Raw genomic sequence first — 140,988 nt, 5'->3', positions numbered from 1 at the left:
CCGGCGGCGCCGACTGGGATTGAACTCAGGCCTGCTGGGGTGAGAGGTAAACACGCTTACCACTACACCACCGGCGCCGTTGTTTCCGCTAGTCTTGGTTTGCGTGGGCCTTCTTCGGTTCACGGGAAAAAGGGCCTAACAAGTTGTTTATAAAAGTTGATACACCCAACCGGTGGATGTAAGATTCGCTTACAATTATGTGGGATTCATCATCAGAGGATGTAAGTGGAGACCGCATGAACCGAGGATGCGATATACCTAGCTGCGGTCCGATGTAAGAAAATTGGAGACCGAAAAATGTGGAGTGTATTAGTGAAATTAATTATGTCGAAAAAAATAGAAAAAAGGTTGCCGACTGGACCCGAACCACGGACGTTGCGACTATCAGACCTGTGCTTTCTCCACTGCTCTCTCCATGCTTCTGAAAATGGTTAGCCTAAAAGCAAACATGAAGCGCTCATTTTCTCGCATGCTCGACTTCGTATGCTTTTTCTGCTGGAGAGATTCGAGATAAGTGTGTGCGTCGTTCTACAATGTTCTATAATGTGCGTCGTTCTACAAGCTTACTGGTATAGTCGAAAGCGTAGATGGAACACGAAATAAAAAAGACAAAAAACCATTACATTGCCTGCATGGTCAATTTCTAACATTCGTTGCGATGTTCATGAACAGAGGATGATATGAAACGGAACTAACAATCATTGCAATAGATTTTTGGTTTGCGTGTAGGCTCTTTTCTAAAGTTACGTGAGCAGTACGCGAGTATGTGTTCATTTTTTGTAAACACGGCACCGCTCAATCTGTTTATAAACGCTTTGAATTTAATTCAAAAAATAAATAAATAAATTTAAAAAAATCTAATTTTATTTTAAAAAATGTCGAGGATATGCGTGGAGAATGGATGTTGCTCGTGGACATCGCAGAAGTGTGGTTTACATCTCACTGCAGTCTGTAAAATTATCTAGAAAAGTAGAAGGGTATGTGCCTAGGGGCACGAACGGAAGCTTGACGTAGGACCGCTTGTGGACGGAATAAATGTGAAGAGAATTTAGTTCTTTTAATTGATCAATTATCTATTATCTCAGCTCTTTCCGTTTTTGAATTGTAGGCGTACCAAATTTGTAGTATTTTTTTTTTCAAAGAGAAAGTTGATTAAGAGATCAATCAAAATCACTTGTACCCCGCTTCCAAGTTTGGTTACAAGATTACAACTCTGGAGAGCATTTTGTGTGGTCGTTGGAGGCTTGTGGTTCTGAATATGGACAAACAAGCACAGATACTCTTTACTGATGTAAGCTTGATGGCCCTGAAAAGGGCCGTTTTATTGAAGAGGACATCCATATAGCCACTTACGCTTGGCGTGTTTAGTGTAGGTGACAAAATCACGGACCTCATTTTCCAGGAACACCTTCAGCACACCTCGTAGATCAGATACGTTTGACACCACCACGGCGAGCCAGACGACCGATGGCGGTTATCTCGAAGAACTTTGCGATGACGCTTGGCGCCTCTTTAACCAAGACCTTTTCCTCCTTTGCCACGACCAGTCAATTGTTGCTTGTTCCCAGCGTTGCCAGGTCATTTTCAGAAAAATCTGGACCAGGTAAAATATAAAATCTGGAAAAATCTGGAATGCTCCAAAAAAACCCCTTTTTAACATAATGCTATTGAAATCAAAGTGATGTGCCAATCTCCCGTAAAAATAGGTCAGTATGATCATCTGGAATTTATTGAAAGTAGGAACTTGAATGGTTATAAATTACATGTTTAAATAAATTATATAAAGCAAATAACTTGTAAGCATTGCTAAAATCATCCAGAAGTTGAAAAGTTTTGACACGGTGTGCCCAAAAAGTTCAAATATCTATTACGCGGCATTTCAAAAATTGAGTCAAATGTGGGTAAAAAACAGCAGAAAATATGGTTAGAATTGTATTTTAATCTGTAACTTTTTTAAAAAGAATGAGAAGCAAAGAATCAAGGAAATTTGATGGGATGGATTTTTTGAACCATTAGTCGATGTAGTCCTTACTTTTTGATGCAGTACCAGTATTTAAAGATTTTATTAGTTCAATTAATTCTAATATTACTCTGAGGTTGATCAGATTTACAGTTTAATTCTTGAAATCATACGATACACAACACCCAGCAGAGCAGTAGGCAATTTTATTTTGAAGCAAAATTCACCGGGCTGAAGTGGGAATCAAAGCCTAGCATCGTGGAACTCCCACGCAGTTTACCTAAACTACGGGTAACTCCACTATTCTCATGACCATTATGAATAATTTTATGCCAAAGAATAATTTTATCATGTTACTAAAATGAAAGTGGATCTTGCAATGATTCTAAATTCCCGAATTTATATTTTTCCTGCGTCCCAGATCATGAACTTCTTTGTTAGTCTGAATTTACTTGGAACTCTTCACAGGATATCTTCGCCTTTTTTTTAGTTCGATTTGAATCATCCTAGAATTCCACCATATTCCTTTTGTATATTCCCCTAAAATAATCTTGAAAATATCTAAACTTTTCCAGTAACATTCTAAGAGTTCTTAGCATTACCTCTTGTAATCTCTTGTAAATCATTCTCTAATTCCATAACTCCCTCAAACTGGCAAGAATTGGCTCAATTTTGTGTCCATTTTTCTCTATGAAATTCTTAAAATATTCTTAACAATTTACTTGGTACACTCTTCAGAATGACCGTCACACTCTGCTCAGACTTATCCGATAATTTCGTTTGAACTGCTTTGTAGGCAAGGTCAGAATTGTTTTGAAATCCTTTTCAGTATTACCTCAGTACTCAAGTACTTTTCCAAAATGGTTTTGAAAGTCTCCCAGAAATTGCGCTTAAAATTTTATTAAAATTAATCTCCATAGAAAAATTGGACAGAATTCCTTTGAAATTATTCTCACGATACGAATCAGCATACTCCTTAAGTTTCATCATAAGAATTTTCTATGATTTGTCTTCCGGATTGTATTTCTTTTATTGACAAAATCTCCATGCAATTGTCATCAGAGTTGACAAGACAATTGACACCTTCTTCAGCCAGAGGTTGCACAGACTGAATATTTTACACTAGACAGCGGACAACACACAACACCAATTAGACCAGTAGGGAAATTTTCAGGTTGCCAAAATTTAAACCGGGAATCGAACCCTCACTTCGTGGCACTCACAATACGACTAAATGATGAGTGACGCCGCATGACCCCGAAGCCCACAAAGATGTATGTGTAATTCTATTCATAAGTAGCTTGAAATTCTCCTTTGATTTCACAAAGAATTCGCCTCACACTAAACTGTGAACTATTTTTAGAATTACCTTAAAATTCCAATAATGTCCAACGTTGATGGCCTTTAATAATTAAAGAAGCAAGTTTGCTTTTTTTATTTTTTTATAAAAGTTTAAATCAATTGCAGTGACATTTTTAAAGCATCATGTTTAAAAAAATCTGGGAAAATCTGGAACATATTTAAAAAATCTGGAAATATACGTGGTCTGTCTGTGTATCTGGCAAGACGACTAAAAATCTGGAAAATCCAGATAAATCTGGAATACTGGCAACGCTGCTTGTTCCTACTGCTGCTATTTCTGTTCACCACGCCGTCCGAAGCAAAAATGAGCTAATGCCATACAGCAGCGCTCTTTTATATCTTTTCAGGTTTAAGCAGAATGATGTGCAACAGTGGTATAAAAGCTACAAAGACTCCTCCCATTATGAGTAGTTTGCTATCAAGTAGCGACACTGACTCTTTTCCTTTTATGTACACGGCGAATGAGAACGACCCAAATTTGAGTTAAGTTCATTCATAATCGCCAAAAGTGCAGGAGCTCAGCGATGAGTAAATCTTAAATCAGCGATCCTGTGGAAACCCTAAAAAATCTGCCAGAAAATGAGGAAATTGACGAAAATTTTATTCAGTCTCGGTGTAGTACCAATAGACTGAGTGAATCCAATCTTCACTTTTCTCAAATTCGGGAATTTTTCCCTGGAAAATTCGGGAATTTTTCCCTGGAAAATCCTGGAAAAACCTGGGAAAACATGAGGCAAATTTACTCATCTCTGAGTTTCTGCACTTTATTTTTTATTTCTGAGATAACTAAACTCAAATTTGGGTCGATCTCATTCGCCGTGATACCTTGAAAGATATCGGCGCCGATGGTTATCGTGATTTCATCCCAGCAGGCCTGGGTGGGTTCAATCTCAGTCGCACCGGCATGTTCTGAGGCATAACATATCTGATCCCACCTTCCTTCGCGAAGTAAAGCCGTTGATCCCCTGTTCATGAGTTGATAGGTCGATATGTAGGGTACAGGTGTGGGAGCTGCCTCCTTGGCGTCGTTAGCATTGGAGCTCGGAAAACAAATCTCGCGTCACTTTTCAATAGGTCCTATCTACATTGATCGATTCTCTTCATCGGCACTCTCTTTCGTAAATAACTGGGCTTCACAAATCTTTCCTGCCGTCTTCGTCGAATTAGAAGCTAGATTGTTGCTTCTTCCATCGAAAATATCCGGCCGTGGCGATTCAAAGTTGATCAAGGTTGATCAAAATAATTTGTACCCCTGCTTCCAGTTTGATTACATGAGCATTTTGTGTGCTCGTTGGTTCTGAATATGGACAAGCAGGCAGATGAATTCTATTCCTACTCTTTACTGTAATGAAAAGAGCCGTTTTGCTGCCAAAGTTGGTGATGATTTAACCTCCGACGCACTCTGTCACTTCAAAACGTAGATGACATCCATGGCCGCTTACGCTTGGCGTGTTTATTGTAGGTGACAGCATCACGGATCTCATTTTTCAGGAACATCTTCAGCACACCTCGTAAATCAGGCCAGAGATATGTCAAACACCGCCACGGCGAGCCAGACGACGGATGGTGGTTATCTCGAAGAATTTGCGTTTGGTTCTGAATATAGCGATGAGTGTGCAAAATATTACGCAATTCCATCCTCCCTATTCGCACGCACCCGAAGATCGGAGGCGAATGCCACTTCGGCTTGTTTCGTCTACTTACTACTCTCTGACGACTGTGCTGGGGAAGCAGCATAAGCATGTAGGTAATTGGTGGATTTGTTAGTTGATTCGACGCTTTTAGACAATGCTGGACATTTACCAGTTTTTCAATAGTTTCTTGTTGAAAATCAACATTCAAAAGCATTGTTATGGATGCGTAGCCATATTTCTGATCGATTGGTGATAAAATTATTGAAATTGGACCAGGGGCAGCTGAGTTATTAACGTTCAAAATCTTTCTTAATTTGTTACATGTTCCATTTTCGGTTTTCACAAAGTGTACCCCGATATAGAAATCAAAGACGTAGTCCTACGTCAAAAAAGACTAGCGGAAAGGGGAGATCTGTGCACGCAGCCATGGTAAAAACACCGAACCCTTTTGCACACACCACCAAGAGCATTGAGTTTTACGCTCTGTACCAGTGCTCGATAGAAAACACCAAACGCAGCAAACAAGGCACCGGTACCGGTGCCCGTGCATAATTGTTTGCACCGGTGTATGGATGCTTCGGCAATCACCAAAGCCGAGTGTTTTCGATTTCGGAAAACACGCTTGCTGCTCGTAGGAAATTTCTTTGGGCGACTTCTGAAAGATTATCTATCGTCTTATACAAGGTAGCTCTTATACGCCTTTAGCATCATCCATTTGAATTGAGCTAATAGACGAGTGGTCAAAGCATTTGGTCTCATAAAGTCCATGGTTCGTTCGATTCCAGTCTTGCAATTTGTTTGTCAACATTATTTTCATAAGGTAAATCTATAAAATTCATTTCGATTTCTTTTGGCTAAAAAGCTGTCCCCCTTCAATATTTTTGTCAACATTATTTTCATAAGGTGAATCTATGAAATTCATTTCGATTTCTTTTGGCAAAAAAGCATTCCGCAATCTTATAAATCTTATGAGCTCAGATCATCTACCAGGATTATTAAAAATACACCATTCACCCACTTCGGAAGAGCGTATTGCTGTTGCCGTCCACCCACTGCACAGTGGTCCAGAATGCAGATTTAGGTGGAATGATATGTTTTGAGCCTGAAATTGAAACTTTAGATTAAAAATCTCTTCTAAATAGTTGTTCCTTATAGTTAGGCCCTCATTTTTATGACAATGAATTCTAGGGTGGTTCCTATTATCATTATAATTAAAAATCTAACTTTTTTGTTTGAATAAATTAAGGAATACTTTCTTCGGCAAAGTTATAGCTTGATCGTGGAACTGTACCGAGCCGAGACTAGAGCTGTAAGCTGCTGTCATAGGTCCAAGGCTGATGAAAACCATCATTGCCATCTACACCCTTCCGATCACATGGAAAATATTCTAAAGTGAATCGATAAATGTCCTGGCTTGGCTTCGATCTGATCGGACGATGCCACGAAGTGGGGAAACGGCCCAAATGCTACCGTAAATAGTCGGTAGCTTCAAGGCCCGGAATTCCTTTACAAAGATGAGCTAGAGTGGCTGGACCAGGAAGTGGAATGTACAACTTGTGAGGAGATACGGGCAGTCAACATCCAAATGGGAAAGATTGCTTAGGACTGTAGGGTACGTGCAGCAATTCCGAGAAATCTGCTTGAGGAAGATGAACAAGCTGTCACTTCTGGATTCTGAGATTCTGAACAGCGCGATGAGTTCCGGAAAGCTGAACATGCAGTGCTGAGACTGATTCAACGTGAAGTATTCGCCGATGAGTTTATTTTGTTGGAATTCAACAATAAGGTCCCAATAATCCAGCGCAAGGTAGTGGCGAAGAGTAGCAGGATTTACAAGTTGTGTCCATTCATCGGAGCTAAGGGCGTAATCCGAAAGGACGGAAGGATCGGTGCTGCTCCCTAGCAATGTTTCCTACGATATTACCCAAAACCCATTACGTGACCGCATTGATCATCGATCGGAAATTCGGCCATGCAAATAAAGAGACGATCATGAACGAGATCAGGCAACAGTTCCATGTGTACGAGCTCAGAGCGGCGATAGGAAAGGTGGTAACGAGGTGTTGCTAGTGCAAGGTGCGCAAGACGATTTCGCAGCCTCCCCGTATGAGCCAACTTTCAGAAGCATGCTAACTCCGTATGTCAGGCCGTTCACCTTTACTGGTTTGAACTATTTTGAACCAATTGAGCAGTCTTGGCGTGACTTTCTACCAGCGATTTCACGAAACTGGACCAACTAATTTCTATTTTTTTATGAAACGCACAAATGTTGGCTACTTTTCTCGTGGTTCTAGAAAATCTCAAAATAATGTTTTATTTCAAAGTTCGAGTGGTAATAAACGTCATTTTAACTGCTCGAATGAAGTGGTTAATTACCGTCAGATTTGGACGTGGTACTGTGAAACGCTGGGTGGCATTATTCACCTTCCTCGCAACGCGGGCAGTCCATTTAGAGGTTGCGTTCATCTTGTCTACAGAAGCATGGAAGTTAGTCATGCGAAAATTCATCGCTCAGCATAGTGCACCTTTGAAGATCCATTTGGATCAGGGAACGAATTTCCAGGGAGCTCGAAAGGAACTGCAGCATGAAATCAGGAAGGTTAATCATGAACTGACCGCAACGTTCACGGATGCAGCAACGTAGTGGAAGCTGAATCCTCCGTATGCTCCGCATATGGGAGGCATTTGGGAAAGATTGGTGCGTTCGGTGAAGGCTGGTTTGGCTGCCATGGAGATGCCAAGGAATCCAGATGAAGAGACCTTCATCACGGCGTTGGCGGAGCCAGTGTCGATGGTGAAAACTCGTGCGCTTACCGACCTTCCCCTGGATTCGGTGGAAAATGAAGCACTTTCCCCGAACCACTTCTTACTTCTAAAGGGTGATACGGTCAAAATTTGGTCAAGGGAAAACGCGTGTAAATCGGTGAAATCGTTTATTTAAAAAATCAAATTAAATTTCTTTTTCAAGTTCAATTAGTATAAAATTCAGGAAAAATATTCAGTTAGGCTTCCGCTTTTCCCAATCCGAATTGCCGGGCCTTACGCTTGACCCCTGCCATCAGATTTTGTACAGCCACCTTGTCCACCTTCTTCGCCGCAGAAAGCCAGTTTGCCTTGAACTGCTGCTCGCCCTTAGCAGTTTTTTTGGTCTTCTTTAGGTTCCGCTTGACAATAGCCCAGTATTTCTCAATTGGGCGGAGCTCTGGCGTGTTGGGAGGGTTCTTGTCCTTGGGAACCACCTGCACGTTGTTGGCGGCGTACCACTCCATGGCCTTTTTACCGTAATGGCAAGATGCCAAATCCGGCCAAAACAGTACGGAACAACCGTGTTTCTTCAGGAAAGGCAGCAGACGTTTATTCAAACACTCTTTCACGTAAATTTCTTGGTTGACAGTCCCGGAAGCTATGAAAATGCTGCTTTTCAAGCCACAGGTACAGATGGCTTGCCAAACCAGATATTTCTTTGCGAACTTTGACAGTTTCATATGCTTGAAAACATCTGCTACCTTTCCCCTTCCTTTTGCCGTATAAAACTCCTGTCCCGGAAGCTGCTTGTAGTCGGCTTTGACGTAGGTTTCATCGTCCATTACCACGCAGTCAAACTTCGTCAGCATCGTCGTGTACAGCCTCCGGGATCGCGCTTTGGCCGTCGTATTTTGTTTATCATCGCGATTGTGGAGTCACTACCTTCTTGTAAGTCGATAGTCCGGCTCGTTTTTTGGCTCGATGCACGGTTGTAGACGATACACCCAGCTTATGTGCGGCATCTCGGAGAGAGAGGTTAGGGTTTCGCTTGCAACTACCGGCAACTCTCTTTGTCGTCTCAGCGGCTTCCGGTTTTCGATTTCCCCCCGATCCAGACTTCCTGGCTGTCGACAAACGTTCCCCAAACACTTTAATTACATTTGTAACGGTTGATTTGGCAACTTTTAGCGATTTTGCCAACTTTGCGTGCGAGTAGCTCGGATTTTCGCGATGCGCGAGCAAAATTTTGATACGCTGCTCTTCTTGCTTGGACGGCATTTTGACAACTGAAGAGTGAATTCCAAAATCAAAATAGGAGCAACATTCTACACACACACACCTTCAAAATGAGGGGTGTTCAGGTTTTTTAAATGCAAAACTGAAAGAAATACGTCAAGTTGATATTGACCAAATTTTGACCGTATCACCCTTTAAGCTCCAACGGAGTATGTCAACCAGCCGTAGCTCCGTAGAATATTACATCGTTCGATTTGGAACCACGTTTAAGTCATGCTTGACCGCCTTTGGAATCGGTGGACAAAAGAATAAGTTCCAGTCATCTCACGGCAGCCGAAGTGGTTCGGAGAAGTGAAACCGAATCAAGTTGGAAACTTGGTCGTAGTCGTGAACGAGGTAAGGAGGAATAGCTGGGAAAAAGAAGTCATTGAGAAGGTGTATTCGGGGAAGGATGTAAAGGCTGTGACGGGTGTACACACTTAGAAAAACCTTATTTTAAACGTGACGGAATCGTACGAGGTCGGGGATTTGATCACTGTTCTACAGTGGAATTGTCAAAGCCTTATTCCGAAATTAGATTTGTTCAAGTATTTAGTCCATAACAATAATTGCGATGCATTTGCCCTCTGTGAAACATGGCTCTCTTCAGAAATTGATCTCCCTTTTTATGATTTTAACATTATTCGATTGGATCGTGAGGATTCACGTAGAGGAGGGGTACTTTTTGGGATCAAAAAGTGCCATTCCTTCTATAGAGTGAATCTTCCCGAATTCCCCGGTATTGAAGTTGTCGCATGTCAGGCTACCATTAAAGGTAAGAGCCTTTGTATTGCTTCTGTATATATTGCTCCTAGAGTCTCTGTTAATCGAAAACAACTGTTCGACATATGTGCGGTACTTTCCGCTCCATGGTTGATCATGGGAGATTTTAACTCCCACGGTACAGGCTAGGGGGAGCTGTACGATGATAACCGTTCTACTTTGATTTATGATCTCTGCGACAACTTCAACATGACAATACTTAACAATGGAGAAGTAACACGTTTGGCTGGTCCATCCTCGAATGGTAGCAAATTAGACCTCACCTTTTGCTCCAATTCACTATCGTTTTATTGCTCTTGGCATGTAATTCAGGATAGGCACGGTAGTGATCATATGCCGATCAAAATATCGATTGCCAGTGGGTTCAACTCGTCAGAATCCGTTAACGTCGCGTCTAGTCTAGTCTAGTCTACACATACACAGCCAGTACTTGAAAGAATCCTGGAAAATGATACATCTATCATTTTTCTTGTCATTATTAATGCCTGCTGCACATCAAGGATGTGAAACAAACAATAAAGCGGCCAGGCCTACTGTGTGGCGTTTAGTTAATTTTTGTGGAAGTGAATGTTTACCATGTCTACTTAATAAGTATAGACAGTGGTTAACATTTAATCCACAGGTAATCAAAGAGCGGGGACATACCGTACCAACCGCTCCGTATGCAGGATTTGAAAATAGGCTATATAAATCGTTGGGAGTGACAGAGCTAAGAAAGTTAATGTACACTCCTTGGTTGTCCGATCTCCTGGGATGGAACACAGGTATTTACCCCTTGTGTTCGAGCGTACAGTCCTCCCTCCGTACAAGCGTGGACGGCACCGCCAACCCACTGCCATCCCTCAATCGATCCAACCGACCTCAGTCGAAGAACAACAGAGAGCGGTGTGCGGACGTAACCTATACGGAGGGAATGCTGTATTCGCCTAGGTTATAGCGCCCTTGCTCGCTACCATTTTCTTCTAGCGGTTGGGACCTGAGCACTAACTCTTGTCCTAGCCCTATATGGCATATGGTTATAGCGCCATTACTCGCTTTCTGAAAAGAGAAGAAGGGAAGGGAAGGAGAGGAAAAGGACTTGGGAAAAGGAAATGCGGAATTCCTTTCCTCATTAGTATTTGTATCGTCAACTTTTATGAAAATTATATAAATCATTTTTCCTTGGTATTCAGAGGTATTATTACGACATTTTAATAAGATTGTCTTATCATTTGTTATTCAAAATTTAATGTTATAATGATCAACATAGCTTTGGATTATCCAATATATTTCATAATTAAAAAAAAAAAAAAAAAAAAAAAAAAAAAAAAAAAAAAAAAAAAAAAACATTTTTTTTAGCTGAAATGAGTATTTGCAACCTTGTCATACAGATCTGAAAATTAAATCAGTAGCTTGCTTCTCTGCATCAGACATGCTAAGAAGGCTTAGACTGACTCCACAAATCAATGGTTGCTACTCCGTGATTGGCCAGAATCAGTGAAATTGCACAGTGAATGGGGTTAGGAGTGACCGAAAATTCTCATTGTAGGCGAAATGGCTCTAATGTTGGCCTATGGGTTTAAGATTAGGCCCATAGCTAAAAATCTGCTTTTTATCAGTTTTATCTAGATGAACGCGTCATTGGGACGGTACTAATGGATATTTTTGATCGCTATTGAAAATTTAATCGAATTTATCTATGGGCCCAAATTAGGGTCATTTTTGCCGACATTGCATCCATTTCCCCTAAAAGTTTCAGGGACTCCTTATATTAAAGATCAATGATGACGCCGGCCACGTCTTTGCAACCAGGTGGGAGATGGGAAAGAAAGTTAAAGTGACCTTTGTTGTTATGGGGCGTCAGAATCCGTTAACGTCGCGTATGATCTAACCCGTAACATCGATTGGACTAAGTTCCAATCCGCGATAGACGATACAGTATCGTCAGTGGAAGAGCTTCCGCCGTTGGAGGAATATAATTTCCTCTCTAATCTCATCGTCGACAGCGCACTTCAAGCTCAAACACGACCGGTGCCGCGATCGTCAATTCGTAAGAAAACATCATCGCTCTGGTGGGATCAACAATGCACGGAGGTTTGGTTTACCGTAAAAAAGTAGAAGGGTATGTGCCTAGGGGCACGAACGGAAGCTTGACGTAGGACCGCTAGTGGACGGAATAAATGTGAAGAGCATTTAGTTCTTTTAATTGATCAATTATCTATTATCTCAGCTCTTTCCGTTTTTGAATTGTAGGCGTACCAAATTTGTAGTAATTTTTTTCAAAGAGAAAGTTGATTAAGAGAATTAATCAAAATCACTTGTACCCCGCTTCCAAGTTTGGTTACAAGATTACAACTCTGGAGAGCATTTTGTGTGTTTAGTGTAGGTGACAAAATCACGGACCTCATTTTCCAGGAACACCTTCAGCACACCTCGTAGATCAGATACGTTTGACACCACCACGGCGAGCCAGACGACCGATGGCGGTTATCTCGAAGAACTTTGCGATGACGCTTGGCGCCTCTTTAACCAAGACCTTTTCCTCCTTTGCCACGACCAGTCAATTGTTGCTTGTTCCCAGCGTTGCCAGGTCATTTTCAGAAAAATCTGGACCAGGTAAAATATAAAATCTGGAAAAATCTGGAATGCTCCAAAAAAACCCCTTTTTAACATAATGCTATTGAAATCAAAGTGATGTGCCAATCTCCCGTAAAAATAGGTCAGTATGATCATCTGGAATTTATTGAAAGTAGGAACTTGAATGGTTATAAATTACATGTTTAAATAAATTATATAAAGCAAATAACTTGTAAGCATTGCTAAAATCATCCAGAAGTTGAAAAGTTTTGACACGGTGTGCCCAAAAAGTTCAAATATCTATTACGCGGCATTTCAAAAATTGAGTCAAATGTGGGTAAAAAACAGCAGAAAATATGGTTAGAATTGTATTTTAATCTGTAACTTTTTTAAAAAGAATAAGAAGCAAAGAATCAAGGAAATTTGATGGGATGGATTTTTTGAACCATTAGTCGATGTAGTCCTTACTTTTTGATGCAGTACCAGTATTTAAAGATTTTATTAGTTCAATTAATTCTAATATTACTCTGAGGTTGATCAGATTTACAGTTTAATTCTTGAAATCATACGATACACAACACCCAGCAGAGCAGTAGGCAATTTTATTTTGAAGCAAAATTCACCGGGCTGAAGTGGGAATCAAAGCCTAGCATCGTGGAACTCCCACGCAGTTTACCTAAACTACGGGTAACTCCACTATTCTCATGACCATTATGAATAATTTTATGCCAAAGAATAATTTTATCATGTTACTAAAATGAAAGTGGATCTTGCAATGATTCTAAATTCCCGAATTTATATTTTTCCTGCGTCCCAGATCATGAACTTCTTTGTTAGTCTGAATTTACTTGGAACTCTTCACAGGATATCTTCGCCTTTTTTTTTAGTTCGATTTGAATCATCCTAGAATTCCACCATATTCCTTTTGTATATTCGCTTACGCTTGGCGTGTTTATTGTAGGTGACAGCATCACGGATCTCATTTTTCAGGAACATCTTCAGCACACCTCGTAAATCAGACCGGAGATATGTCAAACACCGCCACGGCGAGCCAGACGACGGATGGTGGTTATCTCGAAGAATTTGCGTTTGGTTCTGAATATAGCGATGAGTGTGCAAAATATTACGCAATTCCATCCTCCCTATTCGCACGCACCCGAAGATCGGAGGCGAATGCCACTTCGGCTTGTTTCGTCTACTTACTACTCTCTGACGACTGTGCTGGGGAAGCAGCATAAGCATGTAGGTAATTGGTGGATTTGTTAGTTGATTCGACGCTTTTGGACAATGCTTGACATTTACCAGTTTTTCAATAGTTTCTTGTTGAAAATCAACATTCAAAAGCATTTTTTTTTTTATCTAGTTCGTTTATTTGGAAGGCTCAATCGCGTTAGCTTTACGGAGCCGATAATTCATTGTTCACTGTGTGTAACAAAATTCACTTAATTCTATGTCTAGTAGGAGTTGGGCCGATTACTCGCGGCTTACTCGAGGTTAGAAGGGTACATTTTCGAAGGATAGGATCAGGGGAGGAGCTTGGGGTAGGGTTTCGTTGTCTCATCAGAGCGTTGTCGCCAGTATGAACGGTAGTGCTGTTCTAGCTTCGTCCGGAGTTCAACCGGCTATGGTGGGTGACCAGTGGGCGACGATGAGACTCATCGAGACGGGGGGACAAGACAAACAAAAACTAATAAAGAGAGACAAAAGACAAAAGGAATTAAATTCTTATACTAGACATTTGAAGAAAAACATAAACGGACTGCATATAGCAGAGATCACGGGTTGCCAACACGTCTCTGATAGGAACATAGGGTTGTCTTCCTTGGGCCTCGAGGGTATTCAAAAGTCGCTCTCTGGCGGCGTCATTATCCGTACATTGCCAAACTGCGTGTTCGATGTCATCGTAACCGTTTCCACACCGACAGATGTTGCTGTCCACGAGGTTTATTCTATTGAGATGAGCATCTAGCGAGTAGTGGTTGGACATAAGTCTACTCATCACGCGAATGAAGTCACGACTTAAGCCCAAGCCTTTAAACCACGCTCTCGAAGAAACATTAGGAATAATTGAATGTAACCACCGTCCAAGATTTCCAGTGTCCCAATCGGTTTGCCAACTCGAAAAGGTACTCTGACGCACTAAATGGTAAAATTCATCGTGTGAAATTTGCCTGTCATACAATTCGCCTTCCTGCGCGCCCACCTTTGCGAGAGAGTCCGCCTTCTCATTGCCTGGGATTGAGCAATGTGAGGGGACCCATACAAAGGTAATCATATATGATCTTTCGACCAGCACACACATCTGCTCCCTTACCTTTGAAAGGAAATAAGATGAGTGCCTACCTTGTTTCATCGACCGAATAGCCTCAATCGAACTGAGACTATCCGTGAAGATGAAGTAATGGTCTGCGGGCATGTTGGAAATCATCCCCAATGCGAAGTTGATTGCTGCCAGCTCAGCAACAAAAACGGAACAAGGTTCCTGAAGTTTGCGGAAGGCGCTAGAGTTTTCATTGAAGACACCGAAGCCAGTGGATCCATTGAGACGGGACCCATCTGTAAAATATCTTTTTATGCAATTGACTTGTTGATACTTTTCAGTAAAAATACGCGGAATAATAATAGGTCGAAGTTGATCGGGAATCCCATGAGTTGCTTGTTTCATGGTCAGATCATATTCAATTGAGGAACTGCGATTGGTGAAGTGAACACGGTCTGGAGTATAACAAGGAAGACACATATCTGATGATATGTAGTGGTGGTAGATTCTCATAAATCGAGATTGTGTGTTCAGCCCAAGAATTTCTTCAAAATTAGCAATTATAAGTGTGTTCGTCACTCCACATTTGATTAGTATTCTGAGAGAGAGCTCCCAGAAACGGTTCTGGAGGGGTGTTACTCCTGCCAGAACCTCGAGACTCATGTTATGCGTTGAGTGCATACAGCCTAGAGCAGCAATACGCAGACAACGATATTGAATTCGTTCCAATTTTATTAGGTGACTTTTTCTTGCCGAGAGAAAGCAGAAAGAGCCGTACTCTAGAACAGAGAGGATTGTTGTTTTATAAAGCGTTATGAGGTCTCCCGGATGAGCACCCCACCATGTGCCGCAAATTGAACGGAGAAAGTTGATCCTCTGCTGACATTTTTGCTTCAAATACGTAATATGGGCATTCCAAGTGCACTTTGAATCAAACCAGACCCCAAGGTACTTGAAAGACAATGATTGGGTAATGTTTCTGCCCAAAAGATTAAGCTGCATTTGGGCTGGGTACCGCTTTCGAGTAAACACTACCAGTTCAGTTTTCTGCGGCGAGAATTCGATCCCTAGATTCATAGCCCAAGAAGACAAGTTATCTAAGGAATTTTGCAATGGTCCTTGCAAGTCCACGGCATGTGGACCTCTTACGGAAACCACACCGTCATCTGCAAGTTGTCTTAGCGTGCATTGTTCTGCCAAACAGTTGTCGATATCTTTGACGTAAAAGTTATAAAGAAGAGGGCTGAGACATGAGCCTTGGGGCAGGCCCATGTAGCTAATTCTGGAAGTTGTCAGTTGTCCAAGGGAAAAGTTCATTTGCTTTTCTGACAACAAATTGTACAAGAAATTATTTAAAATTCCAGAAAGTCCACATCTGTGCAGATTGTCTGACAGAATTTCAATGGAAACTGAATCAAAAGCCCCCTTAATGTCCAAGAATACTGAAGCTAATTGCTCCTTGTGTGCAAAGGCCAGTTGAATATCTGTGGAAAGCAGCGCTAGACAATCGTTTGTTCCTTTGCTCTTGCGGAACCCAAACTGTGTATTTGATAGCAAGTTATTTGATTCGACCCAGTGATCGAGTCTCCGAAGGATCATTTTCTCCAACAATTTCCTAATGCACGAAAGCATAGCAATCGGACGGTATGAGTTATGGTCAGACGCTGATTTGCCAGGTTTTTTAATGGCTATTACTTTGACCTGTCTCCATTCAGGCGGTACAATGTTGTTTTCTAGCAAGGAATTGAATAAATCTAGCAAGCGTCTTTTAGCGATATCTGGGAGATTTTTCAGAAGATTGAATTTAATCATATCGCTTCCCGGTGAGGAGTTGTTCGATGAAAGAAGAGCCATAGAGAAATCCAGCATTTAGAATGGTCTATCCAGAGAGCCGCCGCTAGGAGACGCTTCTCGAAGAATATTTTGTGCTGGAACTGAGTCCGGACAGACCTTTTTAGCGAAATCGAATATCCATCGGTTGGAGTATTCTTCACTCTCATTGAAAGATGAGCGGTTACGCATGTTGCGAGCCACCCTCCACAAGGTGTTCATTGAGGTTTCTCGTGAGAGTCCCTCGACGAAATTGCGCCAATAACCGCGTTTTTTTGCTTTGATTAATTGTTTCAGCTTTGTCTCAAGCTTTGAATATTCCTCGAAGTATGTGGAGGTTTTGTGTCTACGAAAAGCTTTGAAAGCATCAGATTTTTCTACATACAATTTTGTGCATTCTTCGTCCCAACCAGGTGTGGCTGGTCTCCTTTTAAAGGGTGCACTTGGAACTTTTCTTTTTTGTGCTTCCAGTGAGCTTTGGTAAATCAAATCGGCTAGGAATCGATATTCTTCCAATGGTGGAAGCGCATCTATTGATTCGACACCGATTGTCACCGCCGTTGCATATTTCTGCCAGTCTATGTTCCTTGTAAGATCAAATGGAACACGAGATGGTTCTGCAGAGTGAGGGGCACACTTAATTGAAATGATGATTGGCAAATGATCGCTACCATGGGGATCATTGATAACCTTCCACTGACAATCCAATGATAGCGATCTTGAACACAAAGATAGGTCGAGTCGGCTTTCTCGAGCCGGAGGTTTTGCTATACGTGTCGCTTCACCAGTGTTCAAAATAGTCAAGTTGAAATCGTCACATAAATCGTAAAAAATAGCCGCTCTATTGTCGTCATATAGATCGCCCCACCCAGTACCATGGGAGTTCATATCACCCAGAATTAATACTGGGGATGGAAGAATCGAAACTAGATTCCAGAGTTGACTACGGCTAATGGAGGTTCTTGGTGGAACGTATACTGAAGCTATGCAAAGATCTTTGTTCTTCACATTTATTTGGCAAGCGACGATTTCGACGCCTGATAGAGCAGGAAGGGAAATTTTGTAGAAAGGGTAGCACTTTTTGATCCCTAAAAGTACTCCTCCATAAGAATCGTCTCTATCCAGGCGAATAATGTTAAAATCGTGGAAGTTGAGTTCTTTATCGGAAGAAAGCCATGTTTCACAGAGAGCAAATATATCACAATCAGAATTGTGAAGTAAAAATTTGAACGAGTCTAGTTTAGGCACTAGACTACGGCAGTTCCACTGTAGCACAGTGATCATATCTTCAACCTCGTTCGACGAATTATCCATCGAAAGATATGATTGATGCAAGGAGGGGCCATGAAACAGTCAATTGCTTAAGATATGATTCTAATGTTGGAAGCAAGGCAGAAACTAAGCTTCTAAGAGGGTCTTGTATGTTGAACATATTTAATATGAATTCCACAATGTCCGAAAAAGCTAGCAAACCGCGTTCGGACTTGGATTTCTTTTGAGAAGTTTGAGGAGCAGCTTTTTTGTTTTTCTTTTCTTTGTTGGGTAATGGCGGAAAATCCTTACTGCAGCCAGGAAGTGGAGCAGTAGGAGCCTTCGATTTAATTTTTTCATCCCCATTACCCTGGGAATTTTGCAATCCTCTGGGAGTGACTTTAGTTTTCTTACGGCGCACTTTCGGGGAGGAGCATTTTCGTTTTGAGGATCCGTTCGTTTTCAAAGGTGCGTGTACCACCGTAGAGTCACCCTCATCGGATGAGTCAGAGTCCGATTCTTCAGCTGACAAAATCGAAAATTGATTTTCATCTTGGACGGCTGATGCAGCCTTCACCATTTGTGCATATGACTGCTTGGAGCGTCCAGAGATTGAACGCTGCACTTTATCGGAGTGCTGTTTGTACATCGGGCACTCCTGCAAGGGGTGAGGATTCTCGCCACAATAAGCGCATTTTACTGATTCTTTGTGGCAAGAATCCTCTTTGTGGTTTTCACCACATTTGCCACAACGAGTTTTGTTGCCGCAATGGCTGGCTGAGTGTCCCAGCCTTTTGCAGTTGGTACAATTATATACCCTCTGTACAAACAACCGCACCGGAAAAAAAGCACCATCAACTTTGACAAAGTTTGGGAGAACTGAACCAGCGAAAGTCACCCGAAACGAGTCTGAATGCTGATAAACTTTCTTGCCATCTTGCAAAGATACTGAATGCAGTTGCCTGACATCCAGTATCTGTACCTGCTGACCGATTTTCGAGTTTTTGAAGCAACCCGATGCTCGTTTTAAATCCTCGACACTCAGACTCGCGTCGGAGACCACACCTTCTATCTCCACATCTCGAGAAGGGATGTAGATGTTGTACTCAACACTAAACAGCTCATGTTCAGCAATTTTATTTGCCACATCATAAGTCGGTGCTTCTACACGCAGTTTATTGAATCTCTCTTTATGTACCAAGATTCCCGGATACTTACGCAGCAAGTCTCTCGAAATGTCGAGAGTTTTCAAAGGTTTATTTTTAGGCCGAAAAAAGACAACCCATGGTCCTTTCGAAGACGGTTGATAGTATCTAGTTCGCGCAACGTAGGTATCTGAAGACGCCATAAGTGTTGCGCAAACGCGGTGCACAACCGCTTAAAAAGGAAAAAAAAATACTTCAAAAAACCTTCACCAATTAATCTACTTAACTACTAGTTGTTAATATTTTGTTGCCCAGTGTATGAACAACCAAACAAAACAATAACAAAATTATAAAAAAAAAAAAAAAAAAAAACTTTTTATTAGTTGCAAGAAGTTGCACCACTATAGCCCTCACAACCCTATCAGGGGAGAGGGCAAAGCCACGCGCAAAATTCAATAACAAAAGCGCGGCAATGGGCTAGAGAAGACTATTGTATAGAATACTTAACACCGGCCGGTGCCGGCTGTGTGAGCTGGTGCAGCCACTCCGTTTGCTGCTTTGTTGTTGTTGCTTGCTGCTTTGGAGTGGTGATGAGATGATGACGGTGAGATGATAGTCCACCTATAGCGTCGCTAAAGGTGGCTACTTCCTCTGCTGACTGCGGTTGCCTTGGGCACTGAACTTCGTCCACGGTAGGTAAAACGCGCGATATAAAAAAACCACTATGGTGGGAAAAAAAAACTCCACCGGCTACGAAGCTAATACCCGCAACGGAGACACGAACAAACTACGTCCGGCTACTTCAAGCTATCGGCGAGGAATGATTCAAAAGCATTGTTATGGATGCGTAGCCATATTTCTGATCGATTGGTGATAAAATTATTGAAATTGGACCAGGGGCAGCTGAGTTATTAACGTTCAACATCTTTCTTATTTTGTTACATGTTCCATTTTCGGTTTTCACAAAGTGTACCCCCATATAGAAATCAAAGACGTAGTCCTACGTCAAAATCTACCCAAGAAAAAAATGACGTCCACGTTAACAGTACCACTGAACTGTTATCCGATTGAGGTTAACCCCGACGGTGCATGTATGTAACTTCCCCGAAAAGTGCCGTGGTTCATGAACTGGACACAAGTGAAGGGTGTCGGATCGAAGCCAAGGGAAGCTAAGCGTCTTTCACTTCCCGGCTAACCACCAAGGATTTCCAAACACCCGCCGGTCTCACTGCGGTGGCTCAGCGAGTAGAGCCATTCTCAGTTAGGAGCCACCGCAGTTAGGAGCCAAGGAGAGTCCAAGCAGCCGGAACCGAAAAAGTGTTCACCTGGGTATCCACTGCGGTGACTACCGGAATCATCTACGGCAAGTATTTGATTCGATGATTCGTCACCATCGTCGCCGGGGGGTTCCGATAAAGAAGCCTCGCTCATCCCCCCGCTAAACGCCAAGGACCGCTGCTAGGCAGCTAGAAGTGTAGCCAGGAGAAAACGCTCAGCACAGACCGTTTCTGGAGTAGCATTGGGCGATCTTGAGGCAAGAATCAATCTTAGTGAATCGATGTTTTTTTTTTGAAAATAAGCGATTCACCAATCATTTTGAATCGATATATTTTTCAAAATGGCACAGAAATGTTTCAAATATAACGGATCATAGGAAAGTTGGTGCAAATTAACGCCAAGTATAAAGTTGATATTACGATACATAAGCTATCTAGTTATGGTATTTCACTTGTAATAGTCATTTAGTGTGATGATTGATATAATTTAGAAATAAATTGTGTAATACGTACGCAGTAAAAGTTGTGAGTATACATTCATCATGAACATGAACACTTGTTACTATTTGAGCAATGGGGATATTCACTACGGATTTTCTCTTATGCTTGAAAAGGATCGACAGAACATGGGAAAACAGGCTGATGCAAGAAAGATTTGTTCATATCATCGTATACTCTTTCGGTGCTATAGATTTGCTTAGACACTATTTTAACTGCCCGAGCGTGAGCTGAAGACTCCAGGCACAGTCTCTTGAAACGGGGGTCGAGGAGCGTTGCAACAGCAAATGTATCCACCAGCTCAACGTATTTGAACCTCTCGTCAAACTGCAGTGCACTACTGCACCATTTAAATCGAATGAGCGTGAGCAAGAGGGAAACAGATTAGTGGGAAAACAAACCGTCCGTTCATTCATGTGTTCTAAATAGAGAAAGACAATTAAACGTCAAAAAGGTCTATAATCATCTCTGGAGCCCCGAACTTTCACTTTCTCGTTCTTGCCTACTGAACTGTCACACTGGTTGTTTGGCAGAATCCATGTTCAAGGCAAGTGATTTGCAAAGGTGAAGAGAAAAAAAAATCAATATTAAATTGCAAATGCAAATGCACTGAAATTTTTGTTTATGGATCGAAACAAAAATCGAATAAAAAGGATCGATAAAGTAAATTTTTGTCGTGTTTGGGATCGATTATAAACATCGATTAATCGTATCAAAAGAATCGATCTTTTGTGTTTCGATCCAAGATCGCCCATTGCTAGTCTGGAGCCGACGTGAGCCGACGTGAACAACAACCGCCGCCGCCGTCATCGAAGGGCCCCACCGTGTGTCACCGAGAATCAGCGAGGAGAAAGAGAAGGTCAGATTAGTCAATACACGTTTTAAATTGCATTATCTTTCTTTCTCTTTTCTATCGTTAACGCTCAAAATCCAAACGTCTTTGGGTGAAGTATCCTGCTCGTAGCCGGGGGCGCCGGGTTAAATCGGGTGGTTAAGCATTAACTAACACTATACGGTGACCGAAATCAACTGATCTCCCGTCTCCCGATCTGGTCATCGCTTGACCTATGGTCGCCTAGCCCAAATCTCCCTCGCGCGCTGTGCAGAAGTCTACCTACGGTCGGCGACAATCGGTGATTCGAACAGTTGCACTCTCTCGGGAACTATCGGTCCCAGCAGACCGTACACACTGGTGGTGTGTCATGGACGTGACACTCGCTACTGCACAGTGAGCAGCTATGTAGGGCCTTCCCCTTATTGTTCGCCTGAGTTCTAGAGCAGACGTGATAGCCAGCCAACTGTCCACGGCAGCCCAGGGCAGATGTGACCGCTTACCAGCTGCGTGTGCTTAGCACTCTAAGAACTCGGTGTCACTCCTGCCTTTGCACAACGAGGGTTTGTGCAGGGCTTATCAACCTCCTGGGACGAGCTGGATGGGGCTCCAGCGTTCTTACTCTGCTGCAGTTCGTTTAGCCACAATATCTCTCCCTTGGGTTCGATAATTAACGTTTCCAGGGCACACCACGAGGAGGCGAACTACTTCATGCCCCAAGTGGGTGGTTCAATCTCAAACAATACGTTTGTAACATGTTATAACATTGTAGTCAGAACAATGCATTATCAGTTACAATACATCATCACAGCATTGATTGATACAAATTATATTTGTTTGCTGTGTACATATTAAAATGATGAGCGGTGGTAGAAAGGGCACAAATTAGTGATTCATTACCACGTTTAAAAACTTTTTCCAACAAAAGAAAAATCACACTAAACAAGCAAAATAAATCCCTAAAAAATACTGCTTTTTTGTGAATATCTCATACGGATCCGTATTTCTGCGAAATACAATCAACTTCGCATTGGGGATGATTTCCGATATGCCCATAGACCATTACTTCATCTTCTCGGATAGTCTCAGTTCGATTGAGGCTATTCGGTCGATGAAACAAGGTAGGCACTCATCTTATTTCCTTTCAAAGGTAAGGGAGCAGATGAGTTTGCTGGTCGAAAGATCATATATGATTACCTTTGTATGGGTCCCCTCACATTGCTCAATCCCAGGCAATGAGAAGGCGGACTCTCTCGCAAAGGTGGGCGCGCATGAAGGCGAATTGTATGACAGGCAAATTTCACACGATGAATTTTACCATTTAGTGCGTCAGAGTACCCTTTCGAGTTGGCAAACCGATTGGGACACTGGAAATCTTGGACGGTGGTTACATTCAATTATTCCTAATGTTTCTTCGAGAGCGTGGTTTAAAGGCTTGGGCTTAAGTCGTGACTTCATTCGGGTGATGTCAAGACTTATGTCTATAGAATAAACCTCGTTGACAGCAATATATGTAGGTGCAGAACCGGTTATGATGACATCGATCACGCAATTTGGTATTGCCCGGGTAATGACGCCTCCAGAGCACGACTATTTGATACCTTAGTGGCCCGAGGTAGACAACCCTTCCGTGAAGTAAGAGATGTATTGGGAACACGTGATCTTCCCTACATGCAGGCGATCTACGAATTCCTTTGTTTGTCTGATGTTAGAGTTTGATGTGACCATCCCATCCTTTCCAAACAATTTCCCGCCATTGTGTCCCAGTCTTATTATCCTCCTGTTCCTGTGCTACTTGCCCCTGCCCAGCCAGGATTTGGTCAACCGTCCGAGAGTAGTATCTGAAGGAGGCTTCAGAAACCAGTTTCCTACCTAGCTCCTTCCAATCGAAATTGTTACCCATTAACCTCGAGCCCGCCACGAGTAATTGGTACCCAATACTAACCTAGAACTACTGCTATTTAAAATGTAAAATCAAACATTACTGATTTTGGCTCCGCAAAGTGTCACACACGACTTGTCACACACGACTGAGCCTAGTAAATAAACGAACTAGTAAAAAAAAAAAAATTATTATAGATCTACGTAAAATTTGGTAGAACCGACATCAATGACTTGCATCTGTTTTGTTTTTGTTCAACACAGCTGACGTGTTGACAGGACGAGGGAAAAGCAATTGGAGAAAAAAAGGATACTCCGGTTGCACATCAATGCTTGGGAATGTGGATAGAGGATGCTAGTGTGCATGCAAAATACGATTGACGATATTTTTTGATGAATTGTCTTTTATGAGTTATGTTTGTTTGTCTGTGATACTACCGAGGTACATAGAATTTCGAACGTTGAGACTTTAGTACCTCAATTGCAACAATTAATTCTCTTTATATTTAGATAAGATTTAGTTTTAGTTTACAGTGCTGGCATCACAGACAAACAGACGTAACACTTCAATGTGTATCTTCGTTCACGCATTTAACGATTTATTTGAATATTATAAGCTTCGCGGACTACTCAACGCAGCGCTGGCATCGGATCACTATTAAGTTTCTATACATTCTATAGAACTTTTATGCAATATTGTTAGCGAGTTAGCGAGCAAGCTTGTTTTCCGCGGGAAGCCCGAGAGATGTCGTTACTGAGGTCCTACACACCAAACAAATATGAATTTTAATGGTGATGTAAATATCCATGCATGCTAAAATTGAAGCATGTAAACTTCCTTTTTACGTAAACTAGCAACTTGCAAGAAATATTGCTTACAAAGATGGATGGTTGCATACAATATTTAGAATTTTTCATGAAATGACTCATAAGTTTACACGATCTGTAATGTGAATTTGTATGGTATGTGACGCTCCATTTATGTGCATCATAGTGACAGAAATTTACACTACTTTTTCGAACTGTGTATGTTTTGAGATACTATGTTTTCAAGAAAAACTTTTTCAAAGAGTAACGTATGTTTGTCTGTACTGAATTTCCAAGGCAGGATCAATGTAAAAACACTTAGATATATATCGTAATATTTTAGGCTGGTAAGTTACTGTAGTAACTGGAGCACCTAGCCCAAGTAACAATTTGGGTTTTTTGAGGGTTCTGTAGACCATGATTTGGACATAAAATGTTGTTTTTTACACTATTCATTATTTTACGGGCACTGACCGCTTTTTTGCACACATGTGAGGCAAGTCAAAATAATTTAAATTTTTCCGAAAAACAAATTTGTGACCGGATATTCTATACCATCATTCGAAGTAGCCCAGGTATGCTCACTTAGTGTACTGAATAACAAATCCAAAGTATAATAATTATCATAAGACGGTTCCAAAATGAAATCTAGTCAATTTTACTAATTGACTTTTCATGTTTTGCACTTTCGCCCCCCTCCAACAGGCCCTACGAAAGCGAGCGAAAAAGCAACGTGCAGCCCGCAAGCCCCACATATCGGAGATCACCGCCGGCGGTAGTCTGATAGAGAACATTGCTCAAACGAAGGTGGCCACGGAGACGCAGCTGGACGGCAGCACCAAGAGTGCCGGTTCCTGTAAGGTCCTGCCAGACGAGGCGCCCACCAACACGGCGTCCGGTTCAAACGAAGAGGACGACGACAATGCGGGGTAAGCTTAGAAAGACAAATTGATGCCACAGCCGATTCATACATCATCCATAAAACAGAAAAAATATGCTATACATGTTATACACCAAAATGAACCGAATTCGTACACACTTACATATGATGGAATTTCACTGCAATAATCCAAAAGAAATGTCTGCATGACTTATGGGCAAATGGTACACCAAACACAAGCTCCTTGTTTCGATCTCACCCGTGATCCACGCTTTCATCTGCTGTATTTTGTCGTTTACTCGTTTATCCAAGAAACAATGATACCCAAGTTCCGATGAGTGTAATCTTCCAGTAAACAAAGCCAAGTCACCGCAGGTGGATCAACTGTACACAAATTAACACTGACCCAACTCTGTGGAATCGTACACGAACCACGTGTCGGGCATTCCACGCCAAGTCGCACATTAATCATTGCTTTGTTGGGTGAGATTTCCTTTAGATGTTGTGCTATTCAACGAGGAATGACCCATCCTCTAAGGAAATATCAAACACCATAAGCAAACAAAACTAGCAAATCACACAAACACACGCCCCAACTGATGTCACTCGCAGAATCGTCACCAAATCCCATCGGACAGTTTCCGTGGTTCCACACCGCACCACCACCACCACCACCACCAATACCACCATCATCATATCATATCATTTGGACCGACAATGCTTTCCGCACTTTTGATGCTGATAATTCATTTCTCCTTTTCCTCCTTGCCTCCGATTTTTGTGTGATCCTTCACAGGTCCCCTGACATTGATGACTGTCATGTGATTGTGAACGATAAATCAACAGAATTTATGTTGGCCACGGTCGTGGAAGAAGCTGGAAAGTATGTGTGTCACATTTTTCGTTTGTTCTGTGATCTGAAGCTTTCGTTCTGTTTTCCCGAAGCTCGGTTGTAGTAGGCATGGGTGTTTTGCGATGTGCGTTTTACGACGGCTTGTGTGTTTTAGCTTTATGTGGGTTTTATGGCAGTCGACGGGAGGTCGGCTTTGTGGTTGCAGTGCATGTGTTTTTATTTTTTATAACGTTGTCCAAATCCCATGAGTCGGTTTTATGTTTCACTAGATTCATATTCTTTTTTTTTTGATTTATTAATTTAGGCAAACGCATTTACAGTGAAATTATTCATGCTAACGCTATGTATATTAATTGACTCCGCCAGTGTTATCGCAGCATTGAAATCACCGGTAACACGTCATCCGTGGATCCAGGGGATTGAAAGTCAACCCACACAATACCATCTTCCTCTGGATCTCTGGATTCCCTGGATCAGGGGAAACATCGAAGCGAATCACTTCGCTGCCACCGGCCGTAGAGCTTGCATGATTTCAACGAGCGTCTCCGGTATGGACGCCAAAAAATGGACTAAATCGATACTTCGCGAAGCTTAGGTTAGCGAGTGGGCTTCCAGAACAGAGCCATTTATTTGCAAGCTTAAAAGGGAAACAACAAGATGGACAGATATTTCAAGCTGGCGGGACCAACGTGTCCTGTCCCGTTTGCGTTCCGGTCACACAAAAGTCACATATTACACGGCAAGAGCACCCATATTCCGGAAGAAATGTGACACTTGTGGAGTCAAAATGACGGACGACAACATAGTGATCAACTGTTCCTGCTTTCAGGGCATCCGGAACCTATATGGAATGCCAAGTAGTATCCGGGATAATCCCTCCATGGAAGCCGCTCTCCTATGTTTCATTAAAGACGCCGGCTTGTATCACAACATTTGAACCACCTCAACCACATTACTTAAACTTTTCCAGCAGCCAAGAACACGGTTGGAATTTAGATTAGGATTAAAACACATATGTAGGACAACAGAAACTGAATTACGATAATGGAAAAGGGGTTAATTAATTTGTTGAGGAACCTTTCCAGCTTTCAGGACAGCAATTATGCCATATTTTACGCTGCAATCCAAAACAACATGTACCAAACTCTGTATTACGGATCGTCCATTATTTATGTCACACTTTTAGGGGGGAGTGGGGCTTAGGAAACCGTGACGAGCCATAAGGGTCCATTCATTATGTCACACAAATTTGGCCCATTTTCAACCAGCCCCCACACCCTCTACCACATTTTTTGTATGGCCCTAATTTTTTTTTGTGTGGCTCGTGACGGTTTCCTAAACCCCACTCCCTTTAAAAGTGTGACATAATTAATGGACAATCCCTAATACAGAGTTTGGTACATGTTGTTTTGGATTGCAGCGTAAAATATGGAATAATTGCTGCCCTGAAAGCTGGAAAGGTTCCCTTATGAGAAATCTCCCACTGGAATCGCCATCTCATCCACTCCGTTTTTTCCGATGATCCCCATCTGGGATCCCGCATACAGATCTGTAATTTGGGGTTTCTCTTTTATAACGCCTTTAAATTTAAAAGAGACGAACCCCAAAGGCTGAAAAACTATAGTAAAGGAAAAAAATGCAGGATTAAATAGATAAGCGATGCCTATTATGTCATCTGTCAGAGAGCACGATGAGCGACTTTTTACTTCAGTGTTTATTTTGACATGTCGCAAAAAGACAAAACATCACACTGATAAAAAGCGAAGACATCAAACGTTCCACACCGAGTTCCATACATTTTCCGACGTTTCCGATGGACCAGGTTCCCGATGATTTCGGTGAAGATTACCGGTACTGCCAACGAAAGATCCATTGGATTTTTTTATCATTCTTAATAAGAGCAGGTTCTAGCTCAGGTTGCAGTCAATTCCGGTGGAGATTTTCGATGCTGCCAACGAAAGTTCCAGTGTATTTTTTCTGACGTTGCCGACGGAGCAGGTTCCAGTTGATTCGACGCTGCAAACAAAAGTTCTAGTGGCTTTAAGCGGAATTTTCTAACATTTCCGAAGGAGGAAGTTCCTGTCGTTTTCTGTGAAGATGTTTTATGCTTCCAACTAAATTTCCGGTTATTTTTTTCATATAATATTGGTGGAGCACTCCACCGAATTCGTTTGGAAATTCCTCCGTCAAAAACGTCAGAAAAATCCACTGGAATTTTATTTGGCAGCATCGAAAATCTTCACCAGAATTGAGCGAAACCCACCTCCTACATCGACAACGCTATTAAAATCCACCGCAACATTCGTTGGCAGCATCGACAATCTTCACTGAAATCGACTAGAAGCTCCTGCGTCAATGTCAGAAAAAATCCACCAGAACTTCTTGTTGAGCGTGTACAAGTAGGAGCAATATTTTTACCCGGCGTCACTACGCTGCAATCAGTTTCATGCACCATAAGAGAGAAGACTGCAATAACAAAGTGAAAGTGAATTTCTTTTTCATTCTATGTAAACAGTCCGGTAATTAAACACGTTTCTAGTAGTCGGTACGAGTGTTCTTTTATTTCGTCGTTATCGCTGGTTCCCCGGGTTTAATTCCGTTCGTTATCGGTTTTGGCCTGTCCACTTCACTACCTGTTGGGTGTCCACCGATGAATCCCACACTTCTGTTGGCAGCATACGAAATATCGACTAGAATTGCCTAGAACCTGCTCCGTCGAAGATTCTGAAAATCCACCGTTGGAAGCATCGAAAATTATCACCGAAATCGACTTGAACCTCTTCCGTCCACAACGTCAGTAAAATCCACCAGAACTTTCATTGACAGCATCCAAAATGTCCACCGGAATCGAATGCAACTGGCTTTCCTTGACAGCATCCAAAATGCCCACCCAAACTACCCAGAACCTGCTCCTTCGAGAATCCTGAAATCCAACGTAGGCAGCATCTCCACTGGAATCGACTAGAACCTCCTCCATCGATAACGTCAGAAAAATTAACTTTCACTTTTGTTGGCATGATAGAAAATCCATTGAAATAGACTAGAACCTCCTCCGTAGACGTCAGAAAAATCCACCAGAATTTTCATTGGCGGCACCGAAAATTTCCACCGGAATGGAATGCAACCGGCTCCGTAGTGAATTCATAAAAATCCACCGGAACTTTCATTGGCAGCATTCTCAAAATACACCGTTGACAGCATCAAAAATCTGGAATCGACTGGAACCTCCTCCGTTTATGTCAGAAAAATCCACAAAAGCTTCCGTTGGCGGCACCGAAAATTTCCACCGGAATCGAATGCCAGTGGCTCTGTAGTGAATTCATAAAAATGCACCGGAACGTTAGTTGGCAGAATACGAAATATCCACAAGAATGGTCTAGAACCTGCTCCGTCGAGGATTCTGAAAATTCACCGTTGGCATCATCAAAAATCTGCACAGAAGTCGACAACGTCAAAAAATTCGCTTACACTTTCATTGGCAGCATCGAAAATCGCCATCTGAATCGAGTTTAACCTGCTGCGTGAATAATTCTGAAAAATCCACCGGAACTTTAATTGGCAACATCGTAAATCTCCACCAGAATCTACTGGAATCTGTTCCGTCAAAAATTGAGAAAAAAATCCAATGGAATTTTCGTCGGCGGCGCCAAAAATTTCCATCGAAAACGACAGGAACTTCCTTCTACGACAGTGTTTTAGAAAACTCGGCTTAAATCTACTGGAATTTATGCTTACAGCATCAAATATCTCCACCAGAATGTGCTGTAACCTCTTCTTTCGACAACTTCAAAAAATCCACTGGATCTTCCAGAACTTGCGTTGGCAGCATCGAAAATTTCCAACGAAATCGACTGCAACCGTCTCCGTCTTGAATTAGGGAAATCTGCTCCAGAATCGAGTTGAACCCGCTCCATCAATAATTCAGCTAAATTCATCGGAACCTGTTCCGTCGAAAATAATAAAAAAAAAACATCTGTAACATTAGTCGGCAGTATCAAGAAGAATTCAGAAAAGTCCACCGGAACATTCGTAGGCAGCATCGAAAACCTAGAACGGAAGCGGCTCCGTCGTGAATTCAGACAATTCCACCGAAACTTTTATTGTAAACATAGGAAATATCCACCAGAATCCAATTGAACCCGCTCCATCAAGAATTCATAAAAATTCACCGCAACTTTCGTTGGCAGCATCGAGAATCTCCTTCGTGAAATCAGATAATCCACCATTGGCAGCATTCACCTGAATCTACGGGTAGTTCCTGTCGCATCTCCACTGGAATCGACTGGAACTTGCTTGGTCCACAACGTCTGAAAATTCTGCTGGAGTCTACCGGATCTTTCGTCTGCAGCATCCAAAACCTCGCTCGGAATCGACTAGAAGCTCTTACGTTGAGAACGTTAGGAAAATCCACTGGAACTTTCGTAGGCAGCATCGAAAATCTCTACCAAAATGGAATCGCCTACGTCAGAAAACTCCGCTGAAATATATCGGATCATTCGTTGGCAGCATCCAAAATCTCCACCGGAATCTAACTTGCTCCACCGTCTGAAAATTCCACCGAAATCTATCGGATTTTTCGTCAGAAGCATCCGAAATCTCCACCGGAATCGAACGGAAGCACCTACGTTGAGAACGTTAGAAAAATCCACTGGAACTTTCGTTGGAAGCACCACCAAATCACCACCAAAATTAAATGAAACCTCCTTCGTCAACGTCAGAACACTCCGCTGAAATCAATTGGATCTTTCGCATCCACTTCCGCTGAAATCAATCGGATCTTTCTGCAGCATCTGAAATCTTAACCGGAATCGACTGGAACCTGCTCCATCAGGTTTTCGAAAAAATCCACCGGAAATTTCGTTGGCAGCATGCAAAATCTCTACCAGAATCGACTGGAACCTGCTTCGTCGACAATTCCACCGAAATCTAACGGATTTTTCGTCAGCAGCATCCACTGGAACATTCGTTGACAGCATCAAAAATCTCCAACGGAATCGACAACGTCTGGAAATTCCACCGGAATCTACCAGATCTTTCGTCAGCAGTATTCGAAATCTCCACCAGAATCGACTAAAAACTCCTACGTTGAGAACCGCCCAAGTAACCAAAAGTTCTGATATAAAGCTATTTGTGGCTTAAGCAGCTTGGTTGAAGGCGGTCTATAGATTTCTAAGCAGCCTTATTTTTAAGTCGTTTTAAGAACTTGAAAGTTCCGGTACAATAATTGAAGAGCGTTTCTCAAATGAGAATGATCCATGACTTCGTCAAATGACTATGCAACTGATATCATATTCGAAGGAGGTCTCCTTTGATAGCGAATAACTACTTTTCTCATTTTCATCAAAATTGTTCAAATGATTTTGAAAATTTAAAGCACTGGACTGAAGCAGAGTCGATGTTATAATAAGAGTCCCGCCAAGAGAAAATGTTGCGAACAAGCAGCACTGTTTGTGATTTATTTTTCGTCAGAGCAAAACGGCAACCAGATTTTTTGCGTTCACGGCGAATGAGAACGACTCAAATTTGAGTTTAGTTCACTCATAATCGCCAAAAGTGCAGGAAACTCAGCGATGAGTAAATTTGTTTCATGGTTTCCTGTGGAAAACCTTAAAAATCTGCCGGAAAATGAGGAAATTGACGAAAATTTTATTCAGTCTCGGAGAAGTATTAATAGACTGAGTAAATCCAATCTTTACTTTTCTCAAATTCGGGAACTTTTCCCTGGAAAAACCTAGGAAAACATGAGGCAAATTTACTCATCGCTGAGCTCCTGCACTTTTGGCGATTATGAGTGAACTAAACTCAAATTTGGGTCGTTCTCATTCGCCGTGTTAGCATCGGATGACTTTCATTCAGAAGTGAAAAATTTCATGTCGATAACGGAGCTTCTGAGAGACAAACACAATTATAGAACCTGAAAAATGTTCAAACAACTGCTTGGTATAACTTATAAATACCACAATGTACTAATTAAAGCGACGAAATGTTTTTCAACTAATATTACTAGATTACTAAAATCACTGGCTGTGGGAACAATAATGTTTATTTACTTTGCTTGTTTGGTACCCCGCTTAACAGTTCGATTGGTACTTCTGGCTTCACTATTGGCGGGACTCTTATTATGACATTGACTCTGGACTGAAGAACCTTTCAAGCGAAACCAGAAGAAGCGAGGGATGTCCATATATCTTTCTAGGTGGAATCGGAAAATAGCATACGGGGTAAGCTGGAAGAAAATTCCAGGGAATAGTAAGAAGAAACTCCCAAAGGAAAATTAAATAAAGTTCAGAAAGTTAAAGAATTAAAATTCCGATGGATCTGTTCCCAGGATTTACTGGGATGAGCCATCAACCATTTCCCAATTTCTGGGTAACCGAAAACGCCCTGGAAATTGAAACACTAGTCGAAAGAGTATCAAACGTAAGAAATATTTAAAGATGAAAATTTGTTTGAGCATCTAATAAAAAATACATATTCGAAAAGATACAAGCATCTCACAAAAGTTTTCTCTGAAATTTAAGCCCGGACAGGCAATAATCATTTTGATTTTTTTTTAATTCGGTGTAAATCGGAATAAAATCTCAAAAATCGGTATTCTGAGGAACCTCATATGTATATTGGAATCAAGAATGATAGCTGCAAACGGATGACGGTAATCAGATGATACTCCTTTCAAAAAAAGGATGAACATTGATACAAGAATCAAACGAACCTCAGTTGAATTGATTGTCATGCCAAATTGGTTCAACTCCATAACGCAAATCATCCAAAATGTAAGAAAAGAGGGAGAGGAGTTGGTGAGAAATTCAGAAATTAGCTTTATTAAATTTAAAGTTTTACAAACGCGAAGATGCGTGTGCATCGGTCGATAGTAACCACTGAACTAAGTTTTTCTTCGTTTCCCACCGGGGGGTACACCAATCGTCCCACACGGCCTTTCCTGATATTACTTCCGACCCGGAAGTGACCAAGGCTTAAGGGTATCTCCAGATGTTGACTTCTTATTCGGTCCTTCAGATTCGGCATCTAAGTTTCGCACTTCGTAGCGATCATTCGGCCAAACTCCCACGATCTCGTAAGGTCCAAAATACTTCTGCTTGACTTTCTGACCGACGCCAAACTGCGTCTTCGGAATAGCTACAACATCACCGAGTTGATACTGCTGCGACTGCTTTCTTCGTAGGTTGTAGTACTTCTTATTCTCTTGTTGGATTTGCTGAATGCTTTGATGAGCAGCTTCCCGTGTTTTGCTTCGTGATTGCTGGAAATCGTCTTGAAGTTCGTGCTGCCGAATCTCATACAAAACTTCAACCTGTTTTGTCCTCATCTTGACACCGATGAAAAGTTCGCATGGTGTTGTTCGAATTGCTCGCTGTCAACTGTTGTTCAGGCACTGCTGGACATTGACGACATGGTTGAACCATCCTTCAGGCTTGTCGATCGACAACTTCGTAAGCATCGGAATAATGATGCGGTGGATACGTTCCACCTGTCCATTGCCACGGGGAACACCGGTAACAATCGTATGTAAATCGATACCTTCATCCGAGCAAAACTTAGTGAACAGTCCTGACGTAAACGCTGAACCACGGTCACTGATAATTCTTCGAGGATTACCAAACGTGTCGAATATAATCCGAAGCTTCTTCAACGTTTCTTCGGCTCCAGTGGATTTAGTTGGAACCAACCAAACAAATTTCGAAAACCCGTTAATCACCGTCAAAATGTAATTATACGATTTTCGGGTTGATGGCATTGGTCCGAGATGATCTACATGTAGGGTGTCCAAAGGCACGTCACCTTTCGGAATCGGCTTGAGTTCTCCTTCTGATTTTCCACGCTTCTTCTCGCTGACAATGCAAGGTACACAAGTAGCAATACAGCGCTTGATTTTTTCATCCAGTCCAGTAATGAAATAGTCCTTATCAATCCGTTCGCTCGTCTTCTTCACTCCGAAATGGCCTTTTTCATGAGCAGCTCGTATAATCGTCGCTTCCATGGATTCCGGAATATACACTCGTCGGTTTTCTCCTTCGCCTGCATATAGAACTCCGTTGCTTGTACTGTAGCCTTCGTATTTGCCGTTGCTATGCAAAACTTCCATGATTGCTTTGGCTTTTTCGTCGTTTCGCTGACCTTCACAGATTTGGGCGCTAACAGAAGCAGAAATTATCAAAATATATCGACAACGCATCAACATGTTGCATTTTTTCTCCGGGGCGGTGCTCGACATCAAAATCAAACTCAGCTATGTCGACAACCCATCGAGCAATACGAGCGTTCACCTTCTTTTTAGTCATCGAATCTTTAAATGCTCTGCAGTCTGTAACGACTTTGAATTTACGACCCAAGAGGTAACATCTAAACTTCTTGATCGATTCAACCACTGCCAACGTTTCTAGCTCGTAAGAGTGATAATTCTTTTCAGCGTCACTTGTTAAACGACTGTAATAATAACAAGGGTGAAATTTACCATCGTCATCCGCGCGTTGCATCAGGATGCCAGCTAAAGCGTGCTTACTGGCGTCAGTATGGACTTCGATCTCAGCATCAGGTCGAAATATCTGCAACACCGGAAAGCTTGCGAGAATCTCCTTTATGCGATTGAAAGCGGCAATCGCTTCGATGTCAAAGTGAAATTTGCAGTCTTTCTTTAACAAACCTGATAGAGGGCGTGCAACATCGGCAAACGAGGGTACGAATTTCCGGAAGTAACTAGCCAAACCGTAAAATCTCTGCAGTTGCTTCACCGTAGTCGGCATCGGGAACTGCTAGTCTAGTCTAGTCTAGTCTACACATACACAGCCAGTACTTGAAAGAATCCTGGAAATGATAGAAATACATCTATCATTTTCTTGTCATTATTAATGCCTGCTGCACATCAAGGATGTGAAACAAACAATAAAGCGGCCAGGCCTACTGTGTAGCGTTTAGTTAATTTTTGTGGAAGTGAATGTTTACCATGTCTACTTAATAAGTATAGACAGTGGTTAACATTTAATCCACAGGTAATCAAAGAGCGAGGACATACCGTACCAACCGCTCCGTATGCAGGATTTGAAAATAGACTATATAAATCGTTGGGAGTGACAGAGCTAAGAAAGTTAATGTACAGTCCTTGGTTGTCCGATCTCCTGGGATGGAACACAGGTATTTACCCCTTGTGTTCGAGCGTACAGTCCTCCCTCCGTACAAGCGTGGACGGCACCGCCCACCCACTGCCATCCCTCAATCGATCCAGCCGACCTCAGTCGAAGGACAACAGAGAGCGGTGTGCGGACGTAACATATACGGAGGGAATTCTGTATTCGCCTAGGTTATAGCGCCCTTGCTCGCTATTCGTTATTCGCTGTCTACAATGAGAAGAAACAATGCATGAAATTTATAGTGACATATATAAAAAGAGGAGTACGTTGTGATTCTAGTTAGTGTTAAATTTGTGATAAATGTGTTAATCTTATACGTTTATTTTACAATATGTATAAATGTATAATAGAAGATGTTCATTTTTATAACTTGAGTATTAGTATTAGTTATATGTAAACAAACAAAACAAAAGAAGAGAAGAGGAAAGAAGAGTAGAAAAATAAAAAGGGGATAAAGTAGATAACAAAGAAAAGAAACGTAGGCAGATTATTAGAAAAGGCATTATCAAATGTCACTCCCGCCGAGATCTCAGCGAAACCCTCCCCGCCGAGACCCGCACAGCCGAGCTCGGTTGAAAAAACTAAGTGTGTAGATAGATTAGTAGGAAAATAAATAAAACTACTTTATGACTCAAAGTGCAATGAATGAGCGTTAGTTTCGGGATCATTTCAGTGTTAGAGTTATGTTAGTTTTGATCCGTAATCTGCCCTGCCGACCCCTCCAACATTAGTTGCAGGCAGTGGTTGTTAGACAATGCGGCACTGTAACTACTACTATTTTAGAGGTATGATTCGTCAAGTTTATACAACTCAATGTTTCAATTGAGCCAAACTATCTATCTTACAATTACAAAAGCAAACCTAAGCTTACAATTATATGCAAATGCAAAATGTAACTTGACAAATCATCTAGGGGCATCCCACTCTAAACTTTTGCTCTAATACTCGTTAAGTATGTTTAAATCTCTCTTAAGTATTTTTAAGTATTTATAAATACTTTTTCTCTTGATGTGATTTTGATCATAGTAAGTCTTGATTATAACGTCGGTTGTTAGTGCAATTATTTTTCATATCGATGTCAAATGTTATGATTTCGAAGTGTATTGTGCAAAATGTTTAACGAAGAGTTCGTCACCTATACGGTAAGTAAAAAATATATATATTCACTTTACATTGCTATGATACTATGTTGATTAGTAAATTTATAATTTTGTTTAATGTAATTGGCTACTCATGTTCCTCATTTATTTATTATGTTATTTGCAGGCACCGTTTTGAAATGCAGTTGAACGAGACTTTGATCGGGTTCCTGCGAAGGTGCAGAAGGTGTTGGACATCCTGGCATATTCAGGTAGCCTGACCATAGATTTTACCACCTAGATGAAATAACTATCAAACAAACAAGCGATCGTCAACAAAACAGTTTATTAGAAGATATAAGTATGGGAGATTGGATTTTCTTTGAAGGATCAATTATTTGTCACGTAAATGGATTCTCGTTTAAGACAGGTGAAAGGAAGATTTGTTATAGCATGTACTGCAAATAATATAAAAAAAATAATACTACGTTCGGACATTAGCTGCTATTACGTAACATAGGCTAACTTGATATCAAAAGTCATACATATGATTTCCAGTAAAAATTTCACGTCTTGTTATGATATCAGCTATAGTCTGAACGTAGTAGGAGTTCGAACTAAAATTAAAACTATATTTTCAGGTAGAACAAAGATGTGTTCGATTCAACGGATTCCAGTAAAGTGCCAAAAAACTATAAAAAAAACGAGGAGTGTTAGTCAAAGGAAGCCTCTTTAAAATTATGGACGGTGGAGGACTGTTGAACGCCCACGAGAGCATTATTGGAATCGATGTTGACAGTTCATCGCATCGCATATCCAACCACCGGATGCTACAGGATCTTTAAGTGCTGAAACTATAAAATATTTAAACGAATTTTTGAATATTTTTGTGTTTTTATTAAATGCACATAAACCTATTATTACAGTTTATATTTATAAATCAATGTGTCACTAATAAGAAATAAACAATTAGTTCATATCCATAATAAAAAAAATGCCTGAACGATAACTCAAATCATACAACTATTCGACGGATAGTTGATGATACCCCAAACACGTCGTTATGAAATATAATCATACAATTTTAATGAGGGAATGCACAAATATTGTACCTTGCATGATAATTTCGCATAACCATCGAAGCACGATGAGGATAACATATAAGAACGCAGAGCATTTTATATGGTGACGCTTATGAGAAATCCACATTTATCTGCGTATATATCGTGTATGCGGGGCTCTATGTTCATTTTTATTAGAACAGCATAATGTGATTTTTAATAAGGAGCACATAATATTAAATTTTAAAATACGCTTTATTTTCTCCAGAAAACGGGATGTGGGATATAGGTGACAACTTTCAGGACAAATTAATTTTTTTCTCGTATTTCAGAGGAAAAGACACATTCTCATAAGCAAAAGACTTACTTTTACATACTTATCGTCTTTTTCGCTGAAATTGGAAATCTTTTCTTTTAAATGATTTATTCATTGATACGTTAACGCTCGCAATGCACACAAACCAGCCTAACACATAAAATTCCTGACAACATTGAATAAACAAACTGCAGAAATTCACCTAGCAACCAGGTAAGCATACTAGTACTAGGTATTTCTTAAGTATTTTTAAGTATTTATAGGTATCTAAGATATCAGTCAGATATTTATAAGCACACCGCGAGAAATATAAAGTTTAGAGTGGGATGCCCCTAGCAAATCATCGTCAATCCCCTTATTCCAGGGCAGGGCCTGACGATTTGAATCTAATTTTGATCAGTGAACGGGCACCATATGGTACATTTTCTCAGCATGAACCTATCATTTCCAGCCTATCTGAACTATTTAATAAATGGAAGCCATAACATGGGTTACGCTCCCCCTAAGCGGGCCCTCCGCATCCTGTCTCTGTCTTATCGCAAATACAAAATGCCAATGGTATGAATGTATCTATATATAACTTGGAAATGACGTACAATCAAATAAACTCGTAACCCACTCACTTGGTCAGGCTTCAGAATCGTCCAGTGGGCAGTGCGCTCTACACTCCAAGTTCTCTTTTTTCAAATTTACCGCAAATTTGATATTTTACCCATTGAGTGTTGATTAGTCACAATGAAACATTGTGACAGAAGTTGAGGCTACTAGTGTATTAAATAATCTAGGTCCTATTTAGGATTATATCTGAAAAATCCAAATCTGGCCAACGCCCACCCTAAACCTAAACCTGTTCTAATCCACCTGAAATGACTAACGAATGGAAGACTTTGACTACCCAGCCATGCAATAGTCTCATTCCGTGCCTTATGGCAACTTGATGATTCTATTGCGCTCATCTTCTGGCACTACCCAGGAGAGACTTGGTCCTGTACCCAATGCTTAACTTATCTCCATTCCACTCAGCTACTCGCAATTTCTTGTGATATAGAGGGCGGAATATTATTAGATGAGACAATTCAATGCAGACGGCTTTCCAAATTTGGCAGATCGACAGGTAATCGGTGAGTTACCACGATAGTTGCTATTCAACAACTCGACAACGTCCCATCGTCAACGCCTGCTATGAGAATTTCCCATTGCAGACGCCAACGAAATGACGTCATCGAGCTATCGATCAACTACCCTGGTTATCGCCTGGTACCTTATAGCACGATGCTAGGAGGCGAACCGGAAGAATCGATGAGCTACCTCCCCCGTAGTCGGCATCGGGAACTGCTTGACCTTTTCAATCTTTGCAGGTGCCGGTTCAACTCTGCCGTCGTATATTGTGTAACCGAGGTACTCTACCCGTTGTTGAAGGAAGACACATTTCTTCCAAATAAATTTTAATCCTGCTTTTTTGGCCACATACAGCACTTGTTGTAACACTTCTAGTCCTTCTTCTTCAGTCTTCGATGGAATGATTATATCGTCCACAAATGCTACAATCGTACCATCGTTGATCAGTTCTTTCAGCGCATTGTTTATGAATCGTCCGAAAGCATTTCCACTTGTACACAGTCCGAACGGGGCACGCAAGAACTCAAATTGCCCATCATTTGTCACAAACGATGTATATTTCATCAATAGGTACGTGGAAATACGAATTTTCCAAATCCACCGTAGTATACACCCGCGTACTAGACAGCTGGTCGATTTGTTCTTCTACATTCGGCATAGGAAAATTGTCACGAATCATCTTCTTATTGATGGCATAATAATCAATACACACACGACGTGATCCGTCTTTCTTCGGTACTACTACTACGGCACTCGCGTATTCACTCTGGGATGACTGAATAATATCGTTTGCCAACCATTCGTCAGTTTGCTTCTTCACAATTTCCTTCTCGAGAGGAGCCAACCGTCGCGGATTCACGCACAGCTTCATTGTCGCACAACTTTATTTTCAACTTGTTCGCCGCCGTAACTGACGATACCGGTTGATAATTTCCAATAAGATTCATGACCTCGTCGCGGTATTGGTACGGTACGTCAATTTCACTAACACCAATGTATTCTTCGATCCTGCGGATCCACTTTGCTTCGCATTCAGGCTCTTTCGTCGGCTACTTTTCGATTCGTACACCTTCCGGTGTGATTGAGTAATTGACACAACGTAGGAAATCCATTCCAATCAGCATTTTAACATCGATTGCTTCCTTCGGCACAACGTAAACAAGAATGTTGTATTTCTCGTTCTCGATCGAAACATTAAGCACTGATTCGCCGCAAACAACTTTTATGTCACCTCCGTAGCCGCGCACTTTCATGGCTGACTTTTTCAGTTGTCCTTCGCCTTTCGCCAATCCAATCCAAAAATCTTTTCGGATTAGAGAAATTTCGCTTCCTGTGTCAACGGTTGCACTGATCTCATAGTCATAAATGTTAACCAACACACTCGGGTTCACGCTATCAACACTTTTCAATGTGTTCACTTTCGATACACTTTTCTTGACGCCGTCGTGTTTCACTTTTTCACCCGACTTCGTACAGTTCTTTAACAAATGACCGAACAAATTACAGTTGAAACACTTCGGTCCGTCGTTCTTCTGCGGGCACTCATCGGCAAAGTGTGACGCATCACCACAGTTAAAGCAGTTCTCGATGAACATTTCAAATGGTCCTATCTGCTTTAATCGATTCTCTTCATCGACTTTCTCTTTCGTCAATAACTCAGTTGCAAAACCTTTCCCTGTTGTATTTGACGTTTTGGACGCTAGATAAGAACCCCCTTTATCAAACGATATGGTAGAATTAGCGCGAAATCTGTTTGCATAGCAGTGGTTATGAAAAGAGAAAGTCGATGAAGAGAATCGATCAAAGCAGATAGGACCATTTGAAATGTTCATCGAGAGTTCTTCTTTGATCCCGTTTGCTTTTTCATCTCTTTCTCGCGTAGCTCCTTTTTCCTTGGCTGGCCTTCGTGTAGCTTCGGCTTTACGACAATCTTCTTTTGCACTTTTTCAAAGTTAAGTAACTTCTCCTTCAGCTATCGAATTGTTTGCGCTTCATAAAGCATCGATCGGTGGAATTCATCATCGGTGATCCCGTCAACAATATACTCGCAAACGCTCGGCTCATTGAGGTCGATGGAGTGGGCGATACGTTGCATCTCGTAGATGTAATCACGTATGGCTTCGTTAGATTTTCTCTTTCGCGCTGCCAGCTGGCGATGAATGTCACTCGCACGAATGAAAGGGGCAAACTCTTTAATCAATGCGTTCTTCAGTTTGGCAAACGAAGTGATATATCGTTCCGCAAACATAAATTTTCGTGCTGTGCCCGTCAACTTCTTCCTGCACATGATCAACTTTTGTTCGTCGCTCCAACCAGCTGTTCGGGATATCGCTTCAAACTGCAACATCCATAGCTTAACGTCCTGCCCGTCTTCAGCACCGAATGTTTCAATGCTATCTTCAACGTCTCTGAACGAATACGGTTGGTGCCGCTCAGGCATGAACCGATCTTTAGGTGCACTCAAAAAATTCCACACGTCATCATCATGTATCTCACACTTAATTTTGCGCTTAATGTGAAACACATCAATTTCATGTGTGAATCTTATGCTATGAACCATGCCTGAACACTATGGAATGGAATTGTGACACACTTGGATTCTATGTGCCTTATATGGTGATATCAATAGCTTTGCACATCATAGTTCAAAATTCTGCAATATTCTACTTTATCGACTTCTACTTTACCGACTTTTAAAATGAATCGACAAATATATAAACAAATTTCAGAGGCTAGAGCTTTCACATATCTTTTTAATGGGTCTGATTTGGGATTCGATCATGGACTGTTGGGGTGTGCTGCTGTCGGAGTCTTCATTCGATCTCACTGTGCCACGGTTGTTCTCATATATGAGGCGGGTTGATAGGATAAAGTTACAACTCTTGTTTTCGATGTTTACCTTCCTGAGCAAGCAATTCACATCGTATTGAAATGCAAAACACTTTAAATCCATCTATTTTGAACAGTAGTGTGATTCAATGTGCAATACACTTGAAAGATTTTCAACTTTTCAAAGTTTGAAACACTAGAAATTAACGTGTATAACACATTGAACTAAGGTGAAATACACTTAAAGTAAATGTGACTGTGCATTTAAAAAATCAAGTGTTTAAACACTTCGATCAAACGTGTGGAATTTTTTGAGTGTGTGGATGTTCGTCTATTTCCCCTCGTCAACGCAGTGACAAACATATTGCTATCGTTGTCGTCTTGAGCATGATTATCGCCGTCCTCTTCATCATCGTTGTCATCGTGTTCGTCGTTGTCATCGTGATCATCATCGTCGTTTACAACGTTGCCATCATTCTCGCCGTCATCGTGTACTGCGGCCTCGTCCGCATAATCATCATTGTCTCGCTTGTCATCCCGTACACAGAAAAACAAAACTACCCACCGCTTGGGTTTTTTAAACTCAAATTTGAGTTATTTGACCTCTGCCCGTTTCATTTCCTCTCGCTATTGTTGTCAAAAATAGAACGAAAGATTCGACTCAACCGTCTAGTTCCGTACGAGAAGCCAAACTTGAGTAATATGCGATATACCCAAATTTGAGTTAATTGAACTTAATTTTGGGTAGAAAAAACTGAAAATAACTTAGCGATGGGTAATTTTTTTTGCCGTGCTTAAATGCAAACTACTTTGAGCCGGTTTACCCAAATTTGGCTTATCGTACGGAACATGGGAGATGAGTGAAAAGAACTTAATTTTGGGTTGTTTTGAATTTCTGTGTACCTCGTTATTGGTACGCGAACGACCGTCGTGCGTTTTGTCGAAGTATACGATTCTTTGCGCTATCTCTGTCTTGCACCCATCCGAAGACAAGCCACGCTTTTCACACTCACGCGTCAATCCGGCTTTCGTGAAAATTTCGCACAACTCATCCACTTGTTCCGCCATTTTGAATGAGGAATGGCGTTCTTCTCATATCAACTTTTAATCACTTTTTAGCGATATTAACGCGTCAATCGAACAATTTCTCGATAACTCCTTCCCGGACGAGCCCCCATGTAAGAAAAGAGGGAGAGGAGTTGGTGAGAAATACAGAAATTAGCTTTATTAAATTTAAAGTTTTACAAACGCGAAGATGCGTGTGCATCGGTCGATAGTAACCACTGAACTAAGTTTTTCTTCGTTTCCCACCGGGGGGTACACCAATCGTCCCACAAAAATGATGATGTGAACAATTCTATCGGACGTCATTTGCTGATCTAAAGTTCCGTTTAGACTATCTGATTTCTTTGTCTGATTTTGACCGCCTCAATAATAAAAAATCTGCTTGAATTTACATTCGACACACTTTGTCGAACACCCATGTTTGCTGGTGTTTACACTGCTTGCACATGTCAAAAGAACTGTCAATTTAGATTTCAAAACAAAACTGTATCAGGAATCAAAAGTAAATACTTCCATCATGAATATCCGGGAAATTACTCTAGCTTCACCAGGCGTATTTACTTTTGTTATTTTAAATAAAATGAGAAGGAGAAGGTGAACTTTGTGGAGTAGGAAATGGTTGCTCATGAGGAACACCGACAGGGATCTGGGTCACCTGTCCTTCAAAAACTGCGATATGAAGAGGAAAAAGGATTTCAAAACTTCGCCAGGATTTCGATACCAACTTTTGACAAGCTAGTGGGAAAAGTTCTCTATAGATCTAAATGATTCCATGAGTTATGAAAATTTCTGTTAAGAACTCAATTCTGCCTGTTTCTCTGAAGACTTTCGGACGTTCCTGAAGGTTTGTTTCTGTTCTCTTCAAATATCAACAAACTTTCCTGAAGATCTGCAAATTTCTCGGTAGTTCTGTGGATTTCTTTGAAGTTCTGTGTGTTCTTCAGAAGTTCTGCAAATTTCTCTAAAAATCTACAAAGTTCCTGAATCCCTGCAGATTTAAGATCCTTAAAGATCAACAATTATCTCTGATGTTCACTTAATTTCTTATAATCTGTGCACTTCTCAAAAGTTTTGTAATTTTCTCTGAAGATTTTCATTATTCAATATCTCCGAACATCTACACAATTCCATAAAGTATTAAAAGTTTACCCAGACATTTTTGAGCTTCCCTGAAATTTTAGAAATTCTCTGAAGATCTACTAATTTTATGAAGTTTTGCAAATATCTCTAAAGATCAGCAAACTTCCATGGAGCTGTGTAAATTTCAATTAACATCCAATAACCGCAATAAAATTTTAAAAATTTATTGAAACATCTGCAAATTTACGATCTACTCTCTGAACTTTTCGGAAGTTCCTAAAATTTCTTTAAAATTCTGTAAAGTTTTCTGAGGTACTGTATTTCTGTTCTGAAGATCTACAAACTGCCCTGAAGTTCAATTAATTTATCAGTAGATTTTGCAAACCTCTCTAATGTTCTGTAAATTTCTTTGTGGACTCTTGGATTTCCATAAAGTTCTGCAGATTTATCTGAAATTCTTTGAAACTTCCCAAAGCTCTACAAATTACCTGGAAATATTTGAACTTCGCTGAAGTCTTAAAATTTCTCAGAAGATTTACGAATTTCTCTGAAGTTGTGAAAATACTTCTAAAGATCGGCGAACTTTCCTGAACTTCTATGAGTTTTGCTGAAGCTTTTTTTTTTCTTAAACTATACGAACTTCCTGAAGTTCTACAGACTTCTCTTAAGATCTACGGACTTCTCTGAAGTTCTTCAGATCTATCTATTTCCATCTTCCATGGAGTTTTGCAAAATCTTGGACTTTCGTACTTCGCTGCGATTTGTTTTTCGAATTGAAGTACTTTTGTGAAATGTTACGAATTTTTCTGAAGATCTCACATTTTTCTGAAACTGTGAAGCTTTCTGAACCACTGCATGTCTCAGAAGATCTGCAAAATTCCTAGCAGTTCTGCAGATTTCTCTTGATATCGATGCTTCTGAAGTTCTGTAAAGTTGTCTGAAGCTCCTTAGTTATATTCTCAAGATCTACGAAAAAAAAAACCACGAGGCTCAAAAAATTGCTCGGTAGATCTGCAAACTTCGCTGAAGTTTTGTAAATTCCTCTGTATTCTCTCGGGCTACCCTGAAGATCTGAAAATTTCCCTGGAGATCTTCTAAATTAATCAAAATTTATCTGAACATATTTGAGCTTCCTTGAAGTTTTAAATGTCTCTCGCAAAATCTACAATTTCCCTGAAATCTTTTAAATATTTTTTTTTAAATAGCTGAACTCCGCTGAAGTTCTGCAAATTTCACTGCAGATTTTAAAAATTTATCAGAAAATCTGCACCCTTTTTGAAGGTTCAAATTTATCTGGAGATCTATGACCATTCTTGCGATTTTTTCAGAAGTTCTGTAATTTTTTTTTCTAAATCTGTAGCTTTGTTCTGAAGATCTACGAACTTTTCTGATGTTCAAGTTTTTCAGTAGATCTCCAAACTTCTGCGAAATTCTTTACATTGCACTGTAGATTCTTGGACTTGTCTGAAGTTCTGCGGATTTACCTGAAGATTTGAAAAATTTCGCATATAGTTTTACAAATTGGTCTGAAAATATTTTAGCTTGCTTTAAGTTTTGAAAATTTATATGATCATTTATATGAAGATCTACGATCTCTCTTGAGAATTTTTCTGAATTGCTGCAAATTTCTTCTAATTTCTGTGAAATTTTCTGAAGTTTGGTAGTTCTGTTCTCAAAATCTACGAACTACGCTGAAGCTCAAAAAATTTCTCAGTAGATCTCCGAACCTTTCTGAAGCTCTAAAAAATTCTTAGTAGCCTCTCAGAGTGGCCAATGACACTGGAATATAAAAATCAGTCAAATCAGTTAATATTGAAATCTGCTAGGAAATCGGTTTACCTTGCTACTGGGTGCCATCTAAACACAAGTCAAGCGTTCTTTAGTGGTTTAAAACCATGGCATTTAAAAAAAAATCAATATTTTTATCTCAATTGCGGCTATTTTGCTGAATGAGTCGAATGAAAATTAAACGCAAGCCTATTTCGTTCGACAAATCAAACTTCAAATCTAATCATCTTGACGAAAAAGTGTGAACGCATCCGGATATTGCATCCGACTAAATTTTCGAGCAGTCCGCTCGAATCAGACCAACAAATCAGATAGTCTAAACGTACCTTAAGCTGACAAAAGACGTGGAAACATATTCATCGCTATCAGATGTGGTACGAACATTGGTAAAGCATGGAAACCAAAGCTTTTCTTTTCGTCAGATTCATTCACTGCTTGATCGTCAAGCAGTCCAGTCCGGTTTCGTCCGATCTCTCTCTTGAGTGTTAGTTTTGTGACAGTCCGTTCGCGTCTCCCTTTCGCGGTGATAAGTGAAACATCGTTCGATCCCAGTATGGGAAAACCACCGCGTGGTGATGCGGTTGCAAGCGCGTCCGGGAAGCGTTCCCGTCAGGAAATCGCCAACGCTCAGTCGGCCTCGAAAAAGCTGCTGTCCAACAACCGGTACGCCATTCTGGAAAATGGTGATGAACCGGAAATAAAGAAGAAGGAGAAATTACCACCCTTTTTTGTCAAGGGATTCCCGCCTGGACTTCGGGAAAACATCGAGTACTACATCGAGAAAGGCTTCTTGAAGTGCACCATGCGCCTGTGCTCTGAAGGCATCAAGCTGATGGTACCAGCAAGGAAGGACTACAAGGCCGTTGAAGTGCTGCTGAAGCAGAAAAATGAGAGTATTTCTCTCACGACATCGAGGAGGACAAGCCGCTCAAGGTGGTCGTGCGTGGTCTGCCCGATATGGAAATCGACGCGCTGTCGGATGAGCTGAAGAAGAACGGCCTAAGGCCATCGCAAGTCTTCAGGATGAATCGGCACGACGCCTTCCTCAAGCACCGTGACCAGCTGTATTTGGTCCACCTCGAGCGAAACACAACGTGTTTGAAGGACCTGCAGTGTATTCGGGCGCTTTTCCACATCGTGGTTAAGTGGGAACGCTACCAACCTCGCCCCCGTAACGTCACCCAATGCTCAAACTGCCTCATGTTTGGGCATGGGACCAAAAATTGCCACATGGCTCATCGCTGCAACGAATGTGGCAAACAACACGAACCCGAAGAATGCGAGAGCATGGAGAATGCGTATGCCGATCCATAATGCGCCAACTGTGGTGCAGCACATCGAGATACCACCAAGTCTTGTCCGAAGCGTGCGGAATTCATGGAGAACCAGCCGGGTCGGAAAAAGATACCGGCACGCAATGAGCAGAATTTCCCCGCCATTAGCCAACGGCGTCCGATTCCGATTCTTCCGCCACTACCGCTCAACAACCGTTTGGCTGCTGCTGCTGCATCGGTCCCGCCAACCATCAGTCCTATGCGGCAACGGTTTCGTCCCCTTCCCCGGGTCTATCGTGGCGTCGAGATGATGCCCCACCATCGCATGAAAACGAAGAGCTACTCACAACTGAGGAACTTATTACCATCATGGCAGAAGCAATCATTATCAAGCGCTCCTGCAGAACCAGAACCGAGCAGATTCTTGCTGCATCACGTTTCATCGACAATTATGGACCGTGAGACCATCAAGATCGCCAACTGGAACGCTTGCTCGCTCAAGAGCAAGATCATCGAGCTCGTTGACTTCCTCAACAAACAAAACATCGACATTGCCGTTATCACCGAAACCCACCTGAAACCGGAGGTAAACAGAAACATCTGCTGTCGGCTTCTGCCGAGCTTCCAGTTGAAAACCATCGAAGCTTTAGGGGTAGAAGTCTCCACTCCTGTCGGCCCTATCACCATCATTGCGACGTACTGCCCCAAGCAAATCACCATCAGGAACGGGTCGGCAGCAGACCTGCGGAGGGACATCATCAAACTAACTCGACGGCGCGAAAAGTACATCATTGCTGGCGACCTGAACGCCAAACACCAGGCTTGGGGCAATAGTCGACGCAACCAAAACGGCACCATCCTCAACGAGGACCTGCAAGAGGCTCGCTACACCATATTAGCGCCGGACTCTTCCACCCGGTTGAGCCGGTCTGGCGTTCACTCCACCATTGACATACTCATCAGCAACATGGGAGACAACATCTCGCTACCTGTGACCCATCAGGAGCTGAGTTCGGACCACTATCCGGTGGTGGCAGAAGTAGGCTCATCTGTCAACCGATTCCAAGCTTCTCGACGCAACTACCATGGTGTCAGCTGGGAGCAGTTCCAACACTGTGTCGACTCCACTGTCGACTACGGTGTCCTTCCGGAGACGCCCGCAGACGTTGACCGGTGTCTGCGTTCCATCGATGAGGCGATATCCTGGACCAGGGACCAACACGTGCCAGTATCCAGACAGGTGAGCAATACACTGAACCTTGATAGAATTACCAAAGATCTCATCAGACTCCGTAACTCCACCCGAAGGCAATACCAGCGTTCTGGTTTACGTGTCTTGAAGACCCATTGCAATCGACTTACAAAAACCATCCAAGCCAGAATGGTGTACCTCAGAACCCTAGTAGCACGCTTGTTACAAATCAATTGTAGAAACTTATATACGACATATTTTAGTCATAAACAAGTTGCTGCAACTTATTGTGATGAAAGTGTGCTACTCGGGAAATCAAGATTTTGCTAACAAAATCCGCTCTCTCCCAGATTGTGCAAAGCCCTTCTGGAAACTAACGAAAATTCTTAAAAACAAGCCTAGGCCCATTCCACCACTGACCCCACTGGATCGTCCCAGCGACCCAGTGGTTCATCTGATAACTCCTGAAGAGAAGGCTGCCGCGATAGCTCAACATTTCGTCAGCTCCCATAATCTCGGACAAAACATCGTCAGCCCTCATGAATCTGAGGTTGCTGAAAATGCAACCAATCTTGATCAGATTCCTAACATTTTTTCAGAGGAATCCGAGATTACGGCTGACGAACTATTGGCCTATATCAAATCATCTAAAAACATGAAGGCCCCTGGTTTCGACAACATCCTGAATCTGGAACTCAAACACTTGAGTTCCAGATTCTACAATCATCTGGCACTGATTTTTAATCAGTGTCTCAGACTTGGCTACTTCCCTTCGTGTCGGAAGTCAGCTAAAGTCATACCCATCCGGAAACCTGGGAAGGATCCGTCCTCACCTTCAAGTTATCGACCAATCAGCCTTCTCTCAGGGTTATCAAAACTGTTTGAAAGAGCAGTCTACCACCGGCTCCTAACATCTGCCGAACAAAACAACATCTTACTCGAGAAACAGTTTGGTTTTCGGAAAGGTCGTTCGACCGTCCACCAGCTGACTCGAGTGACAAACATTCTGAGACGGAACAAGTCTGTTTCGAAAACATCTGCCATGGCGTTGTTGGACGTTGAAAAAGCGTTCGACAATGTCTTGCATGATGGCCTGGTGTTCAAATTGCAGCAGTACGGTCTTCCAATCTTCCTAGTGAAGATAATAAACAACTATCTATCGGACAGGAAGTTCCGAGTATCTCTGAATAGCATCACATCGGATGCTTTCAACATCGGTGCCGGAGTTCCACAAGGAAGCATCCTTGGCCCCATTCTATTCAACCTGTTCACCTCCGATATGCCGGCTCTCCCTGATGGTGGATCGTTGTCTCTGTTCGCAGATGACACATCCATCGTCTACAAGGGTAGGGTCATCGGAGCTCTGACTGCCAAACTTCAGAGAGGCCTGGACGTCCTGTCTGAATATTTCAACAGCTGGAAGATCCGTATCAACGCGGCAAAGACCCAGGTCATCATCTTTCCACACTCAAAATCTCCCAGACTTGTTCCGTCTGAAAATAATAAGATCTGCTTAAACGGCTCAGTGGTGGAATGGTCCAAAGAGGTCGTGTACCTCGGGCTAACATTAGACAGCAAGCTTCTTTTTAGGGAGCACGTTGACAAAACCAAAACCAAGTGCAACATCTTGATAAGATCGTTGATAAGATCCCTGTCCCTGAAAAATAAGCTTGCTGTCTACAAACAAATCATCCTTCCCGTAATAGAATACGGGATGCCAATCTGGGAGAGTTGCGCAAAAAGCCATCATCTTAAACTTCAAAGGATCCAGAACAAGATTCTGAGAATGATCCTCAACAGTCCACCGCGGACTAGAAACTCTGAGGATCACCGCCTGGCTGGTCTTCAGACACTGGAGTTACGGAGAGCTGCCTCCATCGCAAGGTTTAGAGATTGCTGTAGGCGATCCGACCAACAGATCGTCAGGGATCTGGCACGTTAGGTTAAATTAGGTTAAGTAGGTAGAATAACAAATTAAAACGTTCAAACAACATACTTCATAATAAGAAAATTGAAAAACATTACACAGTAAAACACAACATGTACAACACAAAATCAAAAAGTTCACCAAAGATGAAGAGCCCTTCTGGCTAACCTCTTGCCCTGTATTAGCAAATGTAAGCCACATAACAAATCAAAAATAAAGAAGAATTTTACTACATTTTCTTTTCGTGGTGGTAGAAGTTTATGGAAATGTGAACCATGGAATTTTAAATCTAATCTAAAGCATTTGCAAGTCATCCTATCGATAATTGGTTGTCCTCTGAGCGCTGTATGTTTTACAGCCAATTTTCAGTTAAATTTCACAGACGGAAAATTTTCAAATGAACCTGCTATTTTTCCAGACTTATTTCTGACAGGGACCAATTTTGACAAACACCTTTTCGAAAATAGAACGGTCAGCAATAGAGGGATTTTCGAATATTATAATCTATTTTCGAAGTGTCAAATTTAAGTGAAAATTTGCCAACTGCTATTTTGAATGACACCTTCTCGCAATTCGACTGATCAACAACAGAGGGATTTTTGAACATCTTAATTAATTAAACACAGCATAAAATTCATATTTGAAAATTTACATCGTTTGACTGTGGTACGAACCACGAATCAACTAGAATTCATATCAGCTAAAACATTATGCATTGTATTGGAGTTGGTTTAGTCCTTAGAAAAAATAACAATTCAATACATCATCCAAGCACTCGCATTTAAGTAATGAACCAATTTCTAATCATCTTGCTTATTTTTTTTCTGTATATAAAATTTAAAAATTGATTTCGTCTCCCCCTGGCTCTACCAATCATTCCATTGCTTCTAATCCTCCTACTACCGACTGTCCCTCTGAACAGCCTTAACCAATTGTTGCTCGTTTGTTAGTGTGGCTTTTTCACAATACCGCCTGCTCGATGCTTGATCTGTATAGCGCTCTTTTTTTATCTGGAATCTATCCAAACGTAACGCCAGCCAGACGCCACGTTTGCTCCACTAACTGAATTGATTTTCTCTTTGTTGTTCTTCTTCTTCTTCTTGACGGTGTAACCCCCTCCCACGCAGCGTGATGGCCCAGATAACGACAACGCAGATTCCCTCCGATCCGAACGGCAATCACGACTCGGGCTACGCGCCCTCCAGCATAGGTGACGTGCTGGCAGCGAATGCGACCCCACCCGGCAGTCCGAACGTGGCCGCCACCGTCATTGTAAATAAAAACGCTACGCTTAGCAGTAGGAACGGTTCGCCGCGGAAGGAAGCGAGGTTGGTACAGAATTTGATTATTATTATTTATTCGCAATAGCTCCCTGCCAGCTCAATCGATTAAAAATCAGCTCCTGATAGTTCTCCCAAAATTTTAGATCTTTTGGATGCGATCTCATACTGCATTGAATGTGATCAAAATTGGCGGACTAACGCACCGTGAATGTGAAGCCGCCAAGAAGAGATGTCGGTGGAAAAGCAACTTGGCATGCGTTACACCCTAGGCGAGTAATAGAGGTGACACAGTCGGAAGAAGTGTTAGTTTGTTTACCAAAATAAACCACCCATTTTGTTATGGCAAGTTTTGCTATAAGATATGCTTCTCGTGTTTATTAGCGAAATTCACATCAAAGATTGATTAATTGCGTAGGAAATCAGTTTGGTACGGCATTTGTGACCAGCATACACCTTCCGGTCGTATGAAATAGGTCAAAAACTGTCCAAATCCACAGATAAAAATTTTTGTTTTGAATTTCTGTATGGCAAAATAGTAAACTTTTCGTGAACATTAACGGAAAAGAACTCACCAACACTGGGAGACCGTGAGTTCATGCCCACCTGTCATTTCCCATCTCGGCACTGTAGTCGTTTGATATCTTCCCTTTTCAAACCGAGAACCGACCGACAAAATCCATAAAGTTTTTCGACCGATGGCTTGATGGTGAAGTTCGAATAATCGATTTTAAAAGTGTTTTCTCGCCTCATCGCGGAACACTTTACCACGCGACGCGGCACACCGAAGTAGACAAATATCCAACCGTAAATGCTTCACTTGTAAAAAGCGCAATCGAAAAAAAAAACGTCTGCAGCCACATTTGATGCGCGAACTTCCCCACGAGCGCATTCCAGTTTGTCGTTGTCATTAACCGTATAGAGTTTGCGAAAACAACACCCAAGATTTTGACAACATTGGCTGTTTGAAGCCAGTGAGTGTTGGTTTCGTTTCCTTCGCAGAAACCTACGTTGATGGCAACAGTTTTTTGGAAGTTTAATTTTGCGCCGGCGTCAATCTCAAAACGGGTGAACAGTCCATTCATCACTTCGATTTGCTCAGCCGATGTAACGATAACGCTGATGTGATCCGCATACGCTACCAGCAGATCGTTTCCACACGCTTGATCAAGTCTACACACAAGAGGATGGAGGTACAGCACCTAGGCGAGTAAGAGAGGTGACACAGTCGGAAGAAGTGTTAGTTTGTTTGCTAAAATGAACCATGTCCATTTTGTTATGGCAAGTTTGCTATAAGAAATGCTCTTCGTGTTTATTAGCGAAATTCACATCAAAGATTGATTAATTGCGTAGGAAATCAGTTTGGCACGGCATTTGTAACCAGCATACACCTTCCGGTCGTATGAAACAGGTCAAAAACTGTCCAAATCCGCAGATAAAATTTTTTGTTTTGAATTTCTGTATGGAAAAATAGTGAACTTTTCGTGAACATTAACGGCAAAGAACTCACCAACACTGGGAGACCGTGAGTTCATGCCCACCTGTCATTTCCCATCTCGGTACCGGACGAAAACTGCACACATTGTGGCAATCACACGACTGAAACTCTTCTGCATAAATTTTGTGCTTGTGCTCGTGTCGGCCCGGCTTGGACGGTTCTACAGCAGAGGATAGAAGCCATAATGAATGGATGGAGACGACTCTCTTTTGAAGACTTGGTGAGACCTGCCCTAGTAGGAGTAGACAGAAGAAGGCGCACGGAAGTGCTTAGTGTTTTTATTAAATACATCTGCTTTGTTTGTGAATGTAACGAAATAATTGTTGTAGACGCACTGGAATTTCATCTCGATTTAGAATAACAAATTATAATTACTGTTATCAAACAAACTGACAAATAAAACCAACTTGTTTTACAAAAAAAAAAAAGAAAAAAAGTAGGTTGGAAATATAGGGGAACGTTTCCCATCCTTTGGGACTCTAGATCAAATGAAACTATCGATAGAGCAAAAGTACGGGAGATGGACGCTACTACAAAGCTCCTAAGCCAGAAATATGCGGACAATCGTAGAGGGGCGAAAATTTCTATCGGCGATATCGTCGTGATGAGCATTATGAAGAAGTCCAACACGGATCCTGCGTTCTCTAAAGAAAGGTATACAGTACTTTCAAGAGATGGAGCTAAGATCGTTATTAGTCAAGAAACAGGGTTTTTATGCCAATTTGAGTTCACCATGACTCAATTTGGCTTTTCCCTGTCCAACTTCATTAAGACAACCTTGTCAGATGGAGGAATACAAATAAACAAATAAACAAATTACATATAGAAGCGAACGTGGAGTTCAATATACACGGAACGTTAAAGATCTGAAGAAAAGGAGGATGCTAATCCTGTGACCGAATTGATGGATACATCTGAAGACCAGGACGGGCAGCTATCACAATCCAATGACAATCCAGAAGTGATTATCGAGCCAACGAAAGGGAGGCCAAAGCGGTCTATTCGTAAACCAGAGAAGTATAAGGACATGTTTATGTATAATATCTTTCAGTAAACATGGTTTGCAATGATCAGTGATGTAATTTGAACTTTCGTCAGTGGTGTAACATGAAATTTCGTTAATATTATAAAATAAATAAATATTAAATTACTCACCAGCATTGAAAAGCCATTAAATAAATCCAAATCAATTCTGATTGTAAAGATTTGCATGAAGTTTATTTTCCACGTAGATCATCGTTTTATACATCGAAGGCTAATTGTTGAACATATATATATATAATATATCTATTAAAAAACAGTGCTGGTTGTCCTGGTAAAAGATACCAAAATGAAGACGATTTTTTTTTAATTTCCTGTGGAAAAAAAATAGAAAAGATGAAGAGTTGAGTGGTCAACTGAAAATGGGACTTACCTAAAGGTATAATGAGGAAATCATACGTATTATTAGACTTCTTGATAGTTCTGCTGGTCTATATATTCTTTCCAATTGAGTGTATCCGGTATGACGGTTGTTGTTGGAAAGCAGTTTGGTTTGGTGACGCTTCGCCATATCGGATGCTGTAGAAATTTTTTTTCTACCATGGTGTTGAAATGGGGTTTTGATTAGTGTCACCAGGCGTCTCAAAATACGACTGGATTGATTTTAAATTGTAGGTGTTGTTTCCAGGAAACCGGCTGCAAGCAAATTGTTGAACGGAGACTTTGAGCAGAACGCAGTATTCTGTAGGTACAGTGCAGGAACGGGCTTCTGGGACGACTGAGTGTGAAGGAATGCTAGAAAAAAAAACATCGGCGCTTCCCAGAAGAGTGAAAGAGTACTTAGCTCAGTTCGCTACGCTTAATACAACGGTTAGGAGTGAAGAGCAACAACAATGTTGTCAATAGATCAGTGCACGGTCCCTAACCTCGCTTTTGGCTTCCGATCATTTTGTCTCTGAGTAAAAGAGACGGCTATGGATGGGATCCAAAACAAACCACCCAAATCTGTTAAAATTTACAAGTGAGCGAAGAGTGCGGTAAATCTTCGTGAACTGATCTATGCAAAAGCCGGTTGTCAATGTAAAAAGGCCGGTTACACCACGGTCACTAAAAAAGATGGGAATTATGTCTAATACACTGAAACTAATTCGCTAATATAAATTAACATTATTAGCTCCGTAAAGACAAGCACGGGAAGTAGACTAATTTTTCCTTATTCGTATTCAGAAGTGACCAGCTATTTGAATGTTTGTAGACTTTTTTTAAAATATTTTTTAATGTTGTAATAATTTTATAAATAGTATTTTAAATATTCAGCTAAAAATGAATGATCTTGCATATTTAATAATTGCTGGAACAGAGTAGAGGAGGAGAAATATGTAGGCATGAGAGAAATATTTAGATACAAATAATAATAAAAATATACATCAATAAATAATTACATATAAATATAAATACAAATAATAATAATAAATATATAAATAATAATAATCAGCAAACAAATAACAAAATAAAGTGAGAAATACCAGTGCAGTTCTAGTAGATTCTATAGCAAATTAAAAATATGTGAGAGATTTAAGTTTAATCCCTTTTGAAAAGTCGAAAATAAATTGGTTAGAATGCTTTTCAATTTCGAAACAGATACTAAAAAAAATATTTCTGAGATCTCAGCAAGCCGTTGTAAAAAAAAAGAAAATAGGATCAGTTTTCAGACTATTGTAGTGACAAGTGGATCGAAAACAGCGAACAAAATGAAGAGATGCGAGAAATCCGACAAAGAGTGATAGTAAACTATACTTTCTCCTTCTAAGAAAACGATGCGCAACGGAATCATGTTTGTATCGAGTCAACTCTCTGCTTGATTTATCAGAGGGGCTTGTCAACCCGCATAAACGCGAACCATAAATTGACCTTACCTAAAATGGTTAAAAAAATTTTTTTTTTTTTTTCTTTGATTTGTTTTCCGTCGATCTTGTTTTCCGTGCTGAGCACCAATGCTACCGACGTGCCAGGAAGGCAGCTCCCACACCTGGACCCTACCTATCGACCCATCAACTTATGAACCAGGGACCAACGGGTTTACTTCCCTTCCGAAGGAAGGCGTGATCGGGGATGTTATGCCTCAGAACATCCCGGCGGCGCCGACTGGGATTGAACCCAGGCCTGCTGGGGTGGGAGGTAATCACGCTTACCACTACACCACCAGCGCCGCTAATGGTTAAACATTGTTTATAATCCCTGCTAAACTTTAACTGAAATTGTTATGGAACTTTACATGAACGTTTAATGATAAAGTTTCAACCTTATGCATTATGGTTTTTTGGAACTGGACCTTACAAATAATGGGTTGTTAAGAACCATTACCGTTCCAAATTCTTGTTTTCTCCATACATTTTCGGAAAGAGAACTATATTAGAACGTTTTTACTTATGGTTTGAGAACATTAATGGTAATGGTTATGGTAGTCAGTAAGGTTCACGAATGGTTTTGTAACATCGATCAACTTTATGTGGAATATATCGCGAATTGGTTGCATTATAAACAATTTTTAACCATTTTAGGTAAGGTCAATTTATGGTTCGCGTTTATGCGGGAAATCAGTTTGAAGTGTGATATGTACTTTGTTCCATTCATTTGATTGATAATTTTGCCAACACTGATCAAAGTTGATGGTGACGCAGTATTGTGTAGCAGGCAACATTGGTGTACTTGGTGCGAAGAATAGAGCGAAACATCCTGGCTAAGGTTGTAGCTAATAACTAGAAATACTCAGAGGGAATGGGTGGAGAGAATATTTTAAGCCAAATGAACTGTCAAAATCTGAGCCAATCGAACATTCCCATTAAAAATTTAGGTAAAAATCCCTGCTTCCGAATTGTATTTTGTTTTCTCCGCCTATCCCTCCCTCTGAGAATTTCTACTAATAGCTATTTCGTATATCACTATAGCTAGAACGTTGACAACAAAAACTTAACTTGTCCCATAGCAATTCTCATACAAACTTCAAAGGGCCAGTGCAGTATGAATTCACATCCAAATGAACTAAAAAGTCAGTATAAATTACCAGAACCTGATTTAGAATCGAAGGAGCTTGCTGGAGTCAAATAGATATTTTGAATCACCCTAATGGTTTTTTTTTTTTTGGTTTTCCCCCGAAACAGTGTGACGCTGAAACCGCTGTCGTTAGTGCGGTGCGGAGTGCAACAGGCCTTATCACTCAATCGGAACGATTCCACGCTATCAACGAACTCCAATTCGAGGGAAAGCACCCGGAAGGATAAGAAGAGCATCCAGCAGCCCTCCAGGTGAGTAATTGCCATTTTTCGGCTCCGAATAAACTTTTATGTTTGAACTTGCTGACTCAATTGCTATGATAATAATCGAATTTACGATCTCGAGAGCAGAACGAGAAAATTCTGTCAATTCAATATAAACCTAACTGCACGGCCAATAAGATCGACCCAAATTTGAGTTCATTTTACTCATAAATCGCAAAAAGTGCAGGAACTCAGCACTGAGTAAATTTTCCTGAGTTTTTCCAGGTTTTTCCAGAAATAAAAAATTCCCGAATATCAGAAAAGTCAAGATTGGATTCACTACTAAAATTTTCGTCAATTTTCCTCATTTTCCAGCAGATTTTTTTTATAGGTTTTCCACAGGAAAACATGAGGCAAATTTACTCATCACTGAGTTCCTGCACTTTTTGCGACTTAAGAGCAAGCTAAACTCAAGTTTGAGTCGATCTCATTGGCCGTGTGCTGCATACAATTTAACCGTCACATAAATTGCGTGGCCATGTAATGAAAGCAGAATTGTCGGTCGTTTAAAACTTAGTTGCGGAACCCTGGCGAAAGGCAATATGACCGGTTACAATGAAGGCGGCCAACTTCATTCCCCACCGACGTCTTCGTCATTACCGTCGTCACTCGTTCTTGATGGGGCGTATAATTCAAATTAAATTATGCTCGTGACTGGCAATATAAGGCAGCGAATAAATCATCGAAACGGTCCAAAGTCAACCATCCATCGGCAGTGAAAAGTATGCATTATGAAAAATCTCCGGGAAATAAAAAAAAGTAGTAAAACATCTCCAGTACTTTTCCAAGTTAGTGGTCTAAAGAGGTATACACATGGATTATCCTCTTCCGTCTGAGAGTGAAGCTTTCAGTTCCCAACTTACTCATTAACGGGGGTGGTATGGCAGTCAGAAACCCGTTATGCCTAAAAGACAGTTTGAGCGGATTATGAATGTAGGGAGTGATTAATTCAGGCATCGTAAATTAAATCCTTAAGAGGCCAATTGCCGCCGGTGGAGGTGAAGCTAGACAATAGGGAGAGAAAAACTCTTCCTCGCTGCAGTGTGACGATGGGTGGGTTGGAGTGCAAAGGGTACCGTTAGGGAAACTTTTATTGTGTGCTGGGTTATGCAAAAGGTGGGTTGAAATTTTTGAAATATGGTTTTAATTATCCCGTCCCTATCCCTATTGTTGCATAAAAATCCTTGTCTTTGTTTTTATTGCTCCAAGGTGAAAAAGTCATTCCAAATTAACCATAAAACCCCCAGCAGGCCTGGGTTCAATCCCAGTCGGCGTCGCCGGGATGTTCTGAGGCATAACATTTCAGATCACGCCTTCCTTCGGAAGGGAAGTAAACCCGTTGGTCCCATGTTCATAAGTTGATGGGTCGATATGTCGGGCCCAGGTGTGGCAGCTACCTCCCTGGTGTCGGTAGCCGTAATAAGAGTTTTCGACAATTCCAATGGCGTCAACTGGGATTAAACCTAGGTCTTTTGTGGCAAGAGGCAATCACACTTATCACTACACAACCAGCAGTTACGCTTAAGAAATTCAAATGAGTCGTTCATAAAGGCTGACTATAAATAAATTGGAACACCCCTCGCGCGCCGTTAGTACGACTCTAGTGCTAGGAATCAAAAATCTTTGACAGTGGTTTGTGAACACTTCTTTAGAGAACAACTGGTGCAAGTTTGATCAAAGTAGTCGATCACGTTCAGAAATAACGTCGAATGGAACTCGAAAGAAGAAGAAATATTGTGCACAAACACCTGGAAAATCCGGAGGAGTCCGGTTCCAAGCTGGCTAAAGTGCTTTAATTTTTTTAACTGTACCAAATCAAAAAAATATTAGTTTTGCGTGTGGATAAGTGTAAATTAAGATCTATCACGTTTTAAGAAGTTTTTTTTAGTAATATTGTAATTAACGTGAAAAATCTGGGACAAGAATTTGTTTCGAGTAGCTGTGTTGCTGTTGTGTCACGTTGATCGGTTTTTCTTTTCGCTTGTTTTTGGTGATTTGTCTCCCTCCCAAGAAGAGTTTTAGCGGTTTTTTTTTCTTTTCTTGGTGCTGGCGTTCTGCCATCCGGAGGATGCACGCGAATGAGGTGTCAGACAAAAATTCGGTGCAAATGAAAAACTTCGCATGTGATTCAAAATATCGTGTTAAGTTGTAAAAACAACGCGGAAATTTTTTTCGATTACCGCGAGTGAACAAACCGGTGCTTTTTCGGAGGCAGAATTTGGTGAGATCCATCTGATTTATAATCAATCATAAATGCATGTTTCCATATATTACTAAATACGCGCCAGATTTCGAAACAGCACATTAAGAAATCTGGAAGTGTGTTTTCAGTACCATTATTCATATGATAACGGTAGTGTTTACATGCGGGGCTTATTGTGTGTGAAAGCAGTGATGGGCAACTGAACCAACCGGTGCGCACCGTGTGCTGCCCGAAAAAAAATAACAACAAAAATACAATAAAAAACAATGTAACAATAAGACGAAAATTATTGTCTTAACAATGATTTATATTGTTACGTCTACAATAATTTTACCTTGATTTATGTTGTACAAAACAGCAAATTTCATGGTAAATGGAAAATTTACAATAAAAAAGGGGGGTTGTTAAGTATCTTAACAATGAAATTTTCGTGATTTCCCCATATAATTTTTTTTCAATAACATTATATATTATTGTTATTTTACTGTTGGTTGGCAAATTTATTGATTAAAAAAAATAACAGTGTACTTTAGAGTGTATGTGTTGGCTTGACAGATCTACTTTATCGACTTTAAAAATAAATCGAAAAAATAAAACATCGCTTCGGAAGGTAAGGGGGTGGTATATGTCTGTTACGGGTGAGTCCTTTTTTTACTGGTTATGGATTGAGATTCGATCCGGAACTTGTGAGAAATGGAGGTCAACTCCCCTGCACTCGATTTCTCTAGGTCACGTATTCTTGGTGGTTGAGCGTCGTTGATAAGTTAATGCATTCAACTGGAGAGAATCGCCCATGAAATATGCTTCCACCTGAGAGTTATTTCCTGACATCTTCAAGTGGTGGATTTTTTAATTATTATTGTATGATTATTGACTGCACGGAAAAGGTCTGCATTAAGCGAGATTTAGATGAGGCAGGAGAGTTGAGTTCAACTCAAACCGATCTGGTCATAGGCGTTCAATTGACTTGGCAACGAATAGAGCCAAACGAACTGTCAAAGCAAGACCCTAATAAAAAATAACCATAAACGAACGATAACCCAAATAATTGAACTATTCCACAAATGGTTTGGATGATACCCAGAACACGTCGTTAAGCAAATTAACCATACAATTTTTATTAGGGGAGCCATACGAGCAGCGCCTATCTTGATTACATTGGCAGTGTTGCTGACCCTCTCATAGTCTGCATGCTTCAATCAGATTTATTTTTATTGTTCGTGAAGTAACCCACAATAAAAACACACCAATATTTAATGTAACAACAATTTTTATTGTAATAGAGTTGTTCATTATTGTTCGTGATCGAATCATGTTAACACTAAAATAAATGAAAAATACAATAAAAATCATTGTAACAACATTTTATTATGTACATTCATTGTACAGCTAGGTAGCAGTTTTGCCGTTTTCGGAAGGGTACAACATTATAACAATCATTTTTATTGTCGACAATAAATATTAATGTTAGAGCATTGTTTTCACTGAAAATTTCACTGTAAATTTTTTTTCGGGTGGTTCGTGTTCAAAAAATACTCCTGTGTTTATGTAAGCGTGTACCCTGGTTCGGTTGAGTTTTAGTGTACCAGTGTGTTCTAAATCAAAACCGTGTGCCTGTTTTCGAGTTGATGTTCAGAACCGCAGCTTGAAAACCGAAAACCGGTGTGCTAGAATTTTGGTTTTGGTACACGAGATATAAACCGTGTGCAGCGTTCAATTATATGTTACCAAAACCGGGTATACCGGAACATTGGCAAGAATTAAATAGCAGTGCTCCCAAAAAGGTGAGTAAAATATTTGTACCAATCGACAGTTATTAATTCAATTGCCAAATATTTTGATAGACAATATTGGTAGCGAAGGAACTAGAAATCATTTTGAAGTCTGACAAATACCCTTCGATATGGGTATTTTTGGAGTCCGCGTGACGCCTATAGTCTGGAAATCGATAACCGATAATCCTGTCAAATACCCTTCGATATGGGTATTTCTGGAATCGGGGTGACGTATAAATACCGGAAATCAATGTCTGACGCCATTTTGAAATCCAAGATGGCGGCTTACGGTTGTAGGAAAACTGGGAAATACTAGCAAATACCCTTCAATATGGGTCTTTTCGGAATCGGGATGACGTATATAGACCGGATATCAATGTCAGACACCATCTTGAAATCCAATATGGCAACTTCCGGTTATAGGAAAACAGAGAAATGGTAGCAAATACCCTTCAATATGGGTATTTTTGGAATCAGGATGAGGTTTATAGACCGGATATCAATGTCAGACGCCATTTTGAAATCCAATATGGCGGCTTCCGGTTGTATAAAAACTGGGAAATAATGTCAAATATCCTTCAATATGAGTATTTTTATTATCGAGATGACGTATAAAAACCGAAAATCAATGTCTGACGCCATCTTGAAATCCAATATGGCGGCTTCCAGTTATATAAAAACTGGGAAATAATGTCAAATATCCTTCAATATGGGTATTTTTGGCATCGGGATGACGTATAGAGACTGGAAATCAATGTATGATGCCATCTTGAAATCCAAGATGGTGGCTTCTGGTTGTAGAAAAACTGGGAAATACTAGCAAATACCCTTCAATATGGGTGTTTTTGGAATCTGAATGACATATAAAGACCGGAAATCAATGTCTGACGGCATCTTCAAATCCAAGATGGCGGCTTCCGGTTATAGAAAAACTGGAAAATAATGTCAAATATCCTTCAATATGGGTATTTTTGGAATCGGGATGACGTATGAAGACCAGAAATCAATGTCTGACGCTATCTTGAAATCCAAGATGGCGGCTTCTGGTTGTAGAAAAACTGGGAAATACTAGCAAATACCCTTCACTATGGGTATTTTTGGAATCGTGATGACGTATAAAGACCGGAAATCAATGTCTGACACCATCTTGAAATTCAAGATGGCGGCTTCCGGTTGTAGTAAAACTGGGAAATACTAGCAAATTTCCTTCAATATGGGTCAAATACCCTACAATTTAGATATTTTCGGAACCAAGAAGACGTGTAGATGCCGAAAATGAATGTCCGTTGCAGTTTTGGAATCTAATATGGTGGCCATTGGGTTAACAAAAAGTGGCAAAAACCCTACAATATGGGTATTTTTGAAATAGGGATGACGTGTAGATGCCGAAAATTGATGTCCGAAACCATTATGGAATCCCCGATGCCGACCATATCGTATAATATTTTACACTTTTTCTAAAACAGGTGGTCACGATCTTGTATTCAAAAATGGCGTTGTACATCGATATTTGGCCTACACGTGTCATTTTCTAGGTGATAATACCCATATTGTAAGGTATTTCACAAGTTTTTAAAAGCCAATGCCTGCCATCTTGGAATCCAATAAGATGTTGGACATCGATTTGCAGCCTCTATACGTCGTCTCCTACACACTTAGATTTTTTTGACGATATTAGCACCATCGAGTAGTTCAGCATTTAATCTAACCAGAAACGCCATCTTGGATTTCAAAATGACGTCAGACATTGATTTTCGGTCTCAAGACGTCATCCTGATTCCAAAAATACCCATATTGAAGGATATTTGGCACTATTTCCCAGTTTTTCTAAAACCGGAAGCCGCCATCTTGGATTTAAAAATGGCGTCAGAAATTGATTTCCGGTATTTATACGTCATCCTGATTTCAAAAATACCCATAGTGAAGGATATTTGGCATTATTTCCCAGTTTTAATCCAACCAGAAGCCACCATCTTGGATTTCAAAATGGCGTCAGACATTGATTTCCGGTCTTTATACGTCATCCTGATTCCAAAAATACCCATATTGAAGGATATTTGACATTATTTTCCAGTTTTTCTATAACCGGAAGCCGCCATCTTGGATTTCAAGATGCCGTCAGACATTGATTTCGGGTATGTAGTATACGTCATCCTGATTCCAAAAATACCCATAGTGAAGGATATTTGGCATTATTTCCCAGTTTTTCTACAACCGGAAGCCGCCATATTGGATTTCAAAATGGCGTCTGACATTGATTTCCACTCTCTAGACATCACCCCGATTCCAAAAATACCCATATTGAAAGATATTTGACATTATTTCCCAGTTTTTCTATAACCGGAAGCCGCCATCTTGGATTTCAAGATGGTGTCTGGCATTGATATCCGGTCTCAAGACGTCATCCTGATTCCAAAAATAGACATATTGGAGGAGATTTGGCTTTATATCCCAGCTTTCCTACAACCGGAAGCCGCCATCTTGGATTTCAAAATGGCGTCAGACTTTGGTATCCGGTATATATACGTCATATTGATTTAAAAAATACCCATAGTGAAGGATATTTGGCATTATTTCCCAGTTTTAATCTAACCAGAAGCCGCCATCTTGGATTTCAAAATGGCGTCAGACATTGATTTCCGGTCTCAAGACGTCATCCTGATTCCAAAAATAGACATATTGGAGGATATTTGGCTTTATATCCCAGCTTTCCTACAACCGGAAGCCGCCATCTTGGATTTCAAAATGGCGTCAGACTTTGATATCCGGTATATATACGTCATCCTGATTTCAAAAATACCCATAGTGAAGGACATTTGGCATTATTTCCCAGTTTTAATCTAACCAGAAGCCGCCATCTTGGATTTCAAAATGGCGTCAGACATTGATTTCCGGTCTCAACACGTCATCCTGATTCCAAAAATAGACATATTGGAGGATATTTGGCTTTATATCCCAGCTTTCCTACAACCGGAAGCCGCCATCTTGGATTTCAAAATGGCGTCAGACTTTGATATCCGGTATATATACGTCATCCTGATTTAAAAAATACCCATAGTGAAGGATATTTGGCATTATTTCCCAGTTTTAATCTAACCAGAAGCCGCCATCTTGGATTTCAAAATGGCGTCAGACATTGATTTCCGGTCTCAAGACGTCATCCTGATTCCAAAAATAGACATATTGGAGGATATTTGGCTTTATATCCCAGCTTTCCTACAACCGGAAGCCGCCATCTTGGATTTCAAAATGGCGTCAGACTTTGATATCCGGTATATATACGTCATCCTGATTTAAAAAATACCCATAGTGAAGGATATTTGGCATTATTTCCCAGTTTTAATCTAACCAGAAGCCGCCATCTTGGATTTCAAAATGGCGTCAGACATTGATTTCCGGTCTCAAGACGTCATCCTGATTCCAAAAATACCCATATTGAATGATATTTGGCATTATTTCCCAGTTTTAATATAACCGGGAGCCGCCATCTTGGATTTCAAAATGGCGGCAGACGTTGATTTCCGGTCTCAAGACGTCACCCTCATTCCGGAAATACCAATTTTGAAAGGTATTTGACAGGTGTTTAAAGGTGTTTAAATATTTTCTATAACCGGAAGCCGCTATCTTGGATTTCAACGTGGCGTTGGTTGACGATTTCCGATCTCCACATCACACTGATTCTGGAAATACCCACATTGCGTACCCCCAAAACGGGGGTTCGTAAATTGAATTAGTGCGTAAAAAAAAACCTCGTTATTTGGGATTTACTTCGTAAAAAAAAAACTCGTTATTTGGGATTTACTTCGTAAAAAGAAAACTCGTTATTTGGGATTTACTTCGTAAAAAGAGGTTTTTGAAAATATTGTCAAATAACCCACAATATGGGTATTTTTTGAATCGGAGTGACGTGTAGGGACCGGAAATCGATGTCTGACGCCATTTTGAAATCCAAGATGGCGGCTTCCGGTTACAGGAAAACATGGAAATTCTGTCAAATACCCCACAAAACGGGTATTTTCGGAATCGGAGGGACGTGTAGGGACCGGAAATCGATGTCTGACGCCATTTCGAAATCCAGGATGGCGGCTTCCGGAAACAGAAAAAATTGGAAATTCTGTCAAATACCCCACAATATGCGTATTTTTGGAATCGGAGTGACGTAGAAGGACCGGAAATCGTTGTGTGGCACCATTTTTATATCCAAGATGGTGGCTTCCGGTAACAGAAAAACTTCAAAATTCTGTCAAATACCCCACAATATGGGTATTTTTGGAATCTGGGTGACGTGTAGGGACCATAAATCGATGTCTGACGCCATTTTGAAACCCAACAGGCTTCCGGTTACAGGAAAACAGAAAAATACCGTAAAATACACAACAATATGGATATATTTGGAATCGGGGTGACCTGTGAGAACCGAGAATCCATGTCTGACGCCATTTCGAAATCCAAGATGGTGACATCCGGTTACAGAAACACTGGGAAATACTGTCAAATACTCAACATTATGGGTTGTTTGGAATCGGGGTGACCTATTAGGACTGAAAACCCATGTCTGAAGCCATTTTGAAATTCAATATCGCAGCTTCCTTTTACAAAAAAACATAAAAGTAATATTACATAACCTACAATATGGGTATCTTAAGAATCGGGGTGACGTGGTGGTATTTGCCAATTTTTCTGTAACCGGAAGCCACCATCTTGGATTTCGAAATGACTTCAGACATCGATTTCCGGTTCTTAGACGTCACTCCATTTCCAAAAATACCCATATTGTGGGGTGTATGACAGAATTTCCAAGCTTTTCTGTTACCGGAAGCCACCATATTGGATTTCAAAATGGCGTCAGACATCGATTTCCGGTCCCTACACGTCACTCCGATTTCAAAAATACCCATATTGTTTGGTATTTGGCAGAATTTCCATGTTTTATGTAACCGGAAGTTGCCATCTAGGATTTCAAAATGACGTCAGACATTGATTTCCGGTCCCTACACATCACTCCTATTCCAAAAATACCCATATTGTGGGGGTATTTGGCAGAATATCCAAGTTTTCCTGTAACCGGAAGCCGCCATCTTGGATTTTAAAATGGCGTCAGACATCGATTTCCGGTCCCTACACGTCACTCCGATTCCAACAATACCCATATTGTGAGGTATTTCACAGTATATCCCAGTTTCCCAAAATCACAAAAAAAAACTCGTTATTTGGAATTTACTTCGTAAAAAGAAAACTCGTTATTTGGGATTTACTTCGTAAAAAAAAACCTCGTTATTTGGGATTTACTTCGTAAAAAGAGGGACCTAAATTGAATACTGCGTAAAAAAAGACTTTGTAAACGGAGGTTTCAGTGTACCACTGCAGGCCAGTGGGGGTTAGATTGAACACACACACACACACACACACACACCCAAAAAACATGCAAATGTGTTATGTCCATATCTTTGTCATTTTACGTCCAATTATCGTTCTTTTTAGAACATTTGAAAGATTTTGAATGTAAATACGAAGAGGCAAATTGCTCAAAATAATTTTCAAAAGTTATCCTCAAAGCTACAATATTTTTTCAAAATTTACTCTGAAGTATCATGATTAATTTTCTCAGAATTTAGTTGAAAAACATATTTGAAATTAAAAGTAGTTATAGAACCCTTATGCTATACCATTCATACCATTCAAATAACCTAAAGAGATCAAAAATTGGTTGTAAAATGAGAGAGCTTCGAACAAAACACAATTACATGTATTTTGGGGTGCATTTAAGCTTATGATCGGAAGCGTTGGTTACTCAGCGCTGAGTGAACTACGCTTTTGCAAATTTCATCAGACAACTGAGTAAAACAATCTCACGATTGAGATAGTCCTATGGCTCGACTGGCTAACTCGTGTGTATATATTTTATACATTTTACATTACATTACACATTTTAGACGAACTGAGTAGATTCTTCTCGTTTAGATTTAGGATAAGGTGTATGTAACCATAAATTTGAAGTCACACTCCTAGCAGCGTATGAATAGCGGTTTAATGAAAGAGATGATAATTTCATATTATCAGGCCTTTTCTTTATGACTTTGGATGTACCTACACACTTAGATTTTTTTGCCGTGATGGGTACCACCGAGCAGCTCGGTATTTTATTTTGCTGGATCTCAGCGAAAAACTTGCCACGTGGGGAGAAAATTCTTAACCAGCTTGACCCCCTAAACAACATTGCCGGAAACAGCAACTTTCTAGCTGATCAAGATCTTGAGCTGAATATGCGAGAAAGGCACATATATACTAGCGCCGCATAGTGAGAAAATTCTGAACTATTGTAACCCAACAAAAAGTTCTTGACTTCCTGAAAAACTATGCCGAATACATTTACTTTCTATCTGGTCAGGATCTAGAGATATTTTATTTGCGAGAATTTCGCATGGATAGTAGTGCAGCGCAGTGAGAAAACTCTGAACTACTGTCCACCTGCGAAAAGGCCTTGACCTTCTGAACAACTATGCCAAAGACAGTACCTTTATATCTGGTTGGGAACTCGAGATATTTTATATGAGAATTTCACGTGTATACTAGCGTCGCGTAGTGAGTAAATTCTGAACTATTGAGCACCAATCAATAGGCTTTGACCTCCCAAAAAACTTTGTGAAAGACAGTAACTTTCTATCTGGTCAGGATCTCGAGATATATCACATGCAAGAATTTCACATGGGTGCTAGCGCTACGTAGTGATAAAATTCTGAACTACTGTCCACCAGTCACAAGGCTATGATCTCCTGAACAACTTTGTCGGAGACAGTAACTTTCTATGTGGTTTCGACCTCGATATATTCCATGTTGTAATCAATTAAGTCAAATCCACCGTAGTATGGTCACAGTTTACGCGGTTTCCATTTACATTTTCTCTATTATCCGCATTTTGTAGGTGTTTACTGTAATCCAAATTTAGCATGTTTAGATCAAAACAAGTTTTTTGAGGAATACTCGTTGGTTTCAGGTCGATTCGTAACACAGCAACAAAATGGCAATGGAAAGTTCATGTGTGTTGTACAAAGTACAACAGCGCGAGTAACGGAGGGTTAAATCACTTCAGGAAAGCTCAGACTAACATTAAATATAATTCAATCACTCAACAGAAAAGTTTGGACTCCATAAGGAAGGTATTGGACCATTTCAGAAAAGGTTGGACTCCGTTTGATAATTTAAGCTCAAAAAAGTGTCGGTTCACATCGGAAACCCTCTACACTTTTAGAAAAGCTAAACAAGATTGTGCCCTTGACAAATGCCAAAACAGTTAACAAAAATCTGGGGCTCACTTGGGAAAATGTCAAACCCGTCCTGACAAGTTCAGATTCAGTTCGGAAAAAGTTGAATCAATGCAGGAAACCTTGAATTCATTTAGGAAAGAGATTAAATCAGCTAATGTGGCCTCACTCCAGAAAATGCGAAACCAATTTTTTTTAAAACATAGGTTCGGTATGTGTTAGATCACTTCAATAAAGCTTTCACAACTTTAAAAAGGATTGAATCACATAACAGAAAGGTTTATAGACTTAGTTAGAAAAGTGTTGATGACTTTTGAATCTGCTTGAAAAATGTCACCTCAATTAAGAATTTCTGATTTGGTCACACTTCCGATTTCCAGGACCTAACATGCCGTACCGGTCTAGTACCGATTTCAGTAAAAATTCTGTAAAAGAACAAGGTTATATTCTACAACATAATAAAATCTAGCAAAGTGAGTATCCATTGGACTGATGCAAAATTTGAAATTTTCGCTCCACAGTGTTCAAACGGTTTCAAATAGGGTCCTGATTAGCCTCCGAAAGTTTAAACTCATTTAGTGAGAAACTGACTTGTCACAAACCATTTGAAGTTTATATTGAAATTACTATGGGAAAACAAATCTTTTTATTCATTGTCTTCTAGCCTTTCTAAATATTGTACTGTTAACAAATTCTATTGCTATTCTTATGGGAATTTTTATCAGCTACAACTTTGCAGAAAATCGTCTTTCAGCCAAACGTCAAATTAAATAGTTATTAATTGTTTATGGCAAGATTAATCAACTGTATTGTGTTTAACACTGTATTCTGCAGTGTGACATAGTAGCCATGATTTTTGTTCTCTATTCTACGCGCCATAAACACCAATGTTGCCTGCTGAACAGTTGATTGAGCATATTCATAAGACATCAGTGACTTGAATCATTAATAATTTTTGTGCCTTACATTTGATCGAAAAGTGGTCTTTAACAAAGTTGTATCTTAGAAAATTCAAAAAGCTCAGCTATCATTTTCTAAAGTAGAGTGAACTGGTGAATTTTGAGATAGATATGAACCGAAATTATGGTTTCTCCATAGTAATTCCCATATAAACTTCAAATGGTTTATGCCAAGTCAGTTTCTCGCTAAATGAGTTCAAATTTTGGGAGGCTAATCAGGGCCCAATTGGGAACCGTTTGAGCATTGTGGAGCGAAAATTTCAAATTTTGCATCAGTCTAGTATCCATACCCAAATGAATTAGCGATGCTCGAAAAATAAATATACACTGAATTTCTATTTTATTCACCCCAACTTGACAAAAGAAAAATTTGAGATTTGTTCCGGCCTTATTAAACTTTTTCCGGAAGGAAAAACAATCACGATGTTAAAAACTTTTATCCGGTACTGTAGATAACAAACAGTATATTCAATATAAAGACAATCTTAAGCCGTCTGTAAAGACAATCACAAAGAAAAAAAAAGACAATCTTATTTATCAAGCTATTCCAAAACTCCTCTACGTAACATCTCGGTCAACTCTTGTTGAATTTCCACATCAAGATTCCCCGTATCAATCCTGTTGTAGTCTTCACGGTTAACGCTCTCCAAATCCTTCCGCATTGCAAAATGAACAAATTCTATAAAAAGAAAAATGCAACTTTTTTAGAGTCGATCTCGTAGCTCAAATACGTTTGAAAATCCTACCCAAAAATGCACAACGTTTCAGTTCCTGTACTAGATCTTGTAAACTCATTGGTGATCCTCGCAGTCCCATTCGCGTTAAATAAGCCGTTAACGATTGATAGTACTCTCGAACCAATCGATCGCTATGGGTCCGTCTCAGATCACGATCCAGAACAAAATCCATTAGACTCAACAAATCGATCGCCGGTGAGCCCCAGTGGCAGCGCTGAAAGTCAATCATTGCTGCCCTGTTGTTGGAGTGGGTCTTGAACCAAAGATTGGACACGTTGATGTCTCCATGGTTCAAGACATTGAAGTGCTGACGACTGGGACTGTAGATCTGTTTCAGCTTCTCTTCCACCCTGGGCTTTAACGTGTGCAATTTGGCCCCAATCTGGCTGCAGCCAGGTCGAGTGTTTAAGGAATCGATAAATTTATTGATAATGAGTTTCACTCTGCGATAATCCAGATTGTAGAAGTTGGAAATACGAACTTTTCCGTTCGAAACATATGATGCAGCATGGAATTTGGCAATAACGATAACAACTGCTTTAGCATCATCAAAATCATTCAAACGATTCCTTTGAACCCAGCCGGATGGGAACAAATCCTCCATGATGATCACATTTTGTGGATCGCTGTATGAGTAGAAGTAACTGAAATGAAATTTAAGAATTTAATAAATTAGAACACCAAAACGTAAACTCACACCCACTTGGGAGCTTCCAACGATTCACCGACGTTCTTCAGCGCTTGTTCCATTGCCGGTAGAATTTCCCGATAGATCTGAATCTCCGTCGTAAATTGCGCACCGTTTCTCGAACGATTCACCTTGAGCATCAAATCAACCGCTTGTTCTTGGCGAAACTTCTTGGACCGATAATGAACCGTGGCTCGGAAGAGGTCGCTAGCATGTCGAACCCCATCCTTACCACCGGGTCGAATTTTGCAATCATGGCACAGCGTAACCGAACCATCTCCCTTGGCTTTCCGAATCACTTCCTGGAGAAAACGATCGCTCAACCAGCTGGGGACGGACCAAAGTTGCTGCACGTTGGACTGCATCTCGATGGCAACTAGCTCTCGGTGACACCAACTAGCTGCTGGAATTTTGCGTAATTAGTATCAAGCTTAGTCGATGCCAGGGCCTAAATCTCTACCGCAGTTGGATTGGAGTGCAAAAAACTGCGTACCCTTAGGCCCTTTGCAAACTCAACAAGTTTCAATCGCATGATGACCGTCGTTAGATACGATTCAGGTGAATAATTACCAGGGAAAACAACCAGTTGAATGGAGCTTGATTTGCATATCGTGTCTATCAAATTAGCAACAGATCAGCGGTGGTGGGCGGGTGGCGGGGGACGCAAGCTGCGAGGGCATGTGAGCCGGTGCGGTCACGCATGGCAGTTGCACCTGATGGTCAACCGCAGTTTTGTTGCTCGAGTGGATGGCGGCTAAGACTTCGTTGAATTTCAACAGATTTGCCGAAAGGCAGAGCTTGTTCAATAATCAATTACGATTTATTATGGAGTCATTCGATTATTATTCATCTTGGCTATAAAGTCGCAACAATATTCCTGTTTTCAATGGAGCAGCTCCAGGCCAAATAGTGCAATAAATAACAAAAAATTACCTCTCAGAATTCCATGAAACTTTGCATTATTGTTGAACCATGTTTGGGCTGGAATTTGGCCATTTTTAATTCAAGTCTACTTTTTCAAAATGGCGTATTCGATATTTTTCAATAAATCATAATACGAAAACGGCTCATCTAACCGAATTGATGTCTAAAACAAAGTTTTAGGAAACTGGATTGCCTTTTCAGAAAAAAATACAAACTAAAAAAATTGGTGGAGTTGCGTACAAGACACGGCCGCATGGTTGACGTAGACTACGTTAAGCTGTGTAGTGAAATTCTCGTGCATTTTTTCTAGATATTGATTTGAAATACAGTAGAAGTAACCTATGATTTCGGTCCTGTGTACATATTTTGAATTTCCTACTAAGTAAAACTTGGTTAATTTCAGGACCTCATAAAAATGCGAATACGTATTCTATTACATTTGGTTCCTAGATTACAATCAGATATGAGTAAGGCTTTCTTCAGGTGATTCATTGAAGCGTCCAACAATGACCATCGTGATGGCTGATATTCCCTATCACTTCAATATTTCTAGGACACAAATCTTGGACGGTTGTGACATCACTCATGAAATTGAAACTCCTGGACTGAAACAAACGTGAAGTTCCAGTTTCTTTATTATAAGTTTTGTGAGTGCTGATATCTGTACTCTTGAAATTTTTATGTGTTAATGAGATTGATCAGAAATAAGGTTTCCTCAGCGATTCAACTTCAAAACGCTAAACGGAGTGCACAATTTTGCATCAATGTTATGCAACATTTCATAGTGGATCGAGATGATATCAATTAGCCATGAATCCCTCCAATAAGTTCTAGGTACATCTTTTATCTACCGATTGAACAAATAAAAAAAAATACTAAGGCTGTGTTCCATTTGGAAAATTTTCCCTTAGATTTAACACTTCGAAAATAAATTAGGATGTTCGAAAATCCCTCTGTTGTACATCGACCGATTTTCGAGAAAGCGTCTGTCAAATTGATTCCTTGTCTGTCAGAAATAAGTCTGCTGGATAAGCAGGTTTATTTTAAAATTTTCCATCTGTCAAATTTAAGTAAATATTCACCAAATGGAACACAGCCTTAATAACTTGAGCACATAATCGTTTCTTGTTGTGTTTGTCGTATTAGATGCTGGATAAAAACTTCTTTAATCGATATGTGTGCTGAAAATACCTGGGCCGAATGGATTCAAGGAGAAAGTCGACGAAGAGAATCTTGTCAGTGTTACTTAGAACCTATTGCAATGTTCAACTTGAATTAATCATTTCGTCCGACCACTTTCCACAGAGATGGCGCTGGTAGGAAGTGATAAAAATCCCCATATAGAAATTGAGAGAAGTGGGAATAATTCGCTTTCGGTGCCTATTCAGTTCAAAGAAAGTGAACGACAGCCTAAAGAAATTAGTCCGGGACTTAGTCGTTCATTTTTTTCCCGGATATTGTTATTGTTAAACAAGCTACAAATTTATTGTTAAACAAGCTACAAATAAAAAAAAAACGATTTTTCCCCCGTACAGTTTTACCTGTGTTACTACCAGTCCCCAGAGAGCCAACAAATTCAAATTTGAGAGAGAAAATTTGCTCTTACGACCTCAATCTCTCAACATGCCATGTATTTTGATGACACTCGATTTGTCATTTCCCTTTCACAGATTACAAAATAGAGTACCTGACGCTACAAAACATGTCTGGTACCTCTATTGACGCATTTACTTTAACATTTGAAGTCCCTCCTTTTTACATATTCTCCGCAAAAGATACTTTCTGCCCCGCCCCATTCATAAAAATTGGCGGGAATTTCTGTGAGGGGTGAGCTATTTTGTGTGCAGAATGTGTAAAAAAGGAGGGACTTCGAATATTAATTTAAATGGATATATAGCGGTACCAGGCATGTTTTGCACTGCAGTGTCCTCTGTGAACAATTAACGGAAAACAGATTGTGTGCAGTTTCCGATACATGTCACTGCAAATAACAGCAGTAATTTTTTCGCTCAGCTGTAAACAGAAAATCGATGAAGAGAATCGAACATTACAAGTAGGCCCTTTTGAACGCTCACTGTTGAATTTCAGAACCTAGCACTGAAAAAAAAAACTCGACGGTACCTCTATTTATGCTAAGAGATAAGCATTGCAAGTCCCTCCTACTTGAAGAATTGTGCAAAAAAAAAACTGGGGTTGTATAAACCGTTCTATTTATAGCATAATTGTCCAAGTAGGAAGGACTTTCATAGCTAATCTAAAAGTATAAATAGAAGTACCGTCTGATAATTTTAGTGCTTGGTACAGACAACTGTAATATGTGTAGGAAAATCCTTTTTATCACCACAAAAACACCCCGTTCCCGTTTTCTTATGCAAAATAATGAATGTGCGTTCACAAAACGCACGAAATCTTAAAAAACCATATTAATAATTTGTTTTAATTCAATCAATAGATTAAAGATGTACCGAGAATTAAATGGAGGGATTTTAAGCTAAAATGTTCTGATCGCGAAATATTGACTATCAATACCGAAATTTCGCATAAATGTCCAACCCATTTTGTGTGGTGTGTGCTGCTGATTTTCAGTGTTGCCCAATGATTAGGGAACTTTCATAAATAACGTAGTAGTTGAGGGAGGAGAGGGGTTTCAGAAGTTGGGACCTTCCATGTATTAGGTGTATTGCAAAACAGGCTCCGAGGGGGAAGGGGGATTAATTGGTCAAAAATATACGCAATTTATGGATGGCCCTAATTTTACTCCCAAGGCTGTGTCGCAATGGGCGAGTTGAATTTAACTCGTGGTTAAAAGTGGCAGATGAGTTATCGAATAACCCTGCTATACGAGCGTGGTTATTTCGGACCGACTAGAAGTTAAATTTTGGTAACCGTGGCTGAGTTCTGTTTGAAAACTGATCAATTTCCGGCATTTTCGAAATGTTACGTTTAACCACGAGTTAAATGTAACTCGGCAATTGGTACACAGCCCAAGAAGTATTTATCGATTACTTTTTCGAAGGAACGTATCAGCTTTTGTAAACAACGCATTTGATCGTCGATTTGTCGTAACTGGTAGCTCGCCCACGCATGCTAGTACTACCATCAGATAGGGGGAAATTTTCCCAACCTGTCAGCGGTGTTAGTATGTGGGGCGAGCTATTAGTTATGCCAAACCGACGATAAAATGCGCTGTTTACAAAAGCTGATATGTTCTTCCAAAAAGAAATCGAGATTTGTAGTTATCATTCAGGCAAGGAGCGCTTGCGCCATCGAGGCGACGCCACTACCAGCAGTCAATGATCTCGACGGGAACGATGCGCAAAGTTCGAGGTGCAAAACTCGAACTCTGCGGGCTTGACAGGAACCCCCTTCCTACTGCTACTACTGCTACTGCTGCTGCTACCTGCTTACCCGCCGTCCGAAGCGAAAATGAGTTGTGTGGTTTACATGTATTACTTTTCAAGTGACACAGATGCGTCTTTTCAACTTTAGTTATTTTTAAATTTCAATTATTATTAATTACAGTTGCTAGTCCTATCAGGCCTGTTTTAAGAATGACCACCTTGGTGGGATTGGTTTGTTTTAAATTTGAAAAAGGAGACTACTTATAACTACTATTTACAACTACAACTAACCTACAACTACTATATACACCTAATTTACTATATACAAATTGCTTATCAAAGCATGTTCTAATAAATTACATTTTTGTGCAAATTTAGTCTTAATTTCGTTAATTGGGAATCTATTTTGGCAATGCCTGCCTCTTCATGTAAATTTGTTATTCTAGTGTCGAAAGGACGATCAAGAACCATCCTCAGCACTCTATTCTGAGCGAGCTGAATTTTGTTCCTGTGAGTCTGTGCACATGATTCCCACACCGGAGCTGCGTAGAGGATCGCAGGTGCTATGATTTGTTTGTAGACGGCCAGTTTGTTTACCCTTGAGAGGCGAGATCTGCGGCAAATCAGCGGATACAGACACCTAACCAAGGCAGAACACTTGACTACTGTTTTCTCTACATGCGAACGGAAGAGGAGCTTTTCATCGAACAACATCCCGAGATAGGTTACTTCGGCGGACCACTCAACCCTAGTGCCATCCATGATTACAGTACAAGATGGAGCCGGTTTCAGTTTGGGCGATTGCCGATGGAGGAACATGATCGCTTGTGTTTTGGAGGCATTGATTTTGATTTTCCACGTGGTGGCATAATCAGCAAAGGCGTTAAGGCATCGTTGTACACAAGTCCATCATGCCAAACATTGTCAAACGCCTTTTCAACGTCTAACAAGGCCATGGCTGTGGACTTGGATACAGCTTTGTTACTTCGGATGTTATTCATCACCCGCACTAGCTGGTGATTGGTGGAGTGCCCCTTTCTGAACCCAAACTGTTCCGGAAAGAGAATGTTATTTTCCTCGACAAACTTGAGCAAACGATTGAGAATGAGTTTCTCGAACAATTTGCTCAGCGCTGAAAGGAGGCTGATTGGTCTGTAGCTTGAAGACAATGTTGGATCCTTACCGGGTTTGCGGATTGGTATGATTTTTGCTATTTTCCAGATGCTTGGAAAGTAGTGCAGTTCCAAACATCTGTTGAAGATAGTGGTTAGAAGAGACTGCACTTTCATGCTGAGTCTCTTCAAGATCAAGTTGAATATACCGTCAAACCCGGGAGCCTTCATGTTCTTGGTGCATTTCAGCGCTGAGCAAATCTGTTGTACTGTAATCATATCCGCCGGAGGCACGACACAAGGGGAGACATCTAGGTTTTGAACGCATTGCGCAACCTGATCATCGAGCGGACTTTGGATAGTCGAGCCAAGCAAATGCGATGAAGCGACATGCTTGCCGATCGCATTTGCTTTCTCCTGTGGGGTGATTAAAAGCCGATCGTCATCATTTTCGACTTTGAGACGTGGAACGGGTTTGGGATGATTTTTCAGGACCTTGGCTACCTTCCAGAATGGTCTGGAGCGGTCGTCCAGATTCTGGACAACACGCCCGAAACTTTCATGTCGGAGTGAGTCCATTCTGGAAGCAATCTGCCTGTTCAGATCGGCCATTTCACGTTTTTTGCCCAGATCTCCAGTCCTCTGAAACTGGCGTCTACGAACATTTCTCAATCGAATCAGTAATTGGGTGTGGGAATCAATAGCAACAAACTTACCCCTCACAGAAACTTGTCGAACACACGCCTCGTCAGCCACGGATATGGCCTGTTGGAGTCCTTCCAACGCCCGGTCGATGTCATCTATAGTGTCGAGCAGTGGATTTTCATCGATGTTGCTGTCCACCATTCGTCCGTACTGCACCCAGTTGACATGGTGGTAGTCTTTACGTAGGCAGCTTCTAGCAGGAACCACGTTGACACCGACTTCAGTCACCACCGGTTGGTGGTCGGAGCTGAGATCGTTGTGCGCCTCCGGCTTGGATAGTACGATGTTTGACAGGAAAAAGCCCAGGGTGGACGGATTTCCCGCCGGAGAGATAAAAGTTGTTTCGTCCGGAAACTGCACAGTGTACAGTCCATGTTGTGCGTGGTCGAACAACAGACATCCATTCCGGTTTCGCTGGTAGTTCCGTCAAGCTTCATGGCGGGCGTTCAGGTCGCCCCCAACGATGAATCGGGAGCTAGTACGGGTGATGGCGGTCAGGTCGTTCTTGAATTGAGTTCCTAGTCCATTGTTGGCGGTGCACTGGCGTGGGCAGTAAACAGCGATAAACCGGACGTTTCCAGTTGGTGATTCCACCTCCACACTAACGGCCTCGATGATAGAAGTGCGGACGTGGGGCAGAGTGCAGAACTTGATTCCCTTTCTGACGATGACCGCTACACCACCCCCCCCCCCTGGAGCTGGTGCGATCAAGCCGGATAATGTTGTGGTCAGGCAACCAGAAGCTGTCGCCGGACTTTAGATGGGTCTCGGTTAGAAGGCCCACGTCGATGCTGTGCTTGCGGAGGAAGTCGGCAAGCTCAATCTTTTTTGCTCTTACAGAGCAAGCATTCCAGGTGACGATAGTTAGCGGTTTAGACGCCATACTGGATGATGAACTTACCGAGCACTTGGATCTGTTCGGGCTTATTGCGGCACTTACGAAGAGCACCGGACATGTTGACGAAAATTTCCATCAGTTCATCCGCTGAGAACAGATCGGGGTTGTTGTTTTGCGCTGTTGGTTGTCTCCAGAATCCAGGGGGGGATGGAGAGCTTTGGCCAGCAGAATCACCGGAAGTTGCTTGAGCGGGATGCACCCGCGAATTCGCTTGCCTTTACTGAGGAGCACGAAGAGGCGGGAAATCCTCCGTCTGAAATGCCGGGACTTTGTCCTTCTTGCGTCCTGGTTGGTTGTTAGTTGCCGCCTGTTTTCGGATGCGTTTTACATTTGAATTTATTTATTTATTTATTTATTCGTCAATCAATCAAATCGTAGACTACATATTAACATTAAGACTTATGTTCTATGACTTCGCAGGGTTCTGAAATATATTTTTAATTCTGTTGAGGGCATATTTAGGTCAATTATTTCACAATGATGATTAAAAACAGTCATCATCTGATTTACCGGTCCAAATTTAGCGTAATTGGTCCGATGGCGATCTACTGCGAACAACTGTCGATTGCGTAATTGTCGGGAAGGTGCATACAAATTTACCCTTGACAATAGATCAGCTGATTCAATGCGTTGCGAAATGATATTGTTTAATAAAGAAATCTTTGCGTAATCCCGACGTTCTTTCAATGTTTGAATGCTGATCAGCAAGCAACGTGCTTCATATGACGGGAGAGGAAAGCCGTCCAACCTAACTTACGTAATGCATATAATAAAAATTACTTTTGGATTGACTCTATTCGTTCTTCATGCTGTTTCATATAGGGTTACCAAACAACGCTACAATATTCTAAAATTGACCTCACATAAGCAACGTAAAGTGATTTAATTGTATAAGGATCTTTAAAGTGGAGACCGAAACGTTTTATAAAATTAAGCATATTGCCTGCTCTATGTATTATTGTGTTATAATGGTCCACAAATGTCAATTTAGAATCTAGAATAACACCTAAATCTCTTACATTTTCACATTTTTGAACATTTTCATTACCTAATGTAATACAAAGATTTTGTTTGTTTAGTTTTCTACTGTACGTTATAAGATTACATTTTTTGATATTTAGTTTCAATAAACTTTTACTACACCATCTGTAAAAAACATGTATTTCATTCTGAAACACATTCATATCGTTATCGCTTCCTATTTCTAAAAATAGCTTCATGTCATCAGCGTATATAAGTACCTTGATATTTTTTTAAAATAAGAGAGACGTCATTAATGTGCAAAATAAAAAGAAGGGGACCTAGGTGCGAGCCCTGGGGAACCACTGACGTGACATGAATTGGCTTAGATGTTTTCTCGTTGAATCTTACAATTTGCTGGCGATCAACTAAATACGATCTAATCCAGGTGATGAGCTCCATCTCAATTCCCATTTTTTCTAATTTAAAAATCAGCATTGGGATATCAATTCTGTCAAACGCTTTGCTGAAGTCTGTATATAGAGCTTCTACTTGGTTACCTCTGTCCATTGCATTTAATACAAAGTCCACTAATTCCAAAAGGTTTGTGGTGGTTGAACGGCCTTTAAAAAATCCGTGTTGTGCACTAGTTATTCTTTGAAGTCCTCGCGTTTGGAGCACTGTCTGTCGGAACCTTGGTGAGCACCACCACAGTTGGCGCATTCTAACGCCACGGCTCCATCCGCAGGACAGTCGGAACTGGCGTGGTCTTGAGCGCAATTGCCACAGCGTGGCTTAATGTTGCAGTTGCGGGTGCCGAGTCCAAAGTTCAGACACCGTTGGCACTGAGTCACATCACGATGGCCACCACGGTATGGCTCCCAGCGGACGATGATCGAATTGATGGAGCGGATGGCTTTCAGCGCGTTGAGCGTCACCGTTCCTTTCTGGAAGTGTACCAGGAAGAGGCTATCCGGATACGCCTTCACATTTTCGTCCTTCCTTGTCATCCGATAGACGGCACTTGGGGCCAGCTTGTACCGGTCTCTGATTTCAGCTTCGATAAACTTCGGGTCGAAGTTTGGTAGGCCCCTTATGACGACCTTGAATGGCTTCTCACCGGGAATGTTGTGGGTGAAGAATTCCACCTTGGAAGTCCTCAGGTGGGCGACGACCAAGTCATACTCCGCTTTGGTACGGAGCACCACCTTGGTGCCGACTCTGCCCAACTTGTATTCGGCTTTAACGCCCAGCGTCGCTAGATCTGCGATGAGCTCATTACGATGGGCATTTTTCACTACCAATGGAGGTAGCTTCACTTTTGCCGCACTCGGGCCGGCAGAATTTTCGTTGCCGATGGCGTCGCCGAAATCACCGATGTCGCTGGCGTTCGTCGCAGTGACATCGGATTGGCCTCGATTCTTCTTCCTCTTCTTGCTGCGTTTTTCCAACACAGTTGGCTGGATATTCCCATCCATGGGGAGAACAGCAAACCTGTTCGAGGTAGGCACACCGGAGCTTCCTTCACCGGGGTCTGGACCTTCGCCGGGCTTCGCGACCGATGCTCCCCCATTTCGGGGCACACACACGCACGACAAACCGCGAAAGAGAGAGGGCGAACACTATCGCCACGAACTTTTCAAACAACTCGAGAGACCGAGCTAACACCGAACTGAACTGCTTGACGATCAAGCAGAGAATCATGAGTGAGTTGAGGCACATTAGCAGCGCTGTTTTATAACTTTTCTGATTCAAGCAGCACCAAATTGTACTTGATTATGATGACTGGGCTTGGGGAGAACGTTTATTTCATGAAAACAGTGATAAAATTATCACTTTTTATTTGTCCAATTTTAAAACAGTTTCTTATGAAAAATTAAAAAAAAAAGTTTATTGCAACAGCTTACGACAGGTATTTCCTATCGATTGGTGTTTTCGGATTTTAATTTAAGCTATAAATGACAAAGCTTATAGCGTTCAAAAAATTATATCTTTTCGTGACGGTCGCAATTTTAGATTTCCGATTTACCCCAGTACCTTCCCGTAAGACGTAGTCTACGTCAAAAAATCATTTGTCTTATACGTATGTCCACAGTATGAAGCGATTTCAGCACAAGTAATATCTTTATCTTGGAATTTGTGCTCTATCAGCTTGTTTTGTAATATCGGGGGTAAGTCCTGTACTTTGTCGACATATTTCTCCACCAAAAACTTTTTCTCAAAGCGAATATTTCTTTTATTGAGTAAACCCTGGTAGTATTGATGATGCTCTGAGCAAAGTTTCAAAACATTTTTGAATTTCAATGTACTGCGCACTGCTCTCTTAAAAAAACAGTGCTTACGCTCGCAAAACAGGGGTCAATACGTCATAAGAAATAAATATATCACCGAGGGTAATGAAACATAAAATGATGTTTCGGTCTTAGTGGAACATCGAACATTAGAGTTCGCTTTTCCAAATACTCAGTGATAAAGGAAGTCAACAATTCGATTTGCTCGGCGCAAACAATTGGCAATGATATAATGTCAGTGATTTGCTGGATTTCACGACGAGAGAGCATGACGAGGAGTTCCGTTGGAGTACACGCATTTTGGTGCAGTAGCTGCGCAGGCACCATCCTCATGTTTCTCCCCGCATGTGGAGCAGCGTGCCTTGTTGTCGCAGTGGGAGGCCGTATGTCCAAACCGCTTGCAATTCTGGCAGTTCATGACCCGAGGTACAAACAACCGCACAGGAAGACCAAGTTTTCCCAGCTCGATGTACTGAGGAAGGGCAGATCCAGAAAAGGTCTCCCGAAACGAGTCTATGGGGGTAAAACTCTTTTTGCCCTCGCTGAGCGATACTGATTTCATTCTATGAACGGCCAGTATCTTTACCGGAGGAAGTAAGGGGTTCTTGAATCGGCCAACCGCTTGCTTCTTCAGTATCTCGGGGTTCAGGCTCGCCTCAGTGACCACGCCTTCGATCTCCACATCAGAGACTGGCATGTACACCCTATATTCCAGTGTGAAAAACTGGGAAACAGCAATCTCATTGGCCTGCTTCAGGTTAGCGATTACCACACGAAGTTTGTTGTGCCTAACCTTCGTTATTTCGGTCACGGCAGAGAATCGCTTTGTCAGATCATCAGATATTTGAACAACATTCAAGGGTTTGTTTTTGGGCTGAAAATAGACAACCCATGGGCCAATCGAGTCACTCGGGTAGGCACGATTTCGGTGGAGGGTTTGCGTCTGAGACGACGAAGCACCGGGGGGATCGAGAGGCGAAGGGAAGCCGTCGTCCGACAAAATGTCCGCGATGTCATCTGACATCGCGTCCATATTGCCGTATTAGTGGGAGCGAGAACGCTCTACCACGCGACTTGAATCCGAAACAAACACAAAACACAATACAGATTCTTATTACAGAAGCACAAAATGGATACCTATTCAAAATTTAACTAATGAGGGAGGAAAAGAAACAACACTGAACAAAAACTTATCTGATAATCCTATACTACCGCTACCGAGCGTTATATGTGTAGGCGTTTACACAGATGGCTGGGAAGCGACGCGTAGCGTGGGCGATCTTCGTTGTGGTATGCGCGGCACTCAGCTGTACACACGATGATGTATGAACGATGTAGAGACGGGTGCTCACACTCGATGATGATGGTGATGAAAGGTGAGCAGGTATGCGTGACCACGCAACGATGATGCACTAATTGGTTTGCGAATTGCCAATCGCACAGATTATTCTTTTCTTCCAATGATGTTGAAAAACACTTCTTCTCAGAAAAAAACTCACTTTCAAATTAATTTGCCTTGGGACATTGTCATGAAACACTAAGTGAGAAAAAACTGATAATATACACCAGCGAATAGCGAGAAAACTTCCAAAACAACGGAGCGCGAGACAAGTCGACCGTACTTCTTGCTAGGACGCAGTGGATATTACACTTAATGGAACGTAAAACTACAGAAACGGAACAATGGGTCACTATACATTCCGTGATTTTTTTTTTTAAATTACGCCTCATGTACTTTTCATATTTTTAACAAATCTATGAAAGAATATAAAAACCAGTTCTGGAAAGGTCATCTTATAGTAGACATCCTGCAGATTAGCATAGTTTTCTCATTTTGCAAATTTCATTCTATTACCTCCATAAAAGGGACTTGTTTGGGTAAAAAATTACCACCATTTACCACAAACACACATACACACGCTCATTCGTCATCAGAAAATAGCACCGCAAGCAAACAACCATCACGGAGGACGCAGTTAAAGCGAAGTACCGTTGAAAATTTGCTGCAATTTTCTGCCATAAGTAAAAAAACTCACAATTCGCCAGTATAAAAAAAAAAAAGCAAAACAACGCATCGTAAAGCCAGGGAACGACCAAAACCGGCGTCGTGTCCTAACGAACAGCAAAGTCAAATAAACATAGCAGACGATGAAGTAGGTAGTAAAGGGGTGGTGCTGCTGAAAATAAACCACCGGAGCTTTGGAACTGGGTGCTGCCATGTTTTCAGCAAAAATTATGACGGGCCATAAAGGCAAGGAAAGGATTAGGACTCATCTTTTATTCAGGATTACGCTTGGCTGCTGTTGGAGGAAAATCTGCGTGCGGAGACACCCGGGAGTCCATTCCCGTTGACAGTGTGGCGGTTGGCTGTCGTTGATGCAAATGAGACCACTTCCACCTTCCACACTAAAAACCGGGCCGAGGCATATGCCTCTCCGGAAGGAGGAACCTCCGTTTGCCAAAATTGGATCGATGAAAGTGAAACTTTTATACGCTTCATAATATTTTATTTGAGGCACCTTTTTCCATGGGACGGTCGACTGTCTCCTATCGTAAGGAAACGTAAATGACAGCTGTCGGTCGGGAAGGGGAGTGAAGGATAGGGGACATATTTCATCGGAATCGCCGTCGGGTAACCCATTAAAGAAAACTGAAGCAGGTCACATACAGATGCTTATTCATGATTCATTGAATCCACAAAATGGGTCCGGTTTTGATACGAACGATGCTTACGAAGCGGGTATAGTCGTTGCCAATTTCACGCACTTGTGCTTTCGATTTTCGGCGGTACACAGCCAGGGGATGAAAGACATCCTCCTTGTAGGTAGGTAGCTTCAACAAACAAGCGATGCCAATCAAACGTGAACAAACAACTGACGGTACATTTCAAATGCATTCAATCAGAAACGCAGTAGTTGCAAAGAAGCATCCAATTGCGTCAGCAAGTCGTAAAAACAAGTCTCGAAAACACTCCTACAGAGTTGCAATCTCAATCAGATCAAATTAGAAAACAAACCCTTGCCTCTTCGGTAGTGTTTTCTTAGCACATTGTAGCTGTTATAGCAGCACCCCATCCAAACATCGTAAGCTCTAACAATATCCTTTTTTCTTTATTCTAAAAATTCATCGTTATTCTGTCTGGGATTCGATGGCATTCCATTCGCAGATTTACGATCTACAAGGTGAACAAAGCGTCCAAGAAGAAGCGGGAGAAGTCTTCGGCGAAGAAGGAACGCAAAGCTACCAAAACGTTAGCGATAGTGTTAGGTAAGTGTTGCACATCTGCTTGTAATTACTTGATAAAAACGGACACCTACCAATTGCTGAGAATATTGATTTGGAGAAATCAATAGAGTTGGTTGGAAATACTAACATGAAGCTTTAGTGTGATAATTTATTAGGGTAGGTGGATAGTTCAGTTAGAGTACGGCAGTATGAAAATTGAATAGAAGTTGAAAATGAGCGAAGGGCCATTAATGCGACAGTTTTGAAAGATAGACGCACATCTTTTGCCTAACCCGTACGATGTACGCGGAGACTTGAAGTATGTCTCCAAGTCTACAGGCAAAAATGTGCGTCCCTCTTTTGCTCATAAACTGACTGCGGCTGTGGAATAGTTCTAGCGACGTTTTCATCACTACCTAAAGCCCTAAAGCCCTAAAGTTACTTCATTATGATGGCTACCAAGCCTTTGGGATTTTCCTTATTAGAGAGTTGTATAGATTTTTCTCCTTTAGCTTACTTAAATCTTTGGTTTTTATTAGTTAGGTAGGTTCCGATTCAACACATTGTAGTTTCATGTTGATACCTGTGATCTTGACTTTTTTACCTAGGAGATGAGTACTTAAGGGGGTTAGATTTTGATAAGTTCTTTAGTGGGAATGACACTGATGAAGACTGCACATTGTAGTCGAAATACGTGACAAAGCTGTATCACCATTTATATACCCACCATATACTACACTATGTTTGTTTTGATTCGCTATAAAAGTTTTACAGATAAAATGAGGGGTTCGTGGATTTTTCTATGTGTCGAGGGGTGCATCGATTAGCTTGAGACCGAAGATAGTACCAGAGCATAGCCAAAAAGTTGAGTTCGTTTCTTTGGGACCTTCTAGCCTCTATGGTGCTACCAGCTCCGAATACGATTTGGCACGAAATGCGTTTCTGGGATTTTTTTATTATCCGACAAAATGGGCCTAAGGGTCTCAGAATATCATGAAATTTAACCCACACGTAGAGTTTAAATATTGGAGTAAATATTTTCCAGGAAAATTTCAGTTGAAGCGTTTGGAATGTCCCGGGCATCCTGAAATTTGAAAATTCATATCTGAAACACTAAGCACCAAATAAAGAGGTTAAAGATAGGTTTTTAAAGCTTGAAATGTATCTTTCAGTGGGGAAAAATTATTACCGTTTTTGATTTATGAATTAAAACAAACTTTAAAAATCCATTACTTATAAACCATGTATCGTAGACACAAATTATTGCCATATATATATTAAATAACCATGTATCGTAGACACAAATTATTTTGTTATGTGATCCACAAAAAATAAAGTCTTAATTAAGGTTTCCACAAAAAACGAGAAAAAAAACACAGAACAAACCATTTTCCGAATACTGACTGACTGACGAATACTTACTCCAATATTGTTTGTCTTCCTTTGAAAATTTCTTGTCTTTACTGGTCATTATTTAAAAGTGGAATCTCTTACCGGTTTTGAATTATGACCAAAACTCGGGAAATGATTTTTCCAGATTTTCTATGCAATTTTCCTCCATCGTGACAATATTCAGATCATATTGTATTTTAAAATTTACGTTCAAAATACACCGTTTTTTTCTATCATGCTTGTATCATCTTCCGAGCAATCTCTCGGCACAAATTTGTTTAATAAATTAAAAAATGTCACTATTAAACGGTTCTTTCAAAATACTAGAGTATACCTGTACCAATTTGACAGCAACGGTTAGACGAGTTTCCATACATTTTTAGACGAGTTTATCGTCATCTGACACACTCAAATTTGAAAATGATTGAAACGTGTGCTATATTCGGAGACCACGAGAAAGTTGCTAGGTGCCTCATCTTGATAAAAAAAATTGTACTAAGTTCCCCTTCTGTTCTGTGACGTAGTCCTACGCCACCATTGCGTACAACCCCATAGGGCTGTCCCTTGTAGTTTTTTTCTTTTCAGAAAGCGAGTAATGGCGCTATAACCATAAGCCATATAGGGCTAAGACAAGAGCTAGTGCTCATGTCCCAGCAACTCGAGGAGAATGGAGCATCATTTAACTTTTTTAGATTAGATGCTCCCACCGACCAATCTTTTATAACAACGGAACGTACGGTTCGAGATATCCACGTTTCATCCATTCATTGGATTCAGAAGCACCATGTTTAAATCTTTGATTTAAACAGGCCTGAACTTTCTGAATCGTCTTGCCCTTTAAATGCTGCACAATAGGCCTGGCCGTCTTGATATATTTTGCGCATCTCTGATGTACAAAATATACCAAATAGACAAGAAGAAGGATGGCAGTATATCTATCATTTTTCAGGATGCTTTCATGAACTGGTTGTGTTGGTGTTAGATTAGATTAGATTAGATTAGATTAGATTAGATTAGATTAGATTAGATTAGATTAGATTAGATTAGATTAGATTAGATTAGATTAGATTAGATTAGATTAGATTAGATTAGATTAGATTAGATTAGATTAGATTAGATTAGATTAGATTAGATTAGATTAGATTAGATTAGATTAGATTAGATTAGATTAGATTAGATTAGATTAGATTAGATTAGATTAGATTAGATTAGATTAGATTAGATTAGATTAGATTAGATTAGATTAGATTAGATTAGATTAGATTAGATTAGATTAGATTAGATTAGATTAGATTAGATTAGATTAGATTAGATTAGATTAGATTAGATTAGATTAGATTAGATTAGATTAGATTAGATTAGATTAGATTAGATTAGATTAGATTAGATTAGATTAGATTAGATTAGATTAGATTAGATTAGATTAGATTAGATTAGATTAGATTAGATTAGATTAGATTAGATTAGATTAGATTAGATTAGATTAGATTAGATTAGATTAGATTAGATTAGATTAGATTAGATTAGATTAGATTAGATTAGATTAGATTAGATTAGATTAGATTAGATTAGATTAGATTAGATTAGATTAGATTAGATTAGATTAGATTAGATTAGATTAGATTAGATTAGATTAGATTAGATTAGATTAGATTAGATTAGATTAGATTAGATTAGATTAGATTAGATTAGATTAGATTAGATTAGATTAGATTAGATTAGATTAGATTAGATTAGATTAGATTAGATTAGATTAGATTAGATTAGATTAGATTAGATTAGATTAGATTAGATTAGATTAGATTAGATTAGATTAGATTAGATTAGATTAGATTAGATTAGATTAGATTAGATTAGATTAGATTAGATTAGATTAGATTAGATTAGATTAGATTAGATTAGATTAGATTAGATTAGATTAGATTAGATTAGATTAGATTAGATTAGATTAGATTAGATTAGATTAGATTAGATTAGATTAGATTAGATTAGATTAGATTAGAATCGTTTCCCAGGATTTTGCATGTGGGTGAACAAAATCCTTTCGCGAACGGTTTGCTTATTTTCTTCCATCTCGACCGGAGTCTCACTGACAACTGGACAACTGGATAACTGAGCCGATGTAAATAATACACTAAATATAAACTGACCAAAATTTGGTTAATTTCGGTCAAGTATGAAAAAAGTTACGCAAGTTTGAAAGTGTCGCAATAATTATCGACTCACTCTTTATTCACCAAAAAGTTATAGACAATTGTTGCCGCAAGTGAAATCAATTAAATAAAGTGTAGTACCTAAATGTTCAACCTTACCTTCAACAAACCATACTTACCATACTTATACTGTTTAAGACATACACTTAATAGCACTCACTCTCAATCATACACGCAATCTCGCTCATGCACACAAGAAGTGTAACCGATAGGTGAAATACAGTCAGTTGATAAGTGACCAGCAAATCGATAACACGTTTCTGTGCTAGTCCGAAAACCATATTTGCTCTCCCATCGCGTTAAAATTATCGGTGTGACTTGCCATTCGATCCGGCAAGTAGTTTCCCGAAACATTTTTGGTGCCGAAACCCGGGAATCGTCCCGGTACACGTCGCGTGTTTGTGGTACCAGGTACCAGTGCGGTGATCGTTTCTGCATGTGAAATTGAACATTTCGTTTCACGGATTACACGTTTTCCCCACGTTGAACCGTCCATGATGGTAGACGATTGATCAATGTATCGTTCCTAGTGAACATCGTATATCTGTCCAAGACAGTGTTTCATCGGACCGGATCGATACAAATTGTTCAAGATACGAAAAAAAAGTGTGCTGACCTGTGCTTGAAAACCACGTTGCTGATTTATTTTTCGTTATCACAGTGTTAACAGACCTACGATGATTCTTGTTAGTGCGCTTTATACTCGGGATATCGCTCCCGAACAAGAGGAATAGTTTGCTGCCGCGCAGTGAATATTCCCGTAGCCTAGTTGGCTGCTCCTGAGCAGTGGTGATCGCAGAAAAAGAACACAATTGATTTACAACTGATAGGCACTCAATTGGTTGGTGGTGGAAGCTGCTGTGGTGGTTGGTGCTGACCGCCGCGTTGTACACCTTTGCCTGGGTCTGATAGCTGGTGCCGATCATCCTTTCTGGTACCGGTGTAGTCGGAAGGGGTCGATCTTCGTCCGTAGATTGGTTCGGAGGAACACGGATCATCAGTTGGTATCGTCGTAGTCGTCGACACGGCGCGTAAGAGCCGTTACGAGGTAAACTCTTTCCTTTTCTCGGGGCAACAAACACGATGGCGCCGTCGAAGCGGATCAGTAAGGCGACCAAATTGAAAAGCCTGTACCGTCGGCGGTCAAATATTTTAAATTCAGCAGGGCTGATCCAGACGTTAGACGTGGAGTTCGTCGTGGATCAGGAAAATCAACTTCCAATTCGTATCCAACATTTGGATGAATTGTGGCGGGAATTTGAGGGAGTACAAAATCAAATCAAAGATCTTGAAGACGCAGACTACGAGTTCAGGGATGAGAGACGGACATTTCAAAATCTTTATTACACGCTGAAGGCATCGTTGACAACCAAGGTGCCCCTTCCGTGTATTCCGTCGTCGTCTAGGAATCCTCCCGTCCCCATAGCTCAGTCTGTGCCAAATCTCCGTCTTCCAGAAATCAAACTGAAAGAATTTTCCGGCAAGTTTGATGAATGGGAGTCATTCAGCGATCTTTTCATCTCACTGATCCATTCAAACCAGCAGCTAACCATGGTGCAGAAGCTGCATTATCTGCGTGCATCGCTCACTGGCGAGGCTGCACGCATGATCGCTCCCCTCGATATCACCGCAAACAATAATTCGGTAGCATGGAAGCTACTGAAAGACCGATTTGAGAACAAGCCGATGCTAATCAAGCGTCACATGGCTGGTTTGCTTTCGGTTTTTCCACTTAGAAGGGAGTCTGCTAGTGGACTTCTAGATTTGGCAGATGAGTTTAACCGCCATGTTCAACTTTTGGATAAACTTGAGGGAGTTGAAGAGCATTGGAACTCATTCTTGGTGGAACGACTCAGTAGTTGTTTAGATCCCATCTCTCTTCGCGAATGGGAAACACAATTCTCGGGCAAAGTTAGACCAACATATTAACATGTCGTCTATTTCATCCACAAGCGATCACGAATACTACAAACCTTTATGCTCTCCCAACCTAGTGCTGGCTTGCAGCCCGAATGCAAGTCGAAGCTACGTGTTTCTGCTGTGCACGTAAGCTCATCGAACACTATTGTGTGCGCCTGCTGTCAGCAGCACCATTTGCTGTTTCAGTGCGACAAATTCCAGTCCCTCACTCCTCACGAACGATTCGATCTCATCAAAAGGAACGGCCTCTGCATCAACTGCATGAAAGGGACCCATCTAGCGAAGGACTGTACCAGTGGCGGATGCAAAACCTGCGCGAAAAAACACCATACGATGTTGCACTTATCACCTTCGGCCACAATGGGCAACCGTCTACAACAGCCGGTACAACTAAGTTCCTTTGCTGAATCGAATAGTTTGCAAAATCAACAGCCGCAATTCATCTCACTGCGTCCTAGCAAGAAGTACGGTCGACTTGTTTCGCGCTCCGTTGTTTTGGAAGTTTTCTCGGTATTCGCTTGATATAAATTATCAGTTTTTTCTCACTAAGTGACTCCTGGCATAGTTCCCGGTAAATTGATCGAAAAGTGAGTTTTTTTGTAGTAGAAAGTGGCATTTTCGGAACGATTAATCCGTGCTATTGGTAATTCGCAAACCAATTTGGGCATCATCGTTGCGTGGTCACGCATACGCGCTCACGCATACCCGCTTACGTATCATCATCATCGAGTGTGAGCACCCGTTTCTACATCTACATCGTTCATCAATCATCGTGCGCTTGTGATCAAGTGCACCACAGCGAAGGTCATCCACGCTGCGCGTCTCTTCCAGCCATCTGTGTAAACGCCTACACATATAACGCTCGGTGGTAGTAGTATAGAATTATCAGATAAGTTTTTGTTTTTTTTTTGTTTCTTTTCCTCCTCCATTAGTTAAATTTTCATTTTGTATTTCTGTGTTTGTAGTGTTTTCTGTGTATCGTGTCTGTGCGTTCAGTGGGAGAGCGTTTTGCGCTCCCACTAGTTGAACAAAATGGATGTTTTGTCAGAAGACGACATGGATGACCATTCATCTCAGAAAAATGATGATGTCATCCATGGTTCATCGTCTCAGTCTGACAATGGGCAGGCTGAGAAAAGCTCCAGATTGCGGGCCTACCCGAATGACTCGACTGGCCCATGGGTTGTCTATTTTCAACCCAAAAACAAACCCTTGAAAGCGATTCTCTGCCGTGACCGAAATAACGAAGGTTAGGCACAACAAACTTCGTGTGACCGTCGCTAACCTGAAACGGGCCAATGAAATTGTTGTTTCCCAGTTTTTCACACTGGAATATAGGGTGTACATTCCAGCCTCTGATGTGGAGATCGAAGGCGTGTTCACTGAGGCGAGCTTGAACCCCGAGATACTGGAGAAGCAAGCGGTTGGCCGATTCAAGAACCCCTTACTTCCTCCGGTAAAGATACTGGCCGTTCATAGAATGAAGTCAGTATCGCTCAGCGAGGGTAAAAAGAGTTTTACCCCCACAGACTCGTTTCGGGTGACCTTTTCTGGATCTGCCCTTCCTCAATACATCGAGCTGGGAAAACTTCGTCTTCCTGTGCGGTTGTTTGTACCTCGGGTCATGAACTGCCAGAATTGTAAGCGGTTGGGACATACGGCCTCCCACTGCGGCAACAAGGCACGCTGCTCCACATGCGGGGAGAAGCATGAGGATGGCGCCTGCGCAGCTACTGCACCAAAATGCGTGTACTGCAACGGAACTCCTCCTCATGCTCTCTCGTCGTGCCCGGCGTACAAACAGCTCGAGGACAAAATGAAACGCTCCCTTAAGGAACGTTCCAGGCGGTCTTTTGCAGAAATGCTTAAGACAGCCACGCCATCGACCAATGACAAAAATCCCTTTTCTCTTTTGTCAGATGACGAGACTGACTCTGACTTGGCTGAGGAGGGAACTTCTTTCAGTTTTCCGGAAGGTTCTGCACGGAAACGAAAACGCATCCGTTCGCGGAAAGTTGCAGATCAAGAACCCCAAATCAGCTTGCCCAAATCAAGGAGTGGTGGAAAAAAGGAGACTTCTACTCCTCCTGGATTCCGCAGAACTGATTATACCCAGGATTTTCCACCTCTTCCGGGGACATCCAAAACCCCTGATGCCCCAATTTTAAGAACAGAAACCTCTTCTTCATCTGGGCTGTTCTCATTTGATGACATTGTGGACGGTACTCTCAAATACCTCAACATTTCTGATCCTCTGAAAAGCATTGTCCTCACATTGCTTCCCACTGTGAAATCCTTCTTGAAGCAATTGACTTCAAAATGGCCCCTTCTTGCAGCTATCATCTCCTTCGATGGATAACATTCCAAACGAGGTCGGGGATTTGATCACTGTTCTACAGTGGAATTGTCGAAGCCTTATTCCGAAATTAGATTCGTTCAAGTATTTAGTCCATAACAATAATTGCGATGCATTTGCCCTCTGTGAAACATGGCTCTCTTCAGAAATTGATCTCCCTTTATATGATTTTAACATTATTCGATTGGATCGTGAGGATTCACGTGGAGGAGGGGTACTTTTGGGGATCAAAAAGTGCCATTCCTTCTATAGAGTGAATCTTCCCGAATTCCCCGGTATTGAAGTTGTCGCATGTCAGGCTACCATTAAAGGTAAGAGCCTTTGTATTGCTTCTGTATATATTGCTCCTAGAGTCTCTGTTAATCGCAAACAACTTTTCGACATATGTGCGGTACTTCCCGCTCCATGGTTGATCATGGGAGATTTTAACTCCCACGGTACAGGCTGGGGGGGAGCTGTACGATGATAACCGTTCTACTTTGATTTATGATCTCTGCGACAACTTCAACATGACAATCCTTAACAATGGAGAAGTAACACGTTTGGCTGGTCCATCCTCGAATGGTAGCAGATTAGACCTCACCTTTTGCTCCAATTCACTATCGTTGGATTGCACTTGGCATGTAATCCAGGATCCGCACGGTAGTGATCATCTGCCGATCAAAATTTCGATTGCCAGTGGGTTCAACTCGTCAGAATCCGTTAACGTCGCGTATGATCTAACCCGTAACATCGATTGGACTAAGTTCCAATCCGCGATAGACGATACAGCATCGTCAGTGGAAGAGCTTCCGCCGTTGGAGGAATATAATTTCCTCTCTAATCTCATCGTCGACAGCGCACTTCAAGCTCAAACACGACCGGTGCCACGATCGTCTATTCGTAAGAAAACACCATCGCTCTGGTGGGATCAACAATGCACGGAGGTTTACCGTAAAAAGTCCGACGCGTTTAAACTTTTTCGGAAACGCGGAACACGCGAGCATTTCGACGCATACACATCTCTTGAACGCGAGCTCAAGAACCTCATCAAGGCCAAAAAACGGGGTTACTGGCGGCAGTTTGTAGACGGATTGTCGCGCGAAACGTCTATGAATACGCTTTGGAGTACGGCGCGAAGAATGCGTAACCGGTCTACTAACAACGAAAGCGAGGAATGCTCGGATCAATGGATTCTTAAATTCGCGCGAAAAGTGTGTCCGGATTCCGTGCCGTCGCAGTTGACTCCTCGCGAAACCGCGAATTCGGTAGACGAAATCAGTCAGCCTTTTTCAATGGTCGAACTTTCACTCGCTCTCCTTTCGTGTGGCAATTCTGCCCCGGGATCTGATAGAATCAAGTTCAACTTGCTGAAAAACCTCCCAGACGTCGCTAAGAGGCGCATGTTGAACTTGTACAATCAGTTCTTGGAGCTCAATATTGTTCCCGACGATTGGAGACGAGTAAGGGTGATAGCCATTAAAAAGCCTGATAAACCCGCGTCAGATCACAATTCGTATCGTCCCATCGCGATGTTATCGTGCATTCGAAAATTGTTGGAGAAAATGATCCTTTTTCGCCTCGACAAATGGGTTGAGACGAACCACCTACTCTCAGATACTCAATTTGGTTTCCGTAGGGGTAAGGGAACGAACGACTGTCTCGCGTTGCTTTCCTCGGAAATTCAGTTAGCATTTGCTAAGAAAGAGCAAATGGCTTCTGTGTTCTTGGATATCAAGGGGGCTTTTGATTCAGTATCCGTTGAAGTTCTTTCAGAGAAACTCCACGCTTGTGGATTGTCTCCATTAATGAATAATTTTTTGTACAATTTGCTGTCAGAAAAACATATGAGCTTTTCTCATGGAAACTCTACAGCTTTTCGATTTAGCTACATGGGTCTCCCCCAAGGCTCATGTTTAAGCCCCCTTTTGTACAATTTCTACGTTAGAGAAATTGATGTCTGTCTTAGTGACAATTGCACGTTGAGACAACTTGCAGATGACGGCGTAGTGTCTATCACAGGGCCAAAAGAGGTTGACCTGCAAGGACCCTTACAGGATACCTTGGACAATTTGTCTACTTGGGCTATTCAGCTAGGTATCGAATTCTCCACGGAGAAAACTGAGTTGGTCGTTTTTTCTAGGAAGCATAGCCCAGCACAACCGAAGCTTCAACTTTTGGGTAAACCGATCACTCATTCCATGTCTTTTAAATATCTCGGGGTCTGGTTCGATTCCAAATGCACCTGGAGATCCCACATTGAGTATCTGAGACGAAAATGCCAACTAAGGATCAATTTCTTTCGATCAATTACCGGAACGTGGTGGGGAGCCCATCCACAAGATCTTCTGACGTTGTACCGGGCAACGATTTTATCAGTTCTAGAATATGGTAGTTTTTGTTTCCAGTCGGCAGCTAAAACGCACATCATCAAGCTGGAACGGATCCAGTATCGTTGTCTTCGTATCGCGTTAGGATGCATGCACTCGACTCATACTATGAGTCTCGATGTGCTGGCGGGCATGTTGCCACTATCCGTCCGTTTTTCAGAGTTATCTCTGAGGCTCCTCACCCGTTGCGAAGTAATGAACCCACTGGTGATCGAAAACTTTGAGAAGCTTCTGGAGCTAAATCCTCAAACATGTTTTATGACTTTGTACTACCTATATTTAACACAGGATGTCAGCCCTTCAAGAAATATTCCCAATCGTGTAGTCTTCTCCGATTTCGGTAATTCAGTGAATTTTGATTTATCTATGACGCAGGAAATGTTGATTCTGCAAGAACGTTTTTCACAGATGGATCTCTAATAGAGGAGTCCGCTGGTTTTGGTGTATTTAATGAATTTCATAGCGCCTCTCGAAAACTTGAAGCTCCTTGTTCTGTGTATGTGGCTGAACTGGCAGCAATTCACTACACTTTGGAAACTATTGCATCACTTCTTCCAGACCACTACTTTATTTTTACGGATAGTCTCAGTTCTGTCGAGGCTATCCGTTCCATTAGGCCGGTAAAGCACTTCAAGAGAAAATACGAGAGCTGCTTAGTGCTTTATCCGTGCGCTCTTTCATCATCACCTTCGCGTGGGTCCCTTCGCATTGCTCAATTTTGGGCAATGAGAAGGCGGATTCACTTGCGAAGGTGGGCGCTATGGAAGGCGACATTTATGATCGACAAATCGCCTATAGTAATTTTTTTTTCAATTTATCGTCAGCAGTCGCTCGTTAGCTGGCAACATCAATGGAGTGAAGGGAGCTTGGGACGATGGCTACATTCAATTATCCCTAAGGTGACGAAGTTTGCATGGTTCAAAGGGTTGGACTTGAGTCGAGACTTCATACGCGTGATGTCTCGTCTCATGTCCAATCACTATTGTCTAAACGCTCACTTGTTCCGTGTGGGGTTGGGAGACAGCAATCTCTGTGAATGTGGACAAGGTTACCAGGACGTTGATCACATCCTTTGGTCTTGTGCGGAGTATCGTGGAGTCAGATCACATTTTTATGATTCCCTTCGGGCTCGAGGTAGACAACCTAATGTTCCAGTTCGGGATATTTTGGCTAGACGCGATCTGGAGTTTATGAAACTCATATATGTTTACTTTAAGGATATTAACCTTAGATTGTAAGTTTGATTAACCTTGTGTTTAGTTTGTATTTTGTACGTGTGGGTTTTTTTTTTCAATGTTTGTTTTCAAGATGAATAGAAATAATTTCATGCTTTAGGATTAATTAAATAGTTGTATCGTAAACCACATTTCAAACCTCCTTCTTCCCTTTTCCCATCCAAAAAATTCTAAAGCTCCACTAACCTCGAGACAACCGCGAGTACTCGGTCCAGTTCCTTTAATTTTAAATTTAAGACAGTAATAATGTATAACGCAAAGGATAACTCGGCTCTGTAAAGTTTATTCGATTGAGCCTGTACAAATAAAGTAATTATAAAAAAAAAAAAAAAATTTGCATAACATTTTTGTTTGGTCAATAATGCACATTTGCGCCAAAAATCAGTAATTTTGAATCTCGCAAACTTTTTAGAATAACTTTATTATTGCGTTGCGTTGCATTGCGTTTTTGGCGGAGTAATTCGTAGGTTCCATACTGGCAACTGTCATGTATTGTAACATTAGAGCATGTCCCATTAAATTAAAAAATACCCATTATTGTAATAGTTTGAAAGATAGGAGCTAGAACTAGAAATTGTTATAATATTTAAAATAAACTCGCCTATTTGAGCGCCGTCCGCTACCAAAACTGCTCGAGTAGACAACTACCACCCCTTCTCAAGGGTTGGCAAAAGTGTGTGGGAAGGAAGTTCAGTCCTTCCATTGCGAGCGAGGGAGAAGATAAATAAGCGCTCGATCGCTTGATGGGCCTTCGTAATCATCGTTCGCCTCCTGTACTCACGGAAGTCCAGTACCCAGCTCTCCAGCCCCGTCGATATGTTCCGAACCTAGCACCGCTTCCGCTCAACAACCAACAAGCCAATTCTGCGAGTATCCAAATGGTTCCTAACTGTCGGACAGTTCAGCATCGTCTCGCTGCTGCTGCGGCCCAGCCAATTCCTGGTTCATCCACCGCCTCTGGTTTATCATACGCTGGTGCTGTCTCAGGTGAATCTGCCGACGATTCTCCGTTCACCTCGGAGGAACTTGTGACGCTCGTGGCCGAGGTCATCATCATCATGCGCACCTGCAAGACTCGATCTGAACAGCTTCATGCTGCCTTGTCACTCGTCACCAAGTATGGACCGTGAAGCTACAAAAATTGCAAATTGGAACGCTTGCTCACTAACGAACAAGCATAGAGAGCTACTCGATTTCCTCAACACCAAGGAGGTCGACATTGCTGTCATCACCGAGACGCATTTGAAACCCGAACTGAACATATTCCTTCCCGACTTTCGGCTTGTCAGACTTGATCGCACCTGCTCTGGAGGTGGAGGAGTGGCCATTGCTGCAAGACGTAACATCAGTTGCCGGCTGCTACCAAACTTCCAGCTGAAAACAATTGAAGCCATCGGAGTGGAGGTGAGCACATCACTTGGCCCAATCACCATCATCGCGGTCTACTGCCCCAAGCAAACCAACATCAGGGACGGGTCGTCAGTGGCCCTCCGGAAAGACATCATCAAACTCACCCGGAGGAGCGGGAACTTCATTATCGCTGGCGATCTGATCGCAAAACACCAAGCTTGGGGCAACGGTCGGAGCAATAGAAACGGCATCATCCTCAATGAAGACCTGCAAGAGGGCCACTATACCATCTTGGCCCCGGACTCTCCCACCCGGTTGAGTCGGTCTGGGGTCCATGCGACCATCGACATCTTCGTAAGCAACATGGGACACAACATCTCGCAACCTGTGGCATTCCAGGAGCTGAGCTCGGACCACTACCCGGTGGTGGCCGAAGTTGGATCCTCGGTAAACCGATTCGAAGCTTCCCGGCACAACTACCATCGAGTCAACTGGGCGCAATATCAACACTGCGTCGACACAACCATCGACTATGATGTCCAACCGGGGACGTCCGAAGATGTTGACCGGTGTCTACAAACCATCGAGGAGGCGATCTCTCGGGCCAGGGAACAACACGTGCCAGTATCCAGACAAGTGAGTAACACTCTGAACCTTGACAGCCCTACCAAAGATCTCATTAGACTCCGTAACACCATTCGTAGGCAGTACCAGCGTACTGGCCTGCCTAACTTGAAGACCGATTCTAATCGATTAACAAAGATCATTCAGGCTAGGTTGGTGGATCTCAGAAATAACGATTTTGCTAGTAAGATCCGCTCTCTCCCAGATTGTGCTAAGCCCTTCTGGAAACTTACAAAAATTCTTAAAAACAAGCCTAGGCCCATTCCCCCACTGACCCCACTGGATCGTCCCGGCGACCCAGTGGTTCATCTGATAACTCCTGAAGAGAAGGCTGCCGCGATAGGTCAACACTTCGTCAGCTCCCATAATCTCGGACAAAACATCATCAGCCCTCATGAATCTGAGGTTGCTGAAAATGCAACCAATCTTCTTCAGACTCCTAACATTTTTCCAGAGGAATCCGAGATTACGGCTGACGAACTGTTGGCCTATATCAAACCATCTAAAAACATGAAGGCCCCAGGTTTCGACAACATCCTGAATCTGGAACTCAAACACTTGAGTTCCAGATTCTACAACCATCTGGCGCTGATTTTTAATCAGTGCCTCAGACTTGGCTACTTCCCCTCATGTTGGAAGTTAGCTAAAGTCATACCCATCCGGAAACCTGGGAAGGATCCGTCCTCTCCTTCAAGTTATCGACCAATCAGCCTTCTCTCAGGGTTATCAAAACTGTTCGAAAGAGCAGTGTACCACCGGCTCCTAACATCTGCCGATGAAAACAACTTGTTACTCGAGGAACAGTTTGGTTTTCGGAAAGGTCGTTCGACCGTCCACCAGCTGACTCGAGTAACAAACATTCTCAGACGGAACAATTCTGTTTCGAAAACATCTGCCATGGCGTTGTTGGACGTTGAAAAAGCGTTCGACAATGTCTGGCATGATGGCCTGGTGTTCAAATTGCAGCAGTACGGTCTTCCAATCTTCCTAGTGAAGATAATAAACAACTATCTATCGGACAGGAAGTTCCGAGTCTCTCTGAATAGCATCACATCGGATGCTTTCAACATCGGTGCCGGGGTTCCACAAGGAAGCATCCTTAGCCCCATCCTATTCAACCTGTTCACCTCCGATATGCCGGCTCTCCCTGATGGTGGATCGTTGTCTCTGTTCGCAGATGACACATTCCATCGTCTACAAGGGTAGGGTCATCGGAGCTCTGACTGCCAAACTTCAGAGAGGCCTGGACGTCCTGTCTGAATATTTCAACAGCTGGAAGATCCGTATCAACGTGGCAAAGACCCAGGTCATTATCTTTCCACACTCTAAATCTCCTAGACTTGTTCCGTCGGAGAATAACAAGATCTGCCTGAACGGCACAGTGGTGGAATGGTCCAAAGAGGTCGTGTACCTCGGGCTAACACTAGACAGCAAGCTTCTTTTCAGGGAGCACGTTGACAAAACGAAAACCAAGTGCAACATCTTGATAAGATCGTTGTATCCACTTATCAACAGGAAGTCAACCCTGTCCCTGAAAAATAAGCTTGTTGTCTACAAACAAATCATCCTTCCTGTAATCGAGTACGGTATGCCAATCTGGGAGAGTTGCGCAAAATGCCATCACCTTAAACTCCAAAGGATCCAGAACAAGATCCTTAGGATGGTCCTAAACAGTCCCCCGCGGACTAGAAATTCTGAGATCCACTTCCTGGCTGGAATTCAAACATTAGAAGAACGGAGAGTATTCATCCTGGAAAGGTTCAGAGACACCTGTCTGAGATCAAATCATCAGATCATGCGTGATCTAGCACGTTAGGTTAAGTTATACTCGTAGTTAGGTAGGTTATCACTTTTTTCAATTCAAATAAAACATATCCCCAAAGGGGTATTCTGTAAAATAGTTGAAAAACGCAAATATTAAATTAGAATATCAAATTGAACAAAGATGAAGAGCCAAGTAGGCTAATCAATTAAAATGATAAATCAATGTACTACCATAATCAACAGAAATAAACATAATTTTACTACTACTACTTGATGGGTCTCTTTTGTGGAAAACCTTTTGGATAGTACGGACGCGCGGAATAAAGTCAAGTGTTAGAAAAAGGAAAGACGGATTTTTGCCTTCGCGTGTGTGACGCCTAGTGTGGCGAGTGAAACGGGCTGTTAACCTGGCCAGAAGAAGCTAAGCCCAGTCTCGGTAGTGCGTAATTCTGGTGTTCGGCCGAAGTATCCCGAAACCTGCAAGTGGCGTGCGTATTAATTGCCGCCGAGCTGGTCCCCAATCCCCGCCATTAGATATAGGCGTTCTCGACTGCATGGGATTGGTAGTTCGCGAGTATCCGTCGGTTGTGTGGTAGGCGAAGGAGTGAAGAATTGCCTCCTTAGTCCTTCGTGATCCTAGTGTTGGTCCGAGAAACTAGACCAGAATCTGCCGTTAGAACGGTCCACAATAGTGCGCGAGTGGATGAAATTTTGAACCTACGTCCGAAAAGTGCGCCAACAAAAAAATATTAATCACGTGTGCTCACAGGATTCCTACGAGAATCCCTGCAGAAAGTGCCCCGACGCCTGCGACGACGCAGAGAGCAACGAGCGACGGCGCGGGCCCAACGTAACCTCTCAATCGACAGAGTAGGCAGCCCCTGAGGGAAAAGGTAAGTTGCATGCTATCTTCTTAATGTTATAGTATCTACATTAACTTTCATATTCTAATTGCTTCGAAATAACTATTGGGAATGAATAGCTCTCCAATCAGAGTTCAGAACAGGAAAAGCATGATAATTATTGCTGAACATGTTAGTTGGGTAAGCATTCACTGTGCCATCTACTTCAATCAATTGGAGTACATTGTCCAGTTTTTTTTTGTAACCGAGTACCCTCAAGCAAAACAACAGTGGCATAAAAATGTAGCAAGTTCTCCAATTCATTGTCCACCGTTTCCCAACAACCCACTGCTCAGTTTCCACTCGTAGGTACATATATACATATCGGTCTCAAAACCCGCGAAGCGTAGATTTCCACCGATGAGAAAAGTTTTCCCAATCTGATCGTCTGAAATTACGATGATATTCAAAATGCAAACAACTCCCGCTTGCACATTCAGAGCTGCACCACGACGAAGATCCAGGCTGGTTCGGTCTGTGTTCTAGAATAAATATTTTACACTTTAGTGCATCTGGCCAAACAGGACCGGGACCGGTGTGGTAGGTTTAGTGTATCGACGCCTTCGGGGGATAAATGTATTCTTTTTTTTTATGGTGCAACAGATGATAGTTTGCTGGCTGTTTTGATGCAGCATTCGACGGCTCGTGCGCTGGCTGCAGCTCGGACGATGAATGGTGGGTTGTAAAACTGAAACCCGCTTTCCAGCGCCACCTACCTAGCACCTAGGCTATGGTATAGAAGAAATTCGGGCTGCATCCAGCTCTGCTTGGTTGTTGATAGCGGTATATTTTAGTATGCAAAAGTAGAATCGTTGGTGAAAAGTTTTTCGGAATTGAAGCTCTGTTTTTCTCGCTGACATTTTTCAATTGTACTGCTACTGGTTGGTGGTGAAAACTGCGCTTGATTCTTCTTGTTTTTTGCTGCTATGAGCACTGTATAGTGAATGTGGAGCTGGTGGCTGCCATTTCATACTGCCAGTGCAGGATCGAGTTGATACAACGTTGAAACGAGTTGTAAAATTGCAGGGAAAAACTTTTGCTCGGATTTATGTAGATTATGTTGCTTACGAAAGTGAATCACATGTATCCTGAGCGGATTTATGTAGATTTCCAGGATTTATAAACACTTTCTAATGAACCTGACAGACTGAAATTTGATTGCATTTTGCAATTGTTTTCGGAAAAGCAAATATGCCGTCCACTGAATTCAATTATCATCTGCATGTGTGCTAAATTCATTTCCAGAAGACTAACCACGGATTGTTTTTCTTTATCTCCATCTCTTTCTATCCCACGTTTCAGGCGTATTTCTCATCTGCTGGGTGCCGTTCTTCACGTGCAACATCATGGACGCGATGTGCACCAAGCTGGACATGGCCTGCCAGCCGGGCGTGACGGCCTTCATCCTGACGACCTGGCTCGGCTACATGAACAGCTTCGTCAATCCGGTCATCTACACGATCTTCAACCCGGAGTTTCGGAAGGCGTTCAAAAAAATTATGAACATCGAGTGAGTGCGGCGCATCGTGCCGGGCGGCAGCGGTGGTGGTTTAGGTGCACGGGGAGCTAAAATAGGAGAAGGGAAGAAAGCGGGAGTGGTTGAGGCTGATGGTAGTGAAGCGAATGAAGTGTCGTCCGGTGGGATGGAAACGCGAGGGGTAACCAGCGGGACGGTTGGGTCGGGCACAACGGGGATGGTGATGGTTGCGTGGCAGCAAGGGGCACGCTAGTAGGAGTAGGGGGACGGAAGGGCTTTGATTGTGTCAGAAGGTTAAATGAGTAGTTTTGGTATGGGGAATTGAAATCAGTTTTTTTTTTTTATTATTTATTTTTCCTTTTGAACGCAGCGGTTCTCTAGATGCCAATTTGTTTGCATCGTTACAGGTTTCTGCTGGCTTTCTCAAGATTTTTTTTTTTTGATTTTATTCCTGGTTGAAAATTCTTCTGCATTTAAAAGTAATCGATTTTGTATGCCATTACAACCGATTTTGAGAAGATGTTTCGACAAATATGGGTTCTAATGACCGCAAGTACCTGGCTAAAGGCTAAAGCAACTGAATTAAGACGATGAACTTACGAAGGCTCTACCATATTGATAGCTGTCCTAAGCAGTGGAAGCGCTGGTTCGAGGAGATCAATATGGGACATATCTCAAGTAACATTGCAAGCTTTATAGAGGTTTTATAGCATTCTACAAGTCTAAATCATGATCTACAGAAGTCTCATAGATCCAAAATTGTTACTAGGGATGGGTTGACCTAGATTGGACCGTAAGCAAGCATTGCTTCAGTAAGAGCCACCTGTTTCGATGATCAGTTAGAAGGCAGATAACCGTTCGTATTTTTGTAGAAATTCCAGTGTAAATGAAGGAGATTGTCATCTCCCAGTGCCATGATGGTATCACCGCTCGAGGACATCTCCGAGATATTCCGTAAAGCTACGGCATGTGACATGTAGAGCTCCAGACTGGGCAAAGGGCGGATGTAGATTCCAGAGATAAACAGAGAGCGGTTCTTCAAACTAATCCGGACAACTACTTGCTCGATCTGGTTGCAGTTTTCCAATGGAACCAAAGAACATGGGTACAGATATTTGACTGCTATTAGCGTATCACCCAGTGGCGTCACGTGAGAAAATTCACTAGTTGTGCACCTATTTTATTTATATTTTGCCTGGAACAGTAGAAACCAATTTTGATGCATAATAAAAAAATGGGATACAAATCTTTCGACGGGGGTACCTGCATAAAAAATAAACGAAATGATGATGGGAAACAGTTCTGCTACCAGTTTTGCTTACTCTTGCATAGAAACATTGATTTTCTTTTTAAGTCTCATGTTTATGATATTTGTCATCGTTGCTCACCGTTTCCTAAGCAGTAGCGTAGAGTTGACGCCAATTGCGATTTCCTCGAAATGCTCCACTTCCCGCGCAATTTCCTCGAGCATGACACAACCAACAATTTCCACTTGTCCATTTTCGGCAAAGTTCCGTGTTATGATTTTACCATTTCTTTTACATGTCGTTTTCAAGTTGTTCAACTTTAGTCGTGGGACGTCCATTCTCGCAATAAGCATTTATTCCTCCATGGATCTTCTGGCAAACAGTCTTTTCAGGAGGTCATCAACAATATCCTGTTCCACGATTCCTATTTAATTTTGCACTATGTTATGAACAATATTCCATCAATGCGCTGAGGCTACTGAATGAAATGCTGACATGGTAGTGAGAAAATTTAAAAATTTAAAAATTCGATGTGTGCGTGTAGGTAGGTATACAGCGAATGACGGCTCTCCAAGATTCAATCAATTCAGAGAGAAACTCAAATGCGATGTTGCCTATACGTGCCAATTTATTCTCTTCTCTTTAAACTGTGCAAAGATAGAAGTGCACAACATAAACACTAACACAGCGGCAATTATGCTTACGGGACTTCAATACATATACAACTGATCTGGTTGTAAATACGAGCGTTTCTGGTGCACAAGCAAAAGTGCTCAGACTGGGAGAACTAAGCATGCGGTGGCTTTGGTAGAACGAAGGTATATTTTCCTTGCTTGTTTTGTGTCGCTCATTCGCCATAGAAGCCCAAAAAGAGTGTTGTCTGCACGTGGTAAAATCCCAGCGTGCCCGTACGTGAAAACAAGATCGCTATGCCTCGCTTCTGTTTTTACGTACATTTCTTTCAGTGGCGGGTAAAACGGAGGTTGAGTAGCGATGTGGTAAAAAATTCAGCTGCTATGGTGGATAGTTCAGTTGATATTCATATGAAACCAATAAATAGGGCAGACAAAAATGGTTTTAATTAAGTATTAAATTTTTGCCTCTTGACTTTTATGAAATATAAATTTTACTTTTAGAAATTCGAGACTGCACGGAGAACAAATTCGTTAAGTTAAGATAACAATCCTAATAGTTACTTTCACATGGAAAAATAATGTTGTTTGAAAGAAACCTATAGTTATTCCAACATTAATTTGACCGTCAATTCAATCATATCCACCTAACAGATTCAACTGTTCATCTTATACTCAATTCAACTATAGCTTTGATCGTCAAATGTAATTTATTTATATAATTCGGTTTCAACTGATCATCATAAATCCGCACAATTTTAACTTGTGATGCGTAGAGCAGGCGATAAGATTGCTGGCTCTCACGCAGATGAACACGGTTCAAATCTAAGTTGAATGTTCTTGTACACTTTTTTTATGATTTTGCAGTTGTGTTTTTGAGATCGATAAAGAAGCAAAACAAACTTCCTTCATATGTCGATAATGAAGAGCAGTTCGTTTAATAAACATTGTAAAATGTTGCTTTCCTAACAATAGTTTTCTTGAATCAACTAAAGCATAGTTGTATTTTGAAGTTTGACGTTTGTTCATCTACTGAAAAATATAGTTGGGCCAACCGAGGAGCCAACTATGGACTATAGTTGTAGCCCTCTATATATAGTCAAATCAACTAAAGTTTCGGGTTATCTCTAAAACAATTGAACAATATAGTTATTTTGACCGGAAAAATAATTACGTCTGCTATAATTTGTTCTCCGTGTGTGCAGTGCACGAGGTGCACACATGGACGAGACGCCACTGGTATCACCTCCTCTACACCGCACATAGAAGTATTTGTCCCAAAAAAGCATGAGATTCACAGATTTCGGATTTCAGACTTTTGGCCAACTTTTTAGGTCAAATACTTATATGTGCACCGTTTGAAAAAAAAATCATGTAAATGTTAATGTCCCTAATGTGATGATGATGATGATAATGATGATGATATGGAACCACCACTCACTGTAGCAAGACAACTGCCGACTTGATCAAGTTTAATAACCTCTAATTGTACTCAACCTGCCATTGTATGAACAACAGGATCAAACAACCGGTCAAAAAACAGACCATCCAACAGGAGGATGTCTCAGTGAGTGAGGAAAAGATCCCGCCCTCTTTTCACGAAATGTTAAAGACAGGGAGTTGGCATTTCCACTCTCCCCATCCATTTCGCTTCAATTGTTTGTCCTGGTGGACCCTCCCGTACCCAGCATATAATCGAAGACAACAAATCAAGCCGAATTTGATAGCAAAGACTACATCCTCAGTCGAAGGGTTTGTGTATTTGCTCATTTTTTTTATGCGTTGCTTCCACCTTCACTCAAGCGCAGCGCTACTGTATCTGTCACTTGGATTCTGGCAAAGCTGCTAGTCTTCTTGATTTGTTGTCTTCGATATAATGTTTCATATAATAATGGAATGAATGTTAAAAGAAGGAAAGATCTCACCCGATGTGTTGCAAAGAAATACATTACATCACGATGATTTTGAAGAGCTCCCCATAGATATGCCGATACTTGTTCCAAGGGTGTTAAAAGCAGCACTCTCGTCTTTCGTTCCTGACACAGCACCGTAAACCCCCATCAACCACGAAACAAACTCTAGCTGTTCCAACTAGAAGGATTTCAGCTGAGAAAATGTGTTAATGTCCTTAATGTCGGCCTAAACATTGGGTCATACTTAAATTTCGAAGGATTTGACCATTTTTCATTGTTCTAAGGAAAATTGAAGAACAGGGTTTGTTTAGCAATGGGCCCAATTTTGAGATCCCTAGGCCAACATCAGAGATAGAAGATAATTGATTGGAAGACTCGTGCGTCGAAAGTTCACAGTCTGGTATGTCCGGTCGAAGCCAGTTTTCTGTTAAGACCACTCTGTCGTGGTCAGAGCTCAACAGTCTTTAATGAAGTTCATGAGTTTTCGCGCGTTTGCCCGGTACATTTTGATAGTCTACTTGTTCCGAAGCTATTTCCGGTGAAGCCATGGAACAATTCTACGTTCGTCTCGATCAATTTAGAGATAGCTATCCCAGCTCTTCTAATCACACCTTCTAACGTGATGTTATTGTTTTCATGTGCATTAATTAAAAATTAAAAAAAAAATTAAAATTGGTCATGGACATTTTGAGATATTTGGCTTTTTAACATGTTGTTATAAATTTTACTTGGAATTACTGTCAATATTTTCCCCCAGAAGTTTCCGCACTACAATTCTTTTGAATAATTTCAAAGCCACCACTCTCTCAAACAATAATTCAATGATTCGTGCAAATCGGAGAAGGTCGAGTTTTTTTTTCGATTCACTTTCGTCAATTGGCGTGGAACTGCTCATGGTGAGATTTAACTCAAGTCAGATTCTGATAACTTCCCTTTGAGTGGTTTTTATGAGTTTATGAGCTGACATGTTTTTTCGGCGTTAGGAGTGTGAGTGCGTCATTATGCATGAGAATCTCAAGCGAGAATTTTCTTTGCCGCATTTGCAGACGAGTTTTTATTCTCGCAGGGAGGCTCAATGATTGATATTTGAGAATAATTTTCCGAACACTTCTCTGAGCTGATGGGATGTTTGAGACATTTTTGGGAAGTTTCCGCATCTTGTGGGGAAGTGGAAACTCTGGAAACTTCTTGAATCTTCTGAAAAGTGTATGGAACTTCTGGAAAGTTCTCGGAATTTTCGGAATTTCATGTAAATGCACGGATTTTTTGGGAAGTTCTCAGATCTGCTGAGAAATTCATGGAACTTATGGGAGGCTTTCAAAAAATCTGGGAAAGACTATGAAGTTTTTTGAATTTCTGAGAAATTTTCTAGGATTTTTTGAAAAGTTCAAGAAATTTATGGAAATTTCTCAGAACTGCTAGGAAGTTCGAGGGTCTTTTGGTAAACTCTTTAAACTTCTGGGAAGTTCCGAGATCTAGAAGTGCTTGATCTAGTAGTACGCGGAATTTATGGGGAAATTGTGTATGCACCCAAGCGAAGGATGTAAGATTTGCTTACAATTATGTGGGATTCATCATCGAATGGAGACCACATGAACGGTGCATGCGATAAACCGAGCACGGTTCAATACAAGAAAAAGCGAAAAAGAAAAATGTGGGGTGTTTTAGTGAGTTAAATAAATCATGTCGAGAAAAATAGAAAAAAAAGGTTGCCAGCTGGACTCGAAGCACAAAAGCTGCGATTATCAGACCTGTATAGGCTAAAAGCGAATAAGAAGCGCTCATTTTCTCTCATACTCGACTTCTATGCGACTTTTTTTGGCCACAATTGTGCTACTTGGGTTCGTATGCATTTTCTGATAAACGGAAAACGGGGATAGTCGTGGTAAGTGTTGCTAGTGTAGTGGAAATCGTAGACCGAACACGAAAGATAAAAAAAAATCATAGCATCATCTGCATGGTCAACTTATACAATTCAGTGCGGTGTACGCTTCGGAAGATGATAGGAAATGCAACTAACAATCAATTTCATACATTTCTGGTTTACGTGCAGAACTTCTCGGAAGTTGTTGGATATTCTGTGAAGTGTGTGTGTGTGTGTGTGTGTCATCCTCTATCCCTCACCCAGCCGGGGGCGTTGGACAAGTACAACTGCTAATAATTTGATCAAATCTCATGCTCCGTTATGGTGCCCTTTATGTTGTGAAGACTAGTACTTCAAAAAGGGTAACTTTTGAGGCAAGACAGGGTGTCCTCAACAAGTTAAGGAAACAGGATGCACTAAATGTCCGCAACAGGTACAGCAAAACACCACATAGACGCCCTTATTCACACTAACTACTCAGGGGGTAGAAGGTCAAGAAGAGCCACCGCCGCCAACTAAAGCTTGAACCGGGTACCTGGGACTCCCACGATATACCCGTGGCAATGGTCAGCAGACGATGCCCTGTACGTATTTAGTTTGTAATATGTTTTATTTGGATACACAAAATGTTTGAAGCCATGCATCATCTAAACCATAATTTGCATCACCACAAATACACTTGTCAACAATCTTCAACTGGAACGTACTCACCAAATCACTTCACCCGGGAGCGCATTCCCGATGCTTCCACGCATATTTTTCTCTAGTCATCCCTAAAAAATTCCTCCTCCAGCGACTCCAACCACACAACAACCAAATATCACTTTTCTTCACTTTTCTTTTTCAAGTCACTCCGTGCACAAAAGCAATGCACATCGCAAAACCCTGACAATAGATCAGCGCCGTTCTCATCAAACAATCAAACCATGCAGCGCCAAATCTTCTGATGCTTGCAATTTTGCAAACATGATGAATCATGTTTTCTTTCTCGATTCTAAAACTTCTCGGAAAGCGAGAAAACCACCACTCACACACGTATAACCGTCCGGGAGGCAGAGTGCCAGCGCTAATCCGGCAAATGCAGCCGAAAACTATGAAAGTGAATGCACGCACAAAACAGAGAACGAACTTAACACACAACCGTATCCAAAGGCGTTCGAAACTCGACTCCCTTGTTGGATATTCTGTAAAGTTCTCAAATTTTATGGGAAGTCCCCGGAACTTTTGTGCAGTTTCCAGTTCTTTTGAATAGTAGCCGGAACTTCTGGAAAGTTCTCTAATATATTCGAAATTTTTAAGAAGCTTTCGGACTTTCTGGTTTTATGGGAGCTCTTGGTAATTCTGGGGAGACTTTTTGAAATTCAGAAAATTTCTTGGATTTTTTGGAAAATTATCGGAATTTCTTGAATGTTCTCAGAAGTTGTGGGAAGTGGATCTTCAGCAAGGTTCTCAGATTTTCTTTTTTTGAAAAGTTCTTGGATCTTCTAGGAAGTTTTTCGAATTTCGGAGAAGATGTGAGATCTCCTTGGATCTGCTAGGAAGCTTGAAGGTCTTCTGGGAAACTTTTGGAATGTCCTGGACGTTCTGAGCTCTAAAAGATCTCGATCTAGTAGTACTTGGAATTTGTGAGAAGTACATAGAACCTCTGGCAAGCTGTTGGATGTTCTGTGAAGTTCTCAAAATGTATGGGACGTCCCTGGAACTTCCGAGCATTTTTTTTTTAGAATTTCTGAATAGTTACCGAAGCTTTTGGAAAGTTCTCTAATCTTTTCGGTAATTTCTGGAAACTTCTAGGATTTTTAGAGAAGTTCTAGGACATTGTACGAACCTTCGGTAATTTTGGGAAGATTTCGGAAATGCTGAGAATTTCTCGGAATTTTCGCATCAGAGGGATCGCATCAATCTGGCTGGCAGTGATGCCGGAATCAATGTTATTTGTTTATACTTGCGAAAGGAAAGTGGAAAAAATGAGTGCACTGCGTGTTTTAAGCGATGGATATTGTTGTTTGTTTATGGTTGTTTTCATTGTTTTGAGCAAAAATGATGTACAAGCTGCTAAACTGCGGTAGAAACTCCGAGTAAAGTACAAATTAAAATAGAAAAAGCATTTTACATTCATGGCATCATTGGTCAACTCCGTCAAACACCATGCACAACTTTCCGAAGGGCATTCTTCAAAAACATTAAGAAGAGTGAGAAGCTCCATTGTCAAGTCCCGTCCCGGCACCAAAACACTTTCTCGGACAAGTGCGAGCAGGAGGAAAAATAATGATTCATCCACGGGACTGACATCAAATATCGCGTCACTTTTCAAATAGACCAATGTAACATTTGAGAAAATACAAGTTGAAGTTCGACAGATTATTATTTTAACTGTTTAGAAACAATACATTTTGCAACACTATTTTTAATGAAGTCAGTGAATAATAACATTGAAAATTCAGTAGAAACGGTAAAATCACAATTTTACTTTGAATTTCATGCTACAATACAGAAAAAAACACATAGGACGTTTTGACTACTCAAGTTGTAAATTGGACATGTTATATTGGACGATTTTTCTCAATGATATAATCAATGAGTGTTACATTGGACGTTTTGTTCTACATGATACTAGATTCCCTTTCACAGATTTCAGAGTAGAGTCCCTAACTTTAGATTGGCGCCGCCTTTGGAAAATGAGCACCAATCATGTTAGGCAGTCCGAATGACCGAAGTAACAATCATGTACCCATAATTTCAAACTAATGATAATCTTAAATAAATGAAAGTAAATTTGGATGGATGTTTTTGTATAACATACAATGATAGAAGAGCAATAATTTGTATCGCCTAACTCGATATATTTTTAAATTTGTTACTTAGGACCTTTTGAAAAAAGACGCGAGAAAGGTTTCCAATATTGGATTTCACAAATTTGACAGTATCCCCTTAACTGGTCTATACATTTATGGCCCATAACAAACTTGAACAACACAAACGAACTTTGCGGCTGTATTGCATATTTTACAGCTGTCGCTTACATTTTTTTGTTCCTTTGTTTTGTTTTCTCCGTCGATCTTGTTTTCCGTGCTGAGCACCAATGCTACCGACGTGCCAGGAAGGCAGCTCCCACACCTGGACCCTACCTATCGATCCATCAAACTCATAAACCGGGGACCAACGGCTTTACTTCCCATCCGAAGGAAGGCGTGATCAGAGATGTTATGCCTCAAGAACATCCCGGCGGCGCCGACTGGGATTGAACCCAGGCCTGCTGGGGTGAGAGGTAATCACGTTTACCACTACACCACCGGCGCCGTTAAAGGCAAGACGATTGAAAATCTGTAAAATCAAATAAATCAGGAATACTGGCAACGCTGTCTCGTTTCATGCCCGTAGAGACAACCGACACTCACCGTCCCTGTATTCATAATATGCTACTCGACGCAGGTATAACACCACCCTCGACGGTCGAAATGTCATCATTACAGTTTCAGCATCGAACTGCTCGTGTCGTTCGTAAATCGGTTCACCTATTTTACATTTCATTATGTCTGGACGTGGAAAAGGAGGCAAAGTCAAGGGAAAGGCAAAGTCCCGTTCGAGCCGCGCTGGATTGCAGTTTCCAGTCGGTCGTATTCACCGTCTACTCCGAAAGGGCAACTATGCCGAGCGTGTTGGAGCCGGTGCTCCCGTCTACCTGGCTGCCGTGATGGAGTATCTGGCCGCTGAAGTTCCCGAGTTGGCCATCCGCAACGACGAAGAGCTGAACAAACTTCTTTCCGGAGTGACCATCGCTCAGGGTGGTGTCCTGCCAAACATCCAGGCCGTCCTGTTGCCCAAGAAGACCGAAAAGAAGGCCTAAATTCGATCGAAGTTCCCACCCTTTAACAAAATCCGTCCTTTTCAGGACGACCAATTTGATGGTAGTAAAGAGTTTCGTTTTCAAAACAGTTTCCTTCGTGGTACGCAAGGAGTGATAAAATGAATCCATTAAAAACATGGTTGAATCTTTCTGTCATGCTCTCCCTAGTTAATTGATATCCTCATCGAGTAGGTTCGATGATGGTTGATTAGTGTAGGCGTATCTTGAATTCCAAGAAATTAACCAGTGCAGTGTTATCATTCCATTCATATCTAAAATTAAACTATCGACTAAATTTTCAATAGCGCCCTAAAATATCCATCAGTACCGTCCCAACGACGCGTTCATATAGATAAGATTGGTAAATAGCAGATTTTTAGCGATGGGCCCAATCTTAGATCCATTTCCCCTACCTTGCAGAGCTGCGGTGGCCCTGGACTTATGGCCTACATTGATGCAGCGGAATGAAATTCATTAGCAAATTACGGTTGAGATTTCAGAAATGATCCGTCCAATTTGAAGTGTGGTTTGATTTCTGATAAGGTATTAGTACCTCTGGAAGTGAATTAACTACCTACGTGACATCGGTTTACTGGATCCCGGTAAGTGTACCTTACTCTCCGCTTTGGACGTGAACTGCTTGCCTTCAATATATTGAGTGATTTGACTAGTAACTTCAAAAGACGTTTTCCTCGGACCGCTGATTCTGAACTGTATTGTTCCTTCATTGCTCAACATTTACCGTTACCGTTGGGGCTTCCGGTCTTCTTTGCTTAGCCAACCGGTTAATCGTATTGAAGCGATACTTCTAGATTATTATTACGCCTATACTGTGGGCTCATAGAACAATAAAACCGAGCCTGGTTAGTAGGTGAACACAAAATACTAAAGTAGAACACTCTACCAACATATAGAGTTCAAAAGATTCCTTCAAAAAGGCACAATATATGCGACCGAAACTTCGGATGAAATCCAAACAGATATGTTGAGAGGAACCAGTCGATCACAATCCTCTTATTGAGTTTAAACGGTATTAACAGAGAAATAAGACGCGTTAACCACGAATCCTTGGGAATGATCGTGACACGCTTCATATGGATGACGAATCGTCTTCATCTCATCCTCAGAAAATGGTACCCATTATTTTAATCGGCATCGTTTTGAAAAATTCCCCTTACAAAAAGGCTTTTCATGTACTGCCAGAGGGCCAATTTAATTATTACTAAAATGAACGAAATTTACGATGTGCGCTTCCATCGTGCAAACTTTATTTTGATTGCCGAAGCATATACTCAAAAAATTTACCACATAGGTATCTAATGGAAGAAAACCATGTGAATTTCACGTAGCTAAAAATCCCACCACAAAATCAAATGAATATCATGAGGCCGATGAAAGTCATATGAAAAAAGTGTCGGAAAGGCATTAGAAAATTAATCGTTAAACTCTTTCTTGATAATGTTGTGGCCATTTTTCCAATGCGCTCGGCGTAGTTGCCCTTGCGGAGCAGACGGTGAATACGACCGACTGAGAACTGCAGCAGCTGGGCATTCCATGACGGCGGCCCAGTATACCGGAGCACTGGCACCAACGCACTCGGCGTAGTTGCCCTTTCGCCCCCAGGCTCTACTTACGCTGCTCTGGTACTGCTGCTCTGCTGCTGGGTCGACGATCGGATAGACAATGATGGAACGGGCGACCTTGTTGGACGCTTATATAGTAGAACAGAAAATATCAGAGGTGTCACATACTCGCATCTGATGTCTCGGTTGGAGAAAGTATAAGAATATAAAAAAATCAATCGATTTTCACCATCTTTAGACAATGGTTTACTTTTTAACCATTTTTCAATAGTTTACAGAATGAAATCAATAGTTTTGAAACATTCAGCAAATTGCTAGAAATATTTCCAATCGATTGATGCCATTATCTCGTAAATCTATCGAGAGACGGTTGAGTTATTATCGTTCAAAATCTTTTAATTTTTCGTAACGCATCCAAAATGACTGTTTTCAATTTTGTACCCCGTATGTTGCCGAAAGACGTTTTTTTTTTATTTTTCCTTTGGTTTGTTTTTTCCGTCGATCTTGTTTTCCGTGTTGAGAACCAATGGTACCGACGTACCAGGAAGGCAGCTCCCACACCTGGACCCTACCTATCGACCCATCAACTCATGAACCGGGGACCAACGGCTTTACTTCCCATCCGAAGGAAGGCGTGATCAGAGATGTTATGCCTCAGAACATCCCGGCGGCGCCGACTGGGATTGAAACCAGGCCTGCTAGGGTGAGAGGTAATCACGCTTACCACTACACCACCGGCGCCGTTGCCGAAAGACGTTATCCAACGTCAAAAAAAATGAAACGCTTGAATTAGTTGAGAGCGTGTAGCTTGTCGCGCGCCTCGTTCTGATCTCTCTTTTGTACAATTAATGTAGCACACAATGGATTTGAGTCATGCGACGCTCCGTCTCACAGCTCGCTGTCGCATTTGTGTACGCGTGAGATTTCCGGAAGCCTGCTCCCAACACAGTTTACCCATTTTTGGGTAGGTTCAGTTTTGACCGATCTGGGTGGATTCTACCCAAATTTGGGTAGTTTTGAAATAGCGTGTAGATAGATAAAGTGCGAGCAAACGTCAAAACACTAAAAGTGGTAAGCTCCAACCGGTATTATCCTCGGATTAAATCCTGATCAAGAATATCCGGCTGCTTTGATTTTGACATCCTAGTTAATCGACACAACATTTTGCAAATCATCCAGACTGGGACGGTATTAAAAGTTAATCCTAGTTGGAGCTTACTGCCATAAGTTACAATCGCTGCGTCATACACGCTCCTTTAAGGATACTCAAAAATTAGTCAGAAGTACTCATTTTCATAACTACTTACGAAACATCAAATCATGAGTAGTTGTGATTTGTGAATTTGAGTAACATTGACTCAACAATAAATAAATAAAGGTGGATCTCAATTATGAGCTTTCAGTCCATTTGTTGACTCAAAAAAAAAAAAAATGGCGTTGTGATAATGTAAAAATACGATGGCAAATTGCAGCCACCGTGGATGGGGAAACGTACCGCAAATTGAGAGGTAGGGTAGGTGTTCCAGATCCAGATAAGATTATTTTTCATCGGTGGCTCTCCTAAAATAAAGCAAATTTGCATATATCAAACTTAAAATATGCCCAAAAGTGACTAATTTTCCTTAAGATTTTCACTTCTTTGCACCAATAGTTGCGGTAGTGTTCCTATAATAGTGGAACCTATATGAAACCAACGCATTCCACTATTATAGGCAGCGTTGTCAGGTCATTTTCAGAAAAATGAGGACCAGTTAAAATATAAAATCTGGAAAAATCTGGAATGCTCTAAAAAGTCCTGTTTTTTACATAATGCTATTGAAATCAAACTGATGTGCCAATCTCCCGGAAAATCGGTCAGTATAATCATCTGGAATTTAATGAAAGGGCCAGAATGTTTATGAAATACATGTCTAAATAAATTATATAAAGCAAATAACTTGCTAGCATCAAAAAGTTAGGAAAAGTATTGGCACAATGTACCCAAAAAGTTTAAATATGCATTACACATAATTTCAAATTTGAGTTGATTTTTGGGTAAAATACTACAGAAAATATGTTTAAACTGTAACTTTTTTAAAAAGTATGAGATGCAAAGAATCAAGCAACTTTGATGAGATGGATGTTTTTATAATAGTCGATGTAGCCTTTACTATTTGATGCAGTACCAGAATACGCCTGAAAGATTTTATTAGTTCTAAAGAATTCTAATATTACCCTAAGGTTGATCAGACTTACAATTTAATTTTTGAAAACATAACAACACACAAAACTTAGTAGACCAGTAGGCACTTTTAATTTTATGAAAAATTCACCTGGCTGAACTGAAAACCAAAACCGCACATCGTGGTACTCACACACTTATATGTAATTTATTCACAACATCGGCAAGCAATTGTCATCAGAGCTATGGAACTCTACTCAGAATAAACTTGGAATCCGCCTATGGTTTCACAAGGAATTCACTTCACACTTTACTTAAAATTTTGAAATTCTAGGGCTATTCAGAATTCTACAGTAATTCAGACTGCTAACTCAATATTCACAGGTACTTCAAAAAGAGCTAAGAATTATCAAATGCCTTTTAAATCTTTAATTTAAGCCTCAAAAATCTCAAGAACATACTTCAAAGTCCTGGTAGTTGTCTAGATTCAAAAACCTTGCTAATTTTCCAAAGCTCAATTTATTGTTTTCAATCCGGAACAGTTTTTTGATTTCTCTAAATTGCAAAATTATGAAAATCCCTCCATATTGAAATTTTGATTTTCTCATTCAGGATTCCAAAAAATAAATTATAGCCAAAATCAAAACAAACCTTTCCAAATAAAAAGAATCCAAGCCCGATATTTAAAAAAAAAATTAAGGGTTTTTTCATCCCATAATCTTAAGGAAATGACTCAATTTTCATGACTCTGCAACCCAATTATTTCCAACGTTGATGGCCTTTAATAATTAAAGTAGCAAGTTTAACTTTTTATTTTTTGATTAGAGGGTAAATCAAATGCAGTAATCTTTTTAAAGCAATTTGTTTTAAAAATCTGGAAAAATCTGGAAATATACGTGGTCTGTCTGCGTATCTGGAAAGACGACTGAACATCTGGAAAATCCAGATAAATCTGGAATACTAGCAACGCTGATTATAGGAACCAAAGTTAGCAACTATCACAACTACTGGAACGGTGTTCCTATTAATGGCAGATGAGTTTTCTAAAATTGTATGCAATTTTATTACAGTTTAATATTTTTCAATAAAACTATAGGTTGAAAGCTATAGATTGACGTATAACAATTGTGTGTACATCGTATATTTATTGTTTAATTAATAAAATAACTTAGTACCTCCACTAATGGCTCACCCACCCTAATGGTTTTGCATTATATTTGCTATAAAATAAAATATTTTTCAGTTTTTGGTTTATTAATCCTTAAGAAAAAAAAGAAAACGAACGAAATGTTTGTGTAGTTTTGACTAATTTCCCCCTATTTTAGATTTTATCGGAATGAGTAGAAATAACTCATTAACAAATACCTACACGCAAACCAAAAATCTATTACAATGCATGTTAGTTCCGTTTCCTATAATCCTCTGTTCATGAACATCGCAACGAATGTTAGAAATTGGCCATGCAAGCGATGTAATGGTTTTTTGTTTTTTTTTTTATTTCGTGTTCTATCTATGCTTTCGACTATACCAGTAAGCTTGTAGAACGACGCACTTTGTAGAACATTGTAGGACGACGCACACACTTGCCTCGAATCTCTCCAGCAGAAAAAGCATACGAAGTCGAGTATGCGAGAAAATGAGCGCTTCATCTTTGCTTTTAGGCTCTCCATTTTCAGAAGCATGTAGAGAGCAGTGGAGAAAGCATAGGTCTGATAATAGCAACGTTCGTGGTTCGAGTCCAGCCCGGCAGTCTGTTTTCATTTTTTTTCGACATAACTAATTTACCTCACTAATACACTCTACATTTTTGGTCTCCAATTTTCTTGCATTGGACCGCAGCTAGGTATATCGCATCCTCGGTTCATGCGGTCTCCACTAAAATCCTCTGATGATGAATCCCACATATTTGTAAGCTACCCCCGTTTGGGAGTAGCCGTTTTACTCAAAATTCAGTTCTGGCTATGTTACTCAATTAAGAGGAGATCTAGTTTTAATTAAAATGAGTTGAGTAGCCACGAACGGCGTTCTAATTTCAACGCGTTCAAGATGCAAACGCTATTTCAAAACTACCCAAAATGCCGTTAATTGCGTAACATCTGTTGCGAAAATCAACCGTTCTTGTATTCCATTCAACGTAATTTCACCTTCAAATCATACGATCATAACGATAAATCTGATCCAAAAGTGAGTTTGGAATCGGACATTTTTCGAAGTGCCATGTCATGGCTTACAAGGATTTGAAAAAAATTTATTCCGTGAAACACTGTTTATGCAATGTTGTGTTGGTTAAAGCATTTCTTTACAATTCAAAATTCTGAGGAAGAACTTTTGAATAATTATCTACAAGTTGCAGGAGAAAAGATAAATATGCATGTCTGTGTATATTCGTGTTTGTTTCTTTAGTTGAAGTTTTCCTGTTTAATTAAGTCCAATTTCATATCTTACATCATTTATGCCTTAGTGTTCATTTCTGCTTTCAGTGATGGAAAAGTTCGCAAAAAATCACTATGACTCGCGAACTTTTTCCTTGGAGAACTTCGTGAAATATCGCGAACTTTTCCAACACTGCTGCTTATTGTACAAGCAGGATTTGTTTTTAAAGTTTGAAATATGTAGAGTAGGATGTAGGACAGTCCTTTTATCAATTCGTCGTTTTTAAAAGAAGCATTGCTAGTTCAGCATTTTGAATTCTTAGAATTAGCAAAAGGAAAGCAATGAAAAACCGCGTGGAGCCATTTCAGGTAATAATTTTAGTTTTATCATGGTTTTAAAGAGGGTTTTAAGGCTTATAATCAACTTAAAGACCATAATGAAACCAGGAATGTTGCCCCTGGGGTGCATTATGTTCTGTTCTCCCCTACTACTGACTTTCAAATCAACTACCCAACCGTCCCCGGGTGATATGCAGAAATGGGAACCAAAATACTGTATTCGAAATATCATTAGTGCCAAAAAAAAAAAGCAGAGTGGAAGTGGTTTAGTAAATGCTCAACAGTCAACAGTCGCAACTCAATGGAATCATTCCATCATAAAAAATAAATTAAGTCAGACCAATGATAACGAATCAACTACCCACGGAAAATGCAGCTAAATTTGTAAGCATTGAGAAAGAGACCTAGTCAAAAGTCATGGCGTAGTCTTACTAGTGAAGCAGTTTATCGTTGACGATAATAATTTTTAAACTGGGAAATAATTAACTCTAGGGACACTTTTTTTATATTTTAAACATGATAGAAAGCCATATGATGTAAACGTGGGACTGCGGAAATCGTCAGTATTACGTGTAAATAGTGTAGCAAGTGAAAATCTTACTTTTAGGACTAGGTTTTAAGCTACAGATAACGGAAAGCTGGGGGAGAGGCCAGAAACCAATTGTACATTTCAACTCTCGCATCCACTACAAGAAGACGTAAAAGTGAAATCAAAAAAACTTAAGAAGAAATTCGTGCAAAGCAAAACTCCAGACTTGTGAAGACGTTCGACTTCCTTCCGCCCGGAAGGTCACGTTTGCTAGTACATACACACACACTCACATTCACACTCACTCATAATTAGTATGTACTCAATTCTGTTAGAATTTAAGGAAGGAATCAACTGTACATAGCTAGAGCTACATTTGTGAGGAAACAAAACGGTGTAAGTGAAGATTCTTAAGGGACGATCCGCACGGGAGTCACCTCAAAATGAATAACAACTCAAGAAGTTAGTGCTATTTTTCTATTAGAAGTCGATTCTTATTTTTCTCCGCAGCTAGGTTGATATGCTGAAACTTTGCAGCATTAAACAAAAAATAAATAAATAAAAGACAAATAGTAGATAAATATCCGGAGGAATTAACCTATTATTGCAAAGAGGATGTTTCTTCCGTTAATGTCCTTAGATGTAGAGAATGCATGGATCTGAAGAATACTAAATTTATCAAAACAAATAGCAGAATGGAGGATGGGAGAGAACCAAAAGTTACTGTTTTAGAATAAACGGAGTCAAGAATAGTAGAAAAGAAGTAATTTTAAAATAAATTCCTTTAAGCAGAGCAAAACTGATTAGCTATTTATCAATCAAAACGAGAAATTTATGGATGAACAGAAATCTCTAGACTTCAGTACAAATTATTACTAAATCAAAACAAACAAGAAATCTAATATATGCGATGGAATATACTAGCCATGAATGCTTACCAAACTCAAGCTTCCTGATGGAATTTTGATCTTGACTAGAAAAAAAAAATGTGAACTAAGCCCAACAGAGCGAACTGTTTCCTATTTGTTGAACATTTGTTAGAAAAAAAACTGACGGAGCAGACCGTTAGTTGATTGCAGTTGAGTTTCTCTTTTCAGAGTAGTTTATGAAAAAGTTGATTATGTTAAATAAAAACTTAAACGCTTCCAAAATAACGGGACAAACCAAAGCATTTAAAACTAGCTAGAAGTGATAGAATGATCGCGCGACGTCAGTGAAGCATTCTCGATGATCGTGATTTTGTTCGTTTTTCCTTTCGTATCTCTCTCCCTCCTTACAGACAGCGCTGAGAAGAGCTCATCACGAGAGATTGAATTGCACTGATGCTCGGGAAAGTTTTGCTCTCTCTTTCGGAGCGAAGAAGAATGGGAAACGATGAAGCTGTTTACTGACTTCGCCACCGCCGCTAGTCACATTCCATTTCTCTCGGTTCGGGAGAGAGCTCAAATTTAGATGTTTGCTTTGAGCCCCAAACGTCGTTCCCGGGCGAAATAGACACCAATTTGTAGATTTCGAAACGAAGAATAGGAACCAATCCGGAAAGTGACTTCTTTTCAGCTCTCTCAAATAAATTGTGATTTTTTTTTTATTTTGTCCACGGTTTATCAAATAGATACGGTTATTTGCTTGAAATTGAAACCAACAGAGTAAAAGAACAACATATGATGTGAAGACCAAAGAATGCCACGCAGTTTTAAGTTTTACGAGAATGGGAGTGATGCGAGACACAACTTCCAAAAACTAATAATTATATAATAGCGGAAATCAACACAGCACACTCTAACAACTAATAATGATCTAAGTAATCAAAAAAAAAACGATGGATATAGCAGAGAGAGTACAATGGAATACTGAAATAAATCTGTATCTATGAGGAATATCAATTTGGTTCGAGTTTGTTGTATTGGCCTTGTTTGAAGAATCATCGATAGAAGGTAATTTGAACGAATAAACAGCCGGAACTTCAACAAGAATGTCCACCAATGAATCATATCGGCTGGGCATTTTTCACAGAGATGGCGCTGTTCCGCTGGTAGGAAGAAATCCAAATCCTCAACATTCGCTTTCGATGCATATTCCGGTTAAAGAAAGTGAACGACAACCTAAAAAATCATTCAGAGATTTTGTCGTTCAGTTTTTGCCTGGATTATATTGTTAAATAAGCTACAATAAGTGTAAAAACAGTATTTCAATATTTCTTATACATTTTTTACTCGTTTTACTACTGTAGAATCACGCCGGCCTTGAAATCACTCCTATTTGCACTTCCAAAAACACTCCTGCTACTAAGAGGTCTAGCTACCGCTTTCCATAAAGGTTCGATCACGACTGCCCCCGAGCATCAAGAGCTCCCGTCTCCTCTCTGCCGTCATTCGTCAGGGGTGAAGTCAAGTCATAAACTAAAACTATAATTTCTTAGGGGTGAATCATAAACGTAAATGAAATAGTGATTTATTTGATTTCCCAACTCCTACATCCCTTTTCTGCTGTGAGAAAAAAAAAGAAAAAGAAAAAAAAATTCAGAATCTTGGTCCTACCACGTTGACCATTTATTCGTTGTATCTTTCCGGCAACTTCTTCATTCGCTTCGGGCGCTGTTGAGGGGAGCTTCCTTCCAGATCGGAGTTCTGTGCTTCCGCTTCTCTTTCTGATGCCAGCTCAACTTCTCGGGATATTGATGGTTTCGCCGTTTGTAGGAATGAATCCTTCGAATGATCCGGAGTTTCGGGCAGTCCACCTGCATTTCGTGAAGATGGCCACTTCTTTAAATGGGAAACGGAACGGCGATACGTTACTCCTTCTTCATTTTTGACGATGACATCACTTCCAGTTTTCTTAACCACCACGAACTTTTCAAGCTTGAAATTTGGTTCCAATTTGCCTGTCTCGTAATTTTTGAGCATTACTTCGTCACCCACATCAATTTCCGATTCCTTTGCCTTCCTTCGGTTGTCAGCGTAGATCTTGCCTTGCATTTTCTTGATTGCATCACGGTCCCGAGTTTCTTCATCCCGGCACCAATACAGCTCAGTACGCATCGACGGCAACAGATCCTTTACTGGTCTCCCAGTCAATAGTTCCAACGGTGGCTTACCGGTCACCGTATGCGGAGTAGTATTATACATGTACTCGTAGTCTCTGACCGCTTTTCGCCAATCTATCTTCGTTGCCTTGGCTATTCGTAAAGCCCTCAATACGCCTTGGTTGTGCTTTTCCACCAAACCATTCATCTGCGGCCAGTAAGGAATGGTTCGGATAAGCCGTATGTTTTTTGAGCTGCAGTAGCTCAGAAATTCCTCGGATGAAAACGGAGGTCCGTTATCACTTCTGATTGTTTCGGGGTACGTTTGCTCCACAAATACGCCTTCAAGAGACTCAATAGTCTTCGCTGCTGTAGTGCCTTTCATTTCAATAACCTTCGTAAAGCGACTATAGTAGTCGATGATTACCAGAAATGTTGCGCACTCTTTAGCAGAAAATAAGTCGATTGCAATCTCCTGCCAAGCCCGCTCTGGCATTTCCTTCCGCATCATAGGTTCAGGAACTCCATGTCCACTCACCGCTGCGCAACCTGCACACTGCTGTATATAATCACCAACATCGCGATCCATACATGGCCCCATACCTTCTCACGTAAGTTTCGCCGCATCGCAACTATACCAGGATGACCTCTATGAGCAATCCGTAATGCTCTCTGTCGCAGTTTTAGCGGAAGCACAATTCGATCCTCTCTAACTACGATGTCTTCGATCACTCCCAGCTCTTTTGAGAATGCCTGATACCGATATAAGTCCTGTGGCCATTGCTGAGTATGAATAGCCTTGATAACCGCCGTCATGGTTTCATCACTTGCCGTTTCGGATTTTATTTCCTTTAATGTAATGGCGGTTGGCCCTTCCCCTACCGCGCAGAGATAATGTTCTGTAGTTTCATCGAATGGCTCTTCTGATGAAGTACACAATCGAGAACAAATATCCGAGATGTTACTTGAGCCTGGAATATGATGCACCGTGAAGTCATAAGGTTGAAGACGCAAGGCCCAACCTTCAGCTCTGGTACAGGCACGCTTTCCATTTTGGTGTTTTCCTCCGTAGATGTACTCTAAAGTCTTATGGTCCGTGAATACTGTAAATCTACTTCCAAATAGATATGGGTAGAATTTTTCGACGGCCCATACAACCGCCAGTGCCTCCCGCTGAGTTTGTGGATACACTCTTTCTGCTTTTGTCAAGCCCTTGGAAGCAAAACATATAATTCGTGACTTGTTCGATTTGTCCTTTTGAGTTAGAACTGCGCCCAGACCAACGGGTGATGCATCTACAAACAGTTCCGTATTATCTCGGGGATCAAAAAATCCCAGCTTACGAACAGTACTTGCAAGCATATTTCGTAAATCGTCAAAAGCCACCTGCTGGGCATCGCCGAAATTCTCTACGTCTCCCCTAATAAACTGACGAAGCGGCTCAGTCCTCGTAGATAGATCCGAAATGAATTGCCCGACGAAATTGACGAGTCCAAGGAAGCTACGAACTTCTTCCTTCGTCTCTGGTCGTCGGAAATTCTGAATTGCAGAGATCTTGTTTTCAAAAGGGCTGATTCCGGCTGCGCTGACCTCATAGCCCAGGATTTCAAGTTTCGTTGCACCAAACACACACTTCTCCTTGTTCAGCGTCGCGTTATTTGCCTTTAGAACTGCCAATACCTCCTTTAGCCGAGCATCATGTTCTTCACGTGTTTTTCCAGAAACGAGTATATCGTCAATGTATATTATTATTCCCTCGATCCCAGCCAGCGTTTCGGACATCACCCGCTGAAAAATGTCCGGCGCACAGTTGATGCCGAACATCAACCTTTTAAATCTCATGAGACCCCTACTGGTCATGAAAGTGGTTATTCCACGGGAATCAGGGTGCAGCTCAATGTGGTGAAATGCAGATGTTATATCCAGTTTAGAAAAGATTTTCGAGCCCCTTAGCTTGTTCAGTAAAGTGTCGATCATGGGAAGCGGATAATGTTCGCGCTGGATAGCTTGATTAGGGTATTTCATATTTATGCACAAGCGGATATCGCTCTTCCCTTTCGGAACCACAACCATTGGAGATATCCACTCCGGCGGTCCTACGGCCGGTTCAATGACATCGCTATGCAACATCTGCATAATTTTGTTGTCCACCTTCTCTTCCATCGCAGCTGGGATTCTTAAGTATGCTACTTTCCGTGGAGGAATGTCTGGATCGATCGAGAACTTAATTTGAATATTCGGGAATTTCGGAAAAACATCATCCGTAACTTCGACATTTGCAACATCAAGGCCAACTTTTAATACTTTGAGTTCTTCCGCAGTCCTCTTGCAAAGCAAAGACTTTTTGGCTCCCTTAATGACAAAAAACTCGGCGTAGGTTCGTGGTTTGAAATCATTAATTGAAATCCAAGCTTCGAATATTAGCTCAACCTGCAAAGGTTCCTGACTGGCGTATGCAGTGAACTGTCGATCACAGTTATACCTCTTCTTGTATATCTTTGCCTTGTTCTCTACAAGTGCCTTCCAATCTTCTTCCGTGATTGTGTTGATGGCGGCACCAGAGTCTATTAAGAATGCCACTGGAAGCTCATCAATCTTGCAGGTTATTTTTCCGTCATTCGTTGTACTTCCCTTCAACACCGGGCTGGGACGTCGAGATGGTCATCCGAGATGGCAAGAGATAATGGCTATACCACGATAATTACGTACGTCAGATTTTCGACCAGATTTAAAGATAGGTACTAGAAATGAGCTTTTCCAAATTTTAGGGAAGGTTCCGGATTCTAGGGACATATTAAAAAGCCAAAACAATGGAGCAGTGAGTTCCTTTGCTAGACATTTAATAAATACTGGAGGAATTCCGTCAGGTCCAGGACCTTTTGAGGCACCTAAATTTTTTAAAGCCTGCAAAATGTCCGGCACTTGAAGTTGATTGAGGCCAATGTCCCTTGAAAATTCTGGATAAAATGTTAAATAATCGCGGTCACGATCTTCTTCAGAAAATGTCGTATAGATTTCTTGAAAAAATTTTGCAAACAGATTGCAGTTTTTTTCCGAGCTATCACCGACATTTTCGTCGAGTTGCATTATTCAAGGAAAATTGTCAGATTTTAATTTGGTTTTTACGTAATTAAAGAAGTTCTTTGGACAGGACTTTATTTCATGTTCTGTTTTTGCATTATATTCTTCAAATGCAGAACCGATAGCTAAATTTAGTTGATCGCATATATCCAAATAAATTAATTAATTATTACTACTATTGTGTTTTTTTTTTTTATAAATTTTATGTGCTTTTTGCTTCCGATTTTTCAAGCTTTTTATTTTTTCGTTATACCAGACTGGATTGTGTGTGTTTCTGTTGCGTCTTTTTTTCTTCAAAGGAATTTCTTCCGAAATTATTTCTGTTAAAATTTTGTAGAACACGTCTATACCAATTTCGACATTTCCTACATTCCTTAAAATTAATTGCCAATTGACACTGTTTAATTTAAATTTTATTTTTTCGTAGTCTGCTAATTTGTATTCAAAGACTTCTTCGAATTCGCAGTCGTTGGGTCTTTGGTTATACATATCACTTGCGCAGGAAATCAGTTTGGTACGGCATTTGTGATCAGCATACCTTCCGGTGGCATGAAACAGGTCAAAATTTACCCAAATCTGCCAATAAATTTGTTTTATTTGCATTTGCTTATAGCAAAATAGAAAAGGTAATGACAGTTGATTATCGGGAATTGAAATTCAAATTATTCCTGAATATATATTTATATATTTGTTTACTGGTTCAAATAACAGCTGGGAAGATAAAACTTTCATTTTGCAAATTGAAGTTACTGTAATATTTTATCGAATAATTTACCACTTCAATGAGGGCTGCTACTGTCGTCAGTTTTATCAAATTAAATAAATAATGTTGGATACTTTATTTGTAATACAAGAAAGAGATTTGGAGAAAAATGTTTATCTTAAACAATGTCAATACTACATATTAATGTTAATTGAAATGTAGTATTAGCAAAAAAAAAATACAATTTTAGAGAGAAATAAATATATCAAATAATTTCATTCTTTCAAGACGAACTTTTCTTGAAACAATAAAAATATAAAAAAAAGATTCTATCAAGTGTTTCTTCTTTGAACTGAGGGTTGTACATAAAAATCACATAAATGTAGAGCAATGTTAGGATACATTTTAGCGTTCAATTTTCTAAATTGCTCTGGGAGTCCCAATTAGTAGTTGGTGACGCATTATCTTTGACCACTTTCTTGTTGGCTCGACACACACGCTTTCAGTAACTGTCCGCGTCTGTTTCGCAGGTTTCCCTGCCTTCTGGTCTCTCACGCGCTTCCGATAATTGCGAAGATATTAAGCAGCCATGTGTTGAGAAATTTTGAAGATTTGCACAGAATTTCTCAATAAACACTTGTCTTGCTTCGAATATTGACTCTATCCAACGCGGAGTGTAAACACTGCATTTACTGTTGGAATTTACAGAGAATGCTACAATACATAATCACGATGGTCTTTGAATATGATGCCTGTGTTTGAGAAACAATCACAAAATCAAATCGTGATTGCCTTTCTTTTGGAATACGCCGGTAAAGTACACAGACTCCTCCCATCATGAGTAGTTTGCTATTAAGTAGCGACACTGGCTCCTCTCCTTTTGTACTCTCTGTACTTTAAGTCTACACTCTATGTACTCTGTATTATTTAACGGTTAGGACGATTTCGAAGATGTCGCGCAGCAGGAGAATGTATACGATGAGGGTTTCTCAGTTTATTAAAGCGAAACGGAATAAATTTAACCCACCGATAAGGCTACAAATAGAACATAATTTATTTTCCTAACAAATTATTTGATTTTTGTATCATTTTGATGTATTTGATGACTGTCAACACTACAACTGTTCCGGAAGGAGAATGTTGGTTTCCTCGACAAACTTGTGCAAACGATTGAGAATCAGTTTCTCGAACAATTTGGTCAGCGCTGAAAGGAGGCTGATTGATCTGTAGCTTGAAGGCAATGTTGGATCCTTACCGGGCTTGCGGATTGGTATGATTTTTGCTACTTTCCAGATGCTTGGAAAGTAGTGCAGTTCCAAGCATCTGTTGAAGATAGCGGTTAGAAGAGACTGCACTTTCATGCTGAGTCTCTTCAAGATCAAGTTGAATATACCGTCAAACCCGGGAGCCTTCATGTTCTTGGTGTATTTCAGCGCTGAGCAAATCTGTTGTACTGTAATCATATCCGCCGGAGGCACGACACAAGGGGAGGCATCTAGGTTTTGAACGCATTGCGCAACCTGATCATCGAGCGGACTTTGGATAGTCGAGCCAAGCAAATGCGATGAAGCGACATGCTTGCCGATCGCATTTGCTTTCTCCTGTGGGGTGATTAAAAGCCGATCGTCATCATTTTCGACTTTGAGAGGTGGAACGGGTTTGGGATGAGTTTTCAGGACTTTGGCTACCTTCCAGAATGGTCTGGAGCGGTCGTCCAGATTCTGGACAACACGCCCGAAACTTTCATTTCGGAGTGAGTCCATTCTGGAAGCAATCTGCCTGCACAGATCGGCCATTTCATGTTTTTTGCCCAGATCTCCAGTCCTCTGAAACTGGCGTCTACGAACATTTCTCAACCGAATCAGTAATTGGGTGTGGGAATCAATAGCAACAAACTTACCCCTCACAGGAACTTGTCGAACACACACCTCGTCAGCCACGGATATGGCCTGTTGGAGTCCTTCCAACGCCCGGTCGATGTCATCTACGGTGTCGAGCAGTGGATTTTCTTCGATGTTGCTGTCCACCATTCGTCCGTACTGCACCCAGTTGACATGGTGGTAGTCTTTACGCAGGCAGCTTCTAGCAGGAACCACGTTGACACCGACTTCAGTCACCACCGGTTGGTGGTCGGAGCTGAGATCGTTGTGCGCCTCCAGCTTGGATAGTCCGATGTTTGACAGGAAAAAGTCCAGCGTGGAGGGATTTCCCGCCGGAGAGATGAAAGTTGGTTCGTCCGGAAATTGCACAGTGTACAGACCATGTTGTGCGTGGTCGAACAATAGACATCCGTTCCGATTCCTCTGGTAGTTCCTCCAAGCTTCATGGCGGGTGTTCAGGTCGCCCCCAACGATGAATCGGGAGCTAGTACGAGTGATGGCGGTCAGGTCGTTCTTGAATTGGATGCCTAGGCCGTTGCTTGTGGTACACTGGCGTGGGCAGTAAACAGCGATAAACCGGACGTTTCCAGTTGGTGATTCCACCTCCACACTAATGGCCTCGATGATAGAAGTGCGGATGTGAGGCAGACTGCAGAACTTGATTCCCTTTCTGACGATGACCGCTACACCACCCCCCCTGGAGCTGGTGCGATCAAGCCGGATAATGTTGTGGTCAGGCAACCAGAAGCTGTCACCGGACTTTAGGTGGGTTTCGGTTAGAAGACCCAAATCGATGCAATGCTTGCGGAGGAAGTCGGCAAGCTCAATCTGTTTTGCCCTTACAGAGCAAGCGTTCCAGGTAATGATGGTTAGCGGTTTAGACACCATATTGGATAATGAACTTACCGAGCACTTGGATCTGTTCGGGCTTATTGCGGCACTTACGTAGAGCACCGGTCATGTTGATGAAAATCTCCATCAATTCATCCGCTGAGAACAGATCGGGATTATTTGGTTGAGCTGTTGGTTGTCTCCAGAATCCAGGGGGGGGGGGGTGGAGAGCTTTGTCCAGCAGAAGATCCATCTGTTTCTTGAGGGGGCGCGGATCGCTTCCTGGGATTCGCTTGTCCATGAAGAGGCGGAAAGTCCTCCGTCCTGAAAGCCGGGGCCTTATCCTTCCTTCGTGCTGGTTGTTTGTTGGTGGACGCTTGATTTCGGATGCGCTTGAAATCCTCGCGTTTAGGGCACTGCTTGTTGGATCCTTGGTGAGCACCACCACAGTTGGCGCATTTGGACGCCACAGCTTCATCCGCAGGGCAATCGGAAGTGGCGTGGTCTTGACCGCAATTTCCGCAGCGTGGCTTAATGTTGCAGTTGCGGATACCGTGTCCGAAGTTCAGACACCGCTGGCACTGAGTCACATCGCGATGGCCGCCACGGTATGGCTCCCAGCGAACAATGATGGAATTGATGGACCTGATGGCTTTCAGTGCATTGAGCGTCACCGTTCCCTTCTGGAAGTGTACCAGGAAAAGGCTATCCGGGTACGCCTTCACATTCTCGTCTCTTCTTGTCATTCGGTACACGGCACTTGGGGCCAGCTTGCACCGGTCCCTGATTTTATGTTCGATAAACTTTGGGTCGAATTTTGGTAGGCCCCTGATGACGACCTTCAACGGTTTTTCACCGGGGATGTCGTGGGTGAAGAATTCCACATTGGAAGTCCTCAGGTGGGCGATGACCAAGTCATACTCCGCTTTGGTACGGAGCACCACCTTGGTGCCGACTCTGCCCAATTTGAATTCGACTTTGACGCCCAGCGACGCCAGATCCGCGATGAGCTCGTTGAGATGGGCATTTTTCACTACCAGCGGAGGTAGCTTCACTCTTGCCGCGCTCATGTCGGCAGCATTTTCTTTATCGGCAGCGTCACCAAAATCTCCGTTCGTCGCAGAGGCATCGTCTCGACCAATCGTGCCATCGGACTGGCCTCGATTCTTCTTCCTCTTCTTGCTGCGTTTTTCCAACACAGCTGGCTGGATATTCCCATCCATGGGGAGAACAGCAAACCTGTTCGAGGTAGGCACACCGGAGCTTCCTTCACCGGGGTTCTGGACCTTCGCCGGGCTTCGCGACCGATGCTTCCCCATTACGGGGCACACACACCCGCACGACAAACCGCGAAAGAGAGAGCGCGAACAATATCGCCACGAACTTTTCACACAACTCGAGAGAGCGAGCTAACACCGAACTGAACTGCTTGACGAACAAGCAGAGAAATGGGTAGTAAGCAACCTGTTATATAAACAACCAGCTGTGCCAGTACCATATTTTCTCGCTTCCCATTGGCTATATACAGTCATGGTGATGCAGCTTGGTCGATATTGGGAAATTCTTACAAGATTTCAACTCTAGAGAGTAGCGGCGCCGGTGGTGTAGTGGTAAGCATGATTACCTCTCACCCAGGGAAGCGTAATTACCTGGGTTCAATCCCAGTCGGCGCCGCCGGGATGTTCTGAGGCATAACATCTCTGATTACGCCTTCCTTCGGAAAGGAAGTAAAGCCGTTGGTCCCCGGTTCATGAGTTTATGGGTCGATAGATAGGGTCCAGGTGTGCTGTGGGTGCTCAGCACGGAAAACAAGATCGACGGAAAACAAATCCATGGAAAAAAGGAGAGCATTTTGTGTGGTCAATGGGGGCGTGTGGTTCTGAATTGGCAGCAAAATGTTCCGCAATTGCATCCTCCCTATTCGTACACGACCGAAGATTGGAGGCGAATGTCACTTCGACTTGTTTCATCTAGGAACCATTCTCTGATGACTGTGTTGGGGAAGCAGCATATGCATGTATGTAATTGGTGGATTTGTTAGTTATTTCGAAGCTTTTGGACAATGCTTGAAATTTACCACTTTTTCAATAGTTTCAATTTAAAAATCAACAGTAAAAGGCATCAATGCGTAGAAATTTTTCTTATCGATTGGTGATAAATTTTTTGAAATTGGTCCAGGGGAAGCTAAGTTATTAACGTTCAAAATCTTTCATAATTTCATTTTTCGGTTTTCATTAAGTGTACCCCTATCTTCCCGAAAGTATGGTACTACGTCAAAAATTCAAATCCAAGAGTGAAAATTTTCTCTTACGATCTCAATTTCTCAAACATGCCATGGCTATTGAGGCGACACATGATTTCCCTTTCACAGACTACAGAATTTAGTACCTAGTTCTGAAGTCGGTCGTTTGGTCGTGGTACCCGTCGCGAGTTTTCGCTTTGTCTTTGCTGCAAACTAGCGAAAGCTGCACGTGGTGTTTGCAATCGGGCGCGTGATGAATTTCAGCGTACACCGTCTTGGTCTTCCCGCAGTGGACCGGCGGACTGTCGATCGGCAATGATAGAATCTATGTAAGTACCTACATTCGAGACCCGTCTTGAAACACGAACCTAGAAATCTTGCGCGCGAGCCAATGGTAGTCCCCCGGAACCAACCTGGTCTATACAAGGTGTGGAGATCTAGCCCTGACGTATGTGTTGGTAGAGGGAAAAATTTGAACTTTGCGGGAGACGATGGTGACGACGTCATAACACTCGAAAGGAAATTTGCGAAATAAGAAGTTGAACAAATCCTAGCTATTTTTGCATGATGATTTTCCTTGATTGTATTCTTTTGTAAAGTCGCCGCAAAATATCAGCGGGCAATTTTTATTTTATGATATTTTTATTTTAAATCTTTATTATAGAGATTTTTAGCCTACGGCTAGTTCATCTCTATTTTATGATAACTCTTTACTTGGAAACAGGCAAAAACTCACAAACAGGCTGCTTTTTCATGGTATACAGTGTGATAATTCTCGTTCCAGGGCAACCTGGTCTATACTGAGATGGAAAATGACAGGTGGGCAGGAACTCACGGTCTCCCAGTGTTGGTGAGTTCTTTGCCGTTAATGTTCACGAAAAGTTCACTATTTTGCCATACAGAAATTCCAAACAAAATTTTTTATCTGCGGATTTGGATAGTTTTTGACCTGTTTCATACGACCGGAAGGTGTATGCTGGTCACAAATGCCTTGCCAAACTGATTTCCTACGCAATTAATCAATCTTTGATGTGAATTTCGCTAATAAACACGAGGAGCATTTCGTATAGCAAAACTTGCCATAACAAAATGGGCGGTTCATTTTAGTAAACAAACTAACACTTCTTCCGACTGTGTCACCTCTTTAACTCGCCTAGGTCCTCATCCATGTATATTGAATCAAAGCAAACAAGCAATATATCATTATCCTTCAACCACTCCAATCGAGCTATGTTACAGAGCGAGTTTGTCATGGTTGTCGTAGCAACCGTTTTGTCTGTATCGTTGGTTGCTTTATGTGTTTGGATTCGCTGATATCATTCGATTGAGGATGAACTAATATAACCATTGAATCAATTCTGTGAAAACGAACTCTCATGACCATAATTTGAAGAGCCCCTTTCTCATTCGAAGCTCATCATCACTGTAACTCACTATCATTTGGTATTCGACAGTGCAGTATGGAAGAAACCCAGCAAAATAGCCCCAAACAGACAAGTTGACCCGATGTCGGATCAATGTAAGGCAAATTTAAGGTCGATATCGACCCAATGGCGTGTTGTTGCCGGGTCAAATTTGGGTTCATGTCGGGTCAATGTCGGGTCAACATTGGGTTGGGGTTTGGTGGAAGTAAGGTTGGTGTCGGGTTGGCTTAGCTTTTTCACCCGAATGTCGACCAGAGCTCCGTTTATGTGTGGGTTACACTCAATTGAATGATATCAAGCGTTTCTCAAATGAGTATGATCCATGCCTTCGTCAAATGACCAAGCAACTGATATCACCCCTTTGATAGCCGATAGCTGCTTTTCTTATTTGCATCAAAAATGTTCAATTGATTTTGAGAATTTACAGCACTAACTACAAAACTGTTTTCCCACTCACCGTCTATCTCTCTCACACACACGCACACTTTTTTTCTGTCAATCCAATAAGAAGCTAAATTTTCAGAAGAGAGCAGCGGGTGGTTGGGCGTAGAAGATTTTAGATTATGCAGATTACGCTGAGAGTTGCTCAAATGGAGCATGAAGTTAACTGTTTGTTCGTAGCTTTACATTTGCGTTTTTTCTCCACGTCTCGTCACAAAACTGGCTGGATGATGAGGATCAGGAGGATTGTTTTCTTAAGTGGAAAGTTCTCTTGAGATGGATGTGATGACATTACGAAATGGTAATGAATAAGACGCGCAGCTCATTAGCATTTTGAAGCCAATTCTACTAAGTACCTTCCAGATGGAAAATCCATTTGACTGTTCTGTTTCTGGGCAGCTCTCACTGATGGAATAATAAAAAAAGCGATTTTCTGTTAAAAGTCCATCATGATTTGAAACGACAATCATCAGCTGGTTGGCCAAGGTAACAAAAACTCGCAATTAGTCTGCGACTATTAAAGCTCAATCAAACAAGACTTAACCATATCAGTGTTTCAATCAAACCACTGCACCTTCAAAGGCGAGGGTTTCCCACGAGATTCACCCATAAAAGCGTTGATATCATTCAACCCTAGGGGTGGATGCGGCTCGTTTACATACTACGCTCGCTCATAACCGTCATCACCATGAATTATTAATTGGATCTTTCATCAAGCACATCCACACGTCCCAGAAAGCCGGCGTTCTGACTGACGACGGAGATGAATTTGGCGATAATCTTGCTGGTGGAAGAAGCACAACGATTTAATCTTGGTAGCCTTTCTAGCAGCATTGCTTGAAGCATCTCCCGGGTTTGTATTTCGCAGTTATCTTGATATCTTGAGACTGTCCGGTTTAACTATAAGTCTATGCACCCAGTAGAGGTGGCTGATTGGAAATAAGACGATGAATCGAAGACTCTGATGAGATGATATTGAAAATTAATTACCATAACGGAGATGATTTAGCAGGAAGTGGCCGAGCACCGGAGATGTGCAGGACAAACGTAGTTTGCATCTAACCAATTTATCTGTCGGTCTCGGAAGGAGCTCTGTATGTGGTCGGAATGAATTAATATCTGTGAAATGACTTCATCGCTGCACTTTGCTTGTATGTTTGTTTGAAAAGCCGATTCTTGTCGGAATGTTAGGGGCAAGCGAATTGATCTGATTTTGCACTACATGCGTGTTTCTAAGCGGAATATATTGACCCAAACTGAAGGCAAAAAAGATCCATCAGATTGTATAACCGTTCCAATAGGTTGGATTGAGATTCCTGAAGCCTAAGTTATCGTCATTTCGTTAAAGTAGCACCGTATAATTAATGCTTTACCTGTTGCTTTTAAATTGATCAACCGCGAAGGTGGGTTATTCTCTACAAAAACATATGAACTTCCTATATAAGCTGTAAATATCTCGAGGTTCTGGCCATATAAAAGGTTATTGTCATCAGCTAAGTTGTTTAGACTCTTTCGGATGGTGGTCATAATAGATCGGAATTCTCTCATTACGCAGCGCAAGAAGTCATAGAAGGAGGTGCTTAACATCAAACAACATACTTAAAGTGGACATTTTATACGATGGATTTTTTATAATCCATATATTTTTCAAGGCTGTAATGCGATAGTTTTGCAGAACCAAATTACTTTGTAATTTTAGATAATAATTTCTAACAATTAATGTTAGTAGAATGGGGGCCGAATACTCGCGGGTAATAATTACATTTATTTAGAGGATTGGAAGTGGACAAAGGGAAGGGGATATTGGTTATGGATTGTGGATGAAGCACAGCTGTAATGATACAAGAGGGGAATTGGGTTGGGATCAGCTTTGCCAGATATACCGATTTATCGGTATTTATACCGATTTCCGAACTAGATACCGATGTACAGATAAGGTTCCTCAGAATACCGATTTTTGAGGTCTTATACCGATTTATACCGATTTTTTTTTAAATAATCAAAATAAATATTGCTTGCCCGCGCTCAGAATTTCGGAGAAAATTATTGTGAGAGACTTGTATCTTTTTGAATATCTCAAATTTTTTTTAGCCTTTAACATTCATCCTCAAAAATGTTTTATGGATTATCTGTCGATTAATGCTTCATTTTCCTCACCTTTTTTGGCTACCTATGAAACCTGACTACCTGGTAAAAATCCGACATACGTAATTATCGTGGTATAGCTATTATCTCTTGCATTCCGAAACTTTTCGAGGCGATTGTGAATGAAAAACTCTTTCTTCAAATTAAAAACAGAATAACTACTATGCAACATGGCTTCTTTAAAGGCCGTTCAACAACTACGAATTTGCTCGAATTAATTAATTATTCCTTGAATGCAATGGATAACGGAAACCATGTAGAAGTGTTGTATACAGATTTCAGCAAAGCGTTTGATCGAATTGACATACCCATGCTTCTTTTTAAACTTCAAAAAATGGGAATTAATTACGCACTCCTCAAGTGGCTTGAATCATATTTAACTGATCGCCATCAAATAGTAAAATACAAAGGAAAGACATCAAATCCCGTTGATGTCACTTCTGGAGTTCTTAAAGGCTCCCATTTAGGACCGCTTTTATTTATTCTCTTCGTCAATGACATATCTTTCATTATTAAGAAATTGAAAGTTTTAATCTATGCTGACGACATTAAACTTTTTTTTGGAAATAAAAGATGCCAAAGACATCATCACATTCAAAAAGGAACTACAGATATTCCATACTTGGTGTCTAAAAAGCCTGCTACAATTAAATATAAAAAAATGTAACTCAATTACCATTAGTAGAAAACGAACCCTAACCGATATAACAATCACTTTAGGAAACCATATCGTAGAAAAGTGTGATAGAGTCAGGGATCTAGGTGTTATTTTGGACTCAACACTTACTTTCACCGATCATTATAACACAATTATTAACAGAGCTAACAACATGCTTTGTTTCATAAAACGTTTCTGCTACAACTTTCACGATCCGTATACGATAAAAACATTGTACATTGCTTATGTAAGATCGATATTAGAATATTGCAGCATAGTTTGGTCTCCTTTTTCAATAAAACACGAAGAAAGAATAGAGTCCGTTCAAAAGCAGTTTCTATTGTATGCACTCCGCAAGTTAGGTTGGACTGTATTTCCTCTGCCATCTTACACAGCTCGGTGTATGCTCATAAATATCCAAACATTAAAAGAACGTCGTGAATTTGCTATGATTTCTTTCGTAAACGATATCGTATCACATCGAATTGATTCAATAGAACTATTGTCATCCTTTAATTTATATACACCATCAAGGTATTTACGAAATAGAAATATATTTGCTACAAATCGTCACCGTACGAATTATGCCAAATTTGGACCCTTGAACCAAATGATGGATACATATAATAAGCACTGCGATAATATTGACTTTACAATGAGAAAAACCAAATTAAAGCAATATTTTAATTACTCGCATAACGTCAGCTAGGAGTAATGTTTTAACTTGTTCTCAAGACATATTATAAAAAAAATATAAACAAAGACAAAATTGTAAACATAGTTCTTAAGACAACAATTGTTAAACGGTCTACACTGATTGACGACCAATAAATAAATAAATAAATAAATAAATAAATCGATAAACAGTCGATGGCTCTTTCTGGTAACTCCGGGGGAAACGGGAAATATTTTTTTTAAATTATTTAAGTTCCTGGATTTTCTTTCACCTTACATCGTTAATTATTTTACGATTCCTCTCGGAAACTTATTTCGACTTCCCTTGGAAGCTTCTTCATCCTTCGCTCGAATGATCCATCCATCCATCTTCTCTCGCCAGTTTTTTCAACTTCCCCGGAACTTCTGGGATGCTTCCAGATTTTGATTTCGGATCCATACTAGCTGCAGGAACTGTTACGAAGTTCTGAAACCTCAGAAAAGTCCAGACTTTCGAGTAAGTTTCGATCAATTAATCATTTTGTTCGACCATTTTCCACAGAGATGGCGCTGTTCCGCTGGTAGGAAGTGATAAAAATCCCCATATAGAAATTGAGATAAGTGGGAATAATTCGCTTTCGGTGCATATTCAGGTCAAAAAAAGTGAACGACAACCTAAAGAAATTAATCAGGGACTTTGTCGTTCAGTTTTTTCCCGGAAATTATTGTTAAACAAGCTACAATTAATTAAAAATGATTTTTCCCCATACAGCTTTACCTGCTTTACAGTTCCCAGAGAGCCAAAAAATTCAATTTTAAGAGAGAAAATTTGCTCTCACGACCTCAATCTCTCAACATGCCATGTATTTTGTTGACACTCGATTTGTGATTTCCCTTTCACAGATTACAAAATAGAGTACCTGACACTACAAAACATGTCTGGTACATCTATATATGCATTTGCTTTAACATTTGAAGTCCCTCCTTTTTTACATATTCTGCGCAAAAGATACTTTATGCCCCGCCCCATACATAAAATTCGGCGGGAAATTCTGTGAGGGGTGAGCTATTTTGTGTGCAGAATGTGATAAAAAGGAGGGACTTCGAATATTAATCTAAATGCATATATAGAGGTACCAGACATGTTTTGCACTGCAGTGTCCTCTGTGAACAATTATAGGAAAACAGATTGTGTATACTTTCCGATAGATGTCACCGCAAACAACAGCTGTGACATCTGATGGAACATGAATGCAGAAGCTTGACAAAATGATCAATTAAAGAATGTTTCAATAACTTCTGTAAAAATTCAAAACCCGGAAATTTCAGGAAAGTCCTGCGGACTCCAGTGAACTTAAGGAAACATCATAAATATTTTGGATACTTCACAAGTCCAAAGAACTTCTGGAAAATTTAAAGGTTTTCAGAACAGTTTAGTTTCAAGATAATTGAGAGAACTTTAGGAAGCTCCGGGAACATCAAGACAGATTAATAAATTTCAAGGAAATCGTTGAAATTTTAAAGGAGTTCCGAGAAATTCGGGCTAAAAGGCCCGTAAACTTCAGCAATGTTCCGAGGGGCTCATGCAAATTTAAGAAACGTAAGGGAAGTTACATGAACATTAGCACATTATGGAAACATTTTATGGGAAGTTCCGTGCTTATTAATGGCAGTATCGATAACTTTAAAAAATTAGAAAAAATCGGGAAGATCAGAGAACTTCAATGCTGATGTTACAATAAATTCAAAAAATTGCGAGAGTGCCTAAGAAATTTCTTAATCTTCATGAAAGTCTAGAGACCTTCAAAGTTGATTAGAGATATTCCGGTAGTCTCATTATAATTAGGGAAGTTCCAAGTATTTCAAAGATGATCAGAGTACTCCAAAACAGCCCTATTAACTTAAGGAAAATTACAAGAACTTTTAAGAAATTCCGAGGAAATATGGAATATTCCTAAGTACATTTCAGGAATGTTCCAAAAACTTCAGGGATGTTTTATGACAATTTGGAAAATTTTCTGGATCATTAGAACATTCCCTAAGATCTCTTTCTTCTGGAATTATGTCCTTGTGCCTTTCGACTGTTCCGTTAGCGCTCTGACTTCCTCCAGAATTTTTTTCCAATCTACCTAAGGAAGTTTCTGCCAGCGTCTCCAGGAAGTTTCTTCCGTCTTCTCCAGGAAGTTCAATTAAACTTCTCGCAGAAATTTCTTTCGTCTAGTTCTGGAATTCTGTACAGTTGGTTTTTTTGGCGTAGGACTACGTCTGTGATTTCTATATGGGGGTACACTTTGTGAAAACTGAAAATGGATCATGTAACATAATTATGAAATATTTTGAACGTTAATAACTCAGCTGTTCGTGGATCAATTTCAATACTTTTATCACCAATCGATCAGAAATGTTTCTACGCATTTATTAAATTTAAGACTTTATCATTTTCAGAATTTCACTTTTGAAATTTGCACGAATGTGTTACAGTTGCTATGATAATTAAAATTATCACCGATTGCCTGCGAAAAGCGATTTCCCTAACACAGATTTCAAAGTTGAGTTCCATCCGGTTTCATCAAACGGTGTCAATTAAATGACCGCGTGATAAGTGGGGGTGTTTTCCAGTACACAACGAAAGGTTCCCCGCAAGCAGCTACACACAAAAAATAAACGTAACTAGAATTAAAAACAAAGCATCGGTAGAACTAAAAGTTTGCATCGCTTTCAATTAATTACTGTGACTGAGTTCTTAAGGCATACTCAGTTCTTAAGGTGGTATGGTTCAGCGTCCACAAATCATAGGCATTTTCACTGCCACTTCGAGTTTTCTAGGGAGTTAATCTCGGGCACTATTGTGATTTGAGTCACTAAATTGTCATCACAGTTTTGTTATGGACTCCTGGAAAAAGCGAAGTGGAACCAGAGCCCGAGGTTCTGGATCGTATCACCATAAAAAAAATTTATGTAAAGATCCCTTCAGACCGATCGCGTTTGTCATAGTGGTCTTTGGTTTTTTGTTCATGATTCCGTTCTAAAAAATCTGGGACTTTGAACAGTTATCTGAAGTCTATGACTTGGAAAATTGGTAACTTCACTGCAATGCTCATTTCTGTTTGCAAACATTAAACATATCAAACAGAAATGAATAAATAGTGTATTACTGAATTATAAGTGGGGATGGGTGGCATTCACTAGCCCGAGAATACCCTCCACATGCTAGCCTCTTCATCAACCATACATCAGTACACACTTATTAAGTCACTAATTTTTACCGAGTTTTTGAATTGCGGAACTCTTCAGTAAAATTTAAAAAATCTGTGAAAAATTCAAAGTTGAGAAAATGTGTTACGAAAATTTACAGACTAACTTCTGTTAACCCCGTGTAATGATGAAAAATAAAAAAAATCGATTTTATCCAATCTTTACGAGTAACAGTCAATTGAATTTTAACCGAGTCAGTAATCCAAAAATCCAGTAAAAATGCTAACTCCTGTAAAAAAATCTAAGTGTGCATACAGATGCAGCGGAGCTCCACACTCCTCCATCGAAACAGCACCGCAGCTGAGCTGCGAGTTCTATGAAATAAAAAGGACATCGACTTATCACCACTACCTACTTCTCTCCCTTCCGCTCTCAGAATTTGCCGATTCGGTGTCTCTCGTTGTGTTTTCTGCTGAGACTGAGCAATATTCGATACCGCGAAACATCTCCGCAGTTATGTTTTCTGTTGGCGCAGGAGATGTGCGGTAATCAAAAGTTAAGAATGTAGCTAAACATTTACAATAACATTCTACCAAATTTTCATGTGCGTAGTCCACTGCAACAGCCGAACGTACGAACGAATAGGGTGACTATAGCGCATTTTATGAAAACGTCACAAGTTTTTATGGCTGTTTTAAATCAATAATTACGAAGAAACCATAAAACCTACAAGGTTACTACCAAAGGCACAAATCTAGGGAACTGCATGGAAAATGTTTTGTAGAACAACTAAATAAACAGAAATGAAAATTTTCAACTTAAAAACACTAAAATGTATGAAATTTCACCAGGTTTTTTGGTACTTTCAACATACTTTTCAATTTTAATGTATGATAATTAACTTTAATCGAGTTCTTTTTCAAAGAGCATTGATAGTTAAGACTTTATTCTTTCATTTGGTATATTGAAATCAGAAAACCACATTAAGATTTAAAAAATATAGCTAACCAAAGTTGGCAATACAAAAAAAAACATAAAATGTTGAATAACTCACTTAGCAGTCATTTCCGACCCTATGTTTCATGGGGATTTTTTCATAACTTTAGGAGCCCTATCTACCCTAAAAATATGTAAAACCCGGAACCAAACACCCTGTATATCAGTTGTTTTATGAATAACCATATATTATTCTTCGGTTTCGTGGACACTTTAAATTCCTATGTTTGTTTTCTTCTACCGAACATCTTTTTCGGGATATTATGCTCAGGTACTTGGCTGCACCTTCCGACTCGAGATCGTTCAACGAGAAGATAGACAGAATTGAGCATCACCAGCACTGTCACATGCTGAGACACGACTCTCCAAAAATCGGTTACTCAGTAGATCGTTTTGGTGTTGATAACAATCACCAGATGCGATGATGGAAGCGCTGTGGAGACAGTAGAAAACGTATTTAAGGCAAAAATTATCAATTCAGTACATTACATACCAACTGTTCACATTAAACGTAAAAAAGATATCGTTGTCACTTAAAGTTCCAGCCATTCTAGCTCACGGCTGGACTTGGTGATTGCCTTCTCCCGTATTTACATTTGGCCCACTCTTCCGTAGGATTGGGCATACGCATATTGGTGAGATCTTCCTCATCTTGAACCAGATGATTCCACAGATGGTCAAATCGTCAGAACACTCCTTGATCCTCTCGATTCCCTTCTTGGCCGGTTAGGGGACTGCCAGGAATATCAAGTGGAAGCAAAACAAAACTTTTACGGCCGTATTTCATCTGCATACGAATAATTAAACACTCCGTGAATAATTTAATTTAAAAACTGTTCTGATATAAGGTTTTTCACCTCCCGGTTAGCGCGTTTTTTTTACGTAGGATAACGTCTTTCGGCAACATATTGGGGGTGCAATTTCAAAAAACCCAAATCGACCGCTGGACGAAAATAGGTCAGGTTTTGACCACATATAACTCTGTCAATAGCAGATGAATTTTAATTCTAAACAAGCCAAATTATTGGGAATGTATCGACCAATCTGCTTAATTGAACACTTTATTAAATTCCAATAGGTCACTTTTGAAAAATACACAAATGTCCATCTGTTGCAATGGTGATCAAAATTATCACCGATTACCTGCAAACAGCGCATTCCCTAACACAGATTTAAAAATCGAATTCAATCCTGTCTCACTAAACGGTGCTCATTTAATCACCGTGTGTGGTGGTGTCCGCATCAGCAGCATCAGTAGCAGCAGTGTTTTCGGCGTGTAGCGTTGAACATCGTTATCCAGTACACCACGAATTGCATCCTGAAAGCAGCGAGCATCCATAGAAGGAAGAAGAAGCCGCACCGCGATCGAAATCAGTTTCCTCGTGAGTAGCTGTGGGTCATCAATGCCTAGCGCGTCAACCTTGCTCCAATCAATTAACAGATCGCCAGCCTCATCCGTGTTGAACACCCTAATAGCTTAGCATTACTCAACCATCATGACTAAACGGTCCTATTCAGGAACACCACACATTTGTTAAAGAGTATTATTTGGACCATAATTTGTCAAGATCATCAGTTCTCGCAACCAGCTAGCTTTCAAGGCTCAACCTGTCTATAGAAGGTGTGGAATTGTAGACCTGATTGTATTGGTGAGATTAATCATATCGTCCGGCCATTTTCCAGAGACGGCGCTGTTCCGCTGGTAGCAAGTGATATAAATCCACATATAGAATTTGAAAGAAGTGGAATAATTCGCTTTAGGTGCA

At 40.9% G+C, this 140,988-nt stretch overlaps 3 protein-coding genes across 3 annotated transcripts; 2 read left to right on the top strand and 1 right to left on the bottom strand.

Annotated features, from left to right (window-relative positions):
- Nucleotides 1–25,798: 25,798 nt before the first annotated feature.
- On the top strand, nt 25,799–101,576 carry LOC135713090 (dopamine D2-like receptor). The gene is made up of 5 exons (XM_065236192.1): nt 25,799–25,859; nt 50,833–51,033; nt 56,626–56,769; nt 83,803–83,903; nt 101,289–101,576. Exons 1-5 carry the CDS (start codon nt 25,828–25,830, stop codon nt 101,498–101,500), a joined length of 690 nt encoding a protein of 229 aa, XP_065092264.1. The 5' UTR covers nt 25,799–25,827; the 3' UTR covers nt 101,501–101,576.
- Nucleotides 69,523–70,770, bottom strand: LOC135713089 (uncharacterized). The gene is made up of 3 exons (XM_065236191.1): nt 70,421–70,770; nt 69,727–70,361; nt 69,523–69,659 (listed from the first exon to the last, which is right to left on the bottom strand). The coding sequence occupies exons 1-3, from the start codon at nt 70,768–70,770 to the stop codon at nt 69,523–69,525; spliced, it is 1,122 nt and encodes a 373-aa protein (XP_065092263.1).
- A 9,035-nt stretch (nt 101,577–110,611) lies between the features above and the next one.
- Nucleotides 110,612–110,979, top strand: LOC135713088 (histone H2A-like). The gene has a single exon (XM_065236190.1). It carries the CDS (start codon nt 110,652–110,654, stop codon nt 110,964–110,966), a length of 315 nt encoding a protein of 104 aa, XP_065092262.1. The 5' UTR covers nt 110,612–110,651; the 3' UTR covers nt 110,967–110,979.
- Nucleotides 110,980–140,988: the final 30,009 nt, after the last annotated feature.

Source organism: Ochlerotatus camptorhynchus, unplaced genomic scaffold (assembly GCF_037179485.1).
Source record: "Ochlerotatus camptorhynchus isolate MF236.1 unplaced genomic scaffold, CSIRO-AGI_Acam_v1.1 ptg000532l, whole genome shotgun sequence".
NCBI lineage: Eukaryota > Metazoa > Arthropoda > Insecta > Diptera > Culicidae > Ochlerotatus > Ochlerotatus camptorhynchus.
This window is presented reverse-complemented; position numbering and strand designations above follow the sequence as displayed.

Excerpts from the sequence above, each read along its gene's own strand:
- LOC135713090 (XM_065236192.1), top strand. The coding sequence starts at position 25,828 with ATGTTGGCCACGGTCGTGGAAGAAGCTGGAAA. Across the intron at positions 25,860-50,832 it reads GTCGTGGAAGAAGCTGGAAA|CGTGATGGCCCAGATAACGA; the intron begins GTATGTGTGTCA and ends CCTCCCACGCAG. Across the intron at positions 83,904-101,288 it reads AACGTTAGCGATAGTGTTAG|GCGTATTTCTCATCTGCTGG; the intron begins GTAAGTGTTGCA and ends CCCACGTTTCAG.
- LOC135713089 (XM_065236191.1), bottom strand. The coding sequence starts at position 70,770 with ATGCAGTCCAACGTGCAGCAACTTTGGTCCGTCCCCAGCTGGTTGAGC. Across the intron at positions 70,362-70,420 it reads GAATCGTTGGAAGCTCCCAA|TTACTTCTACTCATACAGCG; the intron begins GTGGGTGTGAGT and ends ATTTCATTTCAG. Across the intron at positions 69,660-69,726 it reads GAAACGTTGTGCATTTTTGG|AATTTGTTCATTTTGCAATG; the intron begins GTAGGATTTTCA and ends TTCTTTTTATAG.
- LOC135713088 (XM_065236190.1), top strand. The coding sequence starts at position 110,652 with ATGTCTGGACGTGGAAAAGGAGGCAAAGTCAAGGGAAAGGCAAAGTCC.